The sequence below is a fragment of the Stenella coeruleoalba genome (assembly GCF_951394435.1).
Source record: "Stenella coeruleoalba genome assembly, chromosome: 2".
In the NCBI taxonomy this organism is placed as follows: Eukaryota; Metazoa; Chordata; class Mammalia; order Artiodactyla; family Delphinidae; genus Stenella; species Stenella coeruleoalba.
In genome coordinates this window covers 93630853-93775031 of record NC_137147.1, presented here as the reverse complement: position 1 = coordinate 93775031, position 144179 = coordinate 93630853, and positions in this window count along the sequence as shown.

Sequence of the window (144179 nt, the reverse complement as noted above, 5' to 3'; positions counted from 1 at the left end):
TCTGCGGAAGATGAACAGGAATAGCGAGAACCAATGAGAGACTAGCTGGAGGTGTCTGGACGGGCAAATTTAACTCTCATTTCCCACCAGGAAGAGGAAATAACCAAAGGCTCAGCGTGCCGTGCCGGAACCAGATTAGGGCCTGAAGCCATCCTGCGGTGTTGCGGCCAGGTCACAAGAAAGCGAGTTGAAGAAAGGAGCTCAGGGGCACTGTAATTCACAAACCTGCAGAGTTATAAATGACAGCTATCGTCCAAAAATAGATTGAAGTAAGGCTGCCAAGAGGACTTGAAAGCGGGGCAGAATTGCAGGAAACCGATTTCAGGAGGTAGACTGGAATTGCATTGAAAGCATAGGAAAAGAGGCAGAACGTCCACAATGATGCACTTGGCCAAAAAGGGCGTATGCGTTTTTTCCTGAATATATTCAGGAAAAAACGCATACGCCCTTTTTGGCCAACCAAGCAAGCTTGCAAAGGAAATCTGCACTACAATGAAGTCTCACTTCCCCCCGGTCAAAAGGACCATCTGAAAAAAGTGTAAAATCCAGAAAGGCAGGACAGGCCATGGAGAACTGGGAGCCTTGTTATGCTGATGGGCGGTATGTAAATTGCCAACAACCACTCGGGAGAAGTATATGGTGTTTCCTGAAACATCTAAAAAACAAAGCAACAGAACCTAGGGCACTTCCACTTATGGTCCTATAGCTTAGGGAAATTAAAATCAAAAAGACACAGCCACCCCAAAGTTTGGAACGGCTCTGTTTACAAGAACCTCTTTACAGTACAAGTTCAACATCGCAGAAAGTGAAAAATGGATAAAGAAGTTGTGGTATTTACTTACAAAGCAATATCACTCAGCAATGAAATCTATGTCATCAGGCCCTTAGCAGCACAATGAGTGGATTCAGGTATGATGATTCTAACTGAAATAAGTCACACTGAAAAAGAAACATCATAAGATATCACTAATACACGGAATGGAAACTTGGCTATACAGGAACTGAATTCCAAAACAGAACAGGGTCTCAAATTTAGAAAACCAACTTATGCTTGCTTAAGGGTAAAGGTGAGTTGGGGTGCTGCATAAAACCAGAGATTGAAATGAGCACAGATAAAGTTCCTTAAGTCAAATATGGAATAGACAAGAGCTACTCCTTGCTCAACGAAATGGACTCAACACCGCATATTAAACGCCTAAGAATGTACCTGACTAGTAAGTATCTTAAAACCTATGGATTGCTATGTCTCCGAAAGAGAATCAAGCATGTGTACAGGGGCATAAACGCAGCAGTGATAGGATTGGAGAGGTTCGGTGAGCAAATGAAGACCCTTTGAAGTCATATTGCATGGTACCCATTCCACGGGTTTCAACTACCCAGGTTTAAAGTATTCTTCCTTCAGCTAAAACATGCATGTGGAACCTAGAGTATGATCAACCATGTGATCGGGAGACGTGTTCAAATATGTCTCAGTTTTCCTCCCCTGGTACTCGGGTGCAACATTCCAGACGCTTTACTAACACTCTCCCCACTTGGAGAGTCAGTCCCTTTAACCTCCTGTTTGGCCCAGTTTGCAATTTCTGCGGAAGATGAACAGGAATAGCGAGAACCAATGAGAGGCTAGCTGGAGGTGTCTGGACGGGCAAATTTAACTCTCATTTCCCACCAGGAAGAGGAATTAACCAAAGGCTCAGCGTGCCGTGCCGGAACCAGATTAGGGCCTGAAGCCATCCTGAGGTGTTGCGGCCAGCTCAAAAGAAAGCGAGTTGAAGAAAGGAGCTCAGGGGCACTGTAATTCACAAACCTGCAGAGTTATAAATGACAGCTATCGTCCAAAAATAGACTGAAGTAAGGCTGCCAAGAGGACTTGAAAGCGGGGCAGAATTGCAGGAAACCGATTTCAGGAGGTAGACTGGAATTGCATTGAAAGCATAGGAAAAGAGGCAGAACGTCCACAATGATGCACTTGGCCAAAAAGGGCGTATGTGTTTTTTCCTGAATATATTCAGGAAAAAACGCATACGCCCTTTTTGGCCAACCAAGCAAGCTTGCAAAGGAAATCCGCACTACAATGAAGTCTCACTTCCCCCCGGTCAAAAGGGCCATCTGAAAAAAGTGTAAAATCCAGAAAGGCAGGACAGGCCATGGAGAACTGGGAGCCTTGTTATGCTGATGGGCGGGATGTAAATTGCCAACAGACACTCGGGAGAAGTGTATGGTGTTTCCTGAAACATCTAAAAAACAAAGCAACAGAGGCTAGGGCACTTCCACTTATGGTCCTATAGCTTAGGGAATTTAAAATCAAAAAGACACAGCCACCCCAAAGTTTGGAAGGGCTCTGTTTACAGGAACCTCGTTTACAGTACAAGTTCAACATCGCAGAAAGTGAAAAATGGATAAAGAAGTTGTGGTATTTACTTACAAAGCAATATCACTCAGCAATGAAATCTGTGTCATCAGGGCCTTAGCAGCACAATGAGTGGATTCAGGTATGATGATTCTAACTGAAATAAGTCACACAGAAAAAGAAACATCATAAGATATCAGTAATACACGGAATGGAAACTTGGCTACACAGGAACTGAATTACAGAACAGAACAGGGTCTCAAATTTAGAAAACCAACTTATGCTTGCTTAAGGGGAAAGGTGAGTTGGGGTGCTGCATAAAACCAGAGATTGAAATGAGCACAGATAAAGTTCCTTAAGCCAAATATGGAATAGACAAGAGCTACTCCTTGCTCAACGAAATGGACTCAACACCCCATATTAAACGCCTAAGAATGTACCTGACTAGTAAGTATCTTAAAACCTATGGATTGCTATGTCTCCGAAAGTGAATAAAGCATGTGTACAGGGGCATAAACGCAGCAGTGATAGGATTGGAGACGTTCGGTGAACAAATGAAGACCCTTTGAAGTCATATTGCATGGTACCCATTCCACGGGTTTCAACTACCCAGGTTTAAGGTATTCTTCCTTCAGCTAAAACATGCATGTGGAACCTAGAGTATGATCAACCATTTGATCGGGAGACGTGTTCAAATATGTCTCAGTTTTCGTACCCTGGTACTCGGGTGCAACATTCCAGACGCTTTACTAACACTCTCCCGACTTGGAGAGTCAGTCCCTTTAACATCCTGTTTGGCCCAGTTTGCAATTTCTGCGGAAGATGAACAGGAATAGCGAGAACCAATGAGAGGCTAGCTGGAGGTGTCTGGACGGGCAAATTTAACTCTCATTTCCCACCAGGAAGAGGAATTAACCAAAGGCTCAGCGTGCCGTGCCGGAACCAGATTAGGGCCTGAAGCCATCCTGCGGTGTTGCGGCCAGCTCACAAGAAAGCGAGTTGAAGAAAGGAGCTCAGGGGCACTGTAATTCACAAACCTGCAGAGTTATAAATGACAGCTATCGTCCAAAAATAGACTGAAGTAAGGCTGCCAAGAGGACTTGAAAGCGGGGCAGAATTGCAGGAAACCGATTTCAGGAGGTAGACTGGAATTGCATTGAAAGCATAGGAAAAGAGGCAGAACGTCCACAATGATGCACTTGGCCAAAAAGGGCGTATGCGTTTTTTCCTGAATATATTCAGGAAAAAACGCATACGCACTTTTTGGCCAACCAAGCAAGCTTGCAAAGGAAATCTGCACTACAATGAAGTCTCACTTCCCCCCGGTCAAAAGGGCCATCTGAAAAAAGTGTAAAATCCAGAAAGGCAGGACAGGCCATGGAGAACTGGGAGCCTTGTTATGCTGATGGGCGGGATGTAAATTGCCAACAACCACTCGGGAGAAGTGTATGGTGTTTCCTGAAACATCTAAAAAACAAAGCAACAGAGCCTAGGGCACTGCCACTTATGGTCCTATAGCTTAGGGAAATTAAAATCAAAAAGACACAGCCACCCCAAAGTTTGGGACGCCTCTGTTTACAAGAACCTCGTTTACAGTACAAGTTCAACATCGCAGAAAGTGAAAAATGGATAAAGAAGTTGTGGTATTTACTTACAAAGCAATATCACTCAGCAATGAAATCTATGTCATCAGGCCCTTAGCAGCACAATGAGTGGATTCAGGTATGATGATTCTAACTGAAATAAGTCACACAGAAAAAGAAACATCATAAGATATCAGTAATACACGGAATGGAAACTTGGCTACACAGGAACTGAATTACAGAACAGAACAGGGTCTCAAATTTAGAAAACCAACTTATGCTTGCTTAAGGGGAAAGGTGAGTTGGGGTGCTGCATAAAACCAGAGATTGAAATGAGCACAGATAAAGCTCCTTAAGCCAAATATGGAATAGACAAGAGCTACTCCTTGCTCAACGAAATGGACTCAACACCGCATATTAAACGCCTAAGAATGTACCTGACTAGTAACTATCTTAAAACCTATGGATTGCTATGTCTCCGAAAGAGAATCAAGCATGTGTACAGGGGCATAAACGCAGCAGTGATAGGATTGGAGATGTTCGTGAGCAAATGAAGACCCTTTGAAGTCATATTGCATGGTTCCCAATCCACGGGTTTCAACTACCCAGGTTTAAGGTATTCTTCCTTCAGCTAAAACATGCATGTGGAACCTAGAGTATGATCAACCATGTGATCGGGAGACGTGTTCAAATATGTCTCAGTTTTCGTACCCTGGTACTCGGGTGCAACATTCCAGACGCTTTACTAACACTCTCCCGACTTGGAGAGTCAGTCCCTTTAACCTCCTGTTTGGCCCAGTTTGCAATTTCTGCGGAAGATGAACAGGAATAGCGAGAACCAATGAGAGACTAGCTGGAGGTGTCTGGACGGGCAAATTTAACTCTCATTTCCCACCAGGAAGAGGAAATAACCAAAAGCTCAGCGTGCCGTACCGGAACCAGATTAGGGCCTGAAGCCATCCTGCGGTGTTGCGGCCAGCTCAAAAGAAAGCGAGTTGAAGAAAGGAGCTCAGGGGCACTGTAATTCACAAACCTGCAGAGTTATAAATGACAGCTATCATCCAAAAATATACTGAAGTAAGGCTGCCAAGAGGACTTGAAAGCGGGACAGAATTGCAGGAAACCGATTTCAGGAGGTAGACTGGAATTGCATTGAAAGCATAGGAAAAGAGGCAGAACGTCCACAATGATGCACTTGGCCAAATAGGGCGTATGCGTTTTTTCCTGAATATATTCAGGAAAAAACGCATACGCCCTTTTTGGCCAACCAAGCAAGCTTGCAAAGGAAATCTGCACTACAATGAAGTCTCACTTCCCCCCCGTCAAAGGGCCATCTGATAAAAGTGTAAAATCCAGAAAGGCAGGACAGGCCATGGAGAACTGGGAGCCTTGTTATGCTGATGGGCGGGATGTAAATTGCCAACAGACACTCGGGAGCAGTGTATGTTGTTTCCTGAAACATCTAAAAAACAAAGCAACGGAGCCTAGGGCACTTCCACTTATGGTCCTATAGCTTAGGGAAATTAAAATCAAAAAGACACAGCCACCCCAAAGTTTGGAACGCCTCTGTTTACAAGAACCTCGTTTACCGTACAAGTTCAATATCACAGAAAGTGAAAAATAGATAAAGATCTTGTGGTACTTACGTGCAATGCAGTATCACTCAGCAATGAAATCTATGTCATCTGGCCCGTAGCAGCATAATGAGTGGATTCAGGTACGATGATTCTAACTGAAATAAGTCACACAGAAAAAGAAACATCATAAGATATCACTAATACACGGAATGTAAACTTGGCTACACAGGAACTGAATTCCAAAACAGAACAGGTTCTCAAATTTAGAAAACCAACTTATGCTTGCTTAAGGGGAAAGGTGAGTTGGGGTGCTGCATAAAACCAGAGATTGAAATGAGCACAGATAAAGTTCCTTAAGCCAAATATGGAATAGACAAGAGCTACTCCTTGCTCAACGAAATGGACTCAACACCGCATATTAAACACCTAAGAATGTACCTGACTAGTAAGTATCTTAAAACCTATGGATTGCTATGTCTCTGAAAGAGAATCAAGCATGTGTACAGGGACATAAACACAACAGTGATAGGATTGGAGAGGTTCGGTGAGCAAATGAAGACCCTTTGAAGTCATATTGCATAGTACCCATTCCACGGGTTTCAACTACCCAGGTTTAAGGTATTCTTCCTTCAGCTAAAACATGCATGTGGAACCTAGAGTATGATCAACCATGTGATCGGGAGACGTGTTCAAATATGTCTCAGTTTTCGTACCCTGGTACTCGGGTGCAACATTCCAGACGCTTTACTAACACTCTCCCCACTTGGAGAGTCAGCGCCTTTAACCTCCTGTTTGGCCCAGTTTGCAATTTCTGCGGAAGATGAACAGGAATAGCGAGAACCAGTGAGAGACTAGCTGGAGGTGTCTGGACAGGCAAATTTAACTCTCATTTCCCACCAGGAAGAGGAAATAACCAAAGGCTCAGCGTGCTGTGCCGGAACCAGATTAGGGCCTGAAGCCATCCTGCGGTGTTGCGGCCAGCTCACAAGAAAGCGAGTTGAAGAAAGGAGCTCAGGGGCACTGTAATTCACAAACCTGCAGAGTTATAAATGACAGCTATCGTCCAAAAATAGACTGAAGTAAGGCTGCCAAGAGGACTTGAAAGCGGGGCAGAATTGCAGGAAACCGATTTCAGGAGGTAGACTGGAATTGCATTGAAAGCATAGGAAAAGAGGCAGAACGTCCACAGTGATGCACTTGGCCAAAAAGGGCGTATGCGTTTTTTCCTGAATATATTCAGGAAAAAACGCATACGCCCTTTTTGGCCAACCAAGCAAGCTTGCAAAGGAAATCTGCACTACAATGAAGTCTCACTTCCCCCCGGTCAAAAGGGCCATCTGAAAAACCTGTAAAATCCAGAAAGGCAGGACAGGCCATGGAGAACTGGGAGCCTTGTTATGCTGATGGGCAGGATGTAAATTGCCAACAGCCACTCCGGAGAAGTGTATGGTGTTTCCTGAAACATCTAAAAAACAAAGCAACAGAGCCTAGTGCACTTCCACTTATGGTCCTATAGCTTAGGGAAATTAAAATCAAAAAGACACAGCCACCCCAACGTTTGGGACGCCTCTGTTTACAAGAACCTCGTTTACCGTACAAGTTCAACATCACAGAAAGTGAAAAATGGATAAAGAAGTTGTGGTATTTACTTACAAAGCAATATCACTCAGCAATGAAATCTATGTCATCAGGCCCTTAGCAGCACAATGAGTGGATTCAGGTATGATGATTCTAACTGAAATAAGTCACACAGAAAAAGAAACATCATAAGATATCAGTAATACACGGAATGGAAACTTGGCTACACAGGAACTGAATTACAGAACAGAACAGGGTCTCAAATTTAGAAAACCAACTTATGCTTGCTTAAGGGGAAAGGTGAGTTGGGGTGCTGCATAAAACCAGAGATTGAAATGAGCACAGATAAAGCTCCTTAAGCCAAATATGGAATAGACAAGAGCTACTCCTTGCTCAACGAAATGGACTCAACACCGCATATTAAACGCCTAAGAATGTACCTGACTAGTAACTATCTTAAAACCTATGGATTGCTATGTCTCCGAAAGAGAATCAAGCATGTGTACAGGGGCATAAACGCAGCAGTGATAGGATTGGAGATGTTCGTGAGCAAATGAAGACCCTTTGAAGTCATATTGCATGGTTCCCAATCCACGGGTTTCAACTACCCAGGTTTAAGGTATTCTTCCTTCAGCTAAAACATGCATGTGGAACCTAGAGTATGATCAACCATGTGATCGGGAGACGTGTTCAAATATGTCTCAGTTTTCGTACCCTGGTACTCGGGTGCAACATTCCAGACGCTTTACTAACACTCTCCCGACTTGGAGAGTCAGTCCCTTTAACCTCCTGTTTGGCCCAGTTTGCAATTTCTGCGGAAGATGAACAGGAATAGCGAGAACCAATGAGAGACTAGCTGGAGGTGTCTGGACGGGCAAATTTAACTCTCATTTCCCACCAGGAAGAGGAAATAACCAAAAGCTCAGCGTGCCGTACCGGAACCAGATTAGGGCCTGAAGCCATCCTGCGGTGTTGCGGCCAGCTCAAAAGAAAGCGAGTTGAAGAAAGGAGCTCAGGGGCACTGTAATTCACAAACCTGCAGAGTTATAAATGACAGCTATCATCCAAAAATAGACTGAAGTAAGGCTGCCAAGAGGACTTGAAAGCGGGGCAGAATTGCAGGAAACCGATTTCAGGAGGTAGACTGGAATTGCATTGAAAGCATAGGAAAAGAGGCAGAACGTCCACAATGATGCACTTGGCCAAAAAGGGCGTATGCGTTTTTTCCTGAATATATTCAGGAAAAAACGCATACGCCCTTTTTGGCCAACCAAGCAAGCTTGCAAAGGAAATCTGCACTACAATGAAGTCTCACTTCCCCCCCGTCAAAGGGCCATCTGATAAAAGTGTAAAATCCAGAAAGGCAGGACAGGCCATGGAGAACTGGGAGCCTTGTTATGCTGATGGGCGGGATGTAAATTGCCAACAGACACTCGGGAGCAGTGTATGTTGTTTCCTGAAACATCTAAAAAACAAAGCAACGGAGCCTAGGGCACTTCCACTTATGGTCCTATAGCTTAGGGAAATTAAAATCAAAAAGACACAGCCACCCCAAAGTTTGGAACGCCTCTGTTTACAAGAACCTCGTTTACCGTACAAGTTCAATATCACAGAAAGTGAAAAATAGATAAAGATCTTGTGGTACTTACGTGCAATGCAGTATCACTCAGCAATGAAATCTATGTCATCCGGCCCGTAGCAGCATAATGAGTGGATTCAGGTACGATGATTCTAACTGAAATAAGTCACACAGAAAAAGAAACATCATAAGATATCACTAATACACGGAATGTAAACTTGGCTACACAGGAACTGAATTCCAAAACAGAACAGGTTCTCAAATTTAGAAAACCAACTTATGCTTGCTTAAGGGAAAAGGTGAGTTGGGGTGCTGCATAAAACCAGAGATTGAAATGAGCACAGATAAAGTTCCTTAAGCCAAATATGGAATAGACAAGAGCTACTCCTTGCTCAACGAAATGGACTCAACACCGCATATTAAACACCTAAGAATGTACCTGACTAGTAAGTATCTTAAAACCTATGGATTGCTATGTCTCTGAAAGAGAATCAAGCATGTGTACAGGGACATAAACACAGCAGTGATAGGATTGGAGAGGTTCGGTGAGCAAATGAAGACCCTTTGAAGTCATATTGCATAGTACCCATTCCACGGGTTTCAACTACCCAGGTTTAAGGTATTCTTCCTTCAGCTAAAACATGCATGTGGAACCTAGAGTATGATCAACCATGTGATTGGGAGACGTGTTCAAATATGTCTCAGTTTTCGTACCCTGGTACTCGGGTGCAACATTCCAGACGCTTTACTAACACTCTCCCCACTTGGAGAGTCAGCGCCTTTAACCTCCTGTTTGGCCCAGTTTGCAATTTCTGCGGAAGATGAACAGGAATAGCGAGAACCATTGAGAGACTAGCTGGAGGTGTCTGGACAGGCAAATTTAACTCTCATTTCCCACCAGGAAGAGGAAATAACCAAAGGCTCAGCGTGCTGTGCCGGAACCAGATTAGGGCCTGAAGCCATCCTGCGGTGTTGCGGCCAGCTCACAAGAAAGCGAGTTGAAGAAAGGAGCTCAGGGGCACTGTAATTCACAAACCTGCAGAGTTATAAATGACAGCTATCGTCCAAAAATAGACTGAAGTAAGGCTGCCAAGAGGACTTGAAAGCGGGGCAGAATTGCAGGAAACCGATTTCAGGAGGTAGACTGGAATTGCATTGAAAGCATAGGAAAAGAGGCAGAACGTCCACAGTGATGCACTTGGCCAAAAAGGGCGTATGCGTTTTTTCCTGAATATATTCAGGAAAAAACGCATACGCCCTTTTTGGCCAACCAAGCAAGCTTGCAAAGGAAATCTGCACTACAATGAAGTCTCACTTCCCCCCGGTCAAAAGGGCCATCTGAAAAACCTGTAAAATCCAGAAAGGCAGGACAGGCCATGGAGAACTGGGAGCCTTGTTATGCTGATGGGCAGGATGTAAATTGCCAACAGCCACTCCGGAGAAGTGTATGGTGTTTCCTGAAACATCTAAAAAACAAAGCAACAGAGCCTAGTGCACTTCCACTTATGGTCCTATAGCTTAGGGAAATTAAAATCAAAAAGACACAGCCACCCCAACGTTTGGGACGCCTCTGTTTACAAGAACCTCGTTTACAGTACAAGTTCAATATCACAGAAAGTGAAAAATAGATAAAGATCTTGTGGTACTTACGTACAATGCAGTATCACTCAGCAATGAAATCTATGTCACCAGGCCCGTGGCAGCATAATGAGTGGATTCGGGTATGGTGATTCTAACTGAAATAAGTCACACAGAAAAAGAAACATCAAAAAATATCACTAATACATGGAATTTAAACTTGGCTACAGAGGAACTGAATTACAGAACAGAAGAGGGTCTCAAATTTAGAAAACCAACTTATGCTTGCTTAAGGGGAAAGGTGAGTTGGGGTGCTGCATAAAACCAGAGATTGAAATGAGCACAAATAAAGTTCCTTAAGCCAAATATGGAATAGACAAGAGCTACTCCTTGCTCAACGAAATGGACTCCACACCCCATATTAAACGCCTAAGAATGTACCTGACTAGTAAGTATCTTAAAACCTATGGATTGCTATGTCTCCGAAAGAGAATCAAGCGTGTGTACAAGGGTCATAAACGCAGCAGTGATAGGATTGGAGTGATTCGGTGAGCAAATGAAGACCCTTTGAAGTCATATTGCATGGTACCCATTCCACGGGTCTCAACTCTCAAGGTTTAAGGTATTCTTTCTTCAGCTAAAACATGCATGTGGAACCCAGAGTATGATCAACCGTGTGATCGGGAGACGTGTTCAAATATGTCTCAGTTTTCGTCCCCTGGTACTTCGGTGCAACATTCCAGACGCTTTACTAACACTCTCCCCACTTGGAGAGTCAGTGCCTTTAACCTCCTGTTTGGCCCAGTTTGCAATTTCTGCGGAAGATGAACAGGAATAGGGAGAACCAATGAGAGACAAGCGGGAGGTGCCTGGACGGGCAAATTTAACTCTAATTTCCCACCAGGATGAGGATTTAACCAAAGACTCAGCGTGCCATACCGGAACCAGATTAGGGCCTGAAGCCATCTTGCGGTGTTGCGGCCAGCTCACAAGAAACGAGTTGAAGAAAGGAGCTCAGGGGCACTGTAATTCACAAACCTGCAGAGTTATAAATGACAGCTATCGTCCAAAAATAGACTGAAGTAAGGCTGCCAAGAGGACTTGAAAGCGGGGCAGAATTGCAGGAAACCGGTTTCAGGAGGTAGACTGGAATTGCATTGAAAGCATAGGAAAAGAGGCAGAACGTCCACAATGATGCACTTTGCCAAAAGGGCGTATGCGTTTTTTCCTGAATATATTCAGGAAAAAACGCATACGCCCTTTTTGGCCAACCAAGCAAGCTTGCAAAGGAAATCTGCACTACAATGAAGTCTCACTTCCCCCGGTCAAAAGGGCCATCTGAAAAAAGTGTAAAACCCAGAAAGGCAGGACAGGCCATGCAGAACTGGGAGCCTTGTTATGCTGATGGGCGGGATGTAAATTGCCAACAGACACTTGGGAGAAGTGTATGGTGTTTCCTGAAACATCTAAAAAACAAAGCAACAGAGCCTAGGGCATTTCCACTTATGGTCCTATAGCTTAGGGAAATTAATATCAAAAAGACACAGCAACCCCAAAATTTGGGATGGCTCTTTTTGCAGAAATCTCTTCTACGGCACAAGTTAAATATCCCAGAGAGCAAATAATGGATAAAGAAGTTGCGGTACTTATGTACAACAGAATACCACTCAGCAATGAAATCTATGTCACCAGGCCCGTACCAGCATAATGAGTGGATTGAGGCACGATGATTCTAAGTGAAATAAGTCACACAGAAAAAGAAACATCATAAGGTATCACTAATACACGGAATGTGAACTTGGCTACACATGAACTGAATTACAAAACAGAACAGGGTCTCAAGTTTTGAAAACCAACTTATGCCTGCTTAAGGGGGAAGGTGAGTTGGGGTGCTGCATAAAAGCAGAGTTTGAAATTAGCACAGATACCGTTCCATAAGCCAAATATGTAATAGACAAGAGCTACCCCTTGCTCAACGAAATGGATTCAACAATGAGGTATCACCTCACACCTGGTAGAATAGGCATCATTGAAAATCTACAAACAAAAAATGCTGGAAAGGGTGTGGAGAAAAGGAACCCTCTTCCACTATTGTTGGGAATATAAATTGATACAGTCATTATGGAGAACAATATGGAATTTCTTAAGAAACTAACAATAGAATTACCATATGATACAGCAATCCCAGTACTGGACATATACCCAGACAAAACCATAAATCAAAAAGAGTCATTCACCGCAATGTTCATTGCATCACTATTTACAATATCGAGGTAATGGAAGCAACCTAAATGCCCACAGACAGACGAATGCATAAAGCTGTGGTACATATATAAAATGGAATATTACTAAGCCATGAAAAGGAATGAAATTGGGTCATTTGTAGAGACGTCGATGGATCTAGAGACTGTCATACAGAGTGAAGTAAGTCAGAAAGAGAAAAACAAATCTTGTATATTCATGCATATATGTGGAACCTAGAAAAACTGTACAGATTAACCATTTTGCAAGGCATAAATAGAGCAACAGATGTAGACAACAAACGTATGGACAACAAGGGGGGAAAGCTGTTGGGGGGGTGGTGGTGGGAGGAGTTGAGAGACTGGGATTGGCATGTATACATTTATATGTATAAAATAGATAACCAATAAGAACCTGCTGTATAAAAATATAAAATAAAATTCAAAATTAAAAAGAAATAAAATTTAAAAAATAAAACAGAAAAAACAATTATTCCCTGCACATACATGTATTTATATGAATAAATTATTTCCATGCTTATATCTGTAAATACAAAAAAGAGGAATAAAATCTACCTTGAACCAAAAACGAAAAAGAGAAAAAAAACACAGAACCCACCAGTTACACAGAGGAAAACCGTATCAGGGCACTTGCTCCAGTTGTAAACAATTCTGAAGTTGGTCAGTGGTGGGGAATCGTCTCCCATTCAGCCAGCAGCCCCCACGCAACAAGCGTCCTCATTGCAAAGCTGGGGCACCGTGCCGAGGCATCTGTGAGTAAACGTGAGCTGAGCCCCAGGCCAGTTGCTGCTGAACTATTCCCACCCGTCCCAGGTAAAACACCTGAATATATACAAGGACTTGAAAGCCTAGAGGAAGGGCCATAGAGCCACACGAGTGACAGCATGCCGGCCGACTTGGTGCCTGCAGGCCAGCCAGGATGGTCCTGGCCCTGGGTGCTCTTCTGGAAGATTTCCATTTCCCTGCCTGAGATACCCGTCCTGTCCCTGCCCCCACTGCTTTTTTCCTTCCTCACCTCTGCCCAGGGAGAAATTCCAGCAGCAGGTATGGGTGACACACCCTCTTCTTTAGCAGGTGGCAGCCTGGCAACTGCTGCAGAAAGTTCAGCAGAGCCCCACTCACACTGGGCCACCCACAAAGCCGTGGCCTCTCACTCCCTCCCACCAGCCCAGCCCCGAGACTGCTGACAGGGCAGAGAAAATGGCGTCAGGCACGGCTGCAGGGGCTCTTGCTGCCTGGAGTGGTATTTATATTGATCTCAACCCAGGCACACCTGGGGAGGGCTGGCCGGCACGGTAAGGCTGCCCAGGTCAGCCAATCATCACCCCTCAGGGGCTCACAGTTGCAGAAAATGGAACTTGCTGAACCGGCCAGGTCCAAGGAACAGGTGTGGGCTCCTGAGAGTCAGGATAGACAAGGGGCTGCAGCTTTGGCTTGTTTTCTAATCATTTTATCTGGCCCATGAGTGGGAGACAACTTCAAGAAAACCCTCTCCTAATGAGAGGAACCCAGGAGTCAGGGAGAGGAGGGGTGGGTGGTGGTTGGAGACAGAGGCCTGGTGCCCCGGGTGCAGTGGAAGTCTCTGGAAGACCAGGTGGAGGGAGGCCTCACGGAGTGATGCCCAGGGTCACAGACCTGTCGCAGCTGCTGTTTATTAGTTCAAGTCCTGCTCTGAGGTGCTCTGTGTCAGCTCTGAGCGACAGGTGAGCTGGGGGTGCTCTGCAATGAGGGCTATGTGCACGGTTCCTGTGTGCCCAGCCCTGCCACGGTACCTGCAAGGGTAGCTCTGTATCCTGGGAGGGGCCTGACCACGAGAGCCCCGTGGGCTGGGGTGGGGGTGGGGTACCTGCCCAGGTGAGCTCCATATTCTGGGATTGGTCTGACCACGAGAGCCCCATGGGCTGCTGGGGACCTGGTAAAGGATGTCAGGACAGTCAGTGAAGCCACCGAGGATATATCTCCAGTTGCTCCTAATTCCTACACCCTGCTGGTCATTCTACCAACCACCAGGACATGGTATTCTGTATTAGTCTTCAATGATGCCTTCTTTTGTATTCCATTAGTCCCAGAGTCACAAGAAATTTTGGCTTGTGAGTGGCAGGACTCAACATACAACTAAAACAATACTTCCGGGCCGTCTGGCCCCAAGGGTGCAAAAATTCCCACACCATCTTTGGGGAAAGCTTAGCTAAAGACCTAAAAGTTCTACCTCTGGAAAAGGAAACCCTCCTTCAATATGCAGACGACATTCTGATCACCAGCCCTACTAAGGAGGCCTCTGAACTACCAAGCCAATAAAGGATAGAAGTTGTCCAAGAAAAAGCTCAAATATCACAGACTGCGGTGACCTGCCTGGGCTTCATTCTCACAGAAGGTCAGAGAAGCCCATCCCAGGAAAGGGAAGAAACCATTTTCAGCCTTACCCCTTTCTAAAACTAGAAGACAGCTTAGGGGTTCCTGGGGAGGCCAGGGTTTGCTGCTTCTGGATCCCTAACTACAGTCTACTAGCTGGGCCTCTATATGAAACACTGAAAGGAAAAGATGATGATCCTTTTGAATAGAATCCAGAAGTGGCCTTTCAAGAATGGAAAGAGCAGTCAATTCAGACCCTTGCCCTGGAACTCCCTAATTTAGCTAAACCCTTTGACCTTTCCATTCCCGGTGAAAGGTGAATCGCCATTGGAGAATTAGTGCAAAAACTGGGACCACTTGAAATGGAACAATGCAAGAATGCCATCCAGGTAGGATAAACTATGGTCACCAAGGGGCTTGGCCCACTGCCACATCTGGCCAAGATACTGGCGGTATCTAAAAACCTGGAAATCAGCAGCCTAAAAGGCCACCTCCCTCCTAAGGGAAAAGGACCCCACGTGGTGATCCTAACCACCAACCATGCCCTGAAGTTGCAGGGTTCGCTCCGTGGGCACACCGACCTCGAGTGAGGAGGCCCTCCAACTCCAACATCCAGAGAGATAACCGGGGGCAACAGGGCACCATGACGACTCGTGTGAACATCACTTGACCTGGAGTTTCTCTCATAAAGCAACAAGAGTGTGTCCCAAAAGAGTAGACTACTGCTTGCAGGACTTACTGCACTCAGAGGGGAGCTAATAATCTTGGCGGGGGAACCGTATATCACACTGTCACCATAGAAAAGCCTACAGACACCGTGATGATGGTGGCCAATAAGACCGGCTGGACTCCTGTTTACTTCAAAAGGCTGTTGACTCAGTGGCCATCATGGTCCTTGATCACCACTGACCCTGGACTGTCTGGGAGTTGAGCGGGCAGGGTTCTGACACCTGGTGCTGTTTGTACGTTAATTCAGGGGCCTAATTGAAGAAAGCGCAGACTACTGGTCAGAGCATCTAGGCTGGTAGAAACGGTCAGCCTAAGGTGGCCGAACAAATGTGGGGCGGGGTGAAACCGGCCCCCACAGCGTCTCTGCACATCTCTTTCCTGGACCCTTAAAGGTCATTAGAATCTATAACACTTCCAATACTGGTGCTCAGGTGGACGAGCAGGGAGGCAGGGGTCCTGGGGACAATCAACGTCACCGGGAGGCTGCTGGGGAGAAGCTCTGACCCTCGCCCCAGGGTATGAGGGCTCCCAACTCAGCACTCAGCAGTTACAGAAGAAGGGTCTGCACCCTCAGCACTCCAAGAATGAGGAACGGGACAAAAGGCAGAGGAGGGGTTTGTCCCCAGCAAAGCCCATTAAAAATCCCTGGGAGATAAAAATAGAATCTGGGCAATAAAGTCAAGTCTAACCTTTTTTATCCTTTGTGCTTTGTCTAATTTCACGTGCTCCTAGGGTCCCGCATGCAGAGGTTCCACACCCGGCACTTCAGACCAGATTTCCTAGTGCAGAATGGCTGGGGCGACACCTCAGCTCCTGGGGCCCAGTGCAGACTCCACGATATAGAGCCTGAGCTACAGCCAACCCGGCCCTCGAGAGCTCCGCCGCCTCCCTCCCTCCCACTGACTCTGACAGGATCTCTACACAGCAGCCCAGCCCACAGCCCACGGGGTAGTGCATGCTCTCACCTCTCCATTCTCTGATCAAAATATAAAGTTTCCTTTGCTTGTGAACCAAACTCAGTCTCGATCTGTTGGCCCCAATGACACTGGGCAGGGGGACACTTGTTGGGGTCCACTCTGGAGGATCAGTAACAGAAATTGAGACTATTGTAACCTCAATGAACAGATGTGTGAGCCAAACTGTAGTTAACATAGAACAGTGTATAAGGCTCGGGTAAAATAAGATGTTTTTAACACTTCCATTTGATATTTCCATCACTTTTTATAAGCAAGTTCAGTGAAAAGGTTTGTCTTATTTGTCAGGTCAATATTAGAGAAACGAAGTGATTTCTTTCCAAGGATGTACATCTAATAATCTTGGTTAAACCTTCAATCTTGTTTTAAATGCTTTTCCATTGAAAATGATACCTCTCTTTCAGCTCCCCCATTTCTGAGAAGTATAAAATCTTATAATTTATTATTACCAAAGGGGAAAGGTGGGAGGAGGGATAAATTAACAGTTTGGAATGAACACATACACACTGCTATGTATAAAATAGATCATCAACAAGGAACTACTGTATAGCACAGGGAACTACACTCAACATTTTGCAATAACCTATAAGGGGAAATAATCTGAAAAAGAATAGATATTTTTATTGACATCATCTATCAATGACAGTTAAAGTGTAGCCTAAGGGAAGCTGGTGGTGAGTGCTTCTGACCCTGAAGACTTCAATCATCTAAAGTTTGGACTCTGCCTACTTCCCAAGGCCCTTAATGAACATATGTGTAGCCGTAGCTTAAAAAATTCCCCAGTTTGGGTTTCGGGGAGACACTGATTTTGAAAAAGCCCTGGTGTTCTCCTTACATGAATGGGACTCTTCCTACTGCTAAAACATGTCTGTCACACCCAGAGGATGGTATACCGTCTGATCGGGAAGAGTTTGGAAAAGACATCTCATCTTCTCATCTCCTGGTGCTCGGGTTCACCCCTCCAGCGTCTTTACTAACAGTCTCCCCACTTGGAGATGTCAGCACTGTCAACATCCTGTTGTGTACAGTTTGGAATTTGTCCAGAGGATGAAGCGGAAGGACGAGGAACAATGAGAGACAAGTCCTAGGTGTTCAGACAGGCACATGTCAATCAGGAAGACGAATTGACCAAAGGCTAGGGTTGCCCATGGAAACAGTATAGGGCTTGAGGAAATCCCGCTGCTTTGTGGCCAGTTCCCATAAACACAAGTTGAACAATGGAACTCAGGGGCAGTAAAATTCACAAAACTGCAGAGTTGAAAATATCCATCACTGAAAAATGTCTTGAGGAAAGTCAGAGAAAAGGACTTGTAAGCAAGGGAGAATGGCAGGAAAGGGATTTGAGGAGGTAGAAAGGACTCGCCATTAAGCACAAGAAAAGGAGCTGAACATTGCCAACATTGCAGTTGGCCAAAAAAGGTGTATGCGTTTTTTTCTGTATATATTCAAGAAAAGGGCATACACTTTTTTAGCCAACCAAACAGGTGGGCACTGGAAGTCAATACTACAAAAGATATCACTTCGCATCAGTCAGAAGAGCCATCCTCATAAAGCGTAAACAACAGAAATGCAGGACAGGGCAACGAGAAGAGGGAGCCCTGTGAGACTTATAGTGGAAATGTATATTGCCAACGGCCATTCTGGAGAAGTGTATTGTGTTTACTAAAGCATCTAAAAAATGAGCTACAGAGCATAGGGCACTTGCACTCATGGGCGTATATCTTGGGAAAAACAAAAATCGAGAGGACACAGGCACCCCAATGTTTACCCCCTCTCTGTTTAAAAGATCCTCGACTAGGATATAACTTAAATGTCTCTGGAGGGAAAAAATGGATAGAGATGTGGTACTTAGGTAGAGTGGAATATTATTCAGCCTGGAAATCAATGAAATATGGCCAGTTGTAACAACTCCGGAGGAGTTACGTATGATCATTCTAAGTGACAGAATTCAAAAAGAAAAAGACACATATCATAAGATATCACTTAAAGGTGGAATCCAAAATGGCTACACATGAAATAAATTACAAAACAAAAACATAGTCAAATATGTAGAAAACACGCATAAGGCTGCTAAACGGGAAAGGTGGGGAGGGGTGAGGCATCATCCAGGAGGTTGAAATTAGCAAAGATACCATTCCAAATACCAAACTGATAATCAACAAGGCCTACACGGTAGCTAAAAGAACTGCACTCAGCACACTCAAGTCACCGGAAAAGAATATATACGACTGGTAAGAATCTGAAAAAGAATTTATTGATGTCTCTCTGTACGTGAATCAAGTGGATGTACAGCAGCAAGAAACAGAGCTTTGAAAATCAGCTGTAACCAATATAGTAATAAATTGAAAAAAATAAACGACAGAGAGACAGAGAAAACCTCTTACAACTTTTCCTCAGGGACGGTGATGCAACATGGATTGAACACATCTAGACCCACAGCAGGATGAGACATAAGGCTGGAAACTGTTTGCGCTAAGAGAAATGTGAGGTTGGGTGAGGAAATGCACACCCTTTAAAGTAATACTACCTGGTACCCATTCAATGGGTCCCAAATCTGCAGGTTCAAGGGATCTTTCTACAGCTAAAACATGCATGGAAAACCCAGAGGACTGTACACCATGTGATCGGGAGATGTGTCTAAAATGCACCTCATTTATCCTCTCCTGGTGCTCCTGTTCACCATTCCAGCCACGCTACTTAGAATCTCCCCACTTGGAGAATCAGCACATTTAAACTTCTGTTTCACACATTTTGCAAATTGTGAGGAGGATGAACGGGAAGAGGGGGAACCAATGAGAGAAGAGTTGTAGGGGTTTGGACGGGCACATATCACTCTAATTTCCCATTAAGAATAAGAATTAAAGAAAGGCTCAGCCTGCCTCGCCGGAGCCAAAATAGGGCCTGAAGCAATCCTGCGGGTTTGAGGCCAGCTCACAAAAGAGCAACTTAAAAAATGGAGCTCAGGGTCACTGCAATTCACAAACCTGCAGAGTTATAAATGAAAACTAACATCCAAAAATATGTTGAGGTAAGGCAAAGAAGAGGATCTGAATGCAAGACAGAATTGCAAGAAACAGATTTCAAGAGATAGATTGGACTCGTCTTTAACACACATGAAAAGCGGCAGAATTTCGACAATGATGCAGTTGGCCCAAAAGGGCGTATGCGTTTTTTCCTGATTATATCCAGGAAAAAACGCATACGCACTTTATGGGCAACGAGGCAAGCAAGCAATGCAAATGTGCACAACAAAGAAGTCTCACTTCCCACCGGTCAAAAGGGCCATCCTAAAAAATTGTAAAAACCAGAAATGCAGGACAGGCCATGGAGAACAGGGAGCCTTTATACGCTGATGGGCAGTGTGTGAACTGCCGAGAGCCACTCTGGAGAAGTGTATGGTGGTTCCTAAATCATCTAAAAAACAGAGCTACAGAGCATAGGACACTTCCAATCATGGGAGTATATCTAGGGAAGTCTAAAAATCAACAAGACACAAGCACACCACAGTTTAGGGCTACTCTGTTTACAAGAACCTCAACTTCAGTACACCTTAAATATCCCAGGAAAGAGAACAATGGATAAAGAAGATGTGGTACTTATGTACAATGGAATATCTCTTCACCATGAAATCAATGTAATAAGGCTAGTAGAAGGATAAAGAGTGGATTTAGGTCCGATAATACTACTTGAAATAAGTCAAACAGAAAAAGAAACATATCATAAGATATCACTTATAGAGGGAGGGTAAATATGGCTGCACAAGAAATGAATTACAGAACAGAACAGTGTCTCACATTTAGAAAACACACTTATGTCAGCTTAAGGGGAAAGGAGAGGTGGGGTGATGCATAAAACCAGAGTTTGAAATTAGCACAGATACCGTTCAATAAACCAAATAGGTATTAGACAAGATCTACACCTTGCTCAATGAACTGGCCTCAACACACCCTATACACCGCAGAGAAATATATCTGAGGAATAAGAATCTTAAAACCCATGTATTGATATATCTCCATAAGGGAATCAAGTGTGTGCAGAGCGGCACAAACACAGCAGTGAAAATGAGCTAAACCCCATTATAGAAATAAATTTTAAAAACAAAACGCTGAAACAATGAAAGAGAGAAAAATTCTTACAAAATTCGCTCAGGGGCTGTGATGCAACCTGGATTGACCACATATAAACCCACAGCTGGATAAGACATAAGGCTGGACACTTGGGGTTGACAGGATTGGTGAGCTTTGGTGAGCAACTGCCGAAAGTTTAATGCAATACTTCATGCTACACAGTCCAAGGGTCCCAACACTCCAGGTTGAAGGGAATCTTCCTACAGCTAAACCATGCTTGGGAAACCCAGCGACTGGTATACCATATGATCGGGAAAGGTTTCTAAAACGCACCTCATTTTTCCTCTCCTGGGGCTCCGGATCGACATTCCAGCCACTTTACTAACAACATCCCCACATGGAGAGTCAATGCCTTTAAGTTCTGGTATCGCACAGTCTGCAGTTAGTGCGGAGGATGAATGGGAATAGGGGGAACCAGTGAGAAACTAGCTGTAGCAGTTTCAGTGGGCACATGTCACTCTAATTTCACATCAGGAAGAAGAATTAACCAAAGGCAGAGCAAGGTGCCCCAGAAGAAGAATAGGGCTTCAAGGAATCCTGTGGTTATGGAGCAAGATCACAGAAATAAGAGCTGAAAAATGGAGCTAAGGGCCACTGCAATTCAAAAACCTGCAGAGTTATAAAGGCCAACTATTTTCAAAAAATATATTGAGGTAAGGCTATGAAGAAGCATTGAAAGCAAGGCAGAATTGCAGGAAACCGATTTCTGGAGGTACACTGGAATTGCACTGAAAACATATGAAGAGAGTCAGAACCTCGACAATGATGCACTTGGCCAAAAAGGGCGTATGTGTTTTTTCCTGAATATAGTCAGGAAAAAACGCATACACACTTTCTGGCCAACAAAGCAAGCTTGCAAAGGAAATCTGCACTACAATGAAGTCTCACTTTCCCCTGGTCAAAAGGGCCATCTGAAAAAAGTGTAAAATCCATAAAGGCACGACAGGCCATGGAGAAGTGGGAGCCTTCTTATGTTGATGGGCGGGATGTACATTGCCAACAGCCACTCTGGAGAAGTGTTTGGTGTTTCCTGAAACATCTAAAAAACAAAGTAACAGAGCCTAGGGCACTTCCACTTATGGTTCTATAGTTTAGGGAAATTAAAATCAAAAAGACACAGCCACCCCAAAGTTTGGGATGGCTCTGTTTACAAGAACGTCATATACGGTACAAGTTCAATATCGCAGAAAGTGAAAAATGGATAAAGAAGTTGTGGTACTTACGTACAATGCAATATCACTCAGCAATGAAATCTATGTCATCAGGCCAGTAGCAGCATAATGAGTGGATTAAGTACGATGAATCTAACTGAAATAAGTCACACAGAGAAAGAAACATCATAAGATATCACTACTACACGGAATGTAAACTTGGCTACACAGGAACTGAATTCCAAAACAGAACAGGGTCTCAAATTTAGAAAACCAACTTATGCTTGCTTAAGGGGAAAGGTGAGTTGGGGTGCTGCATAAAACCAGAGATTGAAATGAGCACAGATAAAGTTCTATAAGCCAAATATGGAATAGACAAGAGCTACTCCTTGCTCAACGAAATGGACTCAACACCCCATATTCAACGCCTAGGAATATAACTGACTAGTAAGAATCATAAAAGCTATGGATTTATATATCTCTGTAAGAGAATCAAGAGTGTGTACAGCGGCATTAAAGCAGTGAAAATCAGCTAAATCCCATATTAAAAATAAATTTCTTAAACAAAACACAATGACAGTGAAATAGAGAGCAATACTTAAGTAATTCATTCAAGGCTTCTGATGCAACCTGCATTTACCATATCTACACCCAGAGCTGGGTGACACATAAGGCTGGACACTTGGGGCTCATAAGATTGGTGAGGTTCAGTGAGCAAATGCAGACCCTTTGAAGTCATATTGCATGGTACCCATTCCATGGGTCTCAACTCTCCAGGTTTAAGGGATTCTTCCTTCAGCTAAAACATGCATGTGGAACCCAGAGTATGATCCACCATATGATCGAGAAACGTGTTCAAATGTGTCTCACTTTTCGTTCCCTGGTACTCGGGTGCAACATTCCAGACGCTTTACTAACACTCTCCTCACTTGGAGAGTGAGTGCCTTTAACCTCCTGTTTGGCCCAGTTTGCAATTTCTGCGGAAGATGAACAGGAATAGGGAGAACCAATGAGAGACTAGCTGGAGGTGTCTGGACGGGCAAGTTTAACTCTCATTTCCCACAGGGAAGAGGAATAAACCAAAGGCTCAGCATGCCGTGCCGGAACCAGATTAGGGCCTGAAGCAATCCTGCGGTGTTGTGGCCAACTCACAAGAAAGCGAGTTGAAGAAAGGAGCTCAGGGGCACTGTAATTCACAAACCTGCAGATTTATAAATGACAGCTATTGTCCGAATATATACTGAAGTAGGGCTGCCAAGAGGACTTGAATGCGGGGCAGAATTGCAGGAAACCGATTTCAGGAGGAATCGGAATTGGATTGCATTTAAAACACAGGAAAAGAGGCAGAACTTCGACAATGATGCACTTGGCCAAAAAGGGCGTATGCGTTTTTTCCTGAATATATTCAGGAAAAAACGCATACGCCCTTTTTGGCCAACCAAGCAAGCTTGCAAAGGAAATCTGCACTACAATGAAGTCTCACTTCCCCCCGGTCAAAAGGGCCATCTGAAAAAAGTGTAAAATCCAGAAAGGCAGGACAGGCCATGGAGAACTGGGAGCCTTGTTATGCTGATGGGCGGGATGTAAATTGCCAACAGACACTCGGGAGAAGTGTATGGTGTTTCCTGAAACATCTAAAAAACAAAGCAACAGAGCCTAGGGCACTGCCACTTATGGTCCTATAGCTTAGGGAAATTAAAATCAAAAAGACACAGCCACCCCAAAGTTTGGAACGGCTCTGTTTACAAGAACCTCGTTTACAGTACAAGTTCAACATCGCAGAAAGTGAAAAATGGATAAAGAAGTTGTGGTATTTACTTACAAAGCAATATCACTCAGCAATGAAATCTATGTCATCAGGCCCTTAGCATCACAATGAGTGGATTCAGGTATGATGATTCTAACTGAAATAAGTCACACAGAAAAAGAAACATCATAAGATATCAGTAATACACGGAATGTAAACTTGGCTACACAGGAACTGAATTACAGAACAGAACAGGGTCTCAAATTTAGAAAACCAACTTATGCTTGCTTAAGGGTAAAGGTGAGTTGGGGTGCTGCATAAAACCAGAGATTGAAATGAGCACAGATAAAGTTGCTTAAGTCAAATATGGAATAGACAAGAGCTACTCCTTGCTCAACGAAATGGACTCAACACCGCATATTAAACGCCTAAGAATGTACCTGACTAGTAAGTATCGTAAAACCTATGGATTGCTATGTCTCCAAAAGAGAATCAAGCATGTGTACAGGGGCATAAACGCAGCAGTGATAGGATTGGAGAGGTTCGGTGAGCAAATGAAGACCCTTTGAAGTCATATTGCATGGTACCCATTACACGGGTCTCAACTCTCCAGGTTTAAGGTATTCTTCCTTCAGCTAAAACATGCATGTGGAACCCAAGTATGATCAACCATGTGAATGGGAGACGTGTTCAAATATGTCTCAGTTTTCCTCCCCTGGTACTCGGGTGCAACATTCCAGACGCTTTACTAACACTCTCCCCACTTGGAGAGTCAGCGCCTTTAACCTCCTGTTTGGCCCAGTTTGCAATTTCTGCGGAAGATGAACAGGAATAGCGAGAACCAATGAGAGGCTAGCTGGAGGTGTCTGGACGGGCAAATTTAACTCTCATTTCCTACCAGGAAGAGGAAATAACCAAAGGCTCAGCGTGCCGTACCGGAACCAGATTAGGGCCTGAAGCCATCCTGCGGTGTTGCGGCCAGCTCAAAAGAAAGCGAGTTGAAGAAAGGAGCTCAGGGGCACTGTAATTCACAAACCTGCAGAGTTATAAATGACAGCTATCGTCCAAAAATAGACTGAAGTAAGGCTGCCAAGAGGACTTGAAAGCGGGGCAGAATTGCAGGAAACCGATTTCAGGAGGTAGACTGGAATTGCATTGAAAGCATAGGAAAAGAGGCAGAACGTCCACAATGATGCACTTGGCCAAAAAGGGCGTATGCGTTTTTTCCTGAATATATTCAGGAAAAAACGCATACGCCCTTTTTGGCCAACCAAGCAAGCTTGCAAAGGAAATCTGCACTACAATGAAGTCTCACTTCCCCCCGGTCAAAAGGGCCATCTGAAAAAAGTGTAAAATCCAGAAAGGCAGGACAGGCCATGGAGAACTGGGAGCCTTGTTATGCTGATGGGCGGGATGTAAATTGCCAACAGACACTCGGGAGAAGTGTATGGTGTTTCCTGAAACATCTAAAAAACAAAGCAACAGAACCTAGGGCACTTCCACTTATGGTCCTATAGCTTAGGGAAATTAAAATCAAAAAGACACAGCCACCCCAAAGTTTGGGACGCCTCCGTTTACAAGAACCTCGTTACCATACAAGTTCAATATCACAGAAAGTGAAAAATGGATAAAGAACTTGTGGTACTTACGTACAATGCAGTATCACTCAGCAATGAAATCTATGTCATCAGGCCCGTAGCAGCATAATGAGTGGATTCAGGTACGATGATTCTAACTGAAATAAGTCACACAGAAAAAGAAACATCATAAGATATCACTAATACACGGAATGTAAACTTGGCTACACAGGAACTGCATTCCAAAACAGAACAGGGTCTCAAATTTAGAAAACCAACTTATGCTTGCTTAAGGGGAAAGGTGAGTTGGGGTGCTGCATAAAACCAGAGATTGAAATGAGCACAGATAAAGTTCCTTAAGTCAAATATGGAATAGACAAGAGCTACTCCTTGCTCAACGAAATGGATTCAACACCCCATATTAAACGCCTAAGAATGTACCTGACTAGTAAGTATCTTAAAACCTATGGATTGCTATGTCTCCAAAAGAGAATCAAGCGTGTGTACAGGGGCATAAACGCAGCAGTGATAGGATTGGAGAGGTTCGGTGAGCAAATGAAGACCCTTTGAAGTCATATTGCATGGTACCCATTCCACGGGTCTCAACTCTCCAGGTTTAAGGTATTCTTCCTTCAGCTAAAACATGCATGTGGAACCCAGAGTATGATCAACCATGTGATCGGGAGACGTGTTCAAATATGTCTCAGTTTTCCTCCCCTGGTACTCGGGTGCACCATTCCAGACGCTTTACTAACACTCTCCCGACTTGGAGAGTCAGTCCCTTTAACCTGCTGTTTGGCCCAGTTTGCAAATTCTGCGGAAGATGAACAGGAATAGCGAGAACAAATGAGAGGCTAGCTGGACGTGTCTAGACGGGCAAATTTAACTCTCATTTCCCACCAGGAAGAGGAAATAACCAAAGGCTCAGCGTGCCGTACCGGAACCAGATTAGGGCCTGAAGCCATCCTGCGGTGTTGCGGCCAGCTCAAAAGAAAGCGAGTTGAAGAAAGGAGCCCAGGGGCACTGTAATTCACAAACCTGCAGAGTTATAAATGACAGCTATCGTCCAAAAATAGACTGAAGTAAGGCTGCCAAGAGGACTTGAAAGCGGGGCAGAATTGCAGGAAACCGATTTCAGGAGGTAGACTGGAATTGCATTGAAAGCATAGGAAAAGAGGCAGAACGTCCACAATGATGCACTTGGCCAAAAAGGGCGTATGCGTTTTTTCCTGAATATATTCAGGAAAAAACGCATACGCCCTTTTTGGCCAACCAAGCAAGCTTGCAAAGGAAATCTGCACTACAATGAAGTCTCACTTCCCCCCGGTCAAAAGGGCCATCTGAAAAAAGTGTAAAATCCAGAAAGGCAGGACAGGCCATGGAGAACTGGGAGCCTTGTTATGCTGATGGGCGGGATGTAAATTGCCAACAACCACTCGGGAGAAGTGTATGGTGTTTCCTGAAACATCTAAAAAACAAAGCAACAGAACCTAGGGCACTTCCACTTATGGTCCTATAGCTTAGAGAAATTAAAATCAAAAAGACACAGCCACCCCAAAGTTTGGAACGGCTCTGTTTACAAGAACCTCGTTTACAGTACAAGTTCAACATCACAGAAAGTGAAAAATGGATAAAGAAGTTGTGGTATTTACTTACAAAGCAATATCACTCAGCAATGAAATCTATGTCATCAGGCCCTTAGCAGCACAATGAGTGGATTCAGGTATGATGATTCTAACTGAAATAAGTCACACAGAAAAAGAAACATCATAAGATATCACTAATACACGGAATGTAAACTTGGCTACACAGGAACTGAATTCCAAAACAGAACAGGGTCTCAAATTTAGAAAACCAACTTATGCTTGCTTAAGGGTAAAGGTGAGTTGGGGTGCTGCATCAAACCAGAGATTGAAATGAGCACTGATAAAGTTCCTTAAGTCAAATATGGAATAGACAAGAGCTACTCCTTGCTCAACGAAATGGACTCAACACCGCATATTAAACGCCTAAGAATGTACCTGACTAGTAAGTATCTTAAAACCTATGGATTGCTATGTCTCCAAAAGAGAATCAAGCATGTGTACAGGGGCATAAACGCAGCAGTGATAGGATTGGAGAGGTTCGGTGAGCAAATGAAGACCCTTTGAAGTCATATTGCATGGTACCCATTCCACGGGTTTCAACTACCCAGGTTTAAGGTATTCTTCCTTCAGCTAAAACATGCATGTGGAACCTAGAGTATGATCAACCATGTGATCGGGAGACGTGTTCAAATATGTCTCAGTTTTCCTCCCCTGGTACTCGGGTGCAACATTCCAGACGCTTTACTAACACTCTCCCCACTTGGAGAGTCAGTCCCTTTAACCTCCTGTTTGGCCCAGTTTGCAATTTCTGCGGAAGATGAACAGGAATAGCGAGAACCAATGAGAGGCTAGCTGGAGGTGTCTGGACGGGCAAATTTAACTCTCATTTCCCACCAGGAAGAGGAATTAACCAAAGGCTCAGCGTGCCGTGCCGGAACCAGATTAGGGCCTGAAGCCATCCTGCGGTGTTGCGGCCAGCTCAAAAGAAAGCGAGTTGAAGAAAGGAGCTCAGGGGCACTGTAATTCACAAACCTGCAGAGTTATAAATGACAGCTATCGTCCAAATATAGACTGAAGTAAGGCTGCCAAGAGGACTTGAAAGCGGGGCAGAATTGCAGGAAACCGATTTCAGGAGGTAGACTGGAATTGCATTGAAAGCATAGGAAAAGAGGCAGAACGTCCACAATGATGCACTTGGCCAAAAAGGGCGTATGCGTTTTTTCCTGAATATATTCAGGAAAAAACGCATACGCCCTTTTTGGCCAACCAAGCAAGCTTGCAAAGGAAATCTGCACTACAATGAAGTCTCACTTACCCCCGGTCAAAAGGGCCATCTGAAAAAAGTGTAAAATCCAGAAAGGCAGGACAGGCCATGGAGAACTGGGAGCCTTGTTATGCTGATGGGCGGGATGTAAATTGCCATCAGACACTCGGGAGAAGTGTATGGTGTTTCCTGAAACATCTAAAAAACAAAGCAACAGAGCCTAGGGCACTGCCACTTATGGTCCTATAGCTTAGGGAAATTAAAATCAAAAAGACACAGCCACCCCAAAGTTTGGAACGGCTCTGTTTACAAGAACCTCGTTTACAGTACAAGTTCAACATCGCAGAAAGTGAAAAATGGATAAAGAAGTTGTGGTATTTACTTACAAAGCAATATCACTCAGCAATGAAATCTATGTCATCAGGCCCTTAGCATCACAATGAGTGGATTCAGGTATGATGATTCTAACTGAAATAAGTCACACAGAAAAAGAAACATCATAAGATATCAGTAATACACGGAATGTAAACTTGGCTACACAGGAACTGAATTACAGAACAGAACAGGGTCTCAAATTTAGAAAACCAACTTATGCTTGCTTAAGGGTAAAGGTGAGTTGGGGTGCTGCATCAAACCAGAGATTGAAATGAGCACAGATAAAGTTGCTTAAGTCAAATATGGAATAGACAAGAGCTACTCCTTGCTCAACGAAATGGACTCAACACCGCATATTAAACGCCTAAGAATGTGCCTGACTAGTAAGTATCGTAAAACCTATGGATTGCTATGTCTCCAAAAGAGAATCAAGCATGTGTACAGGGGCATAAACGCAGCAGTGATAGGATTGGAGAGGTTCGGTGAGCAAATGAAGACCCTTTGAAGTCATATTGCATGGTACCCATTACACGGGTCTTAACTCTCCAGGTTTAAGGTATTCTTCCTTCAGCTAAAACATGCATGTGGAACCTAGAGTATGATCAACCATGTGATCGGGAGACGTGTTCAAATATGTCTCAGTTTTCCTCCCCTGGTACTCGGGTGCAACATTCCAGACGCTTTACTAACACTCTCCCCACTTGGAGAGTCAGTCCCTTTAACCTCCTGTTTGGCCCAGTTTGCAATTTCTGCGGAAGATGAACAGGAATAGCGAGAACCAATGAGAGGCTAGCTGGAGGTCTCTGGACGGGCAAATTTAACTCTCATTTCCCACCAGGAAGAGGAATTAACCAAAGGCTCAGCGTGCCGTGCCAGAACCAGATTAGGGCCTGAAGCCATCCTGCGGTGTTGCGGCCAGCTCAAAAGAAAGCGAGTTGAAGAAAGGAGCTCAGGGGCACTGTAATTCACAAACCTGCAGAGTTATAAATGACAGCTATCGTCCAAAAATAGACTGAAGTAAGGCTGCCAAGAGGACTTGAAAGCGGGGCAGAATTGCAGGAAACCGATTTCAGGAGGTAGACTGGAATTGCATTGAAAGCATAGGAAAAGAGGCAGAACGTCCACAATGATGCACTTGGCCAAAAAGGGCGTATGCGTTTTTTCCTGAATATATTCAGGAAAAAACGCATACGCACTTTTTGGCCAACCAAGCAAGCTTGCAAAGGAAATCTGCACTACAATGAAGTCTCACTTCCCCCCGGTCAAAAGGGCCATCTGAAAAAAGTGTAAAATCCAGAAAGGCAGGACAGGCCATGGAGAACTGGGAGCCTTGTTATGCTGATGGGCGGGATGTAAATTGCCAACAGACACTCGGGAGAAGTGTATGGTGTTTCCTGAAACATCTAAAAAACAAAGCAACAGAGCCTAGGGCACTGCCACTTATGGTCCTATAGCTTAGGGAAATTAAAATCAAAAAGACACAGCCACCCCAAAGTTTGGAACGGCTCTGTTTACAAGAACCTCGTTTACAGTACAAGTTCAACATCGCAGAAAGTGAAAAATGGATAAAGAAGTTGTGGTATTTACTTACAAAGCAATATCACTCAGCAATGAAATCTATGTCATCAGGCCCTTAGCATCACAATGAGTGGATTCAGGTATGATGATTCTAACTGAAATAAGTCACACAGAAAAAGAAACATCATAAGATATCAGTAATACACGGAATGTAAACTTGGCTACACAGGAACTGAATTACAGAACAGAACAGGGTCTCAAATTTAGAAAACCAACTTATGCTTGCTTAAGGGTAAAGGTGAGTTGGGGTGCTGCATCAAACCAGAGATTGAAATGAGCACAGATAAAGTTGCTTAAGTCAAATATGGAATAGACAAGAGCTACTCCTTGCTCAACGAAATGGACTCAACACCGCATATTAAACGCCTAAGAATGTGCCTGACTAGTAAGTATCGTAAAACCTATGGATTGCTATGTCTCCAAAAGAGAATCAAGCATGTGTACAGGGGCATAAACGCAGCAGTGATAGGATTGGAGAGGTTCGGTGAGCAAATGAAGACCCTTTGAAGTCATATTGCATGGTACCCATTACACGGGTCTTAACTCTCCAGGTTTAAGGTATTCTTCCTTCAGCTAAAACATGCATGTGGAACCTAGAGTATGATCAACCATGTGATCGGGAGACGTGTTCAAATATGTCTCAGTTTTCCTCCCCTGGTACTCGGGTGCAACATTCCAGACGCTTTACTAACACTCTCCCCACTTGGAGAGTCAGTCCCTTTAACCTCCTGTTTGGCCCAGTTTGCAATTTCTGCGGAAGATGAACAGGAATAGCGAGAACCAATGAGAGGCTAGCTGGAGGTCTCTGGACGGGCAAATTTAACTCTCATTTCCCACCAGGAAGAGGAATTAACCAAAGGCTCAGCGTGCCGTGCCAGAACCAGATTAGGGCCTGAAGCCATCCTGCGGTGTTGCGGCCAGCTCAAAAGAAAGCGAGTTGAAGAAAGGAGCTCAGGGGCACTGTAATTCACAAACCTGCAGAGTTATAAATGACAGCTATCGTCCAAAAATAGACTGAAGTAAGGCTGCCAAGAGGACTTGAAAGCGGGGCAGAATTGCAGGAAACCGATTTCAGGAGGTAGACTGGAATTGCATTGAAAGCATAGGAAAAGAGGCAGAACGTCCACAATGATGCACTTGGCCAAAAAGGGCGTATGCGTTTTTTCCTGAATATATTCAGGAAAAAACGCATACGCACTTTTTGGCCAACCAAGCAAGCTTGCAAAGGAAATCTGCACTACAATGAAGTCTCACTTCCCCCCGGTCAAAAGGGCCATCTGAAAAAAGTGTAAAATCCAGAAAGGCAGGACAGGCCATGGAGAACTGGGAGCCTTGTTATGCTGATGGGCGGGATGTAAATTGCCAACAGACACTCGGGAGAAGTGTATGGTGTTTCCTGAAACATCTAAAAAACAAAGCAACAGAGCCTAGGGCACTGCCACTTATGGTCCTATAGCTTAGGGAAATTAAAATCAAAAAGACACAGCCACCCCAAAGTTTGGAACGGCTCTGTTTACAAGAACCTCGTTTACAGTACAAGTTCAACATCGCAGAAAGTGAAAAATGGATAAAGAAGTTGTGGTATTTACTTACAAAGCAATATCACTCAGCAATGAAATCTATGTCATCAGGCCCTTAGCATCACAATGAGTGGATTCAGGTATGATGATTCTAACTGAAATAAGTCACACAGAAAAAGAAACATCATAAGATATCAGTAATACACGGAATGTAAACTTGGCTACACAGGAACTGAATTACAGAACAGAACAGGGTCTCAAATTTAGAAAACCAACTTATGCTTGCTTAAGGGTAAAGGTGAGTTGGGGTGCTGCATAAAACCAGAGATTGAAATGAGCACAGATAAAGTTGCTTAAGTCAAATATGGAATAGACAAGAGCTACTCCTTGCTCAACGAAATGGACTCAACACCGCATATTAAACGCCTAAGAATGTGCCTGACTAGTAAGTATCGTAAAACCTATGGATTGCTATGTCTCCAAAAGAGAATCAAGCATGTGTACAGGGGCATAAACGCAGCAGTGATAGGATTGGAGAGGTTCGGTGAGCAAATGAAGACCCTTTGAAGTCATATTGCATGGTACCCATTACACGGGTCTCAACTCTCCAGGTTTAAGGTATTCTTCCTTCAGCTAAAACATGCATGTGGAACCCAAGTATGATCAACCATGTGAATGGGAGACGTGTTCAAATATGTCTCAGTTTTCCTCCCCTGGTACTCGGGTGCAACATTCCAGACGCTTTACTAACACTCTCCCCACTTGGAGAGTCAGCGCCTTTAACCTCCTGTTTGGCCCAGTTTGCAATTTCTGCGGAAGATGAACAGGAATAGCGAGAACCAATGAGAGGCTAGCTGGAGGTGTCTGGACGGGCAAATTTAACTCTCATTTCCCACCAGGAAGAGGAAATAACCAAAGGCTCAGCGTGCCGTACCGGAACCAGATTAGGGCCTGAAGCCATCCTGCGGTGTTGCGGCCAGCTCAAAAGAAAGCGAGTTGAAGAAAGGAGCTCAGGGGCACTGTAATTCACAAACCTGCAGAGTTATAAATGACAGCTATCGTCCAAAAATAGACTGAAGTAAGGCTGCCAAGAGGACTTGAAAGCGGGGCAGAATTGCAGGAAACCGATTTCAGGAGGTAGACTGGAATTGCATTGAAAGCATAGGAAAAGAGGCAGAACGTCCACAATGATGCACTTGGCCAAAAAGGGCGTATGCGTTTTTTCCTGAATATATTCAGGAAAAAACGCATACGCCCTTTTTGGCCAACCAAGCAAGCTTGCAAAGGAAATCTGCACTACAATGAAGTCTCACTTCCCCCCGGTCAAAAGGGCCATCTGAAAAAAGTGTAAAATCCAGAAAGGCAGGACAGGCCATGGAGAACTGGGAGCCTTGTTATGCTGATGGGCGGGATGTAAATTGCCAACAGACACTCGGGAGAAGTGTATGGTGTTTCCTGAAACATCTAAAAAACAAAGCAACAGAACCTAGGGCACTTCCACTTATGGTCCTATAGCTTAGGGAAATTAAAATCAAAAAGACACAGCCACCCCAAAGTTTGGGACGCCTCCGTTTACAAGAACCTCGTTACCATACAAGTTCAATATCACAGAAAGTGAAAAATGGATAAAGAACTTGTGGTACTTACGTACAATGCAGTATCACTCAGCAATGAAATCTATGTCATCAGGCCCGTAGCAGCATAATGAGTGGATTCAGGTACGATGATTCTAACTGAAATAAGTCACACAGAAAAAGAAACATCATAAGATATCACTAATACACGGAATGTAAACTTGGCTACACAGGAACTGCATTCCAAAACAGAACAGGGTCTCAAATTTAGAAAACCAACTTATGCTTGCTTAAGGGGAAAGGTGAGTTGGGGTGCTGCATAAAACCAGAGATTGAAATGAGCACAGATAAAGTTCCTTAAGTCAAATATGGAATAGACAAGAGCTACTCCTTGCTCAACGAAATGGACTCAACACCCCATATTAAACGCCTAAGAATGTACCTGACTAGTAAGTATCTTAAAACCTATGGATTGCTATGTCTCCAAAAGAGAATCAAGCGTGTGTACAGGGGCATAAACGCAGCAGTGATAGGATTGGAGAGGTTCGGTGAGCAAATGAAGACCCTTTGAAGTCATATTGCATGGTACCCATTCCACGGGTCTCAACTCTCCAGGTTTAAGGTATTCTTCCTTCAGCTAAAACATGCATGTGGAACCTAGAGTATGATCAACCATGTGATCGGGAGACGTGTTCAAATATGTCTCAGTTTTCCTCCCCTGGTACTCGGGTGCACCATTCCAGACGCTTTACTAACACTCTCCCGACTTGGAGAGTCAGTCCCTTTAACCTGCTGTTTGGCCCAGTTTGCAAATTCTGCGGAAGATGAACAGGAATAGCGAGAACAAATGAGAGGCTAGCTGGACGTGTCTAGACGGGCAAATTTAACTCTCATTTCCCACCAGGAAGAGGAAATAACCAAAGGCTCAGCGTGCCGTACCGGAACCAGATTAGGGCCTGAAGCCATCCTGCGGTGTTGCGGCCAGCTCAAAAGAAAGCGAGTTGAAGAAAGGAGCCCAGGGGCACTGTAATTCACAAACCTGCAGAGTTATAAATGACAGCTATCGTCCAAAAATAGACTGAAGTAAGGCTGCCAAGAGGACTTGAAAGCGGGGCAGAATTGCAGGAAACCGATTTCAGGAGGTAGACTGGAATTGCATTGAAAGCATAGGAAAAGAGGCAGAACGTCCACAATGATGCACTTGGCCAAAAAGGGCGTATGCGTTTTTTCCTGAATATATTCAGGAAAAAACGCATACGCCCTTTTTGGCCAACCAAGCAAGCTTGCAAAGGAAATCTGCACTACAATGAAGTCTCACTTCCCCCCGGTCAAAAGGGCCATCTGAAAAAAGTGTAAAATCCAGAAAGGCAGGACAGGCCATGGAGAACTGGGAGCCTTGTTATGCTGATGGGCGGGATGTAAATTGCCAACAACCACTCGGGAGAAGTGTATGGTGTTTCCTGAAACATCTAAAAAACAAAGCAACAGAACCTAGGGCACTTCCACTTATGGTCCTATAGCTTAGGGAAATTAAAATCAAAAAGACACAGCCACCCCAAAGTTTGGGACGCCTCCGTTTACAAGAACCTCGTTACCATACAAGTTCAATATCACAGAAAGTGAAAAATGGATAAAGAACTTGTGGTACTTACGTACAATGCAGTATCACTCAGCAATGAAATCTATGTCATCAGGCCCGTAGCAGCATAATGAGTGGATTCAGGTACGATGATTCTAACTGAAATAAGTCACACAGAAAAAGAAACATCATAAGATATCACTAATACACGGAATGTAAACTTGGCTACACAGGAACTGCATTCCAAAACAGAACAGGGTCTCAAATTTAGAAAACCAACTTATGCTTGCTTAAGGGGAAAGGTGAGTTGGGGTGCTGCATAAAACCAGAGATTGAAATGAGCACAGATAAAGTTCCTTAAGTCAAATATGGAATAGACAAGAGCTACTCCTTGCTCAACGAAATGGACTCAACACCCCATATTAAACGCCTAAGAATGTACCTGACTAGTAAGTATCTTAAAACCTATGGATTGCTATGTCTCCAAAAGAGAATCAAGCGTGTGTACAGGGGCATAAACGCAGCAGTGATAGGATTGGAGAGGTTCGGTGAGCAAATGAAGACCCTTTGAAGTCATATTGCATGGTACCCATTCCACGGGTCTCAACTCTCCAGGTTTAAGGTATTCTTCCTTCAGCTAAAACATGCATGTGGAACCTAGAGTATGATCAACCATGTGATCGGGAGACGTGTTCAAATATGTCTCAGTTTTCCTCCCCTGGTACTCGGGTGCACCATTCCAGACGCTTTACTAACACTCTCCCGACTTGGAGAGTCAGTCCCTTTAACCTGCTGTTTGGCCCAGTTTGCAAATTCTGCGGAAGATGAACAGGAATAGCGAGAACAAATGAGAGGCTAGCTGGACGTGTCTAGACGGGCAAATTTAACTCTCATTTCCCACCAGGAAGAGGAAATAACCAAAGGCTCAGCGTGCCGTACCGGAACCAGATTAGGGCCTGAAGCCATCCTGCGGTGTTGCGGCCAGCTCAAAAGAAAGCGAGTTGAAGAAAGGAGCCCAGGGGCACTGTAATTCACAAACCTGCAGAGTTATAAATGACAGCTATCGTCCAAAAATAGACTGAAGTAAGGCTGCCAAGAGGACTTGAAAGCGGGGCAGAATTGCAGGAAACCGATTTCAGGAGGTAGACTGGAATTGCATTGAAAGCATAGGAAAAGAGGCAGAACGTCCACAATGATGCACTTGGCCAAAAAGGGCGTATGTGTTTTTTCCTGAATATATTCAGGAAAAAACGCATACGCCCTTTTTGGCCAACCAAGCAAGCTTGCAAAGGAAATCTGCACTACAATGAAGTCTCACTTCCCCCCGGTCAAAAGGGCCATCTGAAAAAAGTGTAAAATCCAGAAAGGCAGGACAGGCCATGGAGAACTGGGAGCCTTGTTATGCTGATGGGCGGGATGTAAATTGCCAACAACCACTCGGGAGAAGTGTATGGTGTTTCCTGAAACATCTAAAAAACAAAGCAACAGAACCTAGGGCACTTCCACTTATGGTCCTATAGCTTAGAGAAATTAAAATCAAAAAGACACAGCCACCCCAAAGTTTGGAACGGCTCTGTTTACAAGAACCTCGTTTACAGTACAAGTTCAACATCACAGAAAGTGAAAAATGGATAAAGAAGTTGTGGTATTTACTTACAAAGCAATATCACTCAGCAATGAAATCTATGTCATCAGGCCCTTAGCAGCACAATGAGTGGATTCAGGTATGATGATTCTAACTGAAATAAGTCACACAGAAAAAGAAACATCATAAGATATCACTAATACACGGAATGTAAACTTGGCTACACAGGAACTGAATTCCAAAACAGAACAGGGTCTCAAATTTAGAAAACCAACTTATGCTTGCTTAAGGGTAAAGGTGAGTTGGGGTGCTGCATCAAACCAGAGATTGAAATGAGCACTGATAAAGTTCCTTAAGTCAAATATGGAATAGACAAGAGCTACTCCTTGCTCAACGAAATGGACTCAACACCGCATATTAAACGCCTAAGAATGTACCTGACTAGTAAGTATCTTAAAACCTATGGATTGCTATGTCTCCAAAAGAGAATCAAGCATGTGTACAGGGGCATAAACGCAGCACTGATAGGATTGGAGAGGTTCGGTGAGCAAATGAAGACCCTTTGAAGTCATATTGCATGGTACCCATTCCACGGGTTTCAACTACCCAGGTTTAAGGTATTCTTCCTTCAGCTAAAACATGCATGTGGAACCTAGAGTATGATCAACCATGTGATCGGGAGACGTGTTCAAATATGTCTCAGTTTTCCTCCCCTGGTACTCGGGTGCAACATTCCAGACGCTTTACTAACACTCTCCCCACTTGGAGAGTCAGTCCCTTTAACCTCCTGTTTGGCCCAGTTTGCAATTTCTGCGGAAGATGAACAGGAATAGCGAGAACCAATGAGAGGCTAGCTGGAGGTGTCTGGACGGGCAAATTTAACTCTCATTTCCCACCAGGAAGAGGAATTAACCAAAGGCTCAGCGTGCCGTGCCAGAACCAGATTAGGGCCTGAAGCCATCCTGCGGTGTTGCGGCCAGCTCAAAAGAAAGCGAGTTGAAGAAAGGAGCTCAGGGGCACTGTAATTCACAAACCTGCAGAGTTATAAATGACAGCTATCGTCCAAAAATAGACTGAAGTAAGGCTGCCAAGAGGACTTGAAAGCGGGGCAGAATTGCAGGAAACCGATTTCAGGAGGTAGACTGGAATTGCATTGAAAGCATAGGAAAAGAGGCAGAACGTCCACAATGATGCACTTGGCCAAAAAGGGCGTATGCGTTTTTTCCTGAATATATTCAGGAAAAAACGCATACGCCCTTTTTGGCCAACCAAGCAAGCTTGCAAAGGAAATCTGCACTACAATGAAGTCTCACTTACCCCCGGTCAAAAGGGCCATCTGAAAAAAGTGTAAAATCCAGAAAGGCAGGACAGGCCATGGAGAACTGGGAGCCTTGTTATGTTGATGGGCGGGATGTAAATTGCCATCAGACACTCGGGAGAAGTGTATGGTGTTTCCTGAAACATCTAAAAAACAAAGCAACAGAGCCTAGGGCACTGCCACTTATGGTCCTATAGCTTAGGGAAATTAAAATCAAAAAGACACAGCCACCCCAAAGTTTGGAACGGCTCTGTTTACAAGAACCTCGTTTACAGTACAAGTTCAACATCGCAGAAAGTGAAAAATGGATAAAGAAGTTGTGGTATTTACTTACAAAGCAATATCACTCAGCAATGAAATCTATGTCATCAGGCCCTTAGCATCACAATGAGTGGATTCAGGTATGATGATTCTAACTGAAATAAGTCACACAGAAAAAGAAACATCATAAGATATCACTAATACACGGAATGTAAACTTGGCTACACAGGAACTGAATTACAGAACAGAACAGGGTCTCAAATTTAGAAAACCAACTTATGCTTGCTTAAGGGTAAAGGTGAGTTGGGGTGCTGCATAAAACCAGAGATTGAAATGAGCACAGATAAAGTTCCTTAAGTCAAATATGGAATAGACAAGAGCTACTCCTTGCTCAACGAAATGGACTCAACACCGCATATTAAACGCCTAAGAATGTACCTGACTAGTAAGTATCGTAAAACCTATGGATTGCTATGTCTCCAAAAGAGAATCAAGCATGTGTACAGGGGCATAAACGCAGCAGTGATAGGATTGGAGAGGTTCGGTGAGCAAATGAAGACCCTTTGAAGTCATATTGCATGGTACCCATTCCACGGGTTTCAACTACCCAGGTTTAAGATATTCTTCCTTCAGCTAAAACATGCATGTGGAACCCAAGTATGATCAACCATGTGAACGGGAGACGTGTTCAAATATGTCTCAGTTTTCCTCCCCTGGTACTCGGGTGCAACATTCCAGACGCTTTACTAACACTCTCCCCACTTGGAGAGTCAGCGCCTTTAACCTCCTGTTTGGCCCAGTTTGCAATTTCTGCGGAAGATGAACAGGAATAGCGAGAACCAATGAGAGACTAGCTGGAGGTGTCTGGACGGGCAAATTTAACTCTCATTTCCCACCAGGAAGAGGAAATAACCAAAGGCTCAGCGTGCCGTACCGGAACCAGATTAGGGCCTGAAGCCATCCTGCGGTGTTGCGGCCAGGTCACAAGAAAGCGAGTTGAAGAAAGGAGCTCAGGGGCACTGTAATTCACAAACCTGCAGAGTTATAAATGACAGCTATCGTCCAAAAATAGATTGAAGTAAGGCTGCCAAGAGGACTTGAAAGCGGGGCAGAATTGCAGGAAACCGATTTCAGGAGGTAGACTGGAATTGCATTGAAAGCATAGGAAAAGAGGCAGAACGTCCACAATGATGCACTTGGCCAAAAAGGGCGTATGCGTTTTTTCCTGAATATATTCAGGAAAAAACGCATACGCCCTTTTTGGCCAACCAAGCAAGCTTGCAAAGGAAATCTGCACTACAATGAAGTCTCACTTCCCCCTGGTCAAAAGGGCCATCTGAAAAAAGTGTAAAATCCAGAAAGGCAGGACATGCCATGGAGAACTGGGAGCCTTGTTATGCTGATGGGCGGGATGTAAATTGCCAACAACCACTCGGGAGAAGTATATGGTGTTTCCTGAAACATCTAAAAAACAAAGCAACAGAACCTAGGGCACTTCCGCTTATGGTCCTATAGCTTAGGGAAATTAAAATCAAAAAGACACAGCCACCCCAAAGTTTGGAACGGCTCTGTTTACAAGAACCTCGTTTACAGTACAAGTTCAACATCGCAGAAAGTGAAAAATGGATAAAGAAGTTGTGGTATTTACTTACAAAGCAATATCACTCAGCAATGAAATCTATGTCATCAGGCCCTTAGCAGCACAATGAGTGGATTCAGGTATGATGATTCTAACTGAAATAAGTCACACAGAAAAAGAAACATCATAAGATATCACTAATACACGGAATGTAAACTTGGCTACACAGGAACTGAATTCCAAAACAGAACAGGGTCTCAAATTTAGAAAACCAACTTATGCTTGCTTAAGGGTAAAGGTGAGTTGGGGTGCTGCATCAAACCAGAGATTGAAATGAGCACTGATAAAGTTCCTTAAGTCAAATATGGAATAGACAAGAGCTACTCCTTGCTCAACGAAATGGACTCAACACCGCATATTAAACGCCTAAGAATGTACCTGACTAGTAAGTATCTTAAAACCTATGGATTGCTATGTCTCCAAAAGAGAATCAAGCATGTGTACAGGGGCATAAACGCAGCACTGATAGGATTGGAGAGGTTCGGTGAGCAAATGAAGACCCTTTGAAGTCATATTGCATGGTACCCATTCCACGGGTTTCAACTACCCAGGTTTAAAGTATTCTTCCTTCAGCTAAAACATGCATGTGGAACCTAGAGTATGATCAACCATGTGATCGGGAGACGTGTTCAAATATGTCTCAGTTTTCCTCCCCTGGTACTCGGGTGCAACATTCCAGACGCTTTACTAACACTCTCCCCACTTGGAGAGTCAGTCCCTTTAACCTCCTGTTTGGCCCAGTTTGCAATTTCTGCGGAAGATGAACAGGAATAGCGAGAACCAATGAGAGGCTAGCTGGAGGTGTCTGGACGGGCAAATTTAACTCTCATTTCCCACCAGGAAGAGGAATTAACCAAAGGCTCAGCGTGCCGTGCCGGAACCAGATTAGGGCCTGAAGCCATCCTGCGGTGTTGCGGCCAGCTCAAAAGAAAGCGAGTTGAAGAAAGGAGCTCAGGGGCACTGTAATTCACAAACCTGCAGAGTTATAAATGACAGCTATCGTCCAAAAATAGACTGAAGTAAGGCTGCCAAGAGGACTTGAAAGCGGGGCAGAATTGCAGGAAACCGATTTCAGGAGGTAGACTGGAATTGCATTGAAAGCATACGAAAAGAGGCAGAACGTCCACAATGATGCACTTGGCCAAAAAGGGCGTACGCGTTTTTTCCTGAATATATTCAGGAAAAAACGCATACGCCCTTTTTGGCCAACCAAGCAAGCTTGCAAAGGAAATCTGCACTACAATGAAGTCTCACTTCCCCCCGGTCAAAAGGGCCATCTGAAAAAAGTGTAAAATCCAGAAAGGCAGGACAGGCCATGGAGAACTGGGAGCCTTGTTATGCTGATGGGCGGGATGTAAATTGCCAACAGACACTTGGGAGAAGTGTATGGTGTTTCCTGAAACATCTAAAAAACAAAGCAACAGAGCCTAGGGCACTTCCACTTATGGTCCTATAGCTTAGGGAATTTAAAATCAAAAAGACACAGCCACCCCAAAGTTTGGAAGGGCTCTGTTTACAGGAACCTCGTTTACAGTACAAGTTCAACATCGCAGAAAGTGAAAAATGGATAAAGAAGTTGTGGTATTTACTTACAAAGCAATATCACTCAGCAATGAAATCTGTGTCATCAGGGCCTTAGCAGCACAATGAGTGGATTCAGGTATGATGATTCTAACTGAAATAAGTCACACAGAAAAAGAAACATCATAAGATATCAGTAATACACGGAATGGAAACTTGGCTACACAGGAACTGAATTACAGAACAGAACAGGGTCTCAAATTTAGAAAACCAACTTATTCTTGCTTAAGGGGAAAGGTGAGTTGGGGTGCTGCATAAAACCAGAGATTGAAATGAGCACAGATAAAGTTCCTTAAGCCAAATATGGAATAGACAAGAGCTACTCCTTGCTCAACGAAATGGACTCAACACCCCATATTAAACGCCTAAGAATGTACCTGACTAGTAAGTATCTTAAAACCTATGGATTGCTATGTCTCCGAAAGTGAATAAAGCATGTGTACAGGGGCATAAACGCAGCAGTGATAGGATTGGAGACGTTCGGTGAACAAATGAAGACCCTTTGAAGTCATATTGCATGGTACCCATTCCACGGGTTTCAACTACCCAGGTTTAAGGTATTCTTCCTTCAGCTAAAACATGCATGTGGAACCTAGAGTATGATCAACCATGTGATCGGGAGACGTGTTCAAATATGTCTCAGTTTTCCTCCCCTGGTACTCGGGTGCAACATTCCAGACGCTTTACTAACACTCTCCCGACTTGGAGAGTCAGTCCCTTTAACCTCCTGTTTGGCCCAGTTTGCAATTTCTGCGGAAGATGAACAGGAATAGCGAGAACCAATGAGAGGCTAGCTGGAGGTGTCTGGACGGGCAAATTTAACTCTCATTTCCCACCAGGAAGAGGAATTAACCAAAGTCTCAGCGTGCCGTGCCGGAACCAGATTAGGGCCCGAAGCCATCCTGCGGTGTTGCGGCCAGCTCACAAGAAAGCGAGTTGAAGAAAGGAGCTCAGGGGCACTGTAATTCACAAACCTGCAGAGTTATAAATGACAGCTATCGTCCAAAAATAGACTGAAGTAAGGCTGCCAAGAGGACTTGAAAGCGGGGCAGAATTGCAGGAAACCGATTTCAGGAGGTAGACTGGAATTGCATTGAAAGCATAGGAAAAGAGGCAGAACGTCCACAATGATGCACTTGGCCAAAAAGGGCGTATGCGTTTTTTCCTGAATATATTCAGGAAAAAACGCATACGCACTTTTTGGCCAACCAAGCAAGCTTGCAAAGGAAATCTGCACTACAATGAAGTCTCACTTCCCCCCGGTCAAAAGGGCCATCTGAAAAAAGTGTAAAATCCAGAAAGGCAGGACAGGCCATGGAGAACTGGGAGCCTTGTTATGCTGATGGGCGGGATGTAAATTGCCAACAGACACTCGGGAGAAGTGTATGGTGTTTCCTGAAACATCTAAAAAACAAAGCAACAGAGCCTAGGGCACTGCCACTTATGGTCCTATAGCTTAGGGAAATTAAAATCAAAAAGACACAGCCACCCCAAAGTTTGGGACGCCTCTGTTTACAAGAACCTCGTTTACAGTACAAGTTCAACATCGCAGAAAGTGAAAAATGGATAAAGAAGTTGTGGTATTTACTTACAAAGCAATATCACTCAGCAATGAAATCTATGTCATCAGGCCCTTAGCAGCACAATGAGTGGATTCAGGTATGATGATTCTAACTGAAATAAGTCACACAGAAAAAGAAACATCATAAGATATCAGTAATACACGGAATGGAAACTTGGCTACACAGGAACTGAATTACAGAACAGAACAGGGTCTCAAATTTAGAAAACCAACTTATGCTTGCTTAAGGGTAAAGGTGAGTTGGGGTGCTGCATAAAACCAGAGATTGAAATGAGCACAGATAAAGTTCCTTAAGCCAAATATGGAATAGACAAGAGCTACTCCTTGCTCAACGAAATGGACTCAACACCGCATATTAAACGCCTAAGAATGTACCTGACTAGTAACTATCTTAAAACCTATGGATTGCTATGTCTCCGAAAGAGAATCAAGCATGTGTACAGGGGCATAAACGCAGCAGTGATAGGATTGGAGATGTTCGTGAGCAAATGAAGACCCTTTGAAGTCATATTGCATGGTTCCCAATCCACGGGTTTCAACTACCCAGGTTTAAGGTATTCTTCCTTCAGCTAAAACATGCATGTGGAACCTAGAGTATGATCAACCATGTGATCGGGAGACGTGTTCAAATATGTCTCAGTTTTCGTACCCTGGTACTCGGGTGCAACATTCCAGACGCTTTACTAACACTCTCCCGACTTGGAGAGTCAGTCCCTTTAACCTCCTGTTTGGCCCAGTTTGCAATTTCTGCGGAAGATGAACAGGAATAGCGAGAACCAATGAGAGACTAGCTGGAGGTGTCTGGACGGGCAAATTTAACTCTCATTTCCCACCAGGAAGAGGAAATAACCAAAAGCTCAGCGTGCCGTACCGGAACCAGATTAGGGCCTGAAGCCATCCTGCGGTGTTGCGGCCAGCTCAAAAGAAAGCGAGTTGAAGAAAGGAGCTCAGGGGCACTGTAATTCACAAACCTGCAGAGTTATAAATGACAGCTATCATCCAAAAATATACTGAAGTAAGGCTGCCAAGAGGACTTGAAAGCGGGGCAGAATTGCAGGAAACCGATTTCAGGAGGTAGACTGGAATTGCATTGAAAGCATAGGAAAAGAGGCAGAACGTCCACAATGATGCACTTGGCCAAAAAGGGCGTATGCGTTTTTTCCTGAATATATTCAGGAAAAAACGCATACGCCCTTTTTGGCCAACCAAGCAAGCTTGCAAAGGAAATCTGCACTACAATGAAGTCTCACTTCCCCCCGGTCAAAGGGCCATCTGATAAAAGTGTAAAATCCAGAAAGGCAGGACAGGCCATGGAGAACTGGGAGCCTTGTTATGCTGATGGGCGGGATGTAAATTGCCAACAGACACTCGGGAGCAGTGTATGTTGTTTCCTGAAACATCTAAAAAACAAAGCAACGGAGCCTAGGGCACTTCCACTTATGGTCCTATAGCTTAGGGAAATTAAAATCAAAAAGACACAGCCACCCCAAAGTTTGGAACGCCTCTGTTTACAAGAACCTCGTTTACCGTACAAGTTCAATATCACAGAAAGTGAAAAATAGATAAAGATCTTGTGGTACTTACGTGCAATGCAGTATCACTCAACAATGAAATCTATGTCATCCGGCCCGTAGCAGCATAATGAGTGGATTCAGGTACGATGATTCTAACTGAAATAAGTCACACAGAAAAAGAAACATCATAAGATATCACTAATACACGGAATGTAAACTTGGCTACACAGGAACTGAATTCCAAAACAGAACAGGTTCTCAAATTTAGAAAACCAACTTATGCTTGCTTAAGGGGAAAGGTGAGTTGGGGTGCTGCATAAAACCAGAGATTGAAATGAGCACAGATAAAGTTCCTTAAGCCAAATATGGAATAGACAAGAGCTACTCCTTGCTCAACGAAATGGACTCAACACCGCATATTAAACACCTAAGAATGTACCTGACTAGTAAGTATCTTAAAACCTATGGATTGCTATGTCTCTGAAAGAGAATCAAGCATGTGTACAGGGACATAAACACAGCAGTGATAGGATTGGAGAGGTTCGGTGAGCAAATGAAGACCCTTTGAAGTCATATTGCATAGTACCCATTCCACGGGTTTCAACTACCCAGGTTTAAGGTATTCTTCCTTCAGCTAAAACATGAATGTGGAACCTAGAGTATGATCAACCATGTGATCGGGAGACGTGTTCAAATATGTCTCAGTTTTCCTCCCCTGGTACTCGGGTGCAACATTCCAGACGCTTTACTAACACTCTCCCCACTTGGAGAGTCAGCGCCTTTAACCTCCTGTTTGGCCCAGTTTGCAATTTCTGCGGAAGATGAACAGGAATAGCGAGAACCAGTGAGAGACTAGCTGGAGGTGTCTGGACAGGCAAATTTAACTCTCATTTCCCACCAGGAAGAGGAAATAACCAAAGGCTCAGCGTGCTGTGCCGGAACCAGATTAGGGCCTGAAGCCATCCTGCGGTGTTGCGGCCAGCTCACAAGAAAGCGAGTTGAAGAAAGGAGCTCAGGGGCACTGTAATTCACAAACCTGCAGAGTTATAAATGACAGCTATCGTCCAAAAATATACTGAAGTAAGGCTGCCAAGAGGACTTGAAAGCGGGGCAGAATTGCAGGAAACCGATTTCAGGAGGTAGACTGGAATTGCATTGAAAGCATAGGAAAAGAGGCAGAACGTCCACAGTGATGCACTTGGCCAAAAAGGGCGTATGCGTTTTTTCCTGAATATATTCAGGAAAAAACGCATACGCCCTTTTTGGCCAACCAAGCAAGCTTGCAAAGGAAATCTGCACTACAATGAAGTCTCACTTCCCCCCGGTCAAAAGGGCCATCTGAAAAACCTGTAAAATCCAGAAAGGCAGGACAGGCCATGGAGAACTGGGAGCCTTGTTATGCTGATGGGCAGGATGTAAATTGCCAACAGCCACTCCGGAGAAGTGTATGGTGTTTCCTGAAACATCTAAAAAACAAAGCAACAGAGCCTAGTGCACTTCCACTTATGGTCCTATAGCTTAGGGAAATTAAAATCAAAAAGACACAGCCACCCCAAAGTTTGGGACGCCTCTGTTTACAAGAACCTCGTTTACCGTACAAGTTCAATATCACAGAAAGTGAAAAATAGATAAAGATCTTGTGGTACTTACGTACAATGCAGTATCACTCAGCAATGAAATCTATGTCACCAGGCCCGTGGCAGCATAATGAGTGGATTCGGGTATGGTGATTCTAACTGAAATAAGTCACACAGAAAAAGAAACATCAAAAAATATCACTAATACATGGAATTTAAACTTGGCTACAGAGGAACTGAATTACAGAACAGAAGAGGGTCTCAAATTTAGAAAACCAACTTATGCTTGCTTAAGGGGAAAGGTGAGTTGGGGTGCTGCATAAAACCAGAGATTGAAATGAGCACAAATAAAGTTCCTTAAGCCAAATATGGAATAGACAAGAGCTACTCCTTGCTCAACGAAATGGACTCCACACCCCATATTAAACGCCTAAGAATGTACCTGACTAGTAAGTATCTTAAAACCTATGGATTGCTATGTCTCCGAAAGAGAATCAAGCGTGTGTACAAGGGTCATAAACGCAGCAGTGATAGGATTGGAGTGATTCGGTGAGCAAATGAAGACCCTTTGAAGTCATATTGCATGGTACCCATTCCACGGGTCTCAACTCTCAAGGTTTAAGGTATTCTTTCTTCAGCTAAAACATGCATGTGGAACCCAGAGTATGATCAACCGTGTGATCGGGAGACGTGTTCAAATATGTCTCAGTTTTCATCCCCTGGTACTTCGGTGCAACATTCCAGACGCTTTACTAACACTCTCCCCACTTGGAGAGTCAGTGCCTTTAACCTCCTGTTTGGCCCAGTTTGCAATTTCTGCGGAAGATGAACAGGAATAGGGAGAACCAATGAGAGACAAGCGGGAGGTGCCTGGACGGGCAAATTTAACTCTAATTTCCCACCAGGATGAGGATTTAACCAAAGACTCATCGTGCCATACCGGAACCAGATTAGGGCCTGAAGCCATCTTGCGGTGTTGCGGCCAGCTCACAAGAAACGAGTTGAAGAAAGGAGCTCAGGGGCACTGTAATTCACAAACCTGCAGAGTTATAAATGACAGCTATCGTCCAAAAATAGACTGAAGTAAGGCTGCCAAGAGGACTTGAAAGCGGGGCAGAATTGCAGGAAACCGGTTTCAGGAGGTAGACTGGAATTGCATTGAAAGCATAGGAAAAGAGGCAGAACGTCCACAATGATGCACTTTGCCAAAAGGGCGTATGCGTTTTTTCCTGAATATATTCAGGAAAAAACGCATACGCCCTTTTTGGCCAACCAAGCAAGCTTGCAAAGGAAATCTGCACTACAATGAAGTCTCACTTCCCCCCGGTCAAAAGGGCCATCTGAAAAAAGTGTAAAACCCAGAAAGGCAGGACAGGCCAAGGAGAACTGGGAGCCTTGTTATGCTGATGGGCGGGATGTAAATTGCCAACAGACACTTGGGAGAAGTGTATGGTGTTTCCTGAAACATCTAAAAAACAAAGCAACAGAGCCTAGGGCATTTCCACTTATGGTCCTATAGCTTAGGGAAATTAATATCAAAAAGACACAGCAACCCCAAAATTTGGGATGGCTCTTTTTGCAGAAAACTCTTCTACGGCACAAGTTAAATATCCCAGAGAGCAAATAATGGATAAAGAAGTTGCGGTACTTATGTACAACAGAATACCACTCAGCAATGAAATCTATGTCACCAGGCCCGTACCAGCATAATGAGTGGATTGAGGCACGATGATTCTAAGTGAAATAAGTCACACAGAAAAAGAAACATCATAAGGTATCACTAATACACGGAATGTGAACTTGGCTACACATGAACTGAATTACAAAACAGAACAGGGTCTCAAGTTTTGAAAACCAACTTATGCCTGCTTAAGGGGGAAGGTGAGTTGGGGTGCTGCATAAAAGCAGAGTTTGAAATTAGCACAGATACCGTTCCATAAGCCAAATATGTAATAGACAAGAGCTACCCCTTGCTCAACGAAATGGATTCAACAATGAGGTATCACCTCACACCTGGTAGAATAGGCATCATTGAAAATCTACAAACAAAAAATGCTGGAAAGGGTGTGGAGAAAAGGAACCCTCTTCCACTATTGTTGGGAATATAAATTGATACAGTCATTATGGAGAACAATATGGAATTTCTTAAGAAACTAACAATAGAATTACCATATGATACAGCAATCCCAGTACTGGACATATACCCAGACAAAACCATAAATCAAAAAGAGTCATTCACCGCAATGTTCATTGCATCACTATTTACAATATCGAGGTAATGGAAGCAACCTAAATGCCCACAGACAGACGAATGCATAAAGCTGTGGTACATATATAAAATGGAATATTACTAAGCCATGAAAAGGAATGAAATTGGGTCATTTGTAGAGACGTCGATGGATCTAGAGACTGTCATACAGAGTGAAGTAAGTCAGAAAGAGAAAAACAAATCTTGTATATTCATGCATATATGTGGAACCTAGAAAAACTGTACAGATTAACCATTTTGCAAGGCATAAATAGAGCAACAGATGTAGACAACAAACGTATGGACAACAAGGGGGGAAAGCTGTTGGGGGGGTGGTGGTGGGAGGAGTTGAGAGACTGGGATTGGCATGTATACATTTATATGTATAAAATAGATAACCAATAAGAACCTGCTGTATAAAAATATAAAATAAAATTCAAAATTAAAAAGAAATAAAATTTAAAAAATAAAACAGAAAAAACAATTATTCCCTGCACATACATGTATTTATATGAATAAATTATTTCCATGCTTATATCTGTAAATACAAAAAAGAGGAATAAAATCTACCTTGAACCAAAAACGAAAAAGAGAAAAAAAACACAGAACCCACCAGTTACACAGAGGAAAACCGTATCAGGGCACTTGCTCCAGTTGTAAACAATTCTGAAGTTGGTCAGTGGTGGGGAATCGTCTCCCATTCAGCCAGCAGCCCCCACGCAACAAGCGTCCTCATTGCAAAGCTGGGGCACCGTGCCGAGGCATCTGTGAGTAAACGTGAGCTGAGCCCCAGGCCAGTTGCTGCTGAACTATTCCCACCCGTCCCAGGTAAAACACCTGAATATATACAAGGACTTGAAAGCCTAGAGGAAGGGCCATAGAGCCACACGAGTGACAGCATGCCGGCCGACTTGGTGCCTGCAGGCCAGCCAGGATGGTCCTGGCCCTGGGTGCTCTTCTGGAAGATTTCCATTTCCCTGCCTGAGATACCCGTCCTGTCCCTGCCCCCACTGCTTTTTTCCTTCCTCACCTCTGCCCAGGGAGAAATTCCAGCAGCAGGTATGGGTGACACACCCTCTTCTTTAGCAGGTGGCAGCCTGGCAACTGCTGCAGAAAGTCCAGCAGAGCCCCACTCACACTGGGCCACCCACAAAGCCGTGGCCTCTCACTCCCTCCCACCAGCCCAGCCCCGAGACTGCTGACAGGGCAGAGAAAATGGCGTCAGGCACGGCTACAGGGGCTCTTGCTGCCTGGAGTGGTATTTATATTGATCTCAACCCAGGCACACCTGGGGAGGGCTGGCCGGCACGGTAAGGCTGCCCAGGTCAGCCAATCATCACCCCTCAGGGGCTCACAGTTGCAGAAAATGGAACTTGCTGAACCGGCCAGGTCCAAGGAACAGGTGTGGGCTCCTGAGAGTCAGGATAGACAAGGGGCTGCAGCTTTGGCTTGTTTTCTAATCATTTTATCTGGCCCATGAGTGGGAGACAACTTCAAGAAAACCCTCTCCTAATGAGAGGAACCCAGGAGTCAGGGAGAGGAGGGGTGGGTGGTGGTTGGAGACAGAGGCCTGGTGCCCCGGGTGCAGTGGAAGTCTCTGGAAGACCAGGTGGAGGGAGGCCTCACGGAGTGATGCCCAGGGTCACAGACCTGTCGCAGCTGCTGTTTATTAGTTCAAGTCCTGCTCTGAGGTGCTCTGTGTCAGCTCTGAGCGACAGGTGAGCTGGGGGTGCTCTGCAATGAGGGCTATGTGCACGGTTCCTGTGTGCCCAGCCCTGCCACGGTACCTGCAAGGGTAGCTCTGTATCCTGGGAGGGGCCTGACCACGAGAGCCCCGTGGGCTGGGGTGGGGGTGGGGTACCTGCCCAGGTGAGCTCCATATTCTGGGATTGGTCTGACCACGAGAGCCCCATGGGCTGCTGGGGACCTGGTAAAGGATGTCAGGACAGTCAGTGAAGCCACCGAGGATATATCTCCAGTTGCTCCTAATTCCTACACCCTGCTGGTCATTCTACCAACCACCAGGACATGGTATTCTGTATTAGTCTTCAATGATGCCTTCTTTTGTATTCCATTAGTCCCAGAGTCACAAGAAATTTTGGCTTGTGAGTGGTAGGACTCAACATACAACTAAAACAATACTTCCGGGCCGTCTGGCCCCAAGGGTGCAAAAACTCCCACACCATCTTTGGGGAAAGCTTAGCTAAAGACCTAAAAGTTCTACCTCTGGAAAAGGAAACCCTCCTTCAATATGCAGACGACATTCTGATCACCAGCCCTACTAAGGAGGCCTCTGAACTACCAAGCCAATAAAGGATAGAAGTTGTCCAAGAAAAAGCTCAAATATCACAGACTGCGGTGACCTGCCTGGGCTTCATTCTCACAGAAGGTCAGAGAAGCCCATCCCAGGAAAGGGAAGAAACCATTTTCAGCCTTACCCCTTTCTAAAACTAGAAGACAGCTTAGGGGTTCCTGGGGAGGCCAGGGTTTGCTGCTTCTGGATCCCTAACTACAGTCTACTAGCTGGGCCTCTATATGAAACACTGAAAGGAAAAGATGATGATCCTTTTGAATAGAATCCAGAAGTGGCCTTTCAAGAATGGAAAGAGCAGTCAATTCAGACCCTTGCCCTGGAACTCCCTAATTTAGCTAAACCCTTTGACCTTTCCATTCCCGGTGAAAGGTGAATCGCCATTGGAGAATTAGTGCAAAAACTGGGACCACTTGAAATGGAACAATGCAAGAATGCCATCCAGGTAGGATAAACTATGGTCACCAAGGGGCTTGGCCCACTGCCACATCTGGCCAAGATACTGGCGGTATCTAAAAACCTGGAAATCAGCAGCCCAAAAGGCCACCTCCCTCCTAAGGGAAAAGGACCCCACGTGGTGATCCTAACCACCAACCATGCCCTGAAGTTGCAGGGTTCGCTCCGTGGGCACACCGACCTCGAGTGAGGAGGCCCTCCAACTCCAACATCCAGAGAGATAACCGGGGGCAACAGGGCACCATGACGACTCGTGTGAACATCACTTGACCTGGAGTTTCTCTCATAAAGCAACAAGAGTGTGTCCCAAAAGAGTAGACTACTGCTTGCAGGACTTACTGCACTCAGAGGGGAGCTAATAATCTTGGCGGGGGAACCGTATATCACACTGTCACCATAGAAAAGCCTACAGACACCGTGATGATGGTGGCCAATAAGACCGGCTGGACTCCTGTTTACTTCAAAAGGCTGTTGACTCAGTGGCCATCATGGTCCTTGATCACCACTGACCCTGGACTGTCTGGGAGTTGAGCGGGCAGGGTTCTGACACCTGGTGCTGTTTGTACGTTAATTCAGGGGCCTAATTGAAGAAAGCGCAGACTACTGGTCAGAGCATCTAGGCTGGTAGAAACGGTCAGCCTAAGGTGGCCGAACAAATGTGGGGCGGGGTGAAACCGGCCCCCACAGCGTCTCTGCACATCTCTTTCCTGGACCCTTAAAGGTCATTAGAATCTATAACACTTCCAATACTGGTGCTCAGGTGGACGAGCAGGGAGGCAGGGGTCCTGGGGACAATCAACGTCACCGGGAGGCTGCTGGGGAGAAGCTCTGACCCTCGCCCCAGGGTATGAGGGCTCCCAACTCAGCACTCAGCAGTTACAGAAGAAGGGTCTGCACCCTCAGCACTCCAAGAATGAGGAACGGGACAAAAGGCAGAGGAGGGGTTTGTCCCCAGCAAAGCCCATTAAAAATCCCTGGGAGATAAAAATAGAATCTGGGCAATAAAGTCAACTCTAACCTTTTTTATCCTTTGTGCTTTGTCTAATTTCACGTGCTCCTAGGGTCCCGCATGCAGAGGTTCCACACCCGGCACTTCAGACCAGATTTCCTAGTGCAGAATGGCTGGGGCGACACCTCAGCTCCTGGGGCCCAGTGCAGACTCCACGATATAGAGCCTGAGCTACAGCCAACCCGGCCCTCGAGAGCTCCGCCGCCTCCCTCCCTCCCACTGACTCTGACAGGATCTCTACACAGCAGCCCAGCCCACAGCCCACGGGGTAGTGCATGCTCTCACCTCTCCATTCTCTGATCAAAATATAAAGTTTCCTTTGCTTGTGAACCAAACTCAGTCTCGATCTGTTGGCCCCAATGACACTGGGCAGGGGGACACTTGTTGGGGTCCACTCTGGAGGATCAGTAACAGAAATTGAGACTATTGTAACCTCAATGAACAGATGTGTGAGCCAAACTGTAGTTAACATAGAACAGTGTATAAGGCTCGGGTAAAATAAGATGTTTTTAACACTTCCATTTGATATTTCCATCACTTTTTATAAGCAAGTTCAGTGAAAAGGTTTGTCTTATTTGTCAGGTCAATATTAGAGAAACGAAGTGATTTCTTTCCAAGGATGTACATCTAATAATCTTGGTTAAACCTTCAATCTTGTTTTAAATGCTTTTCCATTGAAAATGATACCTCTCTTTCAGCTCCCCCATTTCTGAGAAGTATAAAATCTTATAATTTATTATTACCAAAGGGGAAAGGTGGGAGGAGGGATAAATTAACAGTTTGGAATGAACACATACACACTGCTATGTATAAAATAGATCATCAACAAGGAACTACTGTATAGCACAGGGAACTACACTCAACATTTTGCAATAACCTATAAGGGGAAATAATCTGAAAAAGAATAGATATTTTTATTGACATCATCTATCAATGACAGTTAAAGTGGAGCCTAAGGGAAGCTGGTGGTGAGTGCTTCTGACCCTGAAGACTTCAATCATCTAAAGTTTGGACTCTGCCTACTTCCCAAGGCCCTTAATGAACATATGTGTAGCCGTAGCTTAAAAAATTCCCCAGTTTGGGTTTCGGGGAGACACTGATTTTGAAAAAGCCCTGGTGTTCTCCTTACATGAATGGGACTCTTCCTACTGCTAAAACATGTCTGTCACACCCAGAGGATGGTATACCGTCTGATCGGGAAGAGTTTGGAAAAGACATCTCATCTTCTCATCTCCTGGTGCTCGGGTTCACCCCTCCAGCGTCTTTACTAACAGTCTCCCCACTTGGAGATGTCAGCACTGTCAACATCCTGTTGCGTACAGTTTGGAATTTGTCCAGAGGATGAAGCGGAAGGACGAGGAACAATGAGAGACAAGTCCTAGGTGTTCAGACAGGCACATGTCAATCAGGAAGACGAATTGACCAAAGGCTAGGGTTGCCCATGGAAACAGTATAGGGCTTGAGGAAATCCCGCTGCTTTGTGGCCAGTTCCCATAAACACAAGTTGAACAATGGAACTCAGGGGCAGTAAAATTCACAAAACTGCAGAGTTGAAAATATCCATCACTGAAAAATGTCTTGAGGAAAGTCAGAGAAAAGGACTTGTAAGCAAGGGAGAATGGCAGGAAAGGGATTTGAGGAGGTAGAAAGGACTCGCCATTAAGCACAAGAAAAGGAGCTGAACATTGCCAACATTGCAGTTGGCCAAAAAAGGTGTATGCGTTTTTTTCTGTATATATTCAAGAAAAGGGCATACACTTTTTTAGCCAACCAAACAGGTGGGCACTGGAAGTCAATACTACAAAAGATATCACTTCGCATCAGTCAGAAGAGCCATCCTCATAAAGCGTAAACAACAGAAATGCAGGACAGGGCAACGAGAAGAGGGAGACCTGTGAGACTTATAGTGGAAATGTATATTGCCAACGGCCATTCTGGAGAAGTGTATTGTGTTTACTAAAGCATCTAAAAAATGAGCTACAGAGCATAGGGCACTTGCACTCATGGGCGTATATCTTGGGAAAAACAAAAATCGAGAGGACACAGGCACCCCAATGTTTACCCCCTCTCTGTTTAAAAGATCCTCGACTAGGATATAACTTAAATGTCTCTGGAGGGAAAAAATGGATAGAGATGTGGTACTTAGGTAGAGTGGAATATTATTCAGCCTGGAAATCAATGAAATATGGCCAGTTGTAACAACTCCGGAGGAGTTACGTATGATCATTCTAAGTGACAGAATTCAAAAAGAAAAAGACACATATCATAAGATATCACTTAAAGGTGGAATCCAAAATGGCTACACATGAAATAAATTACAAAACAAAAACATAGTCAAATATGTAGAAAACACGCATAAGGCTGCTAAACGGGAAAGGTGGGGAGGGGTGAGGCATCATCCAGGAGGTTGAAATTAGCAAAGATACCATTCCAAATACCAAACTGATAATCAACAAGGCCTACACGGTAGCTAAAAGAACTGCACTCAGCACACTCAAGTCACCGGAAAAGAATATATACGACTGGTAAGAATCTGAAAAAGAATTTATTGATGTCTCTCTGTACGTGAATCAAGTGGATGTACAGCAGCAAGAAACAGAGCTTTGAAAATCAGCTGTAACCAATATAGTAATAAATTGAAAAAAATAAACGACAGAGAGACAGAGAAAACCTCTTACAACTTTTCCTCAGGGACGGTGATGCAACATGGATTGAACACATCTAGACCCACAGCAGGATGAGACATAAGGCTGGAAACTGTTTGCGCTAAGAGAAATGTGAGGTTGGGTGAGGAAATGCACACCCTTTAAAGTAATACTACCTGGTACCCATTCAATGGGTCCCAAATCTGCAGGTTCAAGGGATCTTTCTACAGCTAAAACATGCATGGAAAACCCAGAGGACTGTACACCATGTGATCGGGAGATGTGTCTAAAATGCACCTCATTTATCCTCTCCTGGTGCTCCTGTTCACCATTCCAGCCACGCTACTTAGAATCTCCCCACTTGGAGAATCAGCACATTTAAACTTCTGTTTCACACATTTTGCAAATTGTGAGGAGGATGAACGGGAAGAGGGGGAACCAATGAGAGAAGAGTTGTAGGGGTTTGGACGGGCACATATCACTCTAATTTCCCATTAAGAATAAGAATTAAAGAAAGGCTCAGCCTGCCTCGCCGGAGCCAAAATAGGGCCTGAAGCAATCCTGCGGGTTTGAGGCCAGCTCACAAAAGAGCAACTTAAAAAATGGAGCTCAGGGTCACTGCAATTCACAAACCTGCAGAGTTATAAATGAAAACTAACATCCAAAAATATGTTGAGGTAAGGCAAAGAAGAGGATCTGAATGCAAGACAGAATTGCAAGAAACAGATTTCAAGAGATAGATTGGACTCGTCTTTAACACACATGAAAAGCGGCAGAATTTCGACAATGATGCAGTTGGCCCAAAAGGGCGTATGCGTTTTTTCCTGATTATATCCAGGAAAAAACGCATACGCACTTTATGGGCAACGAGGCAAGCAAGCAATGCAAATGTGCACAACAAAGAAGTCTCACTTCCCACCGGTCAAAAGGGCCATCCTAAAAAATTGTAAAAACCAGAAATGCAGGACAGGCCATGGAGAACAGGGAGCCTTTATACGCTGATGGGCAGTGTGTGAACTGCCGAGAGCCACTCTGGAGAAGTGTATGGTGGTTCCTAAATCATCTAAAAAACAGAGCTACAGAGCATAGGACACTTCCAATCATGGAAGTATATCTAGGGAAGTCTAAAAATCAACAAGACACAAGCACACCACAGTTTAGGGCTACTCTGTTTACAAGAACCTCAACTTCAGTACACCTTAAATATCCCAGGAAAGAGAACAATGGATAAAGAAGATGTGGTACTTATGTACAATGGAATATCTCTTCACCATGAAATCAATGTAATAAGGCTAGTAGAAGGATAAAGAGTGGATTTAGGTCCGATAATACTACTTGAAATAAGTCAAACAGAAAAAGAAACATATCATAAGATATCACTTATAGAGGGAGGGTAAATATGGCTGCACAAGAAATGAATTACAGAACAGAACAGTGTCTCACATTTAGAAAACACACTTATGTCAGCTTAAGGGGAAAGGAGAGGTGGGGTGATGCATAAAACCAGAGTTTGAAATTAGCACAGATACCGTTCAATAAACCAAATAGGTATTAGACAAGATCTACACCTTGCTCAATGAACTGGCCTCAACACACCCTATACACCGCAGAGAAATATATCTGAGTAATAAGAATCTTAAAACCCATGTATTGATATATCTCCATAAGGGAATCAAGTGTGTGCAGAGCGGCACAAACACAGCAGTGAAAATGAGCTAAACCCCATTATAGAAATAAATTTTAAAAACAAAACGCTGAAACAATGAAAGAGAGAAAAATTCTTACAAAATTCGCTCAGGGGCTGTGATGCAACCTGGATTGACCACATATAAACCCACAGCTGGATAAGACATAAGGCTGGACACTTGGGGTTGACAGGATTGGTGAGCTTTGGTGAGCAACTGCCGAAAGTTTAATGCAATACTTCATGCTACACAGTCCAAGGGTCCCAACACTCCAGGTTGAAGGGAATCTTCCTACAGCTAAACCATGCTTGGGAAACCCAGCGACTGGTATACCATATGATCGGGAAAGGTTTCTAAAACGCACCTCATTTTTCCTCTCCTGGGGCTCCGGATCGACATTCCAGCCACTTTACTAACAACATCCCCACATGGAGAGTCAATGCCTTTAAGTTCTGGTATCGCACAGTCTGCAGTTAGTGCGGAGGATGAATGGGAATAGGGGGAACCAGTGAGAAACTAGCTGTAGCAGTTTCAGTGGGCACATGTCACTCTAATTTCACATCAGGAAGAAGAATTAACCAAAGGCAGAGCAAGGTGCCCCAGAAGAAGAATAGGGCTTCAAGGAATCCTGTGGTTATGGAGCAAGATCACAGAAATAAGAGCTGAAAAATGGAGCTAAGGGCCACTGCAATTCAAAAACCTGCAGAGTTATAAAGGCCAACTATTTTCAAAAAATATATTGAGGTAAGGCTATGAAGAAGCATTGAAAGCAAGGCAGAATTGCAGGAAACCGATTTCTGGAGGTACACTGGAATTGCACTGAAAACATATGAAGAGAGTCAGAACCTCGACAATGATGCACTTGGCCAAAAAGGGCGTATGTGTTTTTTCCTGAATATAGTCAGGAAAAAACGCATACACACTTTCTGGCCAACAAAGCAAGCTTGCAAAGGAAATCTGCACTACAATGAAGTCTCACTTTCCCCTGGTCAAAAGGGCCATCTGAAAAAAGTGTAAAATCCATAAAGGCACGACAGGCCATGGAGAAGTGGGAGCCTTCTTATGTTGATGGGCGGGATGTACATTGCCAACAGCCACTCTGGAGAAGTGTTTGGTGTTTCCTGAAACATCTAAAAAACAAAGTAACAGAGCCTAGGGCACTTCCACTTATGGTCCTATAGTTTAGGGAAATTAAAATCAAAAAGACACAGCCACCCCAAAGTTTGGGATGGCTCTGTTTACAAGAACGTCATATACGGTACAAGTTCAATATCGCAGAAAGTGAAAAATGGATAAAGAAGTTGTGGTACTTACGTACAATGCAATATCACTCAGCAATGAAATCTATGTCATCAGGCCAGTAGCAGCATAATGAGTGGATTAAGTACGATGAATCTAACTGAAATAAGTCACACAGAGAAAGAAACATCATAAGATATCACTACTACACGGAATGTAAACTTGGCTACACAGGAACTGAATTCCAAAACAGAACAGGGTCTCAAATTTAGAAAACCAACTTATGCTTGCTTAAGGGGAAAGGTGAGTTGGGGTGCTGCATAAAACCAGAGATTGAAATGAGCACAGATAAAGTTCCTTAAGCCAAATATGGAATAGACAAGAGCTACTCCTTGCTCAACGAAATGGACTCAACACCCCATATTCAACGCCTAGGAATATAACTGACTAGTAAGAATCATAAAAGCTATGGATTTATATATCTCTGTAAGAGAATCAAGAGTGTGTACAGCGGCATTAAAGCAGTGAAAATCAGCTAAATCCCATATTAAAAATAAATTTCTTAAACAAAACACAATGACAGTGAAATAGAGAGCAATACTTAAGTAATTCATTCAAGGCTTCTGATGCAACCTGCATTTACCATATCTACACCCAGAGCTGGGTGACACATAAGGCTGGACACTTGGGGCTCATAAGATTGGTGAGGTTCAGTGAGCAAATGCAGACCCTTTGAAGTCATATTGCATGGTACCCATTCCATGGGTCTCAACTCTCCAGGTTTAAGGGATTCTTCCTTCAGCTAAAACATGCATGTGGAACCCAGAGTATGATCCACCGTATGATCGAGAAACGTGTTCAAATGTGTCTCACTTTTCGTTCCCTGGTACTTGGGTGCAACATTCCAGACGCTTTACTAACACTCTCCTCACTTGGAGAGTGAGTGCCTTTAACCTCCTGTTTGGCCCAGTTTGCAATTTCTGCGGAAGATGAACAGGAATAGGGAGAACCAATGAGAGACTAGCTGGAGGTGTCTGGACGGGCAAGTTTAACTCTCATTTCCCACAGGGAAGAGGAATAAACCAAAGGCTCAGCATGCCGTGCCGGAACCAGATTAGGGCCTGAAGCAATCCTGCGGTGTTGTGGCCAACTCACAAGAAAGCGAGTTGAAGAAAGGAGCTCAGGGGCACTGTAATTCACAAACCTGCAGATTTATAAATGACAGCTATTGTCCGAATATATACTGAAGTAGGGCTGCCAAGAGGACTTGAATGCGGGGCAGAATTGCAGGAAACCGATTTCAGGAGGAATCGGAATTGGATTGCATTTAAAACACAGGAAAAGAGGCAGAACTTCGACAATGATGCACTTGGCCAAAAAGGGCGTATGCGTTTTTTCCTGAATATATTCAGGAAAAAACGCATACGCCCTTTTTGGCCAACCAAGCAAGCTTGCAAAGGAAATCTGCACTACAATGAAGTCTCACTTCCCCCCGGTCAAAAGGGCCATCTGAAAAAAGTGTAAAATCCAGAAAGGCAGGACAGGCCATGGAGAACTGGGAGCCTTGTTATGCTGATGGGCGGGATGTAAATTGCCAACAGACACTCGGGAGAAGTGTATGGTGTTTCCTGAAACATCTAAAAAACAAAGCAACAGAGCCTAGGGCACTTCCACTTATGGTCCTATAGCTTAGGGAAATTAAAATCAAAAAGACACAGCCACCCCAAAATTTGGGACAGCTCTTTTTACAGGAATCTCTTCTGCGGCACAAGTTAAATATCCCAGAGAGCAAATAATGGATAAAGAAGTTGCGGTACTTATGTACAACAGAATACCACTCAGCAATGAAATCTATGTCACCAGGCCCGTACCACCATAATGAGTGGATTGAGGCATGATGATTCTAAGTGAAATAAGTCACACAGAAAAAGAAACTTCATAAGGTATCATTAATACACGGAATGTGAACTTGGCTACACATGAACTGAATTACAAAACAGAACAGGGTCTCAAGTTTAGAAAACCAACTTATGCCTGCTTAAGGGGGAAGGTGAGTTGGGGTGCTGCATAAAAGCAGAGTTTGAAATTAGCACAGATACCGTTCCATAAGCCAAATATGTAATAGACAAGAGCTACCCCTTGCTCAACGAAATGGGTTCAACAATGAGGTATCACCTCACACCTGGTAGAATAGGCATCATTGAAAATCTACAAACAAAAAATGCTGGAAAGGGTGTGGAGAAAAGGAACCCTCTTCCACTATTGTTGGGAATATAAATTGATACAGTCATTATGGAGAACAATATGGAATTTCTTAAGAAACTAACAATAGAATTACCATATGATACAGCAATCCCAGTACTGGACATATACCCAGACAAAACCATAAATCAAAAAGAGTCATTCACCGCAATGTTCATTGCATCACTATTTACAATATCGAGGTAATGGAAGCAACCTAAATGCCCACAGACAGACGAATGCATAAAGCTGTGGTACATATATAAAATGGAATATTACTAAGCCATGAAAAGGAATGAAATTGGGTCATTTGTAGAGACGTCGATGGATCTAGAGACTGTCATACAGAGTGAAGTAAGTCAGAAAGAGAAAAACAAATCTTGTATATTCATGCATATATGTGGAACCTAGAAAAACTGTACAGATTAACCATTTTGCAAGGCATAAATAGAGCAACAGATGTAGACAACAAACGTATGGACAACAAGGGGGGAAAGCTGTTGGGGGGGTGGTGGTGGGAGGAGTTGAGAGACTGGGATTGGCATGTATACATTTATATGTATAAAATAGATAACCAATAAGAACCTGCTGTATAAAAATATAAAATAAAATTCAAAATTAAAAAGAAGTAAAATTTAAAAAATAAAACAGAAAAAACAATTATTCCCTGCACATACATGTATTTATATGAATAAATTATTTCCATGCTTATATCTGTAAATACAAAAAAGAGGAATAAAATCTACCTTGAACCAAAAACGAAAAAGAGAAAAAAAACACAGAACCCACCAGTTACACAGAGGAAAACCGTATCAGGGCACTTGCTCCAGTTGTAAACAATTCTGAAGTTGGTCAGTGGTGGGGAATCGTCTCCCATTCAGCCAGCAGCCCCCACGCAACAAGCGTCCTCATTGCAAAGCTGGGGCACCGTGCCGAGGCATCTGTGAGTAAACGTGAGCTGAGCCCCAGGCCAGTTGCTGCTGAACTATTCCCACCCGTCCCAGGTAAAACACCTGAATATATACAAGGACTTGAAAGCCTAGAGGAAGGGCCATAGAGCCACACGAGTGACAGCATGCCGGCCGACTTGGTGCCTGCAGGCCAGCCAGGATGGTCCTGGCCCTGGGTGCTCTTCTGGAAGATTTCCATTTCCCTGCCTGAGATACCCGTCCTGTCCCTGCCCCCACTGCTTTTTTCCTTCCTCACCTCTGCCCAGGGAGAAATTCCAGCAGCAGGTATGGGTGACACACCCTCTTCTTTAGCAGGTGGCAGCCTGGCAACTGCTGCAGAAAGTCCAGCAGAGCCCCACTCACACTGGGCCACCCACAAAGCCGTGGCCTCTCACTCCCTCCCACCAGCCCAGCCCCGAGACTGCTGACAGGGCAGAGAAAATGGCGTCAGGCACGGCTGCAGGGGCTCTTGCTGCCTGGAGTGGTATTTATATTGATCTCAACCCAGGCACACCTGGGGAGGGCTGGCCGGCACGGTAAGGCTGGCCGGCACGGTAAGGCTGCCCAGGTCAGCCAATCATCACCCCTCAGGGGCTCACAGTTGCAGAAAATGGAACTTGCTGAACCGGCCAGGTCCAAGGAACAGGTGTGGGCTCCTGAGAGTCAGGATAGACAAGGGGCTGCAGCTTTGGCTTGTTTTCTAATCATTTTATCTGGCCCATGAGTGGGAGACAACTTCAAGAAAACCCTCTCCTAATGAGAGGAACCCAGGAGTCAGGGAGAGGAGGGGTGGGTGGTGGTTGGAGACAGAGGCCTGGTGCCCCGGGTGCAGTGGAAGTCTCTGGAAGACCAGGTGGAGGGAGGCCTCACGGAGTGATGCCCAGGGTCACAGACCTGTCGCAGCTGCTGTTTGTTAGTTCAAGTCCTGCTCTGAGGTGCTCTGTGTCAGCTCTGAGCGACAGGTGAGCTGGGGGTGCTCTGCAATGAGGGCTATGTGCACGGTTCCTGTGTGCCCAGCCCTGCCACGGTACCTGCAAGGGTAGCTCTGTATCCTGGGAGGGGCCTGACCACGAGAGCCCCGTGGGCTGGGGTGGGGGTGGGGTACCTGCCCAGGTGAGCTCCATATTCTGGGATTGTTCTGACCACGAGAGCCCCATGGGCCGCTGGGGACCTGGTAAAGGATGTCAGGACAGTCAGTGAAGCCACCGAGGATATACCTCCTGTTGCTCCTAATTCCTACACCCTGCTGGTCATTCTACCAACCACCAGGACATGGTATTCTGTATTAGTCTTCAATGATGCCTTCTTTTGTATTCCATTAGTCCCAGAGTCACAAGAAATTTTGGCTTGTGAGTGGCAGGACTCAACATACAACTAAAACAATACTTCCGGGCCGTCTGGCCCCAAGGGTGCAAAAATTCCCACACCATCTTTGGGGAAAGCTTAGCTAAAGACCTAAAAGTTCTACCTCTGGAAAAGGAAACCCTCCTTCAATATGCAGACGACATTCTGATCACCAGCCCTACTAAGGAGGCCTCTGAACTACCAAGCCAATAAAGGATAGAAGTTGTCCAAGAAAAAGCTCAAATATCACAGACTGCGGTGACCTGCCTGGGCTTCATTCTCACAGAAGGTCAGAGAAGCCCATCCCAGGAAAGGGAAGAAACCATTTTCAGCCTTACCCCTTTCTAAAACTAGAAGACAGCTTAGGGGTTCCTGGGGAGGCCAGGGTTTGCTGCTTCTGGATCCCTAACTACAGTCTACTAGCTGGGCCTCTATATGAAACACTGAAAGGAAAAGATGATGATCCTTTTGAATAGAATCCAGAAGTGGCCTTTCAAGAATGGAAAGAGCAGTCAATTCAGACCCTTGCCCTGGAACTCCCTAATTTAGCTAAACCCTTTGACCTTTCCATTCCCGGTGAAAGGTGAATCGCCATTGGAGAATTAGTGCAAAAACTGGGACCACTTGAAATGGAACAATGCAAGAATGCCATCCAGGTAGGATAAACTACGGTCACTAAGGGGCTTGGCCCACTGCCACATCTGGCCAAGATACTGGCGGTATCTAAAAACCTGGAAATCAGCAGCCCAAAAGGCCACCTCCCTCCTAAGGGAAAAGGACCCCACGTGGTGATCCTAACCACCAACCATGCCCTGAAGTTGCAGGGTTCGCTCCGTGGGCACACCGACCTCGAGTGAGGAGGCCCTCCAACTCCAACATCCAGAGAGATAACCGGGGGCAACAGGGCACCATGACGACTCGTGTGAACATCACTTGACCTGGAGTTTCTCTCATAAAACAACAAGAGTGTGTCCCAAAAGAGTAGACTACTGCTTGCAGGACTTACTGCACCCAGAGGGGAGTTAATAATCTTGGCGGGGGAACAGTATACCACACTGTCACCATAGAAAAGCCTACAGACACCGTGATGATGGTGGCCAATAAGACCGGCTGGACTCCTGTTTACTTCAAAAGGCTGTTGACTCAGTGGCCATCATGGTCCTTGATCACCACTGACCCTGGACTGTCTGGGAGTTGAGCGGGCAGGGCTCTGACACCTGGTGCTGTTTGTACGTTAATTCAGGGGCCTAATTGAAGAAAGCGCAGACTACTGGTCAGAGCATCTAGGCTGGCAGAGACGGTCAGCCTAAGGTGGCCGAACAAATGTGGGGCGGGGTGAAACCGGCCCCCACAGCGTCTCTGCACATCTCTTTCCTGGACCCTTAAAGGTCATTAGAATCTATAACACTTCCAATGCTGGTGCTCAGGTGGACGAGCAGGGAGGCAGGGGTCCTGGGGACAATCAACGTCACCGGGAGGCTGCTGGGGAGAAGCTCTGACCCTCGCCCCAGGGTATGAGGGCTCCCAACTCAGCACTCAGCAGTTACAGAAGAAGGGTCTGCACCCTCAGCACTCCAAGAATGAGGAACGGGACAAAAGGCAGAGGAGGGGTTTGTCCCCAGCAAAGCCCATTAAAAATCCCTGGGAGATAAAAATAGAATCTGGGCAATAAAGTCAAGTCTAACCTTTTTTATCCTTTGTGCTTTGTCTAATTTCACGTGCTCCTAGGGTCCCGCATGCAGAGGTTCCACACCCGGCACTTCAGACCAGATTTCCTAGTGCAGAATGGCTGGGGCGACACCTCAGCTCCTGGGGCCCAGTGCAGACTCCACGATATAGAGCCTGAGCTACAGCCAACCCGGCCCTCGAGAGCTCCGCCGCCTCCCTCCCTCCCACTGACTCTGACAGGATCTCTACACAGCAGCCCAGCCCACAGCCCACGGGGTAGTGCATGCTCTCACCTCTCCATTCTCTGATCAAAATATAAAGTTTCCTTTGCTTGTGAACCAAACTCAGTCTCGATCTGTTGGCCCCAATGACACTGGGCAGGGGGACACTTGTTGGGGTCCACTCTGGAGGATCAGTAACAGAAATTGAGACTATTGTAACCTCAATGAACAGATGTGTGAGCCAAACTGTAGTTAACATAGAACAGTGTATAAGGCTCGGGTAAAATAAGATGTTTTTAACACTTCCATTTGATATTTCCATCACTTTTTATAAGCAAGTTCAGTGAAAAGGTTTGTCTTATTTGTCAGGTCAATATTAGAGAAACGAAGTGATTTCTTTCCACGGATGTACATCTAATAATCTTGGTTAAACCTTCAATCTTGTTTTAAATCCTTTTCCATTGAAAATGATACCTCTCTTTCAGCTCCCCCATTTCTGAGAAGTATAAAATCTTATAATTTATTATTACCAAAGGGGAAAGGTGGGAGGAGGGATAAATTAACAGTTTGGAATTAACACATACATACTGCCATGTATAAAATAGATCATCAACAAGGAACTATTGTATAGCACAGGGAACTACACTCAACATTTTGCAATAACCTATAAAGGGAAATAATCTAAAAAAGAATAGATATTTTTATTGACATCATCTATCAATGACAGTTAAAGTGGAGCCTAAGGGAAGCTGGTGGTGAGTGCTTCTGACCCTGAAGACTTCAATCATCTAAAGTTTGGACTCTGCCTACTTCCCAAGGCCCTTAATGAACATATGTGTAGCCGTAGCTTAAAAAATTCCCCAGTTTGGGTTTCGGGGAGACACAGATTTTGAAAAAGCCCTGGTGTTCTCCTTACATGAATGGGACTCTTCCTACTGCTAAAACATGTCTGTCACACCCAGAGGATGGTATACCGTCTGATCGGGAAGAGTTTGGAAAAGGCATCTCATCTCCTCATCTCCTGGTGCTCGGGTTCACCCCTCCAGCGTCTTTACTAACAGTCTCCCCACTTGGAGATGTCAGCACTGTCAACATCCTGTTGCGTACAGTTTGGAATTTGTCCAGAGGATGAAGCGGAAGGATGAGGAACAATGAGAGACAAGTCCTAGGTGTTCAGACAGGCACATGTCACTCTAATTTCCAATCAGGAAGACGAATTGACCAAAGGCTAGGGTTGCCCATGGAAACAGTATAGGGCTTGAGGAAATCCCGCTGCTTTGTGGCCAGTTCCCATAAACACGAGTTGAACAATGGAACTCAGGGGCAGTAAAATTCACAAAACTGCAGAATTGAAAATATCTATCACTGAAAAATGTCTTGAGGAAAGTCAGAGAAAAGGATTGGTAAGCAAGGGAGAATGGCAGGAAAGGGATTTGAGGAGGTAGAAAGGACTCGCCATTAAGCACAAGAAAAGGGGCTGAACATTGCCAACATTGCAGTTGGCCAAAAAGGCTGTATGTGTTTTTCGCTGTATATATTCAAGAAAAGGGCATACACTTTTTTAGCCAACCAAACAGGTGGGCACTGGAAATCAATACTACAAAAGATATCACTTCGCATCAGTCAGAAGAGCCATCCTCATAAAGTGTAAACACCAGAAATGCAGGACAGGGCAACGAGAAGAGGGAGCCCTGTGAGGCTTATAGTGGAAATGTATATTCCCAACGGCCATTCTGGAGAAGTGTATTGTGTTTACTAAAGCATCTAAAAAATGAGCTACAGAGCATAGGGCACTTGCACTCATGGGCGTATATCTTGGAAAAACAAAAATCGAGAGGACACAGGCACCCCAATGTTTACCCCCTCTCCGTTTAAAAGATCCTCAACTAGGATATAACTTCAATGTCTCTGGAGGGAAAAAATGGATAGAGATGTGGTACTTAGGTAGAGTGGAATATTACTCAGCCTGGAAATCAATGAAATATGGCCAGTTGTAACAACTCCGGAGGAGTTACGTATGATCATTCTAAGTGACAGAATTCAAAAAGAAAAAGACACATATCATAAGATATCACTTAAAGGTGGAATCCAAAATGGCTACACATGAAATAAATTACAAAACAAAAACATAGTCAAATATGTAGAAAACACGCATAAGGCTGCTAAACGGGAAAGGTGGGGAGGGGTGAGGCATCATCCAGGAGGTTGAAATTAGCAAAGATACCATTCCAAATACCAAACTGATAATCAACAAGGCCTACACGGTAGCTAAAAGAACTGCACTCAGCACAATCAAGTCACCGGAAAAGAATATCTATGACTGGTAAGAATCTGAAAAAGAATTTATTGATGTCTCTCTGTACGTGAATCAAGTGGATGTACAGCAGCAAGAAACAGAGCTTTGAAAATCAGCTGTAACCAATATAGTAATAAATTGAAAAAAGTAAACGACAGAGGGACAGAGAAAACCTCTTACAACTTTTCCTCAGGGACGGTGATGCAGCATGGATTGAACACATCTAGACCCACAGCAGGATGAGACAGAAGGCTGGAAACTGTTCGCGCTAAGAGAAATGTGAGGTTGGGTGAGGAAATGCACACCCTTTAAAGTAATACTACCTGGTACCCATTCAATGGGTCCCAAATCTGCAGGTTCAAGGGATCTTTCTACAGCTAAAACATGCATGGAAAACCCAGAGGACTGTACACCATGTGATCGGGAGATGTGTCTAAAATGCACCTCATTTATCCTCTCCTGGTGCTCCTGTTCATCATTCCAGCCACGTTACTTAGAATCTCCCCACTTAGAGAATCAGCACATTTAAACTTCTGTTTCACACATTTTGCAAATTGTGAGGAGGATGAATGGGAAGAGGGGGAACCAATGAGAGAATAGTTGTTGGGGTTTGGACGGGCACATGTCACTCTAATTTCCCATTAAGAATAAGAATTAAAAAAAGGCTCAGCCCGCCTCGCCAGAGCCAAAATAGGGCCTGAAGCAATCCTGCGGCTTTGAGGCCAGCTCACAAAAGAGCAACTTAAAAAATGGAGCTCAGGGTCACTGCAATTCACAAACCTGCAGAGTTATAAATGAAAACTAACGTCCAAAAATATGTTGAGGTAAGGCAAAGAAGAGGATCTGAATGCAAGACAGAATTGCAAGAAACAGATTTCAAGAGATAGATTGGACTCGTCTTTAAAGCACATGAAAAGCGGCAGAATTTCGACAATGATGCAGTTGTCCCCAAAGGGAGTATGTGTTTTTTCCTGAATATATCCAGGAAAAAACACATACGCAATTTATGGGCAACAAAGCAAGCAAGCAATGCAAATGTGCACAACAAAGAAGTCTCATTTCCCACCGGTCCAAAGGGCCATCCGAAAAAATTGTAAAAACCAGAAATGCAGGACAGGCCATGGAGAACAGGGAGCCTTTATACGCTGATGGACAGTGTGTGAACTGCCGAGAGCCACTCTGGAGAAGTGTATGGTGGTTCCTAAATCATCTAAAAAACAGAGCTACAGAGCGTAGGGCACTTCCAATCATGGAAGTATATCTAGGGAAGTCTAAAAATCAACAAGACACAAGCACACCACAGTTTAGGGCTACTCTGTTTACAAGAACCTCAACTTCAGTACACCTTAAATATCCCAGGAAAGAGAACAATGGATAAAGAAAATGTGGTACTTATGTACAATGGAATATCTCTTCACCATGAAATCAATGTAATAAGGCTAGTAGAAGGATAAAGAGTGGATTTAGGTCCAATAATACTACTTGAAATAAGTCAAACAGAAAAAGAAACATATCATAAGATATCACTTATAGAGGGAGGATAAATATGGCTGCACAAAAAATGAATTACAAAACAGAACAGTGTCTCACATTTAGAAAACACACTTATGTCAGCTTAAGGGGAAAGGAGAGGTGGGGTGATGCATAAAACCAGAGTTTGAAATTAGCACAGATACCGTTCAATAAACCAAATAGGTATTAGACAAGATCTACACCTTGCTCAATGAACTGGCCTCAACACACCCTATACACCGCAGAGAAATATATCTGAGTAATAAGAATCTTAAAACCCATGTATTGATATATCTCCATAAGGGAATCAAGTGTGTGCAGAGCGGCACAAACACAGCAGTGAAAATGAGCTAAACCCCATTAAAGAAATAAATTTTAAAACCAAAACGCAGAAACAATGAAAGAGAGAAAAATTCTTACAAAATTCGCTCAGGGGCTGTGATGCAACCTGGAATGACCACATATAAACCCACAGCTGGATAAGACATAAGGCTGGACACTTGGGGCTGAGAGCAATGGTGAGCTTTGGTGAGCAACTGCCGAAAGTTTAATGCAATACTTCATGCTATTCATTCCAAGGGTCCCAACACTCCAGGTTGAAGGGAATCTTCCTACAGCTAAACCATGCATGGGAAATCCAGTGGATGGTATACCATATGATTGGGAAAGGTTTCTAAAACGCACCTCATTTTCCTCTCCTGGGGCTCTGGATCAACATTCCAGCCACTTTACTAAAAACATCTCCACATGGAGAGTCAAGGCCTTTAAGTTCCGGTATCACACAGTCTGCAGTTAGTGCGGAGGATGAATGGGAATAGGGTGAACCAGTGAGAAAATAGCTGTAGCGGTTTCAATGGGCACATGTCACTCTAATTTCACATCAGGAAGAAGAATTAACCAAAGGCAGAGCAAGGCGCCCCAGAAGAAGAACAGGGCCTGAAGAAATCCTGTGGATATGAGGCAAGATCACAAAAATAAGAGCTGAAACATGGAGCTAAGGGCCACTGCAATTCAAAAACCTGCAGAGTTATAAAGGCCAACTATTTTCCAAAAGTATATTGAGGTAAGGCTATGAAGAGGCAATGACAGCAAGGCAGAATTGCAGGAAACCGATTTCAGGAGGTAGACTGGAATTGCATTGAAAACATATGAAAAGACTCAGAACGTCGACAATGATGCACTTGGCCAAAAAGGGCGTATGCGTTTTTTCCTGAATATATTCAGGAAAAAACGCATACGCCCTTTTTGGCCAACCAAGCAAGCTTGCAAACAAATCTGCACTACAATGAAGTCTCACTGCCCCCCGGTCAAAAGGGCCATCTGAAAAAAGTGTAAAATCCAGAAAGGCAGTACAGGCCATGGAGAACTGGGAGCCTTGTTATGCTGATGGGTGGGATGTAAATTGCCAACAGCCACTCTGGAGAAGTGTATGGTGTTTCCTGAAACATCTAAAAAGCAAAGCAACAGAGCCTAGGGCACTTCCACTTATGGTCCTATAGCTTAGGGAAATTAAAATCAAAAAGACACAGCCACCCCAAAGTTTGGGATGGCTCTGTTTACAAGAACCTCGTTTACAGTACAAGTTCAATATCGCAGAAAGCGAAAAATGGATAAAGAAGTTGTGGTACTTACGTACAATGCAATATCACTCAGCAATGAAATCTATGTCATCAGGCCCGTAGCAGCATGATGAGTGGATTCAGGTACGATGATTCTAAGTGAAATAAGTCACACAGAAAAAGAAACATCATAAGATATCACTAATACACGGAATGTAAACTTGGCTACACAGGAACTGAATTACAAAACAGAACAGGGTCTCAAATGTAGAAAACCAACTTATGCTTGCTTAAGGGGAATGGTGAGTTGGGGCGCTGCATGAAACCAGAGATTGAAATTGGCACAGATACCGTTCCATAAGCCAAATATGTAATAGACAAGAGCTACTCCTTGCTCAACGAAGTTGACTCAAGACACCATATTAAGCGCCTAAGAATATACCTGACTAGTAAGAATCTTAAAACCTATGGATTTATATGTCTCCAAAAGAGAATCAAGCGTGTGTACAGCGGCATAAGCGCAGCAGTGATAGGATTGGTGAGGTTCGGTGAGCAAATGCAGACCCTTTCAAGTCATATAGCATGGTACCCATTCCATGGGTCTCAACTCTCCATGTTTAAGGGATTCTTCCTTCAGCAAAACATGCATGTGGAACCCAGAGTATGATCCACCGTGTGATCGGGAAATGTGTTCAAATGTGTCTCAGTTTTCGTCCCCTGGTACTCGGGTGCAACATTCCAGACAGTTTACTAACACTCTCCCCACTTGGAGAGTCAGTGCCTTTAACCTCCTGTTTGGCCCAGTTTGCAATTTCTGCGGAATATGAACAGGAATACGGAGAACCAATGAGAGACTAGCTGGAGGTGTCTGGACGGGCAAATTTAACTCTCATTTCCCTCCAGGAAGAGGAATTAACCAAAGGCTCAGCGTGCTGTGCTGGAACCACACTAGGGCCTGAAGCCATCCTGCGGTGTTGCGGCCAGCTCACAAGAAAGCGAGTTGAAGAAAGGAGCTCAGGGGCACTGTAATTCACAAACCTGCAGAGTTATAAATGACAGCTATCGTCCAAAAATATATTGAAGTAAGGCTGCCAAGAGAACTTGAAAGCGGGGCAGAATGGCAGGAAACCGATTTCAGGAGGTAGACTGGAATTGCATGTAAACATAGGAAAACAGGCAGAACGTCCACAATGATGCACTTGGCCAAAAAGGGTGTATGCGTTTTTTCCTGAATATATTCAGGAAAAACGCATACGCCCTTTTTGGCCAACCAAGCAAGCTTGCAAAGGAAATCTTCACTACAATGAAGTCTCACTGCCCCCCGGTCGAAAGGGCCATCTGAAAAAAGTGTAAAATCCTGAAAGGCAGGACAGGCCATGGAGAACTGGGAGCCTTGTTATGCTGATGGGCGGGATGTTGATTGCCAACAGCCACTCTGGAGAAGTGTATGGTGTTTCCTGAAATATCTAAAAACCAAAGCAACAGAGCCTAGGGCACTTCCACTTATGGTCCTATAGCTTAGGGAAATTAAAATCAAAAAGACACAGCCACCCCAAAATTTGGGACGGCTCTGTTTACAAGAACCTCGTTTACGGTACAAGTTCAATATCACAGAAAGCAAAAAATGGATAAAGAAGTTGTGGTATTTACGTACAATGCAATATCACTCAGCAATGAAATCTATGTCATCAGGCCCGTAGCAGCATAATGAGTGGATTCAGGTACGATATTTCTAAGTGAAATAAGTCACACAGAAAAAGAAACATCATAAGATATCACTACTACACGGAGTGTAAACTTGGCTACACAGGAACTGAAATACAAAACAGAACAGGGTCTCAAATGTAGAAAACCAACTTATGCTTGCTTAAGGGGAATGGTGAGTTGGGGCGCTGCATGAAACCAGAGATTGAAATTGGCACAGATACCATTCCATAAGCCAAATATGTAATAGACAAGAGCTACTCCTTGCTCAACGAAGTGGACTCAAGACGCCATATTAAACGCCTAAGAATATACCTGACTAGTAAGAATCTTAAAACCTATGGATTTATATGTCTCCGAAAGAGAATCAAGCGTGTCTACAGCGGCATAAGCGCAGCAGTGATAGGACTGGTGAGGTTCGGTGAACAAATGCAGACCCTTTGAAGTCATATTGCATGGTACCCATTCCATGGGTCTCAACTCTCCATGTTTAAGGGATTCTTCGTTCAGCTAAAACATGCATGTGGAACCCAGAGTATGATCCATCATGTGATCGGGAAACATGTTCAAATGTGTCTCAGTTTTCATCCCCTGGTACTTGGGTGCAACATTCCAGACGCTTTACTAATACTCTCCCCACTTGCAGAGTCAGTGCCTTTAACCTCCTGTTTGGCCCAGTTTGCAATTTCAGCAGAAAATGAACAGGAATAGGGAAAACAAATGAGAGACTAGCTGGAGGTGTCTGGACGGGCAAATTTAACTCTCATTTCCCAACAGGAAGAGGAATTAACCAAAGGCTCAGTGTGCCATGCCAGAACCGCACTAGGGCCTGAAGCAATCCTGCAGTGTTGTGGCCAGCGCACAGGAAAGCGAGTTGAAGAAAGGTGCTCAGGGACCTTGTCATTCACAAACATGCAGAGTTATAAATGACAGCTATCGTCCAAAAATATATTGAAGTAAGGCTGCCAAGAGGACATGAAAGCGGAGCAGAATTGCAGGAAACCGATTTCAGGAGGTAGACTGGAATTGCATGTAAAGTATAGGAAAAGAGGCAGAACGTCCACAATGATGCACTTGGCCAAAAAGTGCGTATGTGTTTTTTCTTGAATATATTCAGGAAAAAACGCATACGTCCTTTTTGTCCAACCAAGCAAGCTTGCAAACGAAATCTGCACTACAATGAAGTCTCACTGCCCCCCGGTCAAAAGGGCCATCTGAAAAAAGTGTAAAATCCTGAAAGGCAGGACAGGCCATGGAGAACTGGGAGCCTTGTTATGCTGATGGGCGGGATGTAGATTGCCAACAGCCACTCTGGAGAAGTGTATGGTGTTTCCTGAAATATCTAAAAACCAAAGCAGCAGAGTCTAGGGCACTTCCACTTATGGTCCTATAGCTTAGGGAAATAAAAATCAAAAGACACAGCCACCCCAAAATTTGGGACGGCTCTGTTTACAAGAACCTCGTTTATGGTACAAGTTCAATATCACAGAAAGCAAAAAATGGATAAAGAAGTTATGGTACTTACGTACAATGCAATATCACTCAGCAATGAAATCTTTGTCATCAGGCCCGAAGCAGCATAATGAGTGGATTCAGGTACGATGATTCTAAGTGAAATAAGTCACACAGAAAGAGAAACATCTTAAGATATCACTAATACACGGAATGTAAACTTGGCTACACAGGAACTGAATTACAAAACAGAACAGGGTCTCAAATGTAGAAAACCAACTTATGCTTGCTTAAGGGGAATGGTGAGTTGGGGCGCTGCATGAAACCAGAGATTGAAATTGGCACAGATACCATTCCAGAAGCCAAATATGTAATAGACAAGAGCTACTCCTTGCTCAACGAAGTGGACTCAAGACGCCATATTAAACACCTAAAAATATACCTGACTAGTAAGAATCGTAAAACCTATGGATTTATATGTCTCCGAAAGAAAACCAAGCGTGTGTACAGTGGTATAAGCGCAGCAGTGATAGGATTGGTGAGGTTCGGTGAGCAAATGCAGACCCTTTGAAGTCATATTGCATGGTACCCATTCCATGGGTCTCAACTCTCCATGTTTAAGGGATTCTTCCTTCAGCAAAACATGCATGTGGAACCCAGAGTATGATCCACCGTGTGATTGGGAAACGTGTTCAAATGTGTCTCAGTTTTCGTCCCCTGGTACTCGGGTGCAACATTCCAGACGCTTTACTAACACTCTCCCCACTTGGAGAGTCAGTGCCTTTAACCTCCTGTTTGGCCCAGTTTGCAATTTCTGCGGAAAATGAACAGGAATAGGGAGAACCAATGAGAGACTAGCTGGAGGTGTCTGGACGGGCAAATTTAACTCTCATTTCCCACCAGGAAGAGGAATTAACCAAAGGCTCAGCGTGCCGTGCCACAACCACACTAGGGCCTGAAGCAATCCTGCGGTGTTGCGGCCAGCTCACAAGAAAGCGAGTTGAAGAAAGGAGCTCAGGGGCACTGTAATTCACAAACCTGCAGAGTTATAAATGACAGCTATCGTCCAAAAATATATTGAAGTAAGGCTGCCAAGAGGACTTGAAAGTGGGGCAGAATGGCAGGAAACTGATTTCAGGAGGTAGACTGGAATTGCATGTAAAGCATAGGATAAGAGGCAGAACGTCCACAATGATGCACTTGGCCAAAAAGCGCGTATGCGTTTTTTCCTGAATATATTCAGGAAAAAACGCATACGCGCTTTTTGGCCAACCAAGCAAGCTTGCAAAGGATATCTGCACTACAATGAAGTCTCACTGCCCCCCGGTCAAAAGGGCCATCTGAAAAAAGCGTAAAATCCAGAAAGGCAGGACTGGCCATGGAGAACTGGGAGCCTTGTTATGCTGATGGGCGGGATGTAAATTGCCAACAGCCAATCTGGAGAAGTGTATGGTGTTTCCTGAAACATACAAAAAACAAAGCAACAGAGCCTAGGGCACTTCCACTTATGGTCGTATAGCTTAGGGAAATTAAAATAAAAAAGACACAGCCGGACTTCCGGGAAGATGGCAGAAGAGTAAGACGCGGAGATCACCTTCCTCTCGACAGATACACCAGAAATACATCTACGCGTGGAACAACTCCTACAGAACACCTACTGAACGCTGGCAGAAGACCTCAGACCTCCCAAAAGGCAAGGAACCCCCCACGTACCTGGTTAGGGCAAAAGAAAAAACTAAACAGAGACAAAAGTATAGGGACGGGTCCTGCACCAGCGGGAGAGAGCTGTGAAGGAGGAAAAGTGTCCATACACTAGGAAGCCCCTTCGCAGTTGGAGACTTCGGGAGGCGGAGTGGGGGAGCTTGGGAGCCTCGGAGGAGAGCACAGGAACAGGGGTGCGGAGTGCAAAGCGGACAGATTCCAGCACAGAGGATCGGGCCGACCGGCACTCACCAGCCGAGAGGCTTGTCTGCTCGCCCGCTGGGGCGGGCGGGACTGGGAGCTGAGGATCCGGCTTTTGCCGGAGCGCCGGGAGAGGACTGAGGTTGGCGGCGTGAACACAGCCTGCAGGGCGTTGGTGCGCCGCGGCTGGCCGGGAGAGAGTCCGGGGAGGGGTCTGGACCTGCCGAAGAGGCAAGAGACTTTTACGTCCCTCTTTGTTTCCTGGTGCACGAGGAGAGGGGATTAAGAACGCTGCTTGAGAGAGCTCCAGGGACGGGCGCGAGCCGCGGCTAAGAGTGCGGAGCCCAGAGACGGACATGGGACGCTAAGGCCGCTGCTGCCACCGCCAGGAGGCCTGTGTGCGAACACAGGTCACTAGCCACACGCCCTTCTGGGGAGCCTGTGCAGCCCGCCACTGCCAGGGTCCTGGGATCCAGGGACGGCTCCCCGGGAGAGCACACGGCGCACCTCAGGCTGCAGCGTCAGACCGGCCTCTGCCGCTGCAGGCCCGCCCCGCACTCCGTGACCCTCCCTACCCCCCGGCCTGGGTGAGCCAGAGCCTCCGAATCAGTGGCTCCTTTAACCTCGTCCTGTCTGAGCAAAGAACAGACGCCCTCCGGTGACCTACACGCACAGGCGGGGCCAAATCCAAAGCTGAGCCCCTGGGAACTGTCAGAACAAAGAAGAGAAAGGGAAATCTCTCCCAGCAGCCTCAGAAGCAGCGGATTAAAGCTCCACAATCAACTCGATATACCCTGCATCTGTGGAATACCTGAATAGACAACGAATCATCCCAAATTAAGGAGCCCTGTGGAGGAAAGGCTCTAGGTGCTGCAGCCAGGACTCAGTGCTGTGCCGCTGAGGTGGGAGAGCCAACTTCAGGACACTGGTCCACAAGAGGCCTCCCAGCTGCACATAATATCAAACAGCAAAAATCTCCGAGAGATCTCCATCTCAACGCCAGCACCCAGCTTCACTCAACGACCAGCAAGCTACAGTGCTGGACATCCTATGCCAAACAACTAGCAAGACAGGAACACAACCCCACCCATTAGCAGAGAGGCTGCCCAAAATCATAGTAAGTCTACAGACACCCCAAAACACACCACCAGACGTGGACCTGCCCACCAGAAAGACAAGATCCAGCCTCATACACCAGAACACAGGCACTAGTACCCTCCACCAGGAAGCCTACACAACCCACTGAACCAACCTTAGCCACTGGGGACAGACACAAAAAACAACAGGAACTACGAACCTTCAGCCTGCAAAAAAGGAGACCCCAAACACAGTAAGATAAGCAAAATGAAAAGACAGAAAAACACACAGCAGATGAAGGAGCAAGATAAAAACCCACCAGACCTAACAAATGAAGAGGAAATAGGCAGTCTACCTGAAAAAGAATTCAGAATAATGATAGTAAGGTTGATCCGAAATCTTGGAGATAGAATGGACAAGAGAATGGACAAATTGCAAGAATCAGTTAACAAGGACCTAGAAGAACTAAAGATGAAGCAAGCAACGATGAACAACACAATAAATGAAATTAAAAGTACTCTAGATGGGATCAATAGCAGAATAACTGAGGCAGAAGAACGGATAAGTGACCTGGAAGATAAAATAGTGGGAATAACTACTGCAGAGCAGAATAAAGAAAAAAGAATGAAAAGAACTGAGGACAGTCTCAGAGACCTCTGGGACAACATTAAACGCACCAACATTCGAATTATAGGGGTTCCAGAAGAAGAAGAGAAAAAGAAAGGGACTGAGAAAATATTTGAAGAGATTATAGTTGAAAACTTCCCTAATATGGGAAAAGAAATCATTAATCAAGTCCAGGAAGCACAGAGAGTCCCATACAGGATAAATCCAAGGAGAAATACGCCAAGACACATATTAATCAAATTGTCAAAAATTAAATACAAAGAAAACATATTAAAAGCAGCAAGGGAAAAACAACAAATAACACACAAGGGAATCCCCATAAGGTTAACAGCTGATCTTTCAGCAGAAACTCTGCAAGCCAGAAGGGAGTGGCAGGACATATTGAAAGTGTTGAAGGAGAAAAACCTGCAACCAAGATTACTCTACCCAGCAAGGATCTCATTCAGATTTGATGGAGAAATTAAAACCTTTACAGACAAGCAAAAGCTGAGAGAGTTCAGCACCACCAAACCAGCTCTACAACAACTGCTAAAGGAACTTCTCTAGGCAAGAAACACAAAAGAAGGAAAGGACCTACAATAACGAACCCAAAACAATTAAGAAAATGGGAATAGGAACACACATATCGATAATTACCTTAACTGTAAATGGACTAAATGCTCCCACCAAAAGACACAGATTGGCTGAATGGATACAAAAACAAGACCCATATATTTGCTGTCTACAAGAGACCCACTTCAGACCTAGAGACACATACAGACTGAAAGTAAGGGGATGGAAAAAGGTATTTCATGCAAATGGAAACCAAAAGAAAGCTGGAGTAGCAATTCTCATATCAGACAAAATAGACTTTAAAACAAAGACTATTAGAGGAGACAAAGAAGGACACTACATAATGATCAAGGGATCGATCCAAGAGGAAGATATAACAATTGTAAATATTTATGCACCCAACATAGGTGCACCTCAATACATAAGGCAAATACTGACAACCATAAAAGGGGAAATCGACAGTAACACATTCATAGTAGGGGACTTTAACACCCCACTTTCACCAATGGACAGATCATCCAAAATGAAAATAAATAAGGAAACACAAGCTTTAAATGATACATTAAACGAGATGGAGTTAATTGATATTTATAGGACATTCCATCCAAAAACAACAGAATACACATTTTTCTCAAGTGCTCATGGAACATTCTCCAGGATAGATCATATCTTGGGTCACAAATCAAGCCTTGGTAAATTTAAGAAAATTGAAATTGTATCAAGTATCTTTTCTGACCACAACGCCATGAGACTAGATATCAATTACAGGAAAAGATCTGTAAAAAATACAAACACATGGAGGCTAAACAATACACTACTTAATAATGAAGTGATCACTGAAGAAATCAAAGAGGAAATCAAAAAATACCTAGAAACAAATGACAATGGAGACACAACGACCCAAAACCTGTGGGATGCAGCAAAAGCAGTTCTAAGGGGGAAGTTTATAGCAATACAAGCCCACCTTAAGAAGCAGGAAACATCTCGAATAAACAACCTAACCTTGCACCTCAAGCAATTAGAGAAAGAAGAACAAAAAAACCCGAAAGCTAGCAGAAGGAAAGAAATCATAAAAATCAGATCAGAAATAAATGAAAAAGAAATGAAGGAAACAATAGCAAAGATCAATAAAACTAAAAGCTGGTTCTTTGAGAAGATAAACAAAATAGATAAACCACTAGCCAGACTCATCAAGAAAAAAAGGGAGAAGACTCAAATCAATAGAATTAGAAATGAAAAAGGAGAGGTAACAACTGACACTGCAGAAATAAAAGAGATCATGAGAGATTACTACAAGCAACTCTATGCCAATAAAATGGACAATCTGGAAGAAATGGACAAATTCTTAGAAATGCACAACCTACCAAGACTGAATCAGGAAGAAATAGAAAATATGAACAGACCAATCACAAGCACTGAAATTGAAACTGTGATTAAAAATCTTCCAACAAAGAAAAGCCCAGGACCAGATGGCTTCACAGGCGAATTCTATCAAACATTTAGAGAAGAGCTAACACCTATCCTTCTCAAACTCTTCCAAAATATAGCAGAGGGAGGAACACTCCCAAACTCCTTCTACGAGGCCACCATCACCTTGATACCAAAACCAGACAAGGATGTCACAAAGAAAGAAAACTACAGGCCAATATCACTGATGAACATAGATGCAAAAATCCTCAACAAAATACTAGCAAATAGAATCCAACAGCACATTAAAAGGATCATACACCATGATCAAGTGGGGTTTATTCCAGGAATGCAAGGATTCTTCAATATACGCAAATCTATCAATGTGATAAACCGTATTAACAAACTGAAGGAGAAAAACCATATGATCATCTCAATAGATGCAGAGAAAGCTTTTGACAAAATTCAACACCCATTTATGATAAAAACCCTGCAGAAAGTAGGCATAGAGGGAACTTTCCTCAACATAATAAAGGCCATATATGACAAGCCCACAGCAAACATCATCCTCAATGGCGAAAAACTGAAAGCATTTCCACTAAGATCAGGAACAAGACAAGGTTGCCCACTCTCACCACTCTTATTCAACATAGTTTTGGAAGTTTTAGCCACAGCAATCAGAGAAGAAAAGGAAATAAAAGGAATCCAAATCGGAAAAGAAGAAGTAAAGCTGTCACTGTTTGCAGATGACATGATCCTATACATAGAGAACCCTAAAGATGCTACCAGAAAACTACTAGAGCTAATCAATGAATTTGGTAAAGTGGCAGGATACAAAATTAATGCACAGAAATCTCTGGCATTCCTATATACTAATGATGAAAAATCTGAAAGTGAAATCAAGAAAACACTCCCATTTACCACTGCAACAAAAAGAATAAAATATCTAGGAATAAACCTACCTAAGGAGACAAAAGATCTGTATGCAGAAAATTATAAGACACTGATGAAAGAAATTAAAGATGATACAAATAGATGGAGAGATATACCATGTTCTTGGATTGGAAGAATCAACATTGTGAAAATGACTCTACTACCGAAAGCAATCTATAGATTCAATGCAATCCCTATCAAACTACCACTGGCATTTTTCACAGAACTAGAACAAAAAATTTTGCAATTTGTATGGAAACACAAAAGACCCCGAATAGCCAAAGCAATCTTGAGAACGAAAGAAGGAACTGGAGGAATCAGGCTCCCAGACTTCAGACTATACTACAAAGCTACAGTTATCAAAACGGTATGGTACTGGCACAAAAACAGAAAGATAGATCAATGGAACAGGATAGAAAGCCCAGAGATAAACCCACGCATATATGGTCACCTTATCTTTGACAAAGGAGGCAGAAATGTACCGTGGAGAAAGGACAGCCTATTCAATAAGTGGTGCTGGGCAAACTGGACAGCTATATGTAAAAGTATGAAGTTAGATCACTCTCTAACACCATACACAAAAATAAGCTCAAAATGGATTAAAGACCTAAATGTAAGGCCAGAAACTATCAAACTCTTAGAGGAAAACATAGGCAGAACACTCTATGACATAAATCACAGCAAGATTCTTTCTGACCCACCTCCTAGAGTAATGGAAATAAAAACAAGAGTAAACAAATGGGACCTAATGAAACTTAAAAGCTTTTGCACAGCAAAGGAAACCATAAAGAAGAGCAAAAGACAACCCTCAGAATGGGAGAAAATATTTGCAAATGAAGCAACTGACAAAGGATTGATCTCCAAAATTTATAAGCAGCTTATGCAGCTTAATAACAAAAAAACAAACAACCCAATCCAAAAATGGGCAGAAGACCTAAATAGACATTTCTCCAAAGAAGATATACAGAGTGCCAACAAACACATGAGAGAATGCTCAACATCACTAATCATGAGAGAAATGCAAATCAAAACTACAATGAGATATCATCTCACACCAGTCAGAATAGCTATCATCAAAAAATCTAGAAACAATAAATGCTGGAGAGGGTGTGGAGAAAAGGGAACCCTCTTACACTGTTGGTGGGAATGTAAATTGATACAGCCACTGTGGAGAACAGTATGGAGGTTCCTTAAAAAGCTACAAATAGAACTACCATATGACCCAGCAATCCCACTACTGGGCATATACCCTGAGAAAACCATAATTCAAAAAGAGTCATGTACCAAAATGTTCATTGCAGCTCTATTTACAATAGCCCAGAGATGGAAACAACCTAAGTGTCCATCATCGGATGAATGGATAAAGAAGATGTGGCACATATATACAATGGAATATTACTCAGCCATAAAAAGAGATGAAATTGAGCTATTTGTAATGAGGTGGATAGACCTAGAGTCTGTCATACAGAGTGAAGTAAGTCAGAAAGAGAGAGACAAATACCGTATGCTAACACATATATATGGAATTTTAAAAAAAAATGTCATGAAAAACCTAGGGGTGAAACAGGAATAAAGACACAGACTTACTAGAGAATGGACTTGAGGCTATGGGGAGGGGGAAGTGTAAACGGTGACAAAGCGATAAAGAGGCATGGACATATATACACTACCAAACGTAAGGTAGATAGCTAGTGGGAAGCAGCCGCATAGCACAGGGAGATCAGCTCGGTGCTTTGTGACCGCCTGGAGGGGTGGGATAGGGAGGGTGGGAGGGAGGGAGATGCAAGCGGGAAGAGATATGGGAATATATGTATATATATAACTGATTCATTTTGTTGTGAAGCTGAAACTAACATACCATTGTAAAGCAATTATACTCCAATAAAGATGTTAAAAAAAATAAAATAAAATAAAAAAAAAAGACACAGCCACTTCAAAGTTTGGGACGGCTCTGTTTACAAGAACCTCGTTTATGGTACTAGTTCAATATCGCAGAAAGCGAAAAATGGATAAAGAAGTTGTGGTACTTACGTACAATGCAATATCACTCAGCAATGAAATCTATGTCATCAGGCCCGTAGCAGCATAATGAGTGGATTCAGGTTCGATGATTCTAAGTGAAATAAGTCACACAGAAAAAGCAACATCATAAGATATCACTACTACACGGAATGTAAACTTGGCTACACAGGAACTGAATTACAAAACAGAACAGGGTCTCAAACGCAGAAAACCAACTTATGCTTGCTTAAGGGGAAAGGTGAGTTGGGGTGCTGCATAAAACCAGAGATTGAAATTAGCACAGATACCGTCACGTAAGCCAAATATGTAATAACAAGAGCTACTCCTTGCTCAACGAAGTGGACTCAACACCCCATATTAAACGCCTAAGAATATACCTGACTAGTAAGAATCTTAAAACCTATGGATTTATATGTCTCCGAAAGAGAATCAAGCGTGTGCACAGCGGCATAAACGCAGCAGTGATAGGATTGGTGAGGTTTGGTGAGCAAAGGCAGACCTTTTCAAGTCATATTGCATGGTACCCATTCCATGGGTACAACTCTCCAGGTTTAAGGGATTCTTCCTTAAGCTAAAACATCCATGTGGAACCCAGAGTATGATCCACCATGTGATCGGGAAAGCTGTTCAAATGTGTCTCAGTTTTCATCCCCTGGTACTCGGGTGCAACATTCCAGACGCTTTACTAACACTCTCCCCACTTGTAGAGTCGGTGCCTTTAACCTCCTGTTTGGCCCAGTTTGCAATTTCTGCGGAAAATGAACAGGAATAGGGAGAACCAATGAGAGACTAGCTGGAGGTGTCTGGACGGGCAAATTTAACTCTCATTTCCCACCAGGAAGAGGAATTAACCAAAGGCTCAGTGTGCCATGCTGGAACCACACTAGAGCCTGAAGCAATCCTACGGTGTTGCGGCCAGCTCACGAGAAAGCGAGTTGAAGAAAGGAGCTCAGGGGCACTGTAATTCACAAACCTGCAGAGTTATAAATGACAGCTATCGTCCAAAAATATATTGAAGTAAGGCTGCCAAGAGGCCTTGAAAGCGGGGCAGAATTGCAGGAAACCGATTTCAGGAGGTAGATTGGAATTGCATGTAAAGCATAGGAAAAGAGGCAGAACTTGGAAAATAATGCACTTGGCAAGAAAAGGTATATGAGTTTTATCCAGAGCTCTCATAATCGAGGGTAGGAGACTCCCAACAGGCTCCAACTGCCACCTGAGGGCTCACGTTGCCAAGGCAACCTGAGCAAGCCAGGCAGGAGTTACCTCACAGCAGAGGTCCCACCTCACAGAAGGGTGAGAAACCCAGCCAACATCAGACTCTCACCAGAGGGCCCACATCTCCAAGGGGATGGGAACCAGGCAGGAGTGTCTTCACACCAGTGGGGCCACATTATCGAAAGGTGAGGTACTCAGCACATGTGTCCTCAAACCAGAGGACCCACATCACCAAGGGCCTCGGAGTGAGGCAGGCAGGAGTAGCCTCACAACGCTGGGCCCATAGAATAAAAAAGTGAGGAATCCAGCAGTTGGAACCTCCCAGCAGGCGGCCCAGAGCCCCGAGGCTATGGGATCCAGGCCACAGTGAACTCACAGAAGAGGGCCCATGTCATGAAACTGAGCAACGCAGCCATTGGGACCTCAGAGCAGAAGGCCCACATCCCCGTGGTGATGGGAACATGACAGGAGTGTCCTGGCATCACTGGGCTCACATCAGAAAACGTGGGGTGCTCAGAAGGTAGGGCCTGACGCTAGAGGGCACTCATCACCGAGGGGAGGAGGCTCCCAGCAGGCTCCAGCTGCCACCAGAGGGCCAACGTCACCAAGGCGATGTGTGCCTGCCCGGCAGGAGTGACCTCACAGCAGAGGGCCCACCTCACAGAAGGGTGAGGAACACAGCCAAGATCAGACTCTCACCAGAGGGCCCACATCACCAAGGGGATGGGAACCAGGCAGGAGTGTCCCCACACCAGTGGGAAAACATCATCGAAAGGTGAGGATCCCAGCACATGTAGCCTCATACCAGAGGAACCACATCACCAAGGGGTTCGGAATGAGGCTGGCAGGACTGGCCTCACAACAAAGGGTCCATAGAATATAAAAGTTGAGGAATCCAGCAGTTGGAACCTCCCAGCAAGCGGCCCAGAGCACCGAGGCTATGGGATCCAGGCCGCAGTGAACTCACAGCAGAGGGCCCACATCATGAACCTGTGAGCAGCCCAGCCGTTGGGACCTCAGAACAGAAGGCCCACATCCCCATTGGGATGGGAACCTGGCAGGAGTGGCCTCGCACCACTTAGCACATATCAGAAAATGTTAGGAGCCCAGCAGTTAGGGCCTGACGCCAGTGTGCCCTCATAACCGAGGGGAGGAGACTCCCAGCAGGTTCCAACTGCCAACAGAGGGCCCACGTCTACAAGGTGGCGTGCGCCAGCCAGGCAGTAGTGACCTCACAGCAGAGGGCCTATCTCACAGAAGGGTGAGGAACCGAGGCAGGATGAGACTCTCGCCAGAGGGCCCACAACACCAAGGGGATGGGAACCAGTCAGGACTGTCCTCCCACCAGTGGGGCCACATCATCGAAAGGTGAGGAACCCAGCACATGCGGCCTCATATCAGAGGACATACATCACAAAGGGGATGGGAGTGAGGCAGGTAGGAGTAGCCTAAAAACAGAGGGCCCAAAGAATAAAAAAGGTGAGGAATCCAGCATTTGGAACCTCCCAGCAGGCGGCCGAGAGCACAGAAGCTATGGGATGCAGGCAGGAGTGAACTAACACCAGAGAGCCCACATCATGAAACTGTGAGCAAGCCCAGGCGTTGGTACCTCAGAGCAGAAAGCCCACATCCCCATGGGGATGGGAACCTGACAGGAGTGTCCTGGCATCACTGGGCTCACATCAGAAAACGTGGGGAGCCCAGCAGTTAGGGCCTGATGCTAGAGGGCCGTCATCATCGAGGGGAGGAGGCTCCCAGCAGGTTCCATGTGCCAACAGAGGGCCCACGTCGCCAAGGTGATGTGTGCAAGCCAGGCAGGATTGACCTCACAGCAGAGGTCCTACCTCACAGAAGAGTGAGGAACCCAGCCAGGATAAGACTGTCACCAGAAGGCCCACATCACCAAGGGGATGGGAACCAGGCAGGAGTGTCCTCACACCAGTGGGGCCACATCATCGAAAGTTGCGGAACCCAGCACATGTGGCCTCAAAACAGAGGACCCACATCACGAAGGGGTTGCGAGTGAGGCAGGCAGGAGGAGCATCGCAACACAGGACTCATAGAATACAATAGTTGAGGAATCAAGCAGTTGGAACCTCCCAGCAGGCGGCCCAGAGCACAGAGGCTATGGCATCGAAGCCAGAGTGAACGAACAGCAGACAGCCAACATCATGAAACTGTGAACAACACAGCCGTTGGGACTTCAGAGCAGAATGCCCACATCCCAATGGGGGTGTGAACCTGGATGGAGTGTCCTCGAACAACTGGGCGCATATCACAAAAGGTGGGGAGCCCAGCAGTTAGGGCCTGACGCCAGAGGGCCCTCATCACCGAGGGGAGGAGGCTCCCAGCAGGGTCCAAGAGCCACCAGAGGGCTCATGTCCACAAGGCGAGGTGAGCAAGCTAGGCAGGAGTGACCTCACAGCAGACGGCCCACCTCACAGAAGCATGAGGAACCCAGCCAGGATCAGACTCTCAACAGAGGGCCCACATCACCAAGGGGATGTGAACCAGGCAGGAGTCTCCTAAGACCATTGGTCCCACATCATCGAAAGGTGAGGAACCCAGCACATGTGGCCTCAAACCAGAGGACCCACATCACGAAGGGGTTGCGAGTGAGGCAGGCAGGAGGAGCATCAAAACAGAGGGCCTAAAAAATTAAAAAGGTGAGGAATCCAGCAGTTGGAACCTCCCAGCAGGCGGCCAAGAGCACATAGGCTATGGGATCCAGGCCACAGTGAACTAACACCAGAGAGCCCACATCATGAAACTGTGATCAACCCAGCCGTTGGAACCTCAGAGCAGAAGCCCCACATCCCTATGGAGATGGGAACCTAAGAGGAGTGCCCGAGCATCACTGGGCTCACTAAGACAAGTTGGGGTGCCCAGTAGTTAGGGCCTGACATCAGAGGGCCCTCATCACAGAGGTGAGGAGGCTCCCAGCAGGGTCCAAGTGCCACCAGAGGGCTCATGTCAACAAGGCGAGGTGAGCAAGCCAGGCAGGAGATACCTGATAGTAGACGGCCCACCTCACAGATGGGTGAGGAACCCAGCCAGGATCAGAGTCTCACCAGAGGGCCCACATCACAAAGGGAATGGGAACCAGTCAGGATTATCCTCACACCAGTGGGGCCTCATCAACTTAAGGTGAGGAACCCAGCACATGTGTCCTCAAACCAGAGGACCCACATCACCAAGGGCCTCGGAGTGAGGCAGGCAGGAGTAGCCTCACAACACAGGGCACATAATATAAAAAATGTGAGGAATCCAGCAGTTGGACCTTCCAGCAGGCGGCTCAGAGCACCGAGGCTATGGGATCCAGGCAGCAGTGAACTCACAGCAGAGGGCCCACATCATAAAACTGTGAGCAACCCAGGCATTGGCATCGCACCACAGAAGGCCCCCATCCCCATGGGAATGGGAACCTGGCTGGAGTGTCCTCGCACCACTGGGCGCACATCAGAAAATGTGGGGAGCCCATCATTTCGGGCCTGATGCCAGAGGGCCGTCATCACCGAGAGGAGGAGGCACCCTGCACGCTCCAACTGCCACCAGAGGGCTCACGTCTCCAAGGTGACGTGTGCCAGCCAGGCAGGACTGACCTCACAGCAGAGGGCCTACCTCACAGAACGTTGAGGAACCCAGCCAGGATTAGACTCTCGCCAGAGGGCCCACCTCACCAAGGGGATGGGAACCAGGCAGGAGTGTCCTCACAAGAGTGGGGCCACATCATCGAAAGGTGAGGAACGCAGCACATGTGGCCTCAAGCCATAGGACAGTCATCACCAAGGGGCTGGGAGTGAGGCAGGCAGGAGGAGCCTCACAACAGAGGGCCCAAAAAATTAAAAAAGTGAGGAATCCAGCAGTTGGAACCTCCCAGCAGGTGGCCAGGAGCACAGAGGCTATGGGATCCAGGCCTCTGTGAACTAACACCAGAGAGCCCACATCATGAAATTGTGATCAACCCAGCCGTTGGGACCTCAGAGCAGAAGGCCCACATCCCCATGGAGATGGGATCCTAAGAGGAGTGCCCGAGCATCACTGGGCTCACTAAGAAAAGTTGGTGAACCCAGCACTTAGGGCCTGATGCAAGAGGGCCCTCATCACTGGGGGGAGGAGATTCCCAGCACGCTCCAACTGCCACCACACGGCTGACTTCGCCAAGGCAATGTGTGCCAGCCATGCAGGAGTGACCTACCAGCAGAGGGTCTCCCTCACAGAAGGGTGAGGAACACAGCCAGGAACGGACTCTCACCAGGGGGTCCACATAACCACCTGGATGAGAACCAGGCAGGAGTGTCCTCACACTAGTGGGGCCACATCATAGAAAGGTGAGGAACCCAACAAAGGTGGCCAGAAACCAGAGGACCCACATCACCAAGGGGTTGAGAGTGAGGTAGGTGTCTGGACGGGCATATTTAACACTCATTTCCCACCAGGAAGAGAAATTAACCAAAGGCTTAGCGTGCCCTGCCAGAGCAGATTAGGGCCTGAAGCAGTCTTGCGGGTTTGCGGCCAGCTCACAAGAAAGTGAGTTGAAAAAAGGAGTTCAGGGGCCCTGTAATTCACAAACCTGCAGAGTTATAAATGACAGATAACGTCCAAAAATATATTGAAGTAAGGCTGCGAAGAGGACTTCAAAGCGGGGCAGAATTTCAGGAAACCGATTTCAGGAGGTAGACTGGAATTGCATTTAAAGCATAGGAAAAGAGGCAGAACGTCCACAATGATGCACTTGGCCAAAAAGGGCGTATGAGTTTGTTCCTGAATATATTCAGGAAAAAACGCATATGCCCTTTTTGGCAAACCAAGCAAGCTTGCAATGGAAATCTGCACTACGATGAAGTCTCACTTCCCCCCGGTCAAAAGGGCCATCTGAAAAAAGTGTAAAATCCAGAAAGGAAAGACAGGCCATGGAGAACTGGGAGCCTTGTTATGCTGATGGGCGGGATATAAATTGCCAACAGCCACTCTGGAGAAGTGTATGGTGTTTCCTGATACATCTAAAAAACAAAGCAACAGAGTCTAGGGCATTTCCACTTATCGTCCTATAGCTTAGGGAAATTAAAATCAAAAAGACACAGCCACCCCAAAATTGGGGACGGCTCTGTTTACAGGAACCTCTTCTACGGTACAAGTTAAATATCCCAGAGAGCAAATAATTGATAAAGAAGTTGCGGTACTTATGTACAACAGAATACCACTCAGCAATGAAATCTGTGTCACAGGCCTGTACCAGCATAGTGAGTGGATTGAGGCACGATGATTCTAAGTGAAATAAGTCACAGAGAAAAAGAATCATCATAAGGTATCACTAATACACAGAATGTAAACGTGGCTACACAGGAACTGAATTACAAAACAGAACAGGGTCTCAAATGTAGAAAACCAACTTATGCTTGCTTAAGGGGAAAGGTGAGTTGGGGTGCTGCATAAAACCAGAGATTGAAATTAGCACACATAGCATTCCATAAGCCAAATACGTAACAGAGAAGAGCTATTCCTTGCTCAATGAAGTGGACTCAACACCCCATATTAAACGCCTAAGAATATACCTGACTAGTAAGAATCTTAAAACCTATGGATTTATATGTCTCCGAAAGAGAATCAAGTGTGTGTACAGCGGCATAAATGCAGCAGTGATAGGATTGGTGAGGTTCGGTGAGCAAATGCAGACCCTTTCAAGTCATATTGCATGGTACCCATTCCATGGGTCTCAACTCTCCAGGTTTAAGGGACTCTTCCTTCAGCTAAAACATGCATGTGGAACCCAGAGTATGATCCACCGTGTGATCGGGAAAGTTGTTCAAATGTGTCTCAGTTTTCGTCCCCTGGTACTCGGGTGCAACATTCCAGACGCTTTACTAACACTCTCCCCACTTGGAGAGTCAGTGCCTTTAACCTCCTGTTTGGCCCAGTTTGCAATTTCTGAAGCAGATGAATAGCAATAGGGAGAACAATTGAGAGACTAGCTGGAGGTGTCTGGACGGGCAAATTTAACTCTCATTTCCCACCAGGAAGAGGAATTAACCAAAGGCTCAGCGTGCCGTGCCGGAACCACACTAGGGCCTGAAGCAATCCTGTGGTGTTGCGGCCAGCTCACAAGAAAGGGAGTTGAAGAAAGGAGCTCAGGGGCACTGTAATTCACAAACCTGCAGAGTTATAAATGACAGCTATCGTCCAAAAATATATTGAAGTAAGGCTGCCAAGAGGACTTGAAAGCGGGGCAGAATTGCAGGAAACCGATTTCAGGAGGTAGACTGGAATTGCATTGAAAGCATAGGAAAAGAGGCAGAACGTCCACAATGATGCACTTGCGTATGCGTTTTTTCCTGAATATATTCAGGAAAAAATGCATACGCCCTTTTTGGCCAACCAAGCAAGCTTGCAAAGGAAATCTGCACTACAATGAAGTCTCACTTCCCCCCGGTCAAAAGGGCCATCTGAAAAAAGTGTAAAATCCAGAAAGGCAGGACAGGCCATGGAGAACTGGGAGCCTTGTTATGCTGATGGGCGGGATGTAAATTGCCAACACCCACTCTGGAGAAGTGTATGGTGTTTCCTGAAACATCTAAAAAACAAAGCAACAGAGGCTAGGGCACTTCCACTTATGGTCCTATAGCTTAGGGAAATTAAAATCAAAAAGACACAGCCACCCCAAAGTTTGGGACGGCTCTGTTTACAAGAACCTCCTTTACGGTACAAGTTCAATATCGCAGAAAGCGAAAAATGGATAAAGAAGTTGTGGTTCTTTCATACAATGCAATATCACTCAGCAATGAAATCTATTTCATCAGGCCCGTAGCAGCATAATGAGTGGATTCAGGTACAATGATTCTAACTGAAATAAGTCACACAGAAAAAGAAACATCATAAGATATCACTAATACACGGAATGTAAACTTGGGTACACAGGAACTGAATTACAAAACAGAACAGGGTCTCAAATGCAGAAAACCAACTTATGCTTGCTTAAGGGGAAAGGTGAGTTGGGGTGCTGCATAAAACCAGAGATTGAAATGAGCACAGATACCGTTCCATAAGCCAAATATGTAACAGACAAGAGCTACTCCTTGCTCAACGAAATGGACTCAACACCTCATATTAAACGCCTAAGAATATACCTGACTAGTAAGAATCTTAAAACCTATGGATTTATATGTCTCCATAAGAGAATCAAGCGTGTGTACAGCGGCATAAACGCAGCAGTGAAAATCAGCTAAATCCCATTATAAAAATAAATTTCTTAAACAAAACACAGTGACAGTGAAATAGAGAGCAATTCTTAGATATTTCATTCAGGGCTTGTGATGCAACCTGCATTTACCACATCTACACCCAGAGCTGGGTGACACATAAGGCTGGACACTTGGGGCTGATAGGATTGGTGAGGTTCAGTGAGCAAATGCAGACCGTTTGAAGTCATATTACACGGTACCCATTCCAAGGGTCCCAACTCTCCAGGTTTAAGGGATTCTTCCTTTAGCTAAAACTTGTATGGGGAACCCATAGTATGGTCCAACGTGTGATAGGGAAACGTTCTTAAATGCATCTCAGTTTTCTTCCCCTGGTACTCGGGTTCAACATTCCAGACGCTTTACTAACACTCTCTCCAGTTGGAGAGTCAGTGTCTTAATCTCCTGTTTGGCGCAGTTTGCAATTTCTGCAGAAGATGAACAGGAATAGGGAGAACCAATGAGAGACTAGCTGTAGGTGTCTGGACGGGCAAATTTAACTCTCATTTCCCACCAGGAAGAGGAATTAACCAAAGGCTCAGCGTGCCGTGCCGGAACCAGATTAGGACCTGAAGCGATCCTGCGGTTTTGTAGCCAGCTCACAAGAAAGCGAGTTGAAGAAAGGAGCTCAGGGGCACTGTGATGCACAAACCTGCAGAGTTATAAATGACAGCTATCGTCCAAAAATATATTGAAGTATGGCTGCCAAGAGGACTTTAAAGTGGGCAGAATTGCAGGAAACCAATTTCAGGAGGTAGACTGGAATTCCATTTAAAACATAGGAAAAGAGGCAGAACGTCCATAATGATGCACTTGGTCAAAAAGGGCGTATGCGTTTTTTTCTGAATATATTCAGGAAAAAACACATACGCCCTTTTTGGCCAAAAAGCAAGCTTGCAAAGGAAATCTGCACTACGATGAAGTCTCACTTCCCCCCGGTCAAAAGGGCTATCTGAAAAAAGTGTAAAATCCAGAAAGGCAGGACAGACCATGGAGAACAGGGAGCCTTGTTATGCTGATGGGCGGGATGTAGATTGCCAACAGCCACTCTGGAGAAGTGTATGGTGTTTCCTGAAACATCTAAAAAACAAAGCAACAGAGCCTAGGGCACTTCCACTTATGGTCCTATAGCTTAGGGAAATTAAAATCAAAAAGACACAGCCACCCCAAAGTTTGGGATGGGTCTGTTTACAAGAACCTCATTTACAGTACAAGTTCAATATCCCAGAAAATTAAAAATGGATAAAGAAGTTGTGGTACTTACGTACAATGCACTATCACTCAGCAATGAAATCTATGTCATCAGGTCCGTAACAGCATAATGACTGGATTCCGTTACGATGATTCTAAGTGATTTAAGTCACACAGAGAAAGAAACATCATAAGATATCACTAATACACGGAATGTAAACTTGGGTACACAGGAAAGAATTACAAAACAGAACAGGGTCGCAAATTGATAAAACCAACTTATGCTTGCTTAAGAGGAATGGTGAGTTGGGGTGCTGCACAAAACCAGAGACTGAAGTTAGCACATATACCATTCCATAAGCCTAACCCATACCCGAAGACTTATACTAACCCGTCCGCAATCCTAAACCATCCCCTAACAGGTACTGTAATCCTGAACCTCACTCGTACCCTAACATGGGGGCTCAACAGTCCCCATTCCCAAGCCTAACCCTTCCCTGTACCCTTACACAAACCGTCCCCAATCCTAACCCATCCCCTAACATATACTCTAACCCTAAACCTCTGTGGTACCCTAACCTGGACCATCAACTGTCCCCATTCCTAAGCCTAACACGTCTGCAATCCTAACCCATCCCCTAACACATACTCTAACCCTGAACCTCTGTCATACCCTAACCTGGACCCTCAACAGTCCCCGTTCCTAAGCCTAGCCCTTAACCGAAGCCTTACACTAACCGATCCCAAATCCTTTCCCATCCCCTAACACGTACTCTAACCCTAAACCTCTGTCGTACCCTAACATGGACACTAAAGAGTCCCCGTTCCTAATCCGAACCCGTCCCCAATCCTAACCCGTCCCCTAACACGTACTCTAAACCTAAACCTCTGTCGTACCCTAACCTGGACACTCAAAAATCCCCGTTCCTAAGCCTAACACGTCCCCAATTCTAAACGGTCCCCTAAAACGTACGCTAACCCTAAACCTCTGTCTTACCCTAACCTGGACCCTCAACAGTCCCAGTTCCTAAGCCTAACACTTACCCGAAGACTTGCACTAACCCGCCCCAATAGTAACACATCACCTAACACGTACTCTAACCTTAAACCTCTGTCGTACCCTAACCTGGACCCACAAAAGTCCCCATTCATAAGCCTAACCATTCTCCTAACACGTACTCTAACCCTATACCTCTGTCGTACCCTAACCTCGACGCTAAACTGTCCCCGTTCCTAAGCCTATCATTACGCGCAGCCTTACGCTAACCCGTAATCAATCCTAACCCGTCCCCTAACATGTACTCTAGCCCTAAACCTCTGTCATACCTTAACCTGGACCCTCAAAAGTCCCCGTTCCTAAGCATAACCCGTCCCCTAACACGTACTCTAACCCTAAACCTCTGTCGTATCCTAATCTGGATCCTCAACAGTCCCGTTCCTAAGCCTAACCCTTACCCGAAGCCTTACACTAACCCGTCCCCAATCCAAACCCGTCCCCTAACACGTACTCTAACCCTAATCATCTGTCGTGCCCTATGCTGGACCCACTACAGTCCCCGTTCCTAAGCCTAGCCCGTCCCCAATCCTAACCCGACCCCTAACATGTACTCTAACCCTAAACCTCTGTCGTACCCTAACCTGGACCGTCAACAGTCCCCGTTCCTAAGCCTAACGCTTACACAAATCCTTGCACTAACCAATCCCCAATCCTAACCCATCCCCTAACACGTACTCTAACCATAAACCTCTGTCGTACCCTAACTTAGACCCTCAACAGTCCCCGTTACTAAGCCTAACCCTTACCGCAGCCTTACACAAACCCGTCCCCAAACCTAACCCATTCCCTAACACGTATTCTAACACTAAACCTCTGTCGTACCCTAACCTGGACCATCAGCAGTCCCCGTTCTAAGCCTAACCCATCCCCAATACGTACTCCTGTGTCGTACCCTAACCTGGACCCTCAACAGTCCCCGATCCTAAGCCTAACCCTTACCAGAACCCTTACACTAACCCGTCCCCAGTCCTATCCCGTCCCCTAACACGTACTCTAACACTAAACTTTTGTCGTACCCTAAACTGGAACCTCAACAGTCCCCGTTCCTAAGCCTAACCCTTACCCGAAGCATTACACTAACCCGTCCTCAATCCTAACCCGTCCCCTAACACGTACTCTAACACTAAACATCTGTCGTACCCCAACCTGGACCGTCAACAGTCCCCGTTCCTAAGCCTAACACGTCCCCAATCCTAACCCTTCCCCTAACACGTACTCTAACCCTAAACCTCTGTCGTACAATAACCTGGACTCTCAACAGTCCCCGTTCCTAAGCCTAACCCTTACCCGAAGCCTTACACTAACATGTCCCCAATCCTACCCAGCCCCTAACACGTACTCTAACGCTAAACCTCAGTCGTACCCTAACCTGGACCCTCAACAGTCCCCGTTCCTAAGCCTAACCAATCCCAAATCCTAACCGGTTGCCTAACACGTACTTTAGCCCTAAACCTCTGTCTTACCCTAACCTGGACCCTCAACAGTTCCCGTTCCTAAGACTAAACCTTACCCAGAGCCTTACACTAACCCATCCCCAATCCTAACCCGTCCCCTAACATGTACTCTATCCCTAAACTTCTGTCGTACCATAATGTGGATCCTCAACAGTCCCCGATCCAAAGCCTAATGCGTCCCCAATCCTCACCCATCCCCTAACACGTACTCTAATCCGAAACCTCTGTCATACCCTAACATGGACACTCAACAGTCCCCGTTCCTAAGCCGAACCCCTCCCCAATGCTAAAAAGTCCCCTAACACGTACACTAACCCTAAACCTCTGTCTTACCCTAACCTGGACCCTCAACAGTCCCCGTTCTTAAGCCTAACCCTTACCCGAAGGCTTGCACTAACCCGCCCAAAGAGTAACACATCCCCTAACACGTACTTTAACACTAAACCTCTGTCGTACCCTAACCTGAACCTTCAACAGTCCCCGTTCCTAATCCTAACCCGTCCCCTAACATGTACTCTAACCTTAAACCTCTGTATTACCCCATCCTGGACCCTCAACAGTCCCCGTTCCTAAGCTTAGCCCATCCCCAATCCTAACCCGTCCACTACCACATACTCTAACTCTAAACCTCTGTTGTACCCTAACCTGGAACCTCAACAGTCCCCGTTCCTAAGACTTACCCTTACCTGAAGCCTTACACTAACCTGTCCCCAATCCTAACCCATCCAAAAGCAGGTACTCTAACCCTAAACTTCTGTCGTACCCTAAAATGGACCCGCAACACTCCCCATTCCTAAGCCTAACACGACCCCAATCCTAACCCATCCCCTGACACGTACTCTAATCCTAAACTCTGTGGTACCCTAACCTGAACCCTCAACAGTCTCCGTTCCTAAGCCTAACACGTCACCAATCCTAACCCATCCCCTAACAATTACTCTAAACTTAAAACTCTCGTACCCTAACCTGGACCGTCAACAGTGTCTGTTCCTAAGCCTAACCCTTACACGAAGCCATGCACTAATCCGCCCCAATCCTAACCCATCCCCTAACACGTACTCTAACACTAAACCTCTGTCCTACCATACCTGGACACTCAACAGTCCCCGTTCTTAATCCTAACACGTCCCCAGTACTCACCCGTCCCTAACACGTATTCTAACCCTAAACATCTGTCATACCCTAACGTGGACACTCAACAGTCCCCGTTCCTAAGCCTAATGCATCCCCAATCCTCACCCGTCCCCTAACATGTACTCTAACCCTAAACCTCCGTCGTACCCTAAGCTGGACACTCAACAGTCCCCGTTCCTAAGCCTAACCCATCCCCAATCCTAACCCAACCCCTAACACGTACTCTAACCCTAAACCTCTGTCGTACTCTAACCTGAACCTTCAACAATCCCCGTTCCTAATCCTAACCCATCCCCTAACACGTACGCTAACCCTAAACCTCTGTCGTTCCCCATCCTGGACCCTCAACAGTCCCCGTTCCTAAGCTTAGCCCATCCCCAATCCTAACCCGACCCATAACATGAACTGTAACCCTACACCGCTGTCGTACCCTACCCTGGACCCTCAACAGTCCCCGTTCCTAAGCCTAACCCGTCCCCGAAAACGTACTCTAACCCTAAACCTCTATCATACCCTAATCTGGACCCTCAGCAGTCCCCTTCCCTAAGCCTAACCCTTAACCAAACCTTAAACTAACCCGTCCCCAATCCTAACCCGTCCCCTAACACGAACTCTAACACTAAACCTCTGTCGTACACTAACCTGGACCATCAACTGACCCCGTTCCTAAATCTAACACGTCCCCAATCCTAACCCGTCCCATGACACATACTCTAACCCTGAACCTCTGGCGTACCCTAACCTGGACCCTCAACAGTCCCCGTTCCTAAGCCTAACCCTTACCCGAAGCCTTACACTAACCCATCCCCAATCCTGACCAGTCCCCTAACATGTACTCTAACCCTAAACCTCTGTCGTACCCTAACCTGGACCCTCAACAGTCCCTGTTCCTAAGCAGAACCCGTCCCCAATCCTAACCCGTCCCCTAACACGTACTCTGAACCTAAACCTCTGTCGTACCCTAACCTGGACACTCAACAGTCCCTGTTCCTTAGCCAAGCCCGTCCCCAATCCTAACCCGACCCCTAACACCTACTCTACACCTAAACGAATGCCGTACCCTAACCTGAACCCTCAACAGTCCCCGATCCTAAGCCTAACCCTTACACGAAGCCTTGCACTAATCCGTCCCCAATAATAAAACAACCCCAAACACGTACTCTAACAATAAACCTCTGTCGTACCCTAAACTAGACCCTCAACAGTCCCCATTCCTAAGCCTAACCCTTACCCGCAGCCTTACACGAACCCGTCTCGAATCCTAACCCATCCCCTAACACATACTCTAAACCTAAACCTCTGTTGTACCCTAACCTGGACCCTCAACAGTCCCCGTTTCTAAGCCTAACCGTCACCTAACACGTACTCTAACCCTAAAACACTGTCATACGCTAACCTGGGCCCACAACAGTCCACGTTCCTAAGCCTAACCCTTACCAGAAGCCTTACACTAACGCGTCCCCAATCCTAACCCATCCCCTAACACGTGCTCTAACCCTAAACCTCTGTCGTACCCTAACCTGGACACTCAACGGTCCCCGTTCCTAAGCCTAACCCATCCCCTATCCTAAGCCGTCTCCTAACACGTACTCTAACCCTAAAAATCTGTCATACCCTAAACTGGACCGTCAACAGTCCCCATTCCTAAGCCTAACCATTACCCGAAGCTTACACTAACCCGTCCCCAATATTAACCCATTCCATGAAACGTACTTTAACCCTAAACCACTGTCGTACCCTAACCTGGACCTTCAACAGTCCCCATTCCTAAGCATAACCCTTACCCGAAGCCTTACACTAACTCATCTCCAATCCTAACCCATCCCCTAACACGTACTCTAACCCTAAACCACTGTCGTATCCTAAACTGGACCATCAACCGTCCCTGTTCCTAAGCCTAACGTCCCCAATCCTAACCCGTCCCCTAACACGTACTCTAACCCTGAACCTCTGTCGTACCCTAACCTGGACCCTCAACAGTCCCCGTTCCTAAGCCTAACCCTTACCCGAAACCTTACACTAACCCATCCCCAATCCTTACACGTCCCCTAACACGTACTCTAACCATAAACCTCTGTCGTACCCTAACCTGGACCCTCAACAGTCCCCGTTCCTAAGCCTAACCCATCCCCTAACACGTACTCTAACACTAAACTTCTGTTGTACCCTAAACTGGACACTCAACAGTCCTGGTTCCTAAGCCTAACACATCCCCAATCCTAACCCATCCCCTAACACGTACTCTAAACCTATACCTCTGTCGTACCCTAACCTGGACCCTCAACAGTCCCCGTTCCTAAGCCTAGACCGTTCCCAATCCTAACCCGACCCCTAACACGAACTCTAACCATAAACCTCTGTCATACCCTAACCTGCACCCTCAACAGTGCCCGTTCCTAAGCCTAACCCTTACGCAAAGCCTTGCACTAACGCGTGCCCAATCCTAAACCATCCCCTAACATGTATTCTAACCCTAAACCTCTGTCGTACCCTAACCTGGACCCTCAACAGTCCCCGTTCCTAAGACTAACCCTACCCGCAGCCTTACACGAACACATCCCCAATCCTAACCCATCCCCTAACAGGTACTCTAAACATAAACTTCTGTCGTACCGTAACGTGGACCCTCAACAGTCCCCGTACCCCATCCTAACCCGTCACCTAACAGGTACTCTGACCCTAAGCCTCTGTCGTACCATTACCAGGACCCTCAAGAGTCCCTGTTCCTAAGCCTAACCCGTCCTCCATCCTAAGCTGTCCCCTAACATGTACTCTAACCATAATCCTCTGTCGTACCCTAACCTGGACCCTGAACAGTACCCATCCCAAGCCTAACCCTTCCCCTAACATGTACTCTAACCCTAAACCTCTGTCATACTGTAACCTGGACTCTCAACAGTCCCCGTTCCTGACTCTATCCCAGCCCCTAACATGTACTCTAACCCTAAACCTCTGTCATACCCTAATCCAGACCTTCAACAGTCCCCATTCTTAAGCCTACCCCTTACCCAAAGCTTTACACTAACCAGTCCCCAATCCTAACCCGTCCCCTAACATGTACTCTAACCCTAAACCTCTGTCGTACCCTAACCTGGACCTCAACAGTCCCCGTTCCTAAGCCTAACCCGTCCCAAATTCTAACCCGTCCCCTACCACATACTCTAACCCTAAACCTCTGTCGTACCCTAACCTGGACCGTCAACAGTCCTCGTTCCTAAGCTTAACCTTTACCCGAAGCTTTACACAAACCCGTCCCCAATCCTAACCCGTCCCCTACCATGTACTCTAATCCTAAACCTCAGTCGTACCCTAACCTGGACCCTCAAAAGTCCCTGTTCCTAAGCGTAACACACCCGCAGTCCTAAGTTTTCCCCTAAAACGTACTCTAACACTAATCCTCTGTCTTACCCTAACCTGGACCCTCAACAGTCCCCATTCCCAAGGCTAACCCGTCCCCTAACATGTACTCTAACCCTAAATCTCTGTCGTACCCTAACCTAGACCGTAAACAGTCCCCTTTCCCAAGCCTAACCCTTACCTGAAGCCTGACACTAACAAGACACCAATGTTAACCCGTCCCCTAACACATACTCTAACCCTAAACCTCTGTCGTACCCTAACCTGGACCCTCAACAGTCCCCGTTCCGAAGCCTAACCCGTCCCCAATCCTAACCATTCCCCTAGCAGAACATTAAACTTAAACCTCTGTCGTACCCTAACCTGGACCCTCAACAGTCCCCATTCCTAAGCCTACCCCGTCCCCTAACACGTACTCTAACCCTAAATCCCTGTCGTACCCGAAACTGGATCCTCAACAGTCCCCGTTCCGAAGCCTATCCCTTACCTGAAGCCTTACACTAAACCGTCCCCAATCCTAACCTGTCCCCTAACACGTACTCTAACTCTAAACCTCTGTCGTACAGTATCCTGGACCCTCAACAGTCCCCGTTCCTAAGCTTAGCCTGTCTCCAATCCTAACCCGACCCCTAACACTAACTCTAACCCTAAATCTCTGTCATACCCTAACCTGGAATCTCAACAGTACCCGTTCCTAAGCCTAACCCTTACACGAAGCCTTGCACTAACCCGTCCCCAATCCTAACCCATCCCTTAACACGTACTCTAACCCTAAACCTCTGTCTTACCGTAAACTGGACCCTCAACAGTCCCCGTTCCTAAGCCTAACCCTTACCCTCAGCCATAGATGAACCCGTCCCCAATCCTAAAACATCCCCTAACACGTACTCTAACCCTAAACCACTGTTGTACCCTGAACAGGACCCTCAACAGTCCCCGTTCCTAATGTAAACCCTTCCTCTAACACGAACCCTAACCCTAAACCTCAGTCTTACCCTAACCTGGACACTCAACAGTCCCCTTTCCTAAGCCCTAGCCGTCCCCTATCCTAACCCATCCGCTAACAAGTACTCTAACCCTAAACCTCTCGTACCCAAACCTGGACCCTCAACAGTCCCCGTTCCTGAGCCTATCCCGTCCCCTAACACGTATTCTAACCCTAAACCTCTGTCGTACCCTACCCTGGACACTCAACAGTCCCCGTACCTAAGCCTAACTCGTCCCCAATCCTAACCTGTCCCCTAACAAGTACTCTACGCTAAACCTCGCTCGTACCCTAACCTGGACCCTGAACAGTGTCCGTTCCTAAGCCTAATCCTTACACGAAGCCTTGCACTATCCCTTCCCCAATCCTAACCCATCCCCTAACAGGTACTCTAACCCTAAACCTCTGTCGTACCCTAACCTGGACCCTTAACAGTCCCTCTTCCTAAGCCTAACCCATCCCCTAACATGTATTCTAAGCCTAAACCTCTGTCATACCCTAACCTGGACCCTCAACAGTCCCCGTTCCAAAGCCTAACCCTTACCCGAAGCCTTACACTAACCCGTCCCAAGTCCTAACCCGTCCCCTAACACGTACTCTAACCCTAAACCTCTGCCATACCGTAAACTGGACACTCAGCAGTCCCTGTTCCTAAGCCAACCCGTCCCCAATACTACGCCATCCTCTAACACGTACTCTAACACTCAACCTCTGTCGTACACTAAACTTGAACCTCAACAGTCCCCGTTCCTAAGCCTAACCTGCCCCAATCCCAATTCTAACCCATCCCCTAACATGTACTCGAACCCTAAACCTCTGTCGTACCCTAACCTAGACCCTCAAAAGTCCCCGTTCCTAAGCCTAACCCTTACCCAAAGCCTTATACTAACCCGACCCCACTCCTAACCCGTCGCTAAGACGTACTCTAACAATAAACCTCTGTCGTACCCTAACCTGGACAGTCAACAGTCCCCGTTCTTAAGCGAAAGCTGTCCCCTAACATGTACTCTAACACTAAACCTCTGTCATACACTAACCTGGACCGTCAACAGTCCCCGATCCTAAGCCAACCCATCCCCAATTCTAACCCATCCCATAACATGTACTCGAACCTTAAACCTCTGTCGTACCCTAACCTAGACCCTCAACAGTCCCCGTTCCTAAGCCTAACCATTACCCGAAGCCTTACACTAACCCGTCCCCACTCCTAACCCGTCTCTTAAGACGTACTCTAACACTAAACCTCTGTCGTACACTAACCTGGACACTCAACAGTCCCCGTTCCGAAGCCTAACCCGTCCCCAATCCTAACCCATCCCCTAACACGTACTCTAAACCTAAACCTCTTTCGTACCCTATCCTGGACACTCAACAGTCCCCGTTCCTAAGCCTAACCCATCCCCAATCCTAACCCGTCCCCTAACAAGTACTTTAAGCCTAAACCAATGTCATACCCAAACAGGGACCCTCAACAGTCCCCGTTCCTAAGCATAACCCTTACGCGAAGCCTTTCACTAACACATCCCCAATCCTAACCCATCCTGAAACACGTACTCTAACCCTAAACCTCCTTCATACCCTAACCAGTACCCGAAACAGTCCCCATTCCTAAGCCTAACCCTTTCCCGAAGCCTTACACTAACCCGTCCCCAATGCTAACACATCCCCTAACACGTACTCTAACCCTAAACCTCTGTTGTATCCTAACCTGGACCCACAACAGTCCCAGTTACTAAGCCTAATCCGTCCCCAATCCTAACCCTTCCCCTAACCCGTACTCTAACCCTAAACCTCTGTCGTACACTAACCTGGACACTCAACGGTCCCCGTTCCTAAGCCGAACCCATCCCCAATCCTAACCCATCCCCTAACACGTACTCTAACCCTAAACCTCTGTTGTACTGTAACCTAGACCCTCAACAGTCCCGATTCCTGAGCCGATCCCGGCCCCTAACACGTAGTCTAACCCTAAACCTCTGTCGTGCCATAACCCGGACCCTCAACAGTCACCGATCCTAAGTCTAACCCTTACCCAAAGCCTTACACTAACCCGTCCCCAATCCTAACCCGTCCCCTAACACGTACTCTAACCCTAAACCTCTGTCGTACCCTATCCTGGACCTCAACAGTCCCCGTTCCGAAGCCTAAACCGTCCCAATCCTAACCCGTCCCCTAACACGTACTCTAACCCTAAACCTCTGTCGTACCCTAACCTGGACACTCAAAGTCCCCGTTCATAAGCCTAACCCGTCCCCAATCCTAACCTGTCCCCTAACACGTTCTTTAAGCCTAAACAAATGTCATACCCAAACCTGGACCCTCAACAGTCCCCGTTCCTAGCCTAACCCTTACCCGAATCCTTAAACTAACCCGTCCCCAATCCTAACCCATCCCGAAACACATATTCTAACCCTAAACCTCAGTCGTACCCTAACCAGGACCCGCAACAGTCCCCGTTCCTAAGCCTAACCCTTACCAAAGCCTTACACTAACCCGTCCCCAATCCTATTCCGTCCCCTAACACGTACTCTAACCCTAAACCTCTGTCGTACCCTAACCTAGATCCTCAACAGTCCGCGTTCCTAAGCCTAACCCTTACCTGAAACCTTACACTAACCCGTCCCCACTCCTAACCCGTTCCCTAACACGTACTCTAACACTAAACCTCTTACGTACCCTAACCTGGACACTCAACAGTCCCCGTTCTGAAGCCTAACCCGTCCCCAATCCTAACCCATCCCCTAACACGTACTCTAAACCTAAACCTCTGTTGTACCCTAACCTGGACACTCAACAGTCCCCGTTCCTAAGCCTAACCTGTCCCCAATACTAACCCGTCCCCTACCACGTACTTTAAGCCTAAACCAATGTCATACCCAATCCTGGACCCTCAACAGTTCCCGTTCCTAAGCCTAACCCTTACGCGAAGCCTTACACTAACACGTCCCCAATCCTAACCCATCCCGAAACACATATTCTAACCCTAAACCTCTGTTGTACCCTAACCAGTACCCGCAACAGTCCCCGTTCCTAAGCCTAACCCTTACCCGAAGCTTTACACTAACACGTCCCCAATGTTAACCCATCCCTTAACACGTACTCTAACCCTAAACATCTGTCATATCCTAACCTGGACCCGAAACAGTCTCCGTTCCTAAGCCTAATCCGTCCCCAATCCTAACCCGTCCCCTAACACGTACTCTAACCCTAAACTTCTGTCGTACCCTCACCTGGACACTCAACAGTCCCCGTTCCTAAGCGGAACCCGTCCCCAATCCTAAACCGTCCCCTAACACGTACTCTAACCCTAAACCTCAGTCGTACCCTAACCCGGACCCTCAACAGTCACCGATAATAAGTCTAACCCTTACCCGAAGCCTTACACTAACCCGTCCCCATCCTAACCCATCCCCTAACACGTACTCTAACCCTAACCCTCTGTCGTACCCTAACCTGGACTCTCAACAGTCCCCGTTCCTAAGCCTAACCTATCCCCAATCCTAACTTGTCACCTAACACGTACTCTAACACTGACCCTCTGTCGTACCCTAACCTGGACACTCAACAGTCCCCATTCCTAAGCCTAACATGTCCCCAGGCCTAACCCATCCCCTAACAAGTACTCTAGACCTAAATCTCTCTCGTACCCTAACCTGGACCCTCAACAGTGTCCGCTCCTAAGCCTAACCCTTACACGAAGCCTTGCACTAAGCCGCCCCAATCCTAACCCATCGCCTAACATATACTCTAACCCTGAACCTCTGTCGTACCCTAACCTGGACGCTCAACAGACCCAGTTCCTAAGCCTAAAACGTCCCCAATCCTAACCCGCCCCCTAACACGTACTCTAACCCTAACCCTCTGTCGTACCCTAACCTGGACACTCAACAGTCACCATTCTTAAGCGTAAGCTGTCCCGTAACATGTACTCTAACACTAAACCTCTGTCGTACCCTAACCTGGACTGTCAACAGTCCCCGTTCCTAAGCCAACCCATCCCCAATTCTAACCCATCCCCTAACATGTACTCGAACCCTAAACCTCTGTCATACCCTAACCTGGATCCTCAACAATCCCCGTTCCTAAGCCTAACCCTTACCCGAAGCCTTACACTAACCCATCCCGAATCATAACCCGTCCCCTAACACGTACTCTAACCTTAAACCACTGTCGTACACTATCCTGGACCCTCAACAGTCCCCATTCATAAGCCTAGCCCATCCCCAATCCTAACCCGACCCCTAACACTTACTCTAACCCTGAACCTCTGTCGTACCCTAACCTGGACCCTCAACAGTCCCCATTCCTAAGCCTAACCCTTACACGAAGCCTTGCACTAACCCGTCCCCATTCCTAACCCATCCCCTAACACGTACTCTAACCCTAAACCTCTGTCGTACCCTAACCTGAACCCTCAACAGTCCCCATTCCTAAGCCTCACCGTCCCCTAACACGTACTCTAACCCTAAACCTCTGTCGTACCCTAACCTGGACCCTCAACAGTCCCCGTTCCTAAACCTAACCCTTACCCGAAGCCTTACACTAACCCGTCCCCAATGCTATCCCATCCCCTAACACATACTCTATCCCTAAACCTCTGTCGGACCCTAACCTGGACCCTCAACAGTCCCCGTTCCTAAGCCTAACCCATCCCCAAACCTAACCCTCCCCTAACACGTACTCTAACCCTAAACCTCTGTCGTACCTTAAACTGGACCCTCGACAGTACCCGTTCGTAATCCTAACCATTACCCGAAGCTTACACTAACCTCCCCGCAATCCTAACCCATCCCCTGAAACATAGTGTAACCCTAAACTTAAGTCGTACCATAACCTGGACCTTCAACAATCCCCGTTCCTAAGCATAACCATTACCCAAAGCTTTACACTAACCCGTCCCCAATCCTAACCCATCCCCTAACATGTACTCTAACCCTAAACTTCTGTCGTACCCTAACCTGGACCCTCAACAGTCCCATTTCCTAAGCATAACCCGTCCCGTAACATGTACTCTAACACTAAACCTGTGTCGGATCCTTTCCTAGACCCTCAACAGTCCCCATTCCTAAGCCTAACCTTTACCTGAAGCCTTACACTAAACCTTCCCCAATCCTAACGCATTCCGTAACACGTACTCTAACACTAAACCTCTGTCATACACTAACCTGGACCGTCAACAGTCCCCGATCCTAAGCCAACCCATCCCCAATTCTAACCCATCCCATAACATGTACTCGAACCTTAAACCTCTGTCGTACCCTAACCTAGACCCTCAACAGTCCCCGTTCCTAAGCCTAACCATTACCCGAAGCCTTACACTAACCCGTCCCCACTCCTAACCCGTCTCTTAAGACGTACTCTAACACTAAACCTCTGTCGTACACTAACCTGGACACTCAACAGTCCCCGTTCCGAAGCCTAACCCGTCCCCAATCCTAACCCATCCCCTAACACGTACTCTAAACCTAAACCTCTTTCGTACCCTATCCTGGACACTCAACAGTCCCCGTTCTTAAGCCTAACCCATCCCCAATCCTAACCCGTCCCCTAACAAGTACTTTAAGCCTAAACCAATGTCATACCCAAACAGGGACCCTCAACAGTCCCCGTTCCTAAGCATAACCCTTACGCGAAGCCTTTCACTAACACATCCCCAATCCTAACCCATCCTGAAACACGTACTCTAACCCTAAACCTCCTTCATACCCTAACCAGTACCCGAAACAGTCCCCATTCCTAAGCCTAACCCTTTCCCGAAGCCTTACACTAACCCGTCCCCAATGCTAACACATCCCCTAACACGTACTCTAACCCTAAACCTCTGTTGTATCCTAACCTGGACCCACAACAGTCCCAGTTACTAAGCCTAATCCGTCCCCAATCCTAACCCTTCCCCTAACCCGTACTCTAACCCTAAACCTCTGTCGTACACTAACCTGGACACTCAACGGTCCCCGTTCCTAAGCCGAACCCATCCCCAATCCTAACCCATCCCCTAACACGTACTCTAACCCTAAACCTCTGTTGTACTGTAACCTAGACCCTCAACAGTCCCGATTCCTGAGCCGATCCCGGCCCCTAACACGTAGTCTAACCCTAAACCTCTGTCGTGCCATAACCCGGACACTCAACAGTCACCGATCCTAAGTCTAACCCTTACCCAAAGCCTTACACTAACCCGTCCCCAATCCTAACACGTCCCCTAACACGTACTCTAACCCTAAACCTCTGTCGTACCCTATCCTGGACCTCAACAGTCCCCGTTCCGAAGCCTAAACCGTCCCAATCCTAACCCGTCCCCTAACACGTACTCTAACCCTAAACCTCTGTCGTACCCTAACCTGGACACTCAAAGTCCCCGTTCATAAGCCTAACCCGTCCCCAATCCTAACCTGTCCCCTAACACGTTCTTTAAGCCTAAACAAATGTCATACCCAAACCTGGACCCTCAACAGTCCCCGTTCCTAGCCTAACCCTTACCCGAATCCTTAAACTAACCCGTCCCCAATCCTAACCCATCCCGAAACACATATTCTAACCCTAAACCTCAGTCGTACCCTAACCAGGACCCGCAACAGTCCCCGTTCCTAAGCCTAACCCTTACCAAAGCCTTACACTAACCCGTCCCCAATCCTATTCCGTCCCCTAACACGTACTCTAACCCTAAACCTCTGTCGTACCCTAACCTAGATCCTCAACAGTCCGCGTTCCTAAGCCTAACCCTTACCTGAAACCTTACACTAACCCGTCCCCACTCCTAACCCGTTCCCTAACACGTACTCTAACACTAAACCTCTTACGTACCCTAACCTGGACACTCAACAGTCCCCGTTCTGAAGCCTAACCCGTCCCCAATCCTAACCCATCCCTTAACACGTACTCTAAACCTAAACCTCTGTTGTACCCTAACCTGGACACTCAACAGTCCCCGTTCCTAAGCCTAACCTGTCCCCAATACTAACCCGTCCCCTACCACGTACTTTAAGCCTAAACCAATGTCATACCCAATCCTGGACCCTCAACAGTTCCCGTTCCTAAGCCTAACCCTTACGCGAAGCCTTACACTAACACGTCCCCAATCCTAACCCATCCCGAAACACATATTCTAACCCTAAACCTCTGTTGTACCCTAACCAGTACCCGCAACAGTCCCCGTTCCTAAGCCTAACCCTTACCCGAAGCTTTACACTAACACGTCCCCAATGTTAACCCATCCCTTAACACGTACTCTAACCCTAAACATCTGTCATATCCTAACCTGGACCCGAAACAGTCTCCGTTCCTAAGCCTAATCCGTCCCCAATCCTAACCCGTCCCCTAACACGTACTCTAACCCTAAACTTCTGTCGTACCCTCACCTGGACACTCAACAGTCCCCGTTCCTAAGCGGAACCCGTCCCCAATCCTAAACCGTCCCCTAACACGTACTCTAACCCTAAACCTCAGTCGTACCCTAACCCGGACCCTCAACAGTCACCGATAATAAGTCTAACCCTTACCCGAAGCCTTACACTAACCCGTCCCCATCCTAACCCATCCCCTAACACGTACTCTAACCCTAACCCTCTGTCGTACCCTAACCTGGACTCTCAACAGTCCCCGTTCCTAAGCCTAACCTATCCCCAATCCTAACTTGTCACCTAACACGTACTCTAACACTGACCCTCTGTCGTACCCTAACCTGGACACTCAACAGTCCCCATTCCTAAGCCTAACATGTCCCCAGGCCTAACCCATCCCCTAACAAGTACTCTAGACCTAAATCTCTCTCGTACCCTAACCTGGACCCTCAACAGTGTCCGCTCCTAAGCCTAACCCTTACACGAAGCCTTGCACTAAGCCGCCCCAATCCTAACCCATCGCCTAACATATACTCTAACCCTGAACCTCTGTCGTACCCTAACCTGGACGCTCAACAGACCCAGTTCCTAAGCCTAAAACGTCCCCAATCCTAACCCGCCCCCTAACACGTACTCTAACCCTAACCCTCTGTCGTACCCTAACCTGGACACTCAACAGTCACCATTCTTAAGCGTAAGCTGTCCCGTAACATGTACTCTAACACTAAACCTCTGTCGTACCCTAACCTGGACCGTCAACAGTCCCCGTTCCTAAGCCAACCCATCCCCAATTCTAACCCATCCCCTAACATGTACTCGAACCCTAAACCTCTGTCATACCCTAACCTGGATCCTCAACAATCCCCGTTCCTAAGCCTAACCCTTACCCGAAGCCTTACACTAACCCATCCCGAATCATAACCCGTCCCCTAACACGTACTCTAACCTTAAACCACTGTCGTACACTATCCTGGACCCTCAACAGTCCCCATTCATAAGCCTAGCCCATCCCCAATCCTAACCCGACCCCTAACACTTACTCTAACCCTGAACCTCTGTCGTACCCTAACCTGGACCCTCAACAGTCCCCGTTCCTAAGCCTAACCCTTACACGAAGCCTTGCACTAACCCGTCCCCATTCCTAACCCATCCCCTAACACGTACTCTAACCCTAAACCTCTGTCGTACCCTAACCTGGACCCTCAACAGTCCCCGTTCCTAAACCTAACCCTTACCCGAAGCCTTACACTAACCCGTCCCCAATCCTATCCCATCCCCTAACACATACTCTATCCCTAAACCTCTGTCGGACCCTAACCTGGACCCTCAACAGTCCCCGTTCCTAAGCCTAACACATCCCCAATCCTAACCCTCCCCTAACACGTACTCTAACCCTAAACCTCTGTCGTACCTTAAACTGGACCCTCGACAGTACCCGTTCGTAATCCTAACCATTACCCGAAGCTTACACTAACCTCCCCGCAATCCTAACCCATCCCCTGAAACATAGTGTAACCCTAAACTTAAGTCGTACCATAACCTGGACCTTCAACAATCCCCGTTCCTAAGCATAACCATTACCCAAAGCTTTACACTAACCCGTCCCCAATCCTAACCCATCCCCCAGCATGTACTCTAACCCTAAACTTCTGTCGTACCCTAACCTGGACCCTCAACAGTCCCATTTCCTAAGCATAACCCGTCCCGTAACACGTACTCTAACACTAAACCTCTTACGTACCCTAACCTGGACACTCAACAGTCCCCGTTCTGAAGCCTAACCCATCCCCAATCCTAACCCATCCCCTAACACGTACTCTAAACCTAAACCTCTGTTGTACCCTAACCTGGACACTCAACAGTCCCCGTTCCTAAGCCTAACCTGTCCCCAATACTAACCCGTCCCCTACCACGTACTTTAAGCCTAAACCAATGTCATACCCAATCCTGGACCCTCAACAGTTCCCGTTCCTAAGCCTAACCCTTACACGAAGCCTTGCACTAACCCGTCCCCATTCCTAACCCATCCCCTAACACGTACTCTAACCCTAAACCTCTGTCGTACCCTAACCTGAACCCTCAACAGTCCCCATTCCTAAGCCTCACCGTCACCTAACACGTACTCTAACCCTAAACCTCTGTCGTACCCTAACCTGGACCCTCAACAGTCCCCGTTCCTAAACCTAACCCTTACCCGAAGCCTTACACTAACCCGTCCCCAATCCTATCCCATCCCCTAACACATACTCTATCCCTAAACCTCTGTCGGACCCTAACCTGGACCCTCAACAGTCCCCGTTCCTAAGCCTAACCCATCCCCAAACCTAACCCTCCCCTAACACGTACTCTAACCCTAAACCTCTGTTGTAGCTTAAACTGGACCCTCGACAGTACCCGTTCGTAATCCTAACCATTACCCGAAGCTTACACTAACCTCTCCGCAATCCTAACCCATCCCCTGAAACATAGTGTAACCCTAAACTTAAGTCGTACCATAACCTGGACCTTCAACAATCCCCGTTCCTAAGCATAACCATTACCCAAAGCTTTACACTAACCCGTCCCCAATCCTAACCCATCCCCTAACATGTACTCTAACCCTAAACTTCTGTCGTACCCTAACCTGGACCCTCAACAGTCCCATTTCCTAAGCATAACCCGTCCCGTAACATGTACTCTAACACTAAACCTGTGTCGGATCCTTTCCTAGACCCTCAACAGTCCCCATTCCTAAGCCTAACCTTTACCTGAAGCCTTACACTAAACCTTCCCCAATCCTAACGCATTCCGTAACACGTACTCTAACACTAAACCTCTGTCATACACTAACCTGGACCGTCAACCATCCCCGATCCTAAGCCAACCCATCCCCAATTCTAACCCATCCCCTAACATGTACTCGAACCTTAAACCTCTGTCGTACCCTAACCTAGACCCTCAACAGTCCCCGTTCCTAAGCCTAACCATTACCCGAAGCCTTACACTAACCCGTCCCCACTCCTAACCCGTCTCTTAAGACGTACTCTAACACTAAACCTCTTACGTACCCTAACCTGGACACTCAACAGAACCCGTTCTGAAGCCTAACCCGTCCCCAATCCTAACCCATCCCCTAACACGTACTCTAAACCTAAACCTCTTTCGTACCCTAACCTGGACACTCAACAGTCCCCGTTCCTAAGCCTAACCCGTCCCCAATCCTAACCCGTCCCCTAACAAGTACTTTAAGCCTAAACCAATGTCATACCCAAACCTGGACCCTCAACAGTCCCCGTTCCTAAGCATAACCCTTACGCGAAGCCTTTCACTAACACATCCCCAATCCTAACCCATCCTGAAACACGTACTCTAACCCTAAACCTCCTTCATACCCTAACCAGTACCCGAAACAGTCCCCATTCCTAAGCCTAACCCTTTCCCGAAGCCTTACACTAACCCGTCCCCAATGCTAACACATCCCCTAACACGTACTCTAACCCTAAACCTCTGTTGTATCCTAACCTGGACCCACAACAGTCCCAGTTACTAAGCCTAATCCGTCCCCAATCCTAACCCTTCCCCTAACCCGTACTCTAACCCTAAACCTCTGTCGTACACTAACCTGGACACTCAACGGTCCCCGTTCCTAAGCCGAACCCATCCCCAATCCTAACCCATCCCCTAACACGTACTCTAACCCTAAACCTCTGTTGTACTGTAACCTAGACCCTCAACAGTCCCGATTCCTGAGCCGATCCCGGCCCCTAACACGTAGTCTAACCCTAAACCTCTGTCGTGCCATAACCCGGACCCTCAACAGTCACCGATCCTAAGTCTAACCCTTACCCAAAGCCTTACACTAACCCGTCCCCAATCCTAACCCGTCCCCTAACACGTACTCTAACCCTAAACCTCTGTCGTACCCTATCCTGGACCTCAACAGTCCCCGTTCCGAAGCCTAAACCGTCCCAATCCTAACCCGTCCCCTAACACGTACTCTAACCCTAAACCTCTGTCGTACCCTAACCTGGACACTCAAAGTCCCCGTTCATAAGCCTAACCCGTCCCCAATCCTAACCTGTCCCCTAACACGTTCTTTAAGCCTAAACAAATGTCATACCCAAACCTGGACCCTCAGCAGTCCCCGTTCCTAGCCTAACCCTTGCCCGAATCCTTAAACTAACCCGTCCCCAATCCTAACCCATCCCAAAACACATATTCTAACCCTAAACCTCAGTCGTACCCTAACCAGGACCCGCAACAGTCCCCGTTCCTAAGCCTAACCCTTACCAAAGCCTTACACTAACCCGTCCCCAATCCTATTCCATCCCCTAACACGTACTCTAACCCTAAACCTCTGTTGTACCCTAACCTAGACCCTCAACAGTCCGCGTTCCTAAGCCTAACCCTTACCTGAAGCCTTACACTAACCCGTCCCCACTCCTAACCCGTTCCCAAACACGTACTCTAACACTAAACCTCTTATGTACCCTAACCTGGACACTCAACAGAACCCGTTCTGAAGCCTAACCTGTCCCCAATCCTAACCCATCCCCTAACACGTACTCTAAACCTAAACCTCTGTTGTACCCTAACCTGGACACTCAACAGTCCCCGTTCCTAAGCCTAACCTGTCCCCAATACTAACCCGTCCCCTACCACGTACTTTAAGCCTAAACCAATGTCATACCCAATCCTGGAGCCTCAACAGTTCCCGTTCCTAAGCCTAACCCTTACGCGAAGCCTTACACTAACACGTCCCCAATCCTAACCCATCCCGAAACACATATTCTAACCCTAAACCTCTGTTGTACCCTAACCAGTACCCGCAACAGTCCCCGTTCCTAAGCCTAACCCTTATCCGAAGCTTTACACTAACACGTCCCCAATGTTAACCCATCCCTTAACACGTACTCTAACCCTAAACATCTGTCATATCCTAACCTGGACCCGAAACAGTCTCCGTTCCTAAGCCTAATCCGTCCCCAATCCTAACCCGTCCCCTAACACGTACTCTAACCCTAAACTTCTGTCGTACCCTCACCTGGACACTCAACAGTCCCCGTTCCTAAGCGGAACCCGTCCCCAATCCTAAACCGTCCCCTAACACGTACTCTAACCCTAAACCTCAGTCGTACCCTAACCCGGGCCCTCAACAGTCACCGATCCTAAGCGTAACCCTTACCCGATGCCATACACTAACCCGTTCCCAATCCTAACCCATCCACTAACACGTTCTCTAACCCTAAACCTCTGTCGTACCCTACCTGGACCCTCAACAGTCCCCGTTCCTAAGCCTAACCCGTCCCCAATCCTAACCCGTCCCCTAACAACTACTCTAACCCTAAATCTCCCTCGTACCCAAACCTGGACCCTCAACAGTGTCCGTTCCTAAGCCTAACCCTTACACGAAACCTTGCACTAACCCACCCCAATCCTAACCCTTCCCCTAACACGTACTCTAACCCTAAACCTCTGTCGTACCCTAACTGGACCCTCAACAGTCTCCATTCCTAAGCCTAACCCATCCCCAATCCTAACCCTTCCCCTAACACGTACTCTAACCCTAAACCTCTGTCGTACCCTAACCTGGAACCTCAACAGTCCCCGTTCCTAAGCCTAACCCGTCCGCAATCCTAAACCGTCCCCTAACACATACTCTACCCCTAAACCTCTTACTCTAAGCTAGGCCCTCAACAGTCCCCGATCCTAATCCTAACCCGTCCCCAATCCTAATCTGTCCCCTAACACGTACTCTAACCATAAACCTCTGTCATACCCTAACCTGGACCCTCAAGAGTCCCAGTTCCTAAGCATAACCCATCCCCTAACACGTACTCTAAACCTAAACCTCTGTCGTACCCTAAACATGACCCTCTAAAATCCCCGTTCCTAAGCCTAACCTGTCTCCAATCCTAACCCATCCCCTAACACGAACTCTAACCATAAACCTCTGTCGTACCCTAACCTGGACCCTCAACACTCCCCATTCCTAAGCCTAACCCTTACCTGAAGCCTTACACTAACCAGTCCCCAATCCTAACCCGTCTCCTAACACGTACTCTAACCCTAAACCTCTGTCGTACCCTAACCTGGACCCTCAACAGTCCCCGTTCCTAAGCCTAACACTTACCAAAGCCTTACACTAACCCGTCCCCAATCCTATCCCGTCCCCTACACGTACTCTAACCCTAAACCTCTGTCGTACCTTAACCTGGACCCCCAACAGTTTCCATTCCTAAACCTAACCCTTACCCGAAGCCTTACACTAATCCGTCCCCAAACCTAACCTGTCCCCTAACACGTACTCTAACCCTAAATTTCTGTCGTACCCTAACCAGGACCCAGAAGAGTCCCCGTTCCTAAGCCTAACCCTTACCCAAAGCCTTACACTAACCCGTACCCAATGCTAACCCATCCCTTAACACGTACTCTAACCCTAAATATCTGTAATATCCTAACCTGGACCCGCAACAGTCTCCATTCCTAAGCCTACTCCATCCCCAATCCTAACCCATCCCCTAACACGTACTCTAACCCTAAACCTCTGTCGTGCCCTAACCTGGACACTCAACAGTCCCAGTTCCTAAGCCGAACCCGTCTCCAATCCTAACCCGTCCCCTAACACGTACTCTAACCCTAAACCTCTGTCGTACTGTAACCTAGACCCTCAACAGTCCACATTCCTGAGCCTATCCTGGACCCTAACACGTACTCTAACCCTAAACCTCTGTTGTACCCTAACCTGTACCTTCAACAGTCCCCGTTCCTAAGCATAACCCTTACCCAAAGCTTTACACTAACCCGTACCCAATGCTAACCCATCCCTTAACACGTACTCTAAACCTAAATATCTGTCATATCCTAACCTGGACCCGCAACAGTCTCCGTTCATAAGCCTACTCCGTCCCCAATCCTAACCCGTCTCCTAACACGTACTCTAACCCTAAACCTCTGTCGTACCCTAACCCGGACCCTCAACAGTCACCGATAATAAGTCTAACCCTTACCCGAAGCCTTACACTAACCCGTCCCCATCCTAACCCATCCCCTAACATGTACTCTAACCCTAACCCTCTGTCGTACCCTAACCTGGACTCTCAACAGTCCCCGTTCCTAAGCCTAACCTATCCCCAATCCTAACTTGTCACCTAACACGTACTCTAACACTGACCCTCTGTCGTACCCTAACCTGGACACTCAACAGTCCCCATTCCTAAGCCTAACATGTCCCCAGTCCTAACCCATCCCCTAACAAGGACTCTAGACCTAAATCTCTCTCGTACCCTAACCTGGACCCTCAACAGTGTCCGCTCCTAAGCCTAACCCTTACACGAAGCCTTGCACTAAGCCGCCCCAATCCTAACCCATCGCCTAACATATACTCTAACCCTGAACCTCTGTCGTACCCTAACCTGGACGCTCAACAGACCCTGTTCCTAAGCCTAAAACGTCCCCAATCCTAACCCGCCCCCTAACACGTACTCTAACCCTAACCCTCTGTCGTACCCTAACCTGGACACTCAACAGTCCCCGTTCTTAAGCGTAAGCTGTCCCGTAACATGTACTCTAACACTAAACCTCTGTCGTACCCTAACCTGGACTGTCAACAGTCCCCGTTCCTAAGCCAACCCATCCCCAATTCTAACCCATCCCCTAACATGTACTCGAACCCTAAACCTCTGTCGTACCCTAACCTGGATCCTCAACAATCCCCGTTCCTAAGCCTAGCCCTTACCCGAAGCCTTACACTAACCCATCCCGAATCATAACCCGTCCCCTAACACATACTCTAACCTTAAACCACTGTCCTACACTATCCTGGACCCTCAACAGTCCCCATTCATAAGCCTAGCCCATCCCCAATCCTAACCCGACCCCTAACACTTACTCTAACCCTGAACCTCTGTCGTACCCTAACCTGGACCCTCAACAGTCCCCGTTCCTAAGCCTAACCCTTACACGAAGCCTTGCACTAACCCGTCCCCATTCCTAACCCATCCCCTAACACGTACTCTAACCCTAAACCTCTGTCGTACCCTAACCTGGACCCTCAACAGTCCCCGTTCCTAAACCTAACCCTTACCCGAAGCCTTACACTAACCCGTCCCCAATCCTATCCCATCCCCTAACACATACTCTATCCCTAAACCTCTGTCGGACCCTAACCTGGACCCTCAACAGTCCCCGTTCCTAAGCCTAACACATCCCCAATCCTAACCCTCCCCTAACACGTACTCTAACCCTAAACCTCTGTCGTACCTTAAACTGGACCCTCGACAGTACCCGTTCGTAATCCTAACCATTACCCGAAGCTTACACTAACCTCCCCGCAATCCTAACCCATCCCCTGAAACATAGTGTAACCCTAAACTTAAGTCGTACCATAACCTGGACCTTCAACAATCCCCGTTCCTAAGCATAACCATTACCCAAAGCTTTATACTAACCCGTCCCCAATCCTAACCCATCCCCCAGCATGTACTCTAACCCTAAACTTCTGTCGTACCCTAACCTGGACCCTCAACAGTCCCATTTCCTAAGCATAACCCGTCCCGTAACACGTACTCTAACACTAAACCTGTGTCGGATCCTATCCTAGACCCTTAACAGTCCCCATTCCTAAGCCTAACCTTTACCTGAAGCCTTACACTAAACCTTCCCCAATCCTAACGCATTCCGTAACACGTACTCTAACACTAAACCTCTGTCATACACTAACCTGGACCGTCAACAGTCCCCGATCCTAAGCCAACCCATCCCCAATTCTAACCCATCCCATAACATGTACTCGAACCTTAAACCTCTGTCGTACCCTAACCTAGACCCTCAACAGTCCCCGTTCCTAAGCCTAACCATTACCCGAAGCCTTACACTAACCCGTCCCCACTCCTAACCCGTCTCTTAAGACGTACTCTAACACTAAACCTCTGTCGTACACTAACCTGGACACTCAACAGTCCCCGTTCCGAAGCCTAACCCATCCCCAATCCTAACCCATCCCCTAACACGTACTCTAAACCTAAACCTCTTTCGTACCCTATCCTGGACACTCAACAGTCCCCGTTCCTAAGCCTAACCCGTCCCCAATCCTAACCCGTCCCCTAACAAGTACTTTAAGCCTAAACCAATGTCATACCCAAACCTGGACCCTCAACAGTCCCCGTTCCTAAGCATAACCCTTACGCGAAGCCTTTCACTAACACATCCCCAATCCTAACCCATCCTGAAACACGTACTCTAACCCTAAACCTCCTTCATACCCTAACCAGTACCCGAAACAGTCCCCATTCCTAAGCCTAACCCTTTCCCGAAGCCTTACACTAACCCGTCCCCAATGCTAACACATCCCCTAACACGTACTCTAACCCTAAATCTCTGTTGTATCCTAACCTGGACCCACAACAGTCCCAGTTACTAAGCCTAATCCGTCCCCAATCCTAACCCTTCCCCTAACCCGTACTCTAACCCTAAACCTCTGTCGTACACTAACCTGGACACTCAACGGTCCCCGTTCCTAAGCCGAACCCATCCCCAATCCTAACCCATCCCCTAACACGTACTCTAACCCTAAACCTCTGTTGTACTGTAACCTAGACCCTCAACAGTCCCGATTCCTGAGCCGATCCCGGCCCCTAACACGTAGTCTAACCCTAAACCTCTGTCGTGCCATAACCCGGACCCTCAACAGTCACCGATCCTAAGTCTAACCCTTACCCAAAGCCTTACACTAACCCGTCCCCAATCCTAACCCGTCCCCTAACACGTACTCTAACCCTAAACCTCTGTCGTACCCTATCCTGGACCTCAACAGTCCCCGTTCCGAAGCCTAAACCGTCCCAATCCTAACCCGTCCCCTAACACGTACTCTAACCCTAAACCTCTGTCGTACCCTAACCTGGACACTCAAAGTCCCCGTTCATAAGCCTAACCCGTCCCCAATCCTAACCTGTCCCCTAACACGTTCTTTAAGCCTAAACAAATGTCATACCCAAACCTGGACCCTCAACAGTCCCCGTTCCTAGCCTAACCCTTACCCGAATCCTTAAACTAACCCGTCCCCAATCCTAACCCATCCCGAAACACATATTCTAACCCTAAACCTCAGTCGTACCCTAACCAGGACCCGCAACAGTCCCCGTTCCTAAGCCTAACCCTTACCAAAGCCTTACACTAACCCGTCCCCAATCCTATTCCGTCCCCTAACACGTACTCTAACACTAAACCTCTGTCGTACCCTAACCTAGATCCTCAACAGTCCGCGTTCCTAAGCCTAACCCTTACCTGAAACCTTACACTAACCCGTCCCCACTCCTAACCCGTTCCCTAACACGTACTCTAACACTAAACCTCTTACGTACCCTAACCTGGACACTCAACAGTCCCCGTTCTGAAGCCTAACCCATCCCCAATCCTAACCCATCCCCTAACACGTACTCTAAACCTAAACCTCTGTTGTACCCTAACCTGGACACTCAACAGTCCCCGTTCCTAAGCCTAACCTGTCCCCAATACTAACCCGTCCCCTACCACGTACTTTAAGCCTAAACCAATGTCATACCCAATCCTGGACCCTCAACAGTTCCCGTTCCTAAGCCTAACCCTTACGCGAAGCCTTACACTAACACGTCCCCAATCCTAACCCATCCCGAAACACATATTCTAACCCTAAACCTCTGTTGTACCCTAACCAGTACCCGCAACAGTCCCCGTTCCTAAGCCTAACCCTTACCCGAAGCTTTACACTAACACGTCCCCAATGTTAACCCATCCCTTAACACGTACTCTAACCCTAAACATCTGTCATATCCTAACCTGGACCCGAAACAGTCTCCGTTCCTAAGCCTAATCCGTCCCCAATCCTAACCCGTCCCCTAACACGTACTCTAACCCTAAACTTCTGTCGTACCCTCACCTGGACACTCAACAGTCCCCGTTCCTAAGCGGAACCCGTCCCCAATCCTAAACCGTCCCCTAACACGTACTCTAACCCTAAACCTCAGTCGTACCCTAACCCGGACCCTCAACAGTCACCGATCCTAAGCGTAACCCTTACCCGATGCCATACACTAACCCGTTCCCAATCCTAACCCATCCACTAACACGTACTCTAACCCTAAACCTCTGTCGTACCCTACCTGGACCCTCAACAGTCCCCGTTCCTAAGCCTAACCCATCCCCAATCCTAACCCGTCCCCTAACAACTACTCTAACCCTAAATCTCCCTCGTACCCAAACCTGGACCCTCAACAGTGTCCGTTCCTAAGCCTAACCCTTACACGAAGCCTTGCACTAACCCACCCCAATCCTAACCCTTCCCCTAACACGTACTCTAACCCTAAACCTCTGTCGTACCCTAACTGGACCCTCAACAGTCTCCGTTCCTAAGCCTAACCCATCCCCAATCCTAACCCTTCCCCTAACACGTACTCTAACCCTAAACCTCTGTCGTACCCTAACCTGGAACCTCAACAGACCCCGTTCCTAAGCCTAACCCGTCCGCAATCCTAAACCGTCCCCTAACACATACTCTACCCCTAAACCTCTTACTCTAAGCTAGGCCCTCAACAGTCCCCGATCCTAATCCTAACCCGTCCCCAATCCTAACCTGTCCCCTAACATGTACTCTAACCATAAACCTCTGTCATACCCTAACCTGGACCCTCAAGAGTCCCAGTTCCTAAGCATAACCCATCCCCTAACACGTACTCTAAACCTAAACCTCTGTCGTACCCTAAACATGACCCTCTAAAATCCCCGTTCCTAAGCCTAACCTGTCTCCAATCCTAACCCATCCCCTAACACGAACTCTAACCATAAACCTCTGTCGTACCCTAACCTGGACCCTCAACACTCCCCATTCCTAAGCCTAACCCTTACCAAAGCCTTACACTAACCCGTCCCCAATCCTATCCCGTCCCCTACATGTACTCTAACCCTAAACCTCTGTCGTACCTTAACCTGGACCCCCAACAGTTTCCATTCCTAAACCTAACCCTTACCCGAAGCCTTACACTAATCCGTCCCCAAACCTAACCTGTCCCCTAACACGTACTCTAACCCTAAACTTCTGTCATACCCTAAACAGGACCCAGAAGAGTCCCCGTTCCTAAGCCTAACCCTTACCCAAAGCCTTACACTAACCCGTACCCAATGCTAACCCATCCCTTAACACGTACTCTAACCCTAAATATCTGTAATATCCTAACCTGGACCCGCAACAGTCTCCATTCCTAAGCCTACTCCATCCCCAATCCTAACCCATCCCCTAACACGTACTCTAACCCTAAACCTCTGTCGTGCCCTAACCTGGACACTCAACAGTCCCAGTTCCTAAGCCGAACCCGTCTCCAATCCTAACCCGTCCCCTAACACGTACTCTAACCCTAAACCTCTGTCGTGCCCTAACCTGGACACTCAACAGTCCCAGTTCCTAAGCCGAACCCGTCCCCAATCCTAACCCGTCCCCTAACACGTACTCTAACCCTAAACCTCTGTCGTACTGTAACCTAGACCCTCAACAGTCCCCATTCCTAAGCCTAACCCGTCCCCTAACACGTACTCTAACCCTAAACCTCTGTCGTACCCTAATTGGACCCTCAACAGTCCCCGTTCCTAAGCCTAACCCTTACCAAAGCCTTACACTAACCGTCCCCAATCCTATCCCATCCCCTAACACGTACTCTAACCCTAAACATCTGTCATACCCTAACCTGGACCCTCAACATTCCCCGTTCCTCAGCCTAACCCGTCCCCAATCCTAATCCATCACCTAACACGTACTCTAACACTAAACCTCTGTCATACCCTAACCTGGACCCTCAACAGTTTCCATTCCTAAGCCTAACCCTTACCCGAAGCCTTACACTAATCCGTCACCAATCCTAACCCGTCCCCTAACACGTACTCTAACCCTAAATCTCTGTCGTACCCTAACCTGGACCCTCAACAGTCCCCGTTCCCAATCCTGACCCATCCTCAATCCTAACACATCCCCTAACACGTACTCTAACCCTAAACCTCAGTCGTACCCTAACCTGGACACTCAAAGTCCCTAATCCGAAGTGTAATCCATCCCCTATCCTAACCCGTCCCCGAAAACGTACTCTAACCCTAAACCTCTGTCGTACCCTAACCTGGACCCTCAACAGTCCATGTTCCTAAGCCTAACCCTTACCCGAAGCCTTACACTAACCCGTCCCCAATCCTAACCGGTCCCTTAACACGTAGTCTAACCCTAAACCTCTGTCATACACTATCCTGGACACTCAACAGTCCTCGTTCCTAAGCCTAACCCGTCCCCAATCCTAACCCTTCCCCTAACAAGTACTCTAACGCTAAACCTCTCTCTTACCCTAACCTGGACCCTCAACAGTCCCCGTTCCTAAGCCTAACCCTTACCTGAAGCCTTACACTAACCCGTCCCCAATCCTAACCCATCCCCTAACACATACTCTAACCCTAAACCTTTGTCGTACCCTAACCTGGACCCTCAACATTCCCCGTTCCTAAGCCTAACACGTCCCCAATCCTAACCCATCGCCTAACACGTACTCTAACCCTAAACCTTTGTCGTACCCTAACCTAGACCCTCAACAGTCCCCGTTCCTAAGCCTAACCCATCCCCAATCCTAACCCGTCCCCTAACACGTACTCTAACACTAAACGTCTGTCGTTCCCTAACCTGGACCCTCAACAATCCACGTTCCTAAGCCAAACCCTTACCCGAAGCCTTACACTAACCCGTCCACAATCCTAACCCGTCCTCTAACATGTACTCTAACCCTAAACATCTGTCCTACCCTAACCTGGACCCTCAACAGTCCCTGTTCCTAAGCCTGACCCATCCCCAATCCTAACCCGTCCCCTAACACGTACTCTAACCCTAAACCTGAGTCATACCCTAACCTGGAGACTCAACAGTCCCCTTTCCTACGCCTAACTCGTCCCCAATCCTAACCCGTCCCCTAACACGTACTCTAACCCTAAAGCGCTGTTGTACCCTAACCTGGACCCTCAGCAGTCCCCATTCCTAAGCCTAACCCATCCCCTATCCTAACCCGTCCCCTAACACGTAGCTTAATACTAAACCTCTGTCGTACCCTAACCTGGACCCTCAACAGTGCTTTCCTGAGCCTATCCCGTCCCCTAACACGTTATCTAACCCTAAACCTCTGTAGTACCCTAACCAGGACCCTCAACAGTCCCCGTCCTAAGCCTATCCCTTACTCGAAGCCTTACACTAACCGGTCCCCTATCCTAACCCGTCCCCTAACATGTACTCTAACCCTAAACTTCCGTCGTACCCTAACCTGGACACTCAGCAGTCCCCGTTCCTAAGCCTATCCCATCCCCAATCCTAACCCATCCCCTAACAAGTACTCTAATGCTAAACCTCACTCGTACCCTAACATGGACCCTAAATAGTGTCCTTTCCTAAGCCTAACCCTTACATGAAGCCTTGCACTATCACGTCTCCAATCCTAACCCGTCCCCTAACACATACTCTAACCCTAAACCTCTGTCGTACCCTTACCTGGACCCTCAACAGTCCCCGTTCCTAAGCCGAACCCTTAACCGCAGCCTTACATTAACCCGTCCCCAATCCTAACCCGTCCCCTTACTCGTACTCTAACCCTAAACCTCTGTCGTACCGTAACGTGGACCCTCCACAGTCCCCGTTCCTAAGCCTAACCCGTCCGCAATCCTAACCCGTCCCCTAACACGTACTCTAACCCTAAACCTCTGTCGTACCCTACCCTGGACCCTCAACAGTCCCCGTTCCTAAGCCGAAACCTTAACCGCAGCCTTACATTAACCCGTCCCCAATCCTAACCCGTCCCCTAACACGTACTCTAACCCTAAACCTCTGTCGTACCCTTACCTGGACCCTCAACAGTCCCCGTTCCTAAGCCGAACCCTTAACCGCAGCCTTACATTAACCCGTCCCCAATCCTAACCCGTCCCCTAACACGTACTCTAACCCTAAACCTCTGTCGTATCCTAACGTGGACCCTCAACAGTCCTCGTTCCTAAGCCTAACCCGTCCCCAATCCTAACCCGTCCCCTAACACGTACTCTAACCCTAACCTCTGTCGTATCCTAACCTGGACCCTCAACAGTCCCCATTCCTAAGCCTCACCCGTCCCCCATCACGTACTCTAACCCTAAACCTCTGTCGTACCCTAACCTGGACTCTCAACAGTCCCCATTCCTAAGCCTAACCCTTACCCGAAGCCTTACACTAACCCGTCCCCAATACTATCCCGTCCCCTAACACGTACTCTAACCCTAAACCTCTGTCGAACCCTAACCTGGACCCTCAACAGTCCCCGTTCCTAAGCCTAACCCTTACCCGAAGCCTTACACTAACCCGTCCCCAATCCTAACACGTCCCCTAACACGTACTCTAACCCTAAACCTCTGTTGTACCCTAACCTGGACCCTCAACAGTCCCCGTTCCCCCAGCCTGTGTCTTTTGGATTCTGGTCTACTCAGGTGATAGGCCCATCAGTGGTCCTACCAGATCATATGGTAGCTTAACTTTTACCTTTAAATCATCTCCTTTCTGTTCTCACTACTGGCTGTTAGCAGTTTACATCCCACCAGCTGCTAGAGTGTCCACAGTTCTCTAAAACCGCTTCAGCATGTATTGTTTGTGGACTCTTGCTGATGATCATTCTGACTATTGTGAGGTGAACGTTTTTGTAGGCTGAATTTGCATGGTTTTATTAATTGCTGATGTTGAGCATTTTTCCATGCCCTTTTATCGTTAAAAAAAAAAGAAAAGAAAAAATGTGAGTAAAATATGCCTCTTGTAATTGTCTTTTACAAAGGTTGCCTTCTTTTGAATTTTGTGGTCGATTTTCGACCCCAGGATTAATTTTTTCGGGGCAGGTGTCATTTGCAGGCCTGCAACAATTGTGAATATTAAGTGACCATTAGCACTGGATTTAAAGCTGTTGTTGCAGGAAATGGAGACAAGGCTGCAGCATTTCTCCATTCCCAAATCTGGTTACTAAGGCAGCAGAGCCTTTCTGGAAGTCATGTTCCTAGGTTGTAAATTAGAATGGAATGTGCCAGGAAAAACCCCCATAAGTTGATTTGTCATTACTTGTTCGTTTTTCTAAATTTAATTTCTATTTTTTATCACAGCAAATTTGATTACAATATTTTGTTTGTTCTAGGTGTCCAAGATGTGGTTCTTTTACACATATACATATATCTATTCATCTTAGGATCCATTTCTCATGTAGGTGATGACACAATGTTGAGTAGTCTTCTCTTGGTATTCCCTAGGTCTTTGCTGATTATATATTTATCATGTGTTTGTATATCTCTGTTAACCACAATATCCTAATTTATCCAATCCTCACACCTTTCAATTTGGTTAACCATAAGTTTGTTTAATGAATCTCTGATTGCCTTTCACTGTGGAAATATCTTCATTGGTATCAATTTTTAGGTAACAGATATAAGTGATATCACAGGATATGTCTTTGGCTCTCTGTCTTACTTCAAGTTGTGTGTGATTATCTCTAGACTCATCTACGGTGCTTCAAATGGCATTGTTTCATATTTTTCCTTGGCTAATATTCCATCTGTACATGTACCAGTTCTTCTTTGTCCACTAATCTGTTGATGGACTTTTTGGTTGCTTCCATGTCTTGGCTATTGGAATACTGCTGCAGTCAGTTTTGTGTCTTTCCAATTCTGTCTTCTTAAGTTATAGGCCCAGGAGTGGGCCTGCTGGATCATATCGTAGCTCAGTGTTACCTTTAAAGACACCTCCATTCTGTTTTCATTAGTGGCTCTTACCACTTTACGTCCCAATTTAGGTTGAGGGTATGCATTTCTCCACAGCCCTTTCGGCATTTAATTGTTTGCAGGTTTTTTTGCTGATGGTCATTCTGACTGGTGTGAGCTGATACCTTTATGTAGTTGGATTTCCATGCGTCTAATAATTCCTTATATTGAGATATTAGCCATGTCTTTTTTTTTTTAAAGAGTGAGTACATCTTACCTATTCAAATAGTTTTCTGGAAGTATGTGTCATATTTTGAATATTTTAGGCCATTACCTCCCTCAAGACATTTTGAGGGCAGGTGTCATTTGCAGCCCTGCATTCCTTGTGAATATGAACTGATCATTAGCACAGGTTTTAAAGCTGCTGTTGCAGGTAACGGCCACAGGGCAGCAGCATTTCTACATTCCCCACTCTGGTCACTAGGGATACAGAACCCTCCTGGAAGTCTTGTTCCTTGGTTGTAAATTAGAGTGGAATGTGCCCGGACAAACCCCCAAAGATTATCAGAGTTTATTTAATTAGAGTGGTATGATTATCTGGGTGTATAGAATCTGGTCAATTATTCATATATATATATCTGTTCATCTTCTGATCCTGTTCCCATGTAGGTTATTACAGAGTGTTGAGTAGACCTCCCTTGGTAATTGGTAGGTGTTTGGTGATTATATATTTTATATGTATTAGTGATTATATAATTTTTATATTTTATATGTTTATATACATATAACATACATGAGTATATGTATGTTAAGCCCATAATCTTAATTAATCCATTCCTCCCACCTTTCATTTTGGTTAACCATTAGTTGGTTTTATAAGTCTGTGAGTGTCTTTTTCTGTGGAAATATGTTCATTGGTAACAATATTAGGATAACATGTATAAATGATATAATACGGTATTTATTTTTCCCTTTCGACTTATTTCACATAATATGATTATTTCTAGGCTCATGTGTGGCCATGAAAACGGCACTGTTTCATTTTTTCCGAGGTTAATAATCCATTAGATACATGTACCATTGCTGCTTGGTCCATTTATCTGTTGATGGACATTTTGTTTGCTTGCATGCCTTGGCTATTGTAAATATTGTTGCAGTGCATGTTTGCCTGCCTGTGTCTTTCCGATTCTGGTCTTTTTAGGTTATAGGCCCATTACTGGATCAGCCGGATCATATGGTAGCTCAATTTTTACATTTTAAACACAGCTCTATTCTGTTCTCATTATTAGCTGTTACCAGTTTACATGCAACCAACAGCATAGTGGGTGTGTATTTCTCCACAACCCCTTCAGCAGTCATTGTTTGTAGACTTTTTACTGATGGCACTTTGAATGTTGGGTGGTAATAACTTTTTGTAGTTTGGATTTGCATGCGACCAATAACTCCTGATATTGAGCTTTTATCCCTGTCCTTTTATTCCCCTAAATAAAAGAGTGAATAAAACTTACCTCTTTCAATTGTTTTCTTGAAAACGTTTGCGTGTTTTGAATTTTTGGCCATTCCCTACCGCAGGATGCTTTTTCAGGGCAAATGTCATTTACAGCCCTGAAATTATTGTGAATATTAAGTGACCATTAGCTCTGGGTTTAAAGCTGCTGCTGTGGGAAATGGCCACAAGGCGGCAGCATTTCTCCATTCCCAGATACGGTTACTAGGACAGCAGAGCCTTCCTGGAAGTCGTGTTCCTAGATTGTAAATTAGAATGGAATGTGCCAGGAAAACCCCCCGTAAGTTTATGTCCATTACTTCTTGTTCGATGTTTTAATTCTTTAAATCGGGGTAATGATTAGAATACTGTTTGTTGTAGGTGTACAAAATCTGGTTTATTTGTACATTATATCTATATATTCATGTACAGATCCTCTTCCCATATAAATTATTACAAAGTGTTCAGTAGACCTCCCTTGGTATATGGTCAGTCTTTTTGATATATGTATTTGATAGGTATTTGTATACGTATGGTAACCCTAATCTTAATTTTTCCATTCCTCCCACCATTCCTTTTAGATAGCCATAGTTTGTTTTCTAAGTCTGTGAGTGTCTTTCTCTGTGGAAATAAGTTCAATTGTGTCAGTTGTTACATAACACTTATAGGTGATATCATAGGATATTTGTCTTTTGCTTTCCAACTTACCTCACATTCTCTGATTACTTCAAGGCTCATCTATGGTGCTACAAAGAGCAGTGTTTCATTGTTTTCAAAGGCTAATATTCCACTGTGTACGTGGACTTCCTCTTCTTTGTACATTCATCTGTTGATGGGTATTTTCATTTTTTCCAAGTCTTGGCTACTGTAAATATTGCTGCAGTGCAGGATTACCAGCCCTTGTCTTTTGGATTCTGGTCTTCTCTGGTGACAGGCCAAGCCTTGGGCCTACCAGATCATATGGTAGCTGAGTTTTTACCTTTAAATGCACCTCCATTCTGTTTTCACCTTCAGCCATTACCAGTTTACATCGCCCCAGCAGCTAGAGGGTACGCAGTTCTCTAAAACCCCTTCAGCATTTATTGTTTGTAGACTTTCTTGCTGATGATCATTCTGATAAAAGCTCAACATCAGGAATTATTACACTCATGCAAATCTAATCTACAAAGAGGTTTCAACACAAAGCAGTTGAATGCCCATCAGCAATAAGTCTACAAACACTAAATGCTGAAGGGGTTTTAGAGAACTCTGTACTCTCTAGCTGTGGGTGAGATGTAAAGTGGTAACAGCCAATAATGAGAACACAAAGAAGCTACATTGAAAAGTAAAAATTGAGCTACAATTCGATCCAGCAGGCCCACGGCTGGGCCTTTCACCTGAGAAGACCAGAATCAAGAAGACGCAGGCCGGCAAAGGTGCACTGCAGCAACACTCACAATAGCCAAGACATGGAAGCAACCAAAATGTCCATCAACAGATGAATGGACAAAGAAAAACTGGTACATGTAGAGATGATATATTTGCCAAGGAAAAAAATGAAACAATGCCATTTGCAGCACCATAGATGAATTTAGAGGTATTCACACAACTTGAAATAACTCAGAAAACGAAAGACACATATCGTATGAAATCACTTACAGGTATTACCTAAAAACTTATACCACTGAAGATATTTGCACAGAGAAAGACAATCACAGATTCACTCAACAATCTCAAGGATAACCAAATGGAAAGGTGTGTGAGGATTGGAAAAATAAGGATATTGGGATTAACAGAAATATACAAACACATGTGACATATATAATCACCAAAGACCTACGGAATACCAAGAGAAGACTACTCAACAGTGTCATAACCTACATTGGGTAGGGATCCGAAGATAAATAGATATATGTATATGTGTAAAATAACCACACCTTGCACACCTAGAACAAACAAAACATTGTAATAAAATTTGCTGTGATAAAAAATAAAAATTTAATTTAAAAAAACGGACAAGACGTAATGAGACAAACTTATGGGGGTTTTCCTGGCACATTCCATTCTAATTTACAACCTAGGAACAGGACTTCCAGGAAGGCTCTGTTGCCCTAGTAACCAGATTTGAGCATGGAGAAATGCTGCAGCCTTGTGACCATATCCTGCAACAGCAGCTGTAAACTCAGGGATAATGGTTACTTAATATTCACAATAATTGCAGACCTGTAAATGACACCAGCCATCAAAAAAAAATCCTGGGATCGAAAATTGACCAAGAAATTGAAAACAGGACATTTCAACACAATAATTTCAAAAGGTGTATTTTCCTCCACTTTTTTTCTTTTTTTTAAACAACAACAAAAAAGGCGTGGCAAAGTGCTCAACATTAGGAATTATTAAAGACATGCAAATCCAGTCTACAAAAACGTATCCGAATGACCATCAGCAAAAATTCTGCAAACAATAAATGCCGAAGGGGTTGTGGAGAATTGCATACCCTCAGCTCTAAATGGGATGTAAACTCGTAAGAGCCATTAATGAAAACAGAATGGAGGAGCCTTTACAAGGTAAAAATTGAGCTACAATTCAATCCAGCAGGCTCACTGCTGGGCCTATCACCTGAGAAGACGAGAATCAAAAAGACACAGGCTGGCAATCCCGCATTGCAGCAATATTTACCACAGCTAAGACTTGGAAGCAACCAAAATGTCCATCAACAGATGAGTGCACAAAGAAGTGGTCCATATACACAATGGAATATTACTCCGAGAAAAAATATAAATTAAATTTAAAAAACAAACATAAGGAAGGAGACATAAGCTTTGGAGGTTTATCCGGGCACATTCCACTCTAATGTAAAATCAAGGAACACAACTTTCAGGAAGATTCTGTTTCCCTAGTACCAGAGTGTGTAATGTAGAAATGCTACCACCCTGTGGCTGTTATCCACAATAGCAGCTTTAAAAGCTGTGCTAATGCTCACTTCATATTCACAATCACTGCAGGGTGGTAAATGAAACCTGCCATCTAAATATCTTGAGGGAGGTAATAACGAAAAATATTCAAAATGTGGTGCATACTACACGAAAACAATTTGAATATGTAAGTTTTGCTCACTCTTTAAAAAAAAGCATATGGCTAATATCTCAATATAAGGAATTATTAGACACATGCAAATTCAACGACAAAAAGGTATCAGCTCACTCCAGTGAGAATGACCATCAGCAAAAATCTACAAACAATAAATGCCGAAGTGGTTGTGGAGAAATGCATACTCTCAAATTTAAGTGGGACGTAAACTGGAAACAGCCACTAATGAAACAGAAAAAGGTGCATTTAAAAGGTAAACTTTGAGCTACCATATGATTCAGTGGGCCCATCCTAGGCCTATGATCTAGGAAGACAGAATTGAATGACACTGGCAGGCAATCATGCACTGTAGCAGTATTACAATAGACAAGAAATGAAAACAACCAAAAAGTCCTTCAAAAGATGAATGGCCAAAGAAGAACTGGTACATGTACAGATGTAATATTAGCCAAGGAAAAAACTGAAACAACGTTGGTTGCAGCACCATAGATGAGTCTACAGGTAATCACACAACTTGAAGTAACTCAGAAGGCAAAAGATACATATCCTATGGTATCACTTATAGGTGTTACCTGAAAACCGATATCCGTGAAGATATTTCCACAAAGATAGGCAACCACAGATTCATTAAAGAAACATGGTTAACTGAATGGAAAGGTGTGAGGATTGTATACACTAGAATATTGGGATTAACAGAGATATACGAACACATGTGAAATATATAATTGCCAAAGACCTGTGGAATTCCAAGTGAAGACTACTCAACATTGTGCCATGACCCACAGAGGAAATGGATCCGAAGATGAATAGATATATGTATATGTATCAAAGAACCACAGCTTTCACAACTACAACAAATGAAACATTGTAAACAGATTTGTTATTTTAAAAAATAAAAATCAAATTAAAAAAATGAACAAGAAGTAAAAAGACATAAACTTATGGGGTTTTTCCTGGCACATTCCATTCTTCTTTACAACTTAGGAAACCTACTTCCAGGAAGGTTCTGAACACTCTGTTTTAATTTATATGGGAAGAGGATCTGTACATAAAGATATATATAATGTTCAAATAAACCATATTGTGTACACCTAGATAAATAATATTCTAAACATTACCCTGATTTAAAAAATTAAATTAAAACAACAAAGAAGATGTACTGGGACATAAATTTATGGGTTTTTTTCCTTGCACATTCCATTCTAATTGACAACCTAGAAACACGACTTCCAGGAAAGCACTGCTGCCCTAGTAAGCAGATTTGGGAATGAAGAAATGCTGCCACCATGGGCCGTTTCCCACAACAGCAGTTTTCAACCCAGTGCTACAGGTCACTAAATATTAACAACAATTGCAAGCCTGTAAAAAACAGGCGCCCTCAAAAAAAATCCTGGGGTCGAAAATCGACCAAACAATTCAAAAGAGGGCAAGGTTTTAAGAAGACAATTTCAACAGCTATATTTTACTCGCACTTTTTTTTTAACAACAACAAAAAGGGAAAATGCTCATCATTAGGAATTATTAAAGACATGCAAATCCAATCTCCAAACACATATCAGCTCACACCGGTGAGAATGACCATCAGCAAAACTTCTGCAAACAATAAATGCTGAAAGGGCTGTGGAGAAATGTGTACCCTCAGCTCTAAGTGGGACTAAACTGGTAAGAGCCACTAATGAATATAGAATGGAGGTGCTTTTAAAAGGTACACATTGAGCTACCATGCGATTCAGCAGGTCCGCTCCTGGGACTATGACCTAAGAGGACAGAATCAGAAAGGCAAAGGCAGGCAAAACTGCACTGCAGCACTTTTACAATAGCCAAGAGAGGGAAGCTACCAAAAAGTCCATCAACAGATGAATGGAAAAGAAGAACTGGTACATGTACAGGTGGAATATTCACGAGGAAAAAAATGGAACAATGCTGTTTGCAGCACCATAGACGAGTCTAGAGGTAATCACAACTTGAAGTAAGTCAGAGAGCAAAGGACATATATCCTATGATATCACTTATTGGTGTTACCTAAAAATGGATACCAATGAAGATTCTTCCACAGAGAAAGGCAATCAAAGATTCAATCAACAAACGTATGGTTAACCAAATGCAAAGGTGTGATGATTGGATAAATTAGGATATTGGAGTAAACAGAAATATACCAACACATGTGAAATATATAAGAACCAAAGACCTACGGAATACCAAGAGAAGACTACTCAACATTGTGTCATAACCCACATGGGAAATGGATCCGAAGATGAATCGATATATGTATATGTGTAAAGGAACCACATCTTGCACACCTAGAACAGGCAAAACATTGTAATCAAATTTGCTGTGATAACAATAATTAAATTAAGAAAACCAACAAGAAATAATGAGACTAAAACATACGGCGGTTTTTGTGGCACATTCCATTCTAATTTACAAGTTGGAACATTACACCCAGGAAGACTCTTTTGCCATAGTAACCAGATGTGGGAATGGATAAATGCCACAGCCTTGTGACCGTTTCCTGAAAAAGCAGCTTTAAACACACTGCTAAGGCTCACTTAATATTCACAAGAATTGCAGCATTGTAAATGACACCTGCCCTCAAAAACAACCCTGGTTTCGAATATCGACGAAAAAGTTCAAAAGAGGGCAACCTTTCAAGAAGACAATTTCAAGAGACATATTTAACTTACATTTTTTCTTTTCTTTCTTTTTTTTTTGGTTTAACAATAAAGGCCATGGAAAAAGCTCAACATCAGGAATTAATAAAGACATGTAAATCCAATCTACAAAAACTTTTACCTGACAACAGTCAGAATGATCATAAGCAAAAATCTCTAACCAATAAGTGCTCAAGGGGTTTTAGAGAACGGTGTACCCTCTAGCTTCTGGTGGGATGTCAACTGGTAACAGCCAGTAGTGAGAACAGGGAGGAAGTGCGTTTAAAGGTAAAATTGAGCTACCATATGATCTGGTAGGCCCACTACTGGCCCTATCACCTGAGCAGACCAGAGTCAAAAAGACACAGGCTGACAATCCTACACTGCAGCACTATTTACCCTAGCCAAGTCTTGGAACCACCAAAATGTCCATTAAGAGATGAATCCACAAAGAAGAAGTGGTCCATGTACACAAAGAAATATTACTCCTTTAAAAAATGTAAATTAAATATAAAAAACAACCATAAATAAGGAGACATAAGCTTTCAGGGTGTATCTGGGCACAATCCACTCTATTTTACAACCAAGGAACACTACTTCCTGGGAGGTACTGTGTCCCCAGTAAACAGAGTGGGGAATGTAGAAATGCTGCCGCCTGGTGGCCTTTTGCCACAACAGAGGCTTTAAAACCTTTGCTACAGGTCACTTCATATTCACAAGGACTGCAGGGCTATAAATGACACCTGTCAACAAAATGGGTTGAGGGAGATAATGGTCAAAAAATTTCAAAATATGGCACGTACTTCAAGAAGCCATTTGAATACGTAAGCTATACTCACTCTTAAAAAAAAAAGGGACATGTCTATAAGCTCAATATAACAAATTATTAGACTTACGCAGATCCAACCACAAAATGTATCAGATCACAGCGGTCAGAATGACCTTCAGCAATAAAATACAAACAATAAATCCTGAATGGGTTGTGGAGAAATGCATACCCTCAAATTTAAGTGGCTTGTAAAATGGTAAGTGCCACTAATGAAAACAGAATGGAGCTGCCTTTACAAGGTAAACACTGGGATACTGTATGATCCCACAGGCCCACTCCCTGGCCAATAACATAACAAGACAGAAACATAAAGACACAGGCAGGCACCACTGCACTGCAGCAGTATTACAATAACCAAGATATAGAAAAAACTAAAAAGTCCATCAAGGGATGAATGGACAGAATAACTGGCACGGGTACACATGGAATATTAGCCACAGGGAAAAAAAGAAACAATGCAGTTTGCAGAACTATAGATGAGTCTGGAGGTAATCACACAACTTGAAGTAAGTCAGAAGGCACATATGCTATAATATCAATTTTAGGTGCTATTTAAAAATTGATACGAATGAAGATATTTCCACAGAGAAAGGCAATCACATATTTATTAAACAAACTTATGGTTAACCAATTTGAAAGTTGTGAAGATCCTAAGATATATTATGATATTGGGGTTAAGAGAGACATACAAACACATGTGAAATATATGGTCACCGAAGACCTACGGAATTCCAAGAGAAGACTACTCAACACTGTGTCATAACCTACATGGCAAATGGATCCCAAGATGAATAGATATATGTATAGGTGTAAAACAAATGCATCTTGCACATCTAGAACAAAAACAAATTATAATCAAATTTCCTGTGATAAAAAATTAAAGAAATGAACAAGAAGTAATGAGGCATAAAATTATGGGGGTTCTTCCTGGCTCATTCCATTCTATCTTACAAGCTTGGAACACAGCTTCCAGGAAGGCTCTGTTGACCTAGTATCCAGATTTGAGAATGGAGAAATCCTGTAGCATTTTGGCCTTCCTGCAACAGCACTTTTAAACCCAGTGCTAATGGCCAGTTAAAATTCACCTCAATTGCAGGCTTGTAAATGACACCGGCCCTCAAAAAATTTCTGGGGTCGAAAAGCAACCAAAAACTTCAAAGCAGGGCAATCTTTCAAGAAGAAAATTTCAAGAGGCATATTTTACACACATTTTCTCTTTTCTTTTTTTCTTTTTCTTTAACTTAAAAAAAGGGCATGGAAAAATGCTCAACATCAGAAATTAATAAAGACATGCAAATCCAATGTATAAAAACATTCATCTCACAACAGTCAGAATGATCATTGGCAAAACAGTCCACAAACAGTACATGCTGAAGGGGTTTTAGAGAACTGTGGACCCTCTAGCTGCTGGTGGGATGTAAATTGGTAACAGCCAGTGGTGAGAACAGAATGAAAGTGCGTTTCAAGGTAAAAATTGAGCTACCATATGATCTGGTAGGCTCACCTTTGGGCCTATCGCCTGAGAACACCAGAATCAAAAAGACACAGGCTGGCAATCCTACACTGCAGTAATATTTACCTCAGCCAGGACTTGGAAGCCACCGAAATGTCCATCAACCGAGGAATGCACCAAGAACTGGTCCATCTACACAATGGAATATTAGCCATGGAAGACCATGAAACAGTGCTGTTTACACCACCACAGAAGGACCTAGATATAATCACACAACTTAAAGTAAGAAAGAAACTGAAAGAAAGATATCCTATGGTATCACTTATAGGTGTTACCTAAAAAATGATACCCATGGATTATTTCCAAGTAAAGGCCACTCATGGATTACGAATCCAAAATTACGTTTAACCAAACGGAAAGGTGTGAGGAATGGATAAATTAGGATATGGGGGTGACAGACCTATACTAATACATATGAAACATATAATCACCCAAGACCTATGGAATACCAAGAGAGGTCTATTCAACACTCTGTAATAATGTATATGGGAAATGATCCAAAGATGGATAGATACATAGATATAATGAGCCAGATTCTATACAACTAGAAGATACACAACATTTTTATCAAATTTGCTGATAAAAAATAAAAATTAAATTTAAAAACAAAGAAGAAGTAAGGAGATATAAGCTGTTGGGGCTTTGCCTTGGCACATTCCACTCTAATTTACAGCCTACTAACACGATTTCCAGGAAGGCTCTGTTGCCCAAGTACCCTGAGTTGTAAATGTAGAAATTTTGCCGCCTTCTGACAGTTTCCCGCAAGAGCGGCTTTAAATCACGGCTAACGGTCACTTAATATCCACAAGGACTCAGGGCTGTAAAGGACACCTGCCCTCAAAAATAGGTTCTGAGGTAAGGAGTGGCCAAAAAAACTCAAATGAGAGCAAATTTTTCAAGAATTTCGTATGAGAGGTAAGTTTTACACACTCTTTAAAAAAAATGGAAAATGGATAAAAGGTCAACATGAGGAATTATTAGACTCATGCAAATCTAATCTACAAAACGGTTTCAACACACACCAGTCGAATGGCCATCAGCAAAAAGTCTAAAAACAATAAATGCTGAAGAGGTCTTAGAGAACTGTGTACCCTCTAGCTGCTGGTGAGATGTAAAGTGGTAAGAGCCAATAATGAGAACAGAAAGGAACTGCGTTTCAGAGTAAAAACTGAGATACCATTCAATCCAGCAGGCCCACCACTGGGCCTTTCACCTGAGAAGACCAGAGTCGAGAAGACACAGGCTGGCAAAGGTGCACTGCAGCAATATCCACAAAAGCCAAGACATGGAAGCAACCAAAATGTCCATCAACAGATGAATGGAAAATGAAGAAGTGGTCCATGCACACAATGGAATATTAGCCATGGAAAACAATGAAACACTGCTCTTTGCAGCACCATAGATGATCCTAGAGATAATCACAGAACATAAGTTTAGTCGGAAAGCAAAAGACAAATATTTTATGATATCACTTATAGGTGTTATCTAACAACTGACACAAATCAACTTATTTCCACGGAGAAAGACACTCACAGACTTAGAAAACAAACTATGGTTATCTAAAGGGAAAGGTGGGAGAAATGGATAAATTAAGATTAGGCTTACCACACGTATACCAATATATATTAAATACATATAACAAAAAGACCGACCGTATACCAAGGGAGGTCTACAGAACACTCTGTATTAATTTACATGAGAAGAGGATGTGTACATGAATAGATACATATAATGTACAAATGAGAGATTGTGTACACCTAGAACAAATAGTATTCTAATCATTACCCTGATTAAAATAATTAAATTCACACAACGAAGAAGATGTACTCAGATATAAACTGATGGGGGTTTTCCTGGCACATTCCATTCTAATTGACAACCTAGGAACATGACTATCAGGAAAGCTCTGCTGCCCTAGTAACCAGAATTGGGAATGGAGAAACGTTGCCGCGGTGTGGCCGTTTCCCACAGCAGCAGCTTTCAACCAAGTGCTAACGGTCACTAAATATTAACAACAATTGCAAGCCTGTAAGTAACAGGCGCCCTCAAAAAAAACCTTGGGGTCGAAAATCGACCAAACAATGCAAAAGGGGGCAAGGTCTTAAGAAGACAGTTTCAACAGGTATATTTTACTTGAACTTTTTTTTTAACAATGACAAAAAGGCGTGGAAAAATGTTCATCATTAGGAATTATTAAAGACATGCAAATTCAGTCTCCAAACACGTATCAGCTCACACCGGTGAGAATGACCATCAGCAAAACTTCTGCAGACAATAAATGCTGAAGGGGCTGTGGAGAAATGTGTACCCTCAGCTCTAAGTGGGACTAAACTGGTAAGAGCCACTAATGAATATAGAATGGAGGTGCTTTTAAAAGGCACACATTGAGCTACCATGTGATTCAGCAGGCCCGCTCCTGGGACTATGACCTAAGAAGACAGAATTAGAAAGACACAGGCAGGCAAAAATGCACTGCAGCACTTTTACAATAGCCAAGAGAGGGAAGCTACCAAAAAGTCCATCAACAGATGAATGGAAAAGAAGAACTGGTACATGTACAGGTGGAATATTAGCCGAGGAAAAAAATGGAACAATGCCGTTTGCAGCACCATAGACGAGTCTAGAGGTAATCACAACTTGAAGTAAGTCAGAAAGCAAAGGACACATATCCTATGATATCACTTATTTGTGTTACCTAAAAATGGACACCAATGAAGATTTTTCCACAGAGAAAGAGGAAATCAAAGATTCAATCAACAAATGTATGGTGAACCAAATGCAAAGGTGTGAGGATTGGATAAATTAGGATATTGGTAAATAGAGATATATCAACACATGTGAAGTATATAAGCACCAGAGACCTGCGGAATACCAAGAGGAGGCTACTCAACATTGTGTCATAACCCACATGGGAAATGGATCCGAAGATGAAGAGATACATATATATGTGTAAAATAACTATATCTTGAACACCTAGAACAAACAAAACATTGTAATCAAATTTTCTGTGATAACAAAAATTAAATTAAGAAAATCAACAAGAAATAATGAGACATAAATATATGGGTTTTTTTCTTGGCACATTCCATTCTAATTTACAAGTTGGAACATTACACCCAGGCAGGCTCTTTTGCCCTAGTAACCAGATGTGGGAATGGATGTACTGAGACATAAACTTATGGGTTTTTTGTCTGCAGCATAACCCCCATAAGGGCTTTTGGGGGTAAGCTGGGACGAAGTGAGAGAGTAGCATGGACATATATACACTACCAAGTGTAAAATAGAGAGCTAGTGGGAAGCAGCCACACAGCACAGGGAGAACAGCTCAGTGCTTTGTGACCACCTAGAAGGGTAGTGATAGATACACAAGAAGGGGAAGATATGGGGATATATGTGTATGTGCAGTGATTCACTGTGTTATACAGCACAAACTAACACACCATTGTAAAGCAATTATACTCCAATAAAGATGTTTTAAAAATAAATAAAACTGCCAACATACAAAAGTCCAGGACCAGATTGCTTCACAGGCAAATTCTAGCAAACACTTAGAGAAGATCCACCAGACAGCAGAAGCAAGAAAAACTACAATCCTGCAGCCTGTGAAACAAAAACCACATTCACAGAAAGATAGACAAGATGAAAAGGCAGAGGGCTATGTAGCAGATGAAGGAACAAGATAAAGCCCCAGAAAAACAACTAAATGAAGTGGAGATAGGCAACCTTCCAGAAAAAGAAATCAGAGTAATGATAGTGAATATGATCCAGGACCTCAGGAAAAGAATGGAGGCAAAGATCAAGAAGATGGAAGAAATTTTTAACAAACACCTAGAAGAATTAAAGAACAAACAAACAGAGATGAACAATACAGTAACTGAAATGAAAACTGCACTAGAAGGAATCAATAGCAGAATAACTGAGGCAGAAGAATGGATAAGTGACCTGGAAGACAGAATGGTGGAATTCACTGCTGTGGAACAGAATAAAGAAAAAGGAATGAAAGGAAATGAAGACAGTCTAAGAGACCTCTGGGACAACATTAAACACAGTAACATTCACATTATAGTGGTCCCAGAAGGAGAAGAGAGAGAGGAAGGACTCTAGAAAATATTTGAAGAGATTAAAGTCGGAAACTTCCCTAACATGGGAAAGGAAATAGCCACCCAAGTCCAGGAAGTGCAGTGAGTCCCATACAGGATAAACCCAAGGAGAAACATGCCAAGACACATAGTAATCAAACTGGTGAAAATTGAAGACAAAGAAAAATTATTGACAGCAGCAAGGGAAAAATAACAAATAACATACAAGGGAACTCCCATAAGGTTAAGAGCTGATTTCTCAGCAGAAACTCTACAAGCCAGAAGGGAGTGGCATGATACTTAAAGTGTTGAAAGGGAAGAACCTACAGCCAAGATTACTCTACCTGGCAAGGATCTCATTCAGATTCGATGGAGAAATCAAAAGCTTTCCAGACAAGCATAAGTTAAGAGAATTCAGAACCACCAAACCAGCTCTACAACAAATGCTAAAGGAACTTCTCTAAGTGGGAAACACAAGAAAAGAAAAACACCTACAAAAACAAATGCAAAACAATTAAGAAAATGGTCATAGGAACATACATATTGATAATTACCTTAAATGTGAATGGATTAAGTGCTCCAACCAAAAGACACAGGCTTGCTGAATGGACACAAAAACAAGACCCATCTATATGCTGTCTACAAGAGACCCACTTCAGACCTAGGGACACACGGACTGAAATTGAGGGGATGGAAAAAGATATTCCATGCAAATGGAAATCAAAAGAAAACTGGAGTAGCAATACTCATATCAGATAAAATAGACTTTAAATCTTACCAGAGAAAAGGAAGGACACCACATAATGATCAAGGGATCAATCCAAGATATAACAATTATAAATATATATGCACCCAACATAGGAGCACCTCAATACATAAGGCAACTGCTAACAGCTCTAAAAGAGGAAACTGACAGTAACACAATAAGAGTGGGGGACTTTAACACCTCACTTACACCAATGGACAGATTGTCCAAAGTGAAAATAAATAAGGAAACAGAAGCTTTAATTGACACAATAGACCAGATAGGTTTAATTGAGATTTATAGGACATTCCATCCAGAAACAGCAGATTACACTTTCTCCTCAACTGAGCATGGAACATTCTCCAGGATAGACCACATCTTGGGACACAAATCAAGCCACAGGAAATTTAAGAAAATTGAAATCATATCAAGCATCTTTTCTGACCACAACGCTATGAGATTAGAAATGAGATACAGGGAAAAAAACATAAAAAACACACAAAAAAATGGAGGCTAAACAATAAGTTACTAAATAACCAAGAGATCACTGAAGAAATCAAAGAGGAAATCAAAATATACCTAGAGAAAAATGACAATGAAGACAGATGATCCAAAACCTATGGCATGCAGCAAAAGCAGTTCTAAGAGGGAAGTTTATAGCTATACAAGCCTACGTCAAGAAACAAGAAACATCTCAAGTAAAATATCTAACCTTACACCTAAAGGAACTAGAGAAAGAAGAACAAACAAAACCCAAAGTTAGCAGAAGGAAAGAAATCATACAGATCAGAGCAGAAATAAATGAAATAGAAACAAAGGAAACAATAACAAGGATCAATAAAACAAAAACCTGGTTCTTTGAGAAGATAAATAAAATTGATAAACCATTAGCCAGACTCATCAAGAAAAAGAGAGAGGGGACTCAAATCAATAAAATTAGAAATGAAAAAGGAGAAATTACCACAGACACACAGAAATACAAAGCATCCTAAGAGACTACTACAAGCAACTCTATGCCAATAAAATGGACAACCTAGAAGAAATGGACAAATTCTTAGAAAAGTATAACCTTCCAAGACTGAACCAGGAAGAAATAGAAAATACGAACAGACCAATCACAAGTAATGAAATTGAAACTGTGATTAAAAATCTTCCAACAAAAAAAGTCCAGGACCAGATGCCTTCACAGGTGAAATCTACCAAACATTTAGAGAAGAGCTAACACCCATCCTTCTCAAACTCTTCCCAAAAATTGCATAGGAAGGAACACTCCCAAACTCATTCTATAAGGCCACCATCACCCTGATACCAAAACCAGACAAAGATGGTACAAAAAAAGAAAATTACAGACCAATATTACTGACAAATATAGATTCAAAAATCCTCAACAAAATACTAGCAAACAGAATCCAAAAACACATTAAAAGGGTCATGCACCATGATCAAGTGGGATTTATGACAGGGATGCAAGGATTCTTCAATATACGTAAATCAATCAATGTGATAAGCCATATTGACAAACTGAAGAATAAAAACCATATGATCATCTCAATAGATGCAGAAAAAGCTTTGGATAAAATTCAACAGCCATTTATGATAAAAACTCTCCAGAAAGTGGGCATAGAGGGCACCTACCTCAACATAATAAAGGCCATATATGACAAACCCACAGCAAACATCATTCTCAGTGTTGAAAAACTGAAAGCATTTCCTCTCAGATCAGGAACAAGACAAGGATGCCCACTCTCACCACTATTATTCAACATAGTTTTGGAAGTCCTAGCCATGGCAATCAGAGAAGAAAAAGAAATAAAAGGAATACAAATTGGAAAAGAAGAAGTAAAACTGTCATTGTTTGCAGATGACATGATAGTCTACGTAGAGAATCCTAACGATGCCACCAGAAAACTACAATAGCTAATCAATGAACTTGGTAAAGTTGCAGGACAGAAAATTAATGCACATCAATCTCTTGCATTCCTATACACTAATGATGAAAAATCTGAAAGAGAAATTAAGGAAACACTCCCATTTACCACTGCAACAAAAAGAGTAAAATACTTAGGAATAAACCTACCGAGGGAGACAAAAGACCTGTATGCAGAAAACTATAAGACACTGATGAAAGAAGTTAAAGATGATACCAACAGATGGAGAGATATACCGTGTTCTTGGATTGGAAGAATCAATATTGTGAAAATGACTATACTACCCAAAGCAATCTATTCAATGCAATCCCTATGAAATTACCAATGGCATTTTTTATGGAACTAGAATAAAAAATCTTAATAATTGTATGGAGACACAAAAGACCCCGAATAGCCAAAGCAGTCTTGAGGGAAAGAAACGGAGCTAGAGGAATCAGGCTCCCTGACTTCAGACTATACTACAAAACTACAGTAATCAAGACAATAAGGTACTGGCACAAAAACAGAAACATAGATCAATGGAACAAGATAGAAAGCCCAGAGATAAACCCACGCACCTATGGTCAACTAATCTATGACAAAGGAGGCGAGGATCTACAATGGAGAAAAGACAGTCTCTTCAATAAGTGGTGCTGGGAAAACTGGACAGCTACATGTAAAAGAATGAAATTAGAATACTCCCTAACACCATACACAAAAATAAACTCAAAATGGATTCGAGACCTAAATGTAAGACCGGACACTATAAAACTCTTAGAGGAAAACATAGGAAGAACACTCTTTGACATAAATCACAGCTAGATCTTTTTTGATCCACCTCCTAGAGTAATGGAAATAAAAACAAAAATAAACAAATGGGACCTAATGAAACTTCAAAGCTTTTGTCCAGCAAAGGAAACCATAAACAAGACGAAATGACAACCCTCAGAATGGGAGAAAATATTTGCAAACGAATCAACGGACAAAGGATTAATCTCCAAAATATATAAACAGCTCATGCAGCTCAATATTAGAAAAACAAACAACCCAATCCAAAAAAGGGCAGGAGACCTAACTAGACATTTCTCCAAAGAAGACATACAGATGGCCAAGAAGCACATGAAAAGCTGCTCAACATCACTAATTATTAGAGAAATGCAAATCACACCAGTTAGAATGGGCATCATCAGAAAATGTATAAATGACAAATGCTGGAGAGAGTGTGGAGAAAAGGGAGTTGGTGGGAATGTACATTGATACAGCCACTATGGATAACAGTATGGAGGTTCCTTAAAAAACGAAAAGTTGAATAACCATATGATCCAGCAATCCCACTACTGGGCGTATATCCAGAGAAAACCATAATTCAAAAAGACACATGCACCCCAATGTTCATTGCAGCACTACTTACAACAGCCAGGTCACGGAAGCAACCTAAACGCCCATTGGCAGATGAGGGGATAAAGAAGATGTGGTACATATGTACAATGGAATATTACTCAGCCATAAAAAGGAACGAAATTGGGTCATTTGTAGAGACATGGATGGATCTAGAGACTGTCATACAGAGTGCAGTAAGTCAGAAACAGAAAAACAAATATTGTATATTAATGCATGTATGTGGAACCTAGAAAAATGGTACGGATGAACTGGTTTGCAGGGCAGAAATTGAGACACAGATGTAGGGAACAAATGTATGGACACCAAGGGAGGAAAGTGGTGTGGGGGTGGGATGAATTGGGCAATTGGGATTGACATGTATACACTGATGTGTATAAAACTGATGACTAATAAGGAACTACTGTATAAAAAATAAATAAAATTTAAAAATTAAAAAAAAATATTTAGAGAAGAGCTAACACCCGTCCGTCTGAAACTATTCCAAAAACTTGCAGAGGAAGGAACACTCCCAAACTCATTCTATGAGGCCACCAACACCCTGATACCAAAACCAGACAAAGATTCCTCAAAAAAAAAAAGAAAATTACCAGCCAATATCACTGATGAACATAGATACAAAAATCCACAACAAAACAGTAGGAAACTGAATCCAATAATACATTTAAAGGATCATACACCATGATCAAGTGGTGTATGATTTAAGTGGAGATTTATCCCAGGGATGCAAATATTTTTCAATATCTGCAAATCACTCAGCATGATTCACCACATCAACAACTTGAAGAATAAAAACCATGTGATCATCTCAATAGATGCAGAAAAAAATTTTGACAAAATTCAACACTGATTTATGATAAAAACTCTCCTGAAAGTGGGCATAGAAGGAACCTACCTCAGCATAATAAAGGTCATGTATGACAAACCCACAGCTCACATCATTCTCAAAAACTGAAAGCATTTCCTCTAAGATCAGGAACAAGACATAGATGTGCACTCTTTCCACTGTTATGCAACATATTTTTGGAAATTGTATCCTCAGCAATCAGATAAGAAATAGAAATAAAAGGAATCCAAATTGGAAAAGAAGAAGGAAAACTGTCGCTGTTTGCAGATGACATGATACTATACAGAGAAAATCCTAAAGATGCTACCAGAAAACTGCTAGAGCTCATCAATGCATTTGGCAAAGTTGCAGGATACAAAATAAATACAGAGATCTGTTGCATTTCTATACACTAACAATGAAAGATCAGAAAGAGAAATTAAAGGAACAATGCCATTTACCATTGTATCAAAAATAATAAAATACCTAGGAATAAACCTACCTGAGGAGGCAAAAACCTGTACTCCAAAAACTATAAGACATTGATGAAAGAAATCAAAGATGACACAAACAGATGGAAAGATATACTATGTTCTTGGACTGGAAGAATCAATATTGTCAAAATGACTACATCACCCAAGGCAATGTACAGATTCAATGCAATCCCTATCAAATTACCAATGACATTGTTCACAGAACTAGAACAAAATTTTTTTAAATTTGTATGGAAACACGAAAGACCCTGAAGAGCCAAAGCAATCATGAGAAAGAAAAACAGAGCTAGACGAATCAGTCTCCCTGACTTCCAACTATACTACAAAGTTACAGTAATAAAGACAGTATGGTACTGGCACAAAAACAGAAATGTAGATCAATGGAACAGGATAGAAAGCCCAGAGATAAACCCACGCACATATGGTTACCTTATTTTTGAAAAGGAGGCAAGAATATAAAATGGAGAAAAGACAGCCTCTTCAATAAGTGGTGCTGGGAAAACTGGACAGCTACATGTAAAAGAATGAAGTTAGAACACTCCCTAACACCATACACAAAAATAAACTCAAAATGGATTAAATACCTAAATGTAAGACCGGATATTGTAAAACTCTTAGAGTATTATAGGCTGAACACACTTCAACGTAAATCTCAGCAATATCTTTTTTGATCTGTCTTCTAGAGTAGTGGAAATAAAAACAAAAATAAACAAAAGGGACCTAATTAAACTCAAAAGCTTTTGCAGAGGAAAAGAAACCATACACAAAATGAAAAGACAACCCACAGAATGAAGGAAAATATTTGCAAACAATGAGATCTAGATTAATTTCCAAAATTTCCACACAGCTCATGCAGCTCAATATCAAAAAAACAACCAATTGAAAAATGGGCAAAAGACCTAAATAAATATTTCTCCAAAGACATACAGATGACCAAGAGGTACATGAAAAATGCTCAACATTACTAATTATTAGAGAAATGCAGATCAAAACTACAATGAGATTCAACCTCTCACTGGTCAGAATGGCCATCATCAAAAGGTCTACACACAATAAATGCTGGAGAGGGTGTGGAGAAAAGGGAACCTCTTATATTGTTGGTGGGAATGTAAACTGGTATAGCCACTATGAAGAACAGTATGGATGTTCCTTAGGAAACTAAAAATAGAGCTACTCTATGATCCAGCAATCCCACTCCTGGGCATATATCTGGAGAAAAACATGGTTCGAAAGGATACATCCACTCCAATATTCATTGCAGCGCTGTTTACAATAGCCAAGACACAGAAGCAACCTAAATGTCCGTCAACAGATATATGTATAAAAGTGTGGTACATATATACAATGGAATATTACTCAGACATAAAAAATGAAATAATGCTATTTACAGTAACATGGATGGAGCTGGAGACTATCACACTAAGTTAAGTAAGTCAGAGAAAGACAAATATCATATGATATCGTTTATATGTGTAATTTAAAAAATGATACAAATGAACCTATTTACAAAACAGAAACAGACTCAAAGACTTAGAGAATGAACTTATGCTTATCGGGGGCAATTGTTGGGGGGAGGGATAGATTGGGAGTTTGGGATTGACATGCACACACAGTACTATATTTAAAATAGAAAACCAACAAGGACCTACTGTATAGCACAGGGAACTCTGTTCAGTATCCTGTTATAACCTAAATGGGAAAATAATTTGAAAAAGAATAGATACATGTATATGTATAACTGAATCACTTTGCTGTACACCTGAAACTAACACTGTTAGTTTAACAACACTGTTAATCAACTATGCTCCAATATAAAATAAAAATTAAAAAAAAGAAATTGAAGGTACAAATAAATTCTGTGCTCATGGATTAGAAGAATCAATATTGTTAAAATATCTGCTCTACACAAAGCAACCTACTGATTCATTGAAATTCCTATAAAAATTCCAAGGACATCTTTTCACAGAAATAGAACAAATAATCCTAAAATTTATATGGAACCACTGAAGACCCCTAATAGTCAAAGCAATCCTGAGAAAGAGGAACAACACTGGAGGCATCACACTTCCTGATGTCAAACTATATTACAGAGCTATAGTAATAAAAACAGTATGGTATTGGAATAAAAACGGACACGTAGGTTAATGGAGAGATAAGTTAATAAGTTAACAGAATGGAGAGCCCAGAAATAAACCCAACCACATATGGTTAACTAATTTATGACAGAGGAGCCAAGAATAGGCAGTGGAAAAAAGGCAGTCTCTGCAATAAATGGTTTTGGAAAAACTGGACAGCAACATGCAAAAGAATGAAACTAGACTACTATCTTATACTATACACAAAAATCAACTCAAAATGGATTAAAGACTTGAATATAAGACCTGAAATCATAAAACTCCTAGAAGAAAACATAGGTGGTAAGTTCCTTGGTATAGGTCTTGGCAATGATTTTCTTGGATTTGACACTAAAAGCAAAGGCAACAAAAGCAAAAACAAACAGGAATGAAAAACAAGTTTTTCATCAAACTGAAAAACTTCTATACAGCAAAAGAAACCATTAACAAAATGAACAGGCAACCTACTGAATGGGAGAAAATATTTCAAATCATACATCTGATAAGGGATTAATATCCAAAATAAATAAAGAACAAACTCAATAGCAAAAAAACACAAAACTGATTAAAAATTGGCAGAAGATCTGAGTAGATATTTTTTCAAAGAAGATATACAGAT